The sequence below is a fragment of the Schistocerca piceifrons genome, chromosome 2 (genome assembly GCF_021461385.2).
Source record: "Schistocerca piceifrons isolate TAMUIC-IGC-003096 chromosome 2, iqSchPice1.1, whole genome shotgun sequence".
Lineage (NCBI taxonomy): Eukaryota > Metazoa > Arthropoda > Insecta > Orthoptera > Acrididae > Schistocerca > Schistocerca piceifrons.
Genome location: NC_060139.1, coordinates 735,633,800 through 735,756,804, shown reverse-complemented (window position 1 = coordinate 735,756,804; position 123,005 = coordinate 735,633,800). Strand labels below are relative to the sequence as shown.

At 43.4% G+C, this 123,005-nt stretch overlaps 1 protein-coding gene across 1 annotated transcript; it reads left to right on the top strand.

The window, feature by feature from the left end:
* The first annotated feature begins 58,377 nt into the window (after window positions 1-58,377).
* LOC124777067 lies at window positions 58,378-109,953 on the top strand. Its single transcript, XM_047252341.1, has 6 exons — window positions 58,378-58,485; window positions 71,260-71,352; window positions 94,292-94,439; window positions 99,734-99,867; window positions 101,914-102,063; window positions 109,163-109,953. The coding sequence occupies exons 1-6, from the start codon at window positions 58,386-58,388 to the stop codon at window positions 109,324-109,326; spliced, it is 789 nt and encodes a 262-aa protein (XP_047108297.1). The 5' UTR covers window positions 58,378-58,385; the 3' UTR covers window positions 109,327-109,953.
* The last annotated feature ends 13,052 nt before the right edge of the window (window positions 109,954-123,005 follow it).

Here is a 123,005-nt window from a genome sequence, read left to right as displayed (position 1 = left end):
AAATTAAAAAAAAAAAAACACAGCTTTAGTTTTGGAACTTAATTAGCGGCTGAATGCGCCGTACAATCTCATGCCTTAAGGGCAAGACCAACGGCTGAAAGCCAATAACTTAAAGCTCAACCAAAATCAGAAATTTAAAAGGCAAAGCCTTATCTTAAAAGAGTTCCTTAATTAGGCTGAAGACCAAAGAATCTGACAACTTAAATTCAAAATCGGCTGAAGGCCCAACACTTAAGACTCAATAACATTAATTTTGAAAATGCCAAAGGCTTTACATAAAACAATTCTAAAATCAGGCTGAAGGCCCAAGCCATCTGACGCCTTAAGGGCAAAACAACCTTAATCTAAAAATCGGCTAGAAGCCATACAAGCACAAACAACAAGAACAAACAAGAAAAGGCAGTACACCCAAGGGCGCTCAGAAGTTCCGAGGGTCGATCTGGAACTCTAACGCTCGCTTAGGTGAGACAGGCAGTCGGCCCAACCATTGTCGATCCGACGGCAACCCAACCGACAGTCAATGGACCCACCAACAAGATAACCTCCGCTTCACCTGACCAGCACACAATAGGGAATTCAATGGAACAATATAGAAGGTATTGGCGCCCACAATTAATTATACATTGAGCTGTCTAACTACACACTGTGCTGGACAGCGAGAACACGATGAGGAAAATGCACGGCCTGAATTTACGTCAATGGCCAGGGTAGGTAACCGGAATTTTAACGGCCACAAGCCGGAAGATTCCGCTGGTGCACTTCAAATTAAATAATCAAGTACACTTAAACTCCACTGGAGGGTGGCTACAATTTGCCAACATGAAAACACGTGTTGTTGCTTGCGGGAATATCCCAACAGCCGACAACGAACTCCAAACTACACAACGTGAACAGTCGTGACCTGCTGGTAGTTTAAGTCAAAACTCAACTTTCATGCCCCGGATTGGTGAGCCACGAACCTCGTAGCAATGGGAACAGCACCACACACTCCGACACCACATAGAGGCCGCCAGCGAGCCCGGCCAAACTACGCACCGTGGAGATTTTCTCGCTGTTCCACGCCAACCGACCAACTGCCCACACACAGCCCAGCCAGAAACTATAAGCACCAGGCCAAAGATAGCCTAAAGTGCGAATACCGATACACACCGCTGCTGCCACTCGCGGAGGGAGAGGATAACAGCATAATCGCGATAACCGCGGGAGAGTAAACACAGAATAGCAACCAAGGTTTAATCCAACTCATAGCATGAGCCAGCCACGGCTCACTGGTCATAGTGTGTTGCCAGCTTGTGATTGTTGCCGACTAATAAATAATGTGTCAAAACAACAGTACCCTTAAACAGTGCACAATCGCGTCAACATATGCTCAGATTCGAAGTATTGTTGTTATAGCTCCACACAACTTACGAAAGGAAAAATCGACGCGCAAGTCGCCGAAGTGGCCCTAGTCACACGACATTTCCATTTCCACGAAAGGAAAAGTGAAAATGTGAAACGTTATAAGCGCCATTTTCTCAATAATGCGTTTTCAATGCTATTGTGTTCTCGGTACATCTTCATATACATCTCTACTCTGCAAGCTATCTTTTGTAGAGTTGCAGGGGGTACTTGGAGTACCACAGTAACTTCCTTCCCCTCCTGTTCCAGTCGCAAGTTGTTTCCCTGGAAGAAGGATAGCCGACACTTCTATGTGACGGCTCGAATCTCTAATTTCATCTTCATGGTCTTTTCGCGGGATGTACATGGGACGAAGCAATATATTTGTTGACACTTCTAGGAACGTACGCTTCCCGAACTTTAACGGTAAACTACACTGCAATGCAGAAGGCCTCTCTTTTGCAGCATCTGTCACTGGAACTGGTTGATCACCTCGGTGGTGGTTTCGTGCTTACAAAATGGACCTGTGACGAAACGCACTGTTGTTCTTTGAATCTTCTCTGTTTCCTCTGTCATTCGTATCTGGTATGGATCCCAGACTGACGAGCAGTATTCAAGTATTGGTCGAACGAGTGTTTTATAAGCTACTCCCTTTGTTGACGAGATGCATTTTCTGAGGATTCTTCCAGTGCATCTCAGTCTGACATCTGCCTTACTCGCTATTACTTTTACGTAATCGTTCCATTTGAAATCACTCCCTCTGCACTCCTAGGTATTGTATGGAAGTAACTGTTCCCAATGATTGTTCTGCAGTCGTGTAATCATACAATAATGGGTCTTTCTGTCTATGTGTACGCAATACATTACATTTGTTTACATTGAGGGTCAATTGATATTCCCTGCACCAAGCGCCCTACCTCTGTAGGTCTTCTTGCATTTGTCTATAATGTTACAGCGTTGCGACTTCCCTGTACAATATAAAACAGCCTCATGGAACTTCCGATGTTGTCTCTGCGAAATGCCGGTGGTTGTGATAGTGTGGGACCTACTAAAAATTTACTTCTGGACCGGAGTTTCCCCCCTGATACAGACCCACCCTTAAGAAACACTACTTTAATCTGTATGCAATTCTAATTCATTAAATTTTGACTCTCTAGTGGATCTTAAGTTGGCACTTCGACATAAATCATTATACGACACGTGAAATATCCCAAAAATGAAATTAGAATTGCAAAATTAAGTGAATAAAGAAATTATTAATGCTAAAATGAGAGAAGTGATGTTCTAACAAATAGCTTTATTTATCTAAAATATGTGGAAAATTATGTTTTATCATAAGCAAAACAAATTAATATTAGTTCAGAGCAATGAAACACAATCATGGGAACTGAAGTATTCAGCCGGCAATGTTGGTATGAAAAGGTCTTCTGTTCGAATATTCTACACTATTCTACCTAGTGTGAGTAATATTGGTAAAGCTATCTGACTGATTTTATCTGCGAGACAGTGACTGTGCAGAAGTTGCCGGGTGCTACCGCTACGGTGAGTGTTAATAGCAAAACTGCCGAATTTCCCAAACGCCGTAGCTGCGAGTGCATTTACCACAGAACACAGCATGTTGTTATCAATGGAGAGACGTCTACAGACGTTAAAGTAACCTCTGGCGTGCCACAGGGGAGTGTTATGGGACCATTGCTTTTCACAATATATATAAATGACTTAGTAGATAGTGTCGGAAGTTCCATGCGGCTTTTCGCGGATGATGCTGTAGTATACAGAGAAGTTGCAGCATTAGAAAATTGTAGCGAAATGCAGGAAGATCTGCAGCGGATAGGCACTTGGTGCAGGGAGTGGCAACTGACCCTTAACATAGACAAATGTAATGTATTGCGAATACATAGAAAGAAGGATCCTTTATTGTATGATTATATGATAGCGGAACAAACACTGGTAGCAGTTACTTCTGTAAAATATCTGGGAGTATTCGTGCGGAACGATTTGAAGTAGAATGATCATATAAAATTAATTGTTGGTAAGGCGGGTACCAGGTTGAGATTCATTGGGAGAGTGCTTAGAAAATGTAGTCCATCAACAAAGGAGGTGGCTTACAAAACACTCGTTCGACCTATACTTGAGTATTGCTCATCAGTGTGGGATCCGTACCAGATCGGTCTGACGGAGGAGATAGAGAAGATCCAAAGAAGAGCGGCGCGTTTCGTCACAGGGTTATATGGTAACCGTGATAGCGTTACGGAGATGTTTAATAAACTCAAGTGGCAGACTCTGCAAGAGAGGCGCTCTGCATCGCGGTGTAGCTTGCTCGCCAGGTTTCGAGAGGGTGCGTTTCTGGATGAGGTATCGAATATATTGCTTCCCCCTACTTATACCTCCCGAGGAGATCAAGAAAGTAAAATTAGAGAGATTAGATCGCGCACGGAGGCTTTCAGACAGTCGTTCTTCCCGCGGACCATACGCGACTGGAACAGGAAAGAGAGGTAATGACAGTGGCACGTAAAGTGCCCTCCGCCACACACCGTTGGGTGGCTTGCGGAGTATCAATGTAGATGTAGATGTAGACGGTTGCTGGCGCTGTGATGAGCTGCAACCTGCGACAAGGGCCGCCTGTGAGAGGTCACGAACATCGGACTCTGCTGTCGCCAAAGATAACCCTCACAAAGCGCATTGCGCACCCAAACTACTCCACGTAGATTCCACCAAAAACTAGCAGGCGACGATGTATTTCCGAGTCAGTCGCATAAACAAACAACCCCGGTTTCTCTCCCTCCGTCTAAGGCGCTGCAGTCATGGACTGTGCGGCAGGTCCCGGCGGAGGTTCGAGTCCTCCCTCGGGCATGGGTGTGTGTGTTTGTCCTTAGGATAATTTATGTTAATTAGTGTGGAAGCTTAGGATTTCACACACATTTGAACATTTTTTCTCTCCCTCCAGCAGACAGGCAGAATTTGCTATCCCGATGGGTTTGTATTGTATGTATTGTATTGTATTGAACTGGGGACCTAGAAACGACGGAGAGGCTTCGTCCCCGACGTAGCTCTCAGTGGTTCACAACCCCGCAACAGGCTACAGCAGTCCATTCACCATACCGCCACCCCACACCGAACCCAGGGTTATTGTGCGGTTCGGCCCCCAGTGGACCCCCGCGGGAAGGTCTCATACCAGACGAGTGTAGCTCCAAATGCTTCCGTGGTAGAGTAATTATTGTGTACGCGTACGTGGAAACAGAGTTTGCTCAGCAACCGCCGACGTAGTGTAACTGAGGCGGAATAAGTGGAACCAGCCCGCATTCCCCGAAGCAGATGGAAAACCGCATTAAAAACCATCCACAGACTGACCGGCATACCGGACCTCGACACTAATCCGTCGGGCGGATTTCTGCCGGGGACCGACACGTCTTGAAGCCCGGAAGGCAGTGCGTTAGACCGAACGGCTAACCGGCCGGGCATCCCGAGAGGGTTACTAGCCGCCTAAAAGTTCCAGTTACCGCGTTACGTGTTCTGACGCCACCCTCTGATTTTCAACCAAAATGCTCGCTCTTTCGCGAGTGGGAAATCATTAGGCGTGAGAACCAAAGAGAAAACAGAAAAGTATGCTTTCTACGTGTCGGCCACGCCGCTTTGCGGGTCCAGGTTTTGCTTGGAAACGGAACTTTCACAATGGCTGCAGATACGGGCCTCTGAAGCCAGGTATTCGTCCGTTCAGCCCGCAAATGGCAAAAGAGTCTGAAAACAGTCGTCTTCCGGCATAAAACTTCCTGCAAGGCACCTCCCTGTCGTCGGGAACGACCCATGTGGCTTGCTGTGGAGCCGGTCAGCTACTGGCACTCACAGCAACCACCAGGTCCCGTTCCGCCAAGTTATTGACTCTCTCTCATTGCGTGAGGCGCGCTTCGAGTGAAAGAGCAGCCTAGCCCTCACCTGCTACATAGACGACCGGTCCTTCTGCGAATACTTGGCCAGTCGTCGCCATCCGAAAACGCCTCGTGGTGACGCGCATCTCCCTGTATATGGGAGCAGTAAAACAGACAAAGGGAACGGTAGTTAAATGAAGGAAGGATTCGCGACATCCTGATTAACCAGAGCAACTAAATGTCAACCCTCTTAAGTGTGCAGCTACTGTTAGATCAAACTAACCTGACCTCAGTATTGATAAGCAAACCCGTAACGTTCATAATTATGAAAGGGCAGCAGGCGAAATGAACCTGCTGTCTTTCATCTACTGCATATTTAATGTGTAGGGGACGGTCAAATGAAAATGAGCCGGATGGAAAAAAGTAACTAAAGTAATCGCCGTAACTATTAATAAATTTATCCAATTGTGAGGCAAGACGGTTAATAGCTTCATGGAAAAATGTTTGCAGTGCCTATGGAACCACGATTATACCTAAGAACGCACCTCTTCATCCCAAGCAAATCGACGGTCACGAAACTTTCTTCAGGGGTCCAAAAATATGGAAATCTCATGGGGAGAGATAGGAACTGTATGGAGGATGTGTAAGTGTTTCCCAATGAAATTGCTGCAGCTTGGCAATGGGTGGCTCATGTAATCTGAAATCTGTTGCTCGTCTCTTTTGCTAAACAGAAAGATCTTCCCACTTTCTATGTATTCCTACTGACGGCCATATTCAGTGATGCCGTAATGGCCTATGGTCACCGACTCCCATTCATACGCTAACCGAATCGACGAGTTAAGGTCCGTTTGTCAAGAGCAGATCTAAGTGGTTACCTGCACGAGTAGCTTCTCTGATTAACTGCTCACGGTAGTTTTAGGATAAGGCATTTAGAGTACTTTCACTTGATTCGTTGTCCCTACTACACCCCATAAACACTTGACTCTCACAGTCTGGTGCCTCATACTCATCCATCTTAAATAGCTATTAAAAAAGGAAGTTTTATCGGAGAGTACGTTTGTTAGCGATGATCTACATCTACATCTACATTGATACTCCGCAAGCCACCCAACGGTGTGTGGCGGAGGGCACTTTACGTGCCACTGTCATTACCTCCCTTTCCTGTTCCAGTCGCGTATGGTCCGCGGGAAGAACGACTGTCTGAAAGCCTCCGTGCGCGCTCTAATCTCTCTAATTTTACATTCGTGATCTCCTCGGGAGGTATAAGTAGGGGGAAGCAATATATTCGATACCTCATCCAGAAACGCACCCTCTCGAAACCTGGCGAGCAAGCTACACCGCGATGCAGAGCGCCTCTCTTGCAGAGTCTGCCACTTGAGTTTATTAAACATCTCCGTAACGCTATCACGGTTACCAAATAACCCTGTGACGAAACGCGCCGCTCTTCTTTGGATCTTCTCTATCTCCTCCGTCAGACCGATCTGGTACGGATCCCACACTGATGAGCAATACTCAAGTATAGGTCGAACGAGTGTTTTGTAAGCCATCTCCTTTGTTGATGGACTACATTTTCTAAGCACTCTCCCAATGAATCTCAACCTGGTACCCGCCTTACCAACAATTAATTTTATATGATCATTCTACTTCAAATCGTTCCGCACGAATACTCCCAGATATTTTACAGAAGTAACTGCTACCAGTGTTTGTTCCGCTATCATATAATCATACAATAAAGGATCCTTCTTTCTATGTATTCGCAATACATTACATTTGTCTATGTTAAGGGTCAGTTGCCACTCCCTGCACCAAGTGCCTATCCGCTGCAGATCTTCCTGCATTTCGCTACAATTTTCTAATGCTGCAACTTCTCTGTATACTACAGCATCATCCGCGAAAAGCCGCATGGAACTTCCGACACTATCTACTAGGTCATTTATATATATTGTGAAAAGCAATGGTCCCATAACACTCCCCTGTGGCACGCCAGAGGTTACTTTAACGTCTGTAGACGTCTCTCCATTGATAACAACATGCTGTGTTCTGTTTGCTAAAAACTCTTCAATCCAGCCACACAGCTGGTCTGATATTCCGTAGGCTCTTACTTTATCAGGCGACAGTGCGGAACTGTATCGAACGCCTTCCGGAAGTCAAGAAAAATAGCATCTACCTGGGAGCCTGTATCTAATATTTTCTGGGTCTCATGAACAAATAAAGCGATTTGGGTCTCACACGATCGCTGTTTCCGGAATCCATGTTGATTCCTACATAGTAGATTCTGGGTTTCCAGAAATGACATGATACGCGAGCAAAAAACATGTTCTAAAATTCTACAAGAGATCGACGTCAGAGATATAGGTCTATAGTTTTGCGCATCTGCTCGACGACCCTTATTGAAGACTGGGACTACCTGTGCTCTTTTCCAATCATTTGGAACCCTCCGTTCCTCTAGAGACTTGCGGTACACGGCTGTTAGAAGGGGGGCAAGTTCTTTCGCGTACTCTGTGTAGAATAGAATTGGTATCCCGTCAGGTCCAGTGGACTTTCCTCTATTGAGTGATTCCAGTTGCTTTTCTATTCCTTGGACATTTATTTCGATGTCAGCCATTTTTTCGTTTGTGCGAGGATTTAGAGAAGGAACTGCAGTGCGGTCTTCCTCTGTGAAACAGCTTTGGAAAAAGGTGTTTAGTATTTCAGCTTTACGCGTGTCATCCTCTGTTTCAATGCCATCATCATCCCGTAGTGTCTGGATATGCTGTTTCGATCCACTTACTGATTTAACGTAAGACCAGAACTTCCGAGGATTTTCTGTCAAGTCGGTACATAGAATTTTACTTTCGAATTCAATGAACTCTTCACGCATAGCCCTCTTTACGCTAACTTTGACATCGTTTAGCTTCTGTTTGCCTGAGAGGTTTTGGCTGCGTTTAAACTTGGAGTGGAGCTCTCTTTGCTTTCGCAGTAGTTTCCTAACTTTGTTGTTGTACCACGGTGGGTTTTTCCCGTCCCTCACAGTTTTACTCGGCACGTACCTGTCTAAAACGCATTTTACGATTGCCTTGAACTTTTTCCATAAACACTCAACATTGTCAGTGTCGGAACAGAAATTTTCGTTTTGATCTGTTAGGTAGTCTGAAATCTGCCTTCTATTACTCTTGCTAAACAGATAAACCTTCCTCCCTTTTTTTATATTCCTATTAACTTCCATATTCAGGGATGCTGCAACGGCCTTATGATCACCGATTCCCTGTTCTGTACATACAGAGTCGAAAAGTTCGGGTCTGTTTGTTATCAGTAGGTCCAAGATGTTATCTCCACGAGTCGGTTCTCTGTTTAATTGCTCGAGGTAATTTTCGGATAGTGCACTCAGTATAATGTCACTCGATGCTCTGTCCCTACCACCCGTCCTAAACATCTGAGTGTCCCAGTCTATATCTGGTAAATTGAAATCTCCACCTAAGACTATAACATGCTGAGAAAATTTATGTGAAATGTATTCCAAATTTTCTCTCAGTTGTTCTGCCACTAATGCTGCTGAGTCGGGAGGTCGGTAAAAGGAGCCAATTATTAACCTAGCTCGGTTGTTGAGTGTAACCTCCACCCATAATAATTCATAGGAACTATCCACTTCTACTTCACTACAGGATGAACTACTACGAACAGCGACGAACACTCCACCACCGGTTGCATGCAATCTATCTTTTCTAAACACCGTCTGTACCTTTGTAAAAATTTCGGCAGAATTTATCTCTGGCTTCAGCCAGCTTTCTGTACCTATAACGATTTCAGCTTCGGTGCTTTCTATCAGCGCTTGAAGTTCCGGTACTTTACCAACGCAGCTTCGACAGTTGACAATTACAATACCGATTGCTGCTTGGTCCCCGCATGTCCTGACTTTGCCCCGCACCCGTTGAGGCTGTTGCCCTTTCTGTACTTGCCCAAGGCCATCTAACCTAAAAAACCGCCCAGCCCACGCCACACAACCCCTGCTACCCGTGTCGCCGCTTGTTGCGTGTAGTGGACTCCTGACCTATCCAGCGGAACCCGAAACCCCACCACCCTATGGCGCAAGTCGAGGAATCTGCAGCCCACACGGTCGCAGAACCGTCTCAGTCTCTGATTCAGACCCTCCACTCGGCTCTGTACCAAAGGTCCGCAGCCAGTCCTGTCGACGATGCTGCAGATGGTGAGCTCTGCTTTCATCCCGCTAGCGAGACTGGCAGTCTTCACCAAATCAGATAGCCGCCGGAAGCCAGAGAGGATTTCCTCCGATCCATAGCGACACACATCATTGGTGCCAACATGAGTGACCACCTGCAGATGGGTGCACCCTGTACCCTTCATAGGATCCGGAAGGACCCTTTCCACATCTGGAATGACTCCCCCCGGTATGCACACGGAGTGCACATTGGTTTTCTTCCCCTCTCTTGCTGCCATTTCCCTAAGGGGAAGTCGATGATCGAGGGAAATACGAACCAGTAGAGTGTGACTCGTCGTTTAACGTAAAAATTCAAAATAACACACTGCTTTCGAGTGAGAACTAGACACCACGACCCTCCGGATTACCGTTTTGTACTCTTCCTTCTGTGTCAACTGCTGCCTGGAACCTTCGCTAGCATACATGGCCCAGTCACATTAATATGACCACCACCGAAGTTCGACGTCGACGTACTCTAACCACTCACAGACAGCAGATGACAGTACTAGCAATGATGGGTATATAAAGTGTGTCTGGGGGATCTGGAAAACAGCGCTGTCCTTGTAGTATGGAAATGGAGTGATTTATCTGATATCCAAAAGGGCATGAACTTTGGCTTTCGGGCCAAGGGTGGAAACATTTCCGAAATTGTTAAGTTTATAAGCTGTCCCCTTGCTGGTGTGGCTAACGTATACCATTCATGGCAAAATGATGCTCTCCAAAACTGTTGCTGAGGCAACTGTGGCGCATCACAGGCCATGGGTGACAGTCGTGAACGATGGCTGCTGAGATGTGTATGGGCGAGCAGATGCGCAACTGTTGAGTAATTGACCGCCTAGATGAACCAAGGGGCTGCTAACAGAGTCTCCTCAACGACCACTCAGCGAACATTGCCACATTTGGGCCTCCACAGCAGATGACTGATTCATGCACCCAAGCTGACTGCTGTTCGCTGGCGACGAAGGATGGAATTTGCATGCCAAAACCGCAACTGGACGTCCTCTGAATCCGACAGGTGGCCTTTTCAGATAAATCGTGTTTTATGCTCCAATGGGCAGACGACCGTTGGCTTGCACGGCCCTGCAACAATCGTCACAAGGATCCAGGCCGGAGGAGGGATCGTTATGGTCTGGCGAATGTTTTCGTAGCATTCACTGGGTTATCTCGTCATTCTGGAAGACACATTGGATCAACACAAATATTAATTTATCTTAGGGACCAAATCCATCCTTACATGCAGTTTGTTTTTTCGTCGCCACGAAGGCATTTACTGGCAGAACAACACAATGTGTCACACAGCTCAGAGTGTACGTGCATGGTTTGAAGAGTACCAAGATGCGTTTATCGCACTCCACTGGCCTTTACACTCCCCAGAATTAAACCGAATCGAGAAGTTTTGGGATCTCAACCGATAAAACTAGCTTGCCACGGGTTTGGAGTAGGCATGGCTGCACATCTCTTTCAGTATCTTCCAGAACCTCATTGATTCTCCTCTTGGAAGTCCGCACTACAAAAAATAGTAGTTATTCAAGCTTTTGATAGATGGTCATATTAATGTGACTGGCTCATGTAAATGACTCATGCCTCGGCCAGCCAAAAACTATTTTTTTTCTAAACGCTTGGTGCTGTCTCCTTGTGAATGGAATTGACGTCTCATTGTTACCCCCCCCTTCGCCCCCACCCCCCACCACTCCCTTACACAAATCACATTCAGGCGCAATACTGTGATGTCACAATCGGCCTTAGTCTTAATCAGGGTACATTCAAAATTCATCTCAAGCAATTGTGAAAATACTTGGAAAACATAAAGTAGGGAATGGTACCGACCGGCCGCCGTGACATCCTCAGCCCACAGGCGTCACTGAATGCGGATATGGAGGGGAATGTGGTCAGCACACAGTTCTCCCGGCTGTATGTCAGTTTCCGAGACCGGAGCTGCAACTTCTCAATCAAGTAGCTCCTCAGTTTGCGTCACAAAGGCTGAGTGCACCCCGTTGCCAATCATTATCAGATGACAGCTGAATCCAAATCAGTAAGTAAATGGCTGTTGGTTTCTGACGTAATGCTTTTACTGTATTCCAGTATATACATAAAAATCCAGCGATCAAGGGCAGACAACTATCAAATGACTTAAAAGTGTTGCATCAGTAACCAGCAGCCGTATACTTGTTAATATAAATTCTGTCGCTCTTAGACTATATTGTTTCTATAAATCACATAAAGATGAAATTCCATTACGTCCATTAATGTCGCCTTGATCAGTTTCTTGAAAATGTAGTCCATCAACAAAGGAGGTGGCTTACAAAACACTCATTCGACCTATACTTGAGTATTGCTCATCAGTGTGGGATCCGTACCAGATCGGGTTGACAGAGGAATGAATCTCAACCTGGTACCCGCCTCACCAACAATTAATTTTATATGATCATTCCACTTCAAATCGTTCCGTACGTATACTCCCAGATATTTTACAGAAATAAGTGCTATTAGTGTTTGTTCCGCTATCATATAATCATACAATAAAGGATCCTTCTTTCTATGTATTCGCAATACATTACATTTGTCTATGTTAAGGGTCAGTGCTACTCCCTGCACCAAGTGCCTATCCGCTGCAGATCTTCCTGCATTTCGCTGCAGTTTTCTAATGCTGCAACTTCTCTGTAAACTACAGCATCATCCGCGAAAAGCCGCATGGAACTTCAGACACTATCTACTAGGTCATTTATATATATTGTGAAAAGCAATGGTTCCATAACACTCCACTGTGGCACACCAGAGGTTACGTAAATGTCTGTAGACGTCTCTCCATTGAGAACAACATGCTGTGTTCTGTTTGCTAAAAACTCTTCAATCCAGCCACACAGCTGGTCTGATATTCCGTAGGCCATTAGTTTATCAGGCGTCAGTGCGGAACTGTATCGAACGCCTTCCGGAAGCCAAGGAAAGTGGTATCTACCTGGGAGCCTGTATCTAATATTTTCTGGGTTTCATGAACAAATAAAGCGAGTTGGGTCTCACACGATCGCTGTTTCCGGAATCCATGTTGATTACTACAGAATAGATTCTGGATTTCCAGAAATGACATGATACGAGAGAAAAAAACATGTTCTAAAATTCTGCAACAGATCTATGTCAGAGATATAGGCCCATCTGCTCGATGACCCTTCTTGAAAACTGGGACTACCTGTGCTCTTTTCCAATCATTTGGAACCTTCCGTTCCTCTAGAGACTTGCAGTACACGGCTGTTAGAAAGGGGGCAAGTTCTTTCCTGTACTCTGTGTAGAATCGAATTGGTATCCCGTCAGGTCCAGTGGACTTTCCTCTGTTGAGTGATTTCAGTTGCTTTTCTATTCCTTGCTTATTTAGATGTCAGCCATTTTTTCGTTCGTACGAGGATTTAGAGAAGGAACTGCAGTGCGGTCTTCCTCTGTGAAACAGGTTTGGAAAAAGGTGTTTAGTATTTCAGCTTTACGCGTGTCATCCTCTGTTTCAATGCCATTATCATCCCAGAGTGTCTGGATATGCTGTTTCGATCCACTTACTGATTTAACGTAAGACAAAAACTTCCTAGGATTTTCTGTCAAGTCAATACATAGAATTTTACTTTCGAATTCACTGAACGCTTCACGCATAGCCCTCCTTACGCTAACTTTGACATCGTTTAGCTTCTGTTTGTCTGAGAGGTTTTGGCTGCGTTTAAATTTGCAGTGAAGCAAGAGATGCTCACGATAGATTCCACGAATGCTCACAGTGGGCCACAAGATTCGAAGAAAGGCCATTTCATCTGAAGTGTTGGAGCTTGAAGATTCTCTACAAGGAACAGACTTTGAAGACGACGAGAACGTCAGTCAAGCAGTGAAAACATGCCTACGCCTACAGGACAGCAGGAAATACGTGCTCTTCCACAATGTTGGTGTACGGCCATAGAACGTGATGGAGACTACGTAAAAAAATAGGACGTGGACAAGACATGTTGATGTATATTGTCACCATATTCAGACTCTTAACAATAAATATGTTCTGAGAAAAAAATGTGGGGCATTACTTATTGAACGACCCTCGTATAATCAAGTGAAACAGTCGCAAATTGGCATTGACTTGTGGTGGAAAGAGCATAGCTGAGTTAAGAAAGAAACCAGGGCAGTTTCGTGGCTTTGAACATCACGACATGCTATCTCGCAAGTGTAATTCAAAAAATGACGGCTCACTTAGCTCTGACTAAGAAAAGAAAGAAGGAGATTAGCACCATTTGGCTATGATCGTTTCTCATTATACTCATATTACAGTTAATTTCGTACGACCTTATCTAGCCTGAAACCAATTTCAATTCCTTCCGATGTGCGCTCAGTGCTTTGCATTGATTAGTTCTTACCGTGGTTGACTCCCTGGGTACGGCAGCAGACGTTGGGGTGTGGCTGCGGCTGTCGCCCTTACCTCATATGCCGGCAGTAGATGCAAATATCGTGCTCCCAAGCGTGCCTCTGTCGTCCAACAAAAGTCTTCACACTGAGTCGATAGAGGTCTGAACACTGAGTCCATCCTCTATCGAATCTGCCCACCGAATAACTCTTACTCATAATGGCCAAGTAGAATGAAAACGTCGAGTTCGGAGTCTGGTATCATTTTCACCAAGCGAGAACGAATAACTGCTGAGCTGTCGAGTCCCATTCACGCCTCTGCCTATTTGGTATGCCCCGCAAACTCAAACAGCATTGCAGAGGCTCTCCAGCTGTATTGGAACAGCACCTCACCATCGAACGAAACGGGGGGTCCTGACTGAACCCCCTCGGTACAAATTTTCGTTCACCTCTTCAGTCTGCATGTATACATCATAGACGTTTGAGACTTGAAAAGGTCTCTGGAACCATCTAGTTTCATCTCCTTGAGTACCTATGCCTGGGTTTTAAGTACAGTAAGATTAAGTAGGATCCACATTTCGTTCGATGCTGAAATTCTATTCCAATACAACTGGAGAGCCTCTGCAATGTTGTTGGAGCATATGGGGAATACCAGATGGACTGAGGCGTGAATAGGAATTTGGACTGAGGAGGGGGTCGAGCTAGGCTAGTCTGTGCAGCTGTGCAAAGCCAGTGCGCTAGGGCGAGTAGTGGTTAGTCCCATCTGTCTAGTGAGCAAGGAGACCTGGGTTTGAATCCTGGCCTTGGTATAAATTTTCATTCGTCACTTCTGTCTGTATATATACACCATAGACGTTTGAGATCTCAGGATCATTTGATGCTATTCTGTGTTCAGAATGAAATTTTCACTCTGCAGCGGAGTGTGCGCTGATATGAAACTTCCTGGTAGATTGAAACTGTGTGACGGACCGAGACTCCAAATCGGGACCTTTGCCTTACGCGAGCAAGTGCTCTACCAACTGAGCTACCCCAGCACGACTCTGTAGCGGAGTGTGCGTTGGTATGAAACTTCCTAGTAGATTAAAACAGCCGTACAGCACTTGCCTGAGAAAGGGAAAGGTCCTGAGTTTTAGTCTCGGTCCGGCACACAGTTTAAATCTGCCAGGAAGTTTCATATCAGCGCACACACCGCTACAGAGTGAAAATTTCATTCTGAAAACTTCCCCCAGATTGTGGCAACCCCAAGTCTCCGCAATATCCTTTCTTCCAAGACTGCTAGTTCTGCAAGTTTCGGAGGAAAGCTTCTGTGAAGTTTGGAAGGTAGGAGACGAGGTACGGGCGGAAGTAAAGCTGTGAGGATGGGTCGTGAGTCGTGCTTGGGTAGTTCGGTCGTAGAGCACTTGCCCGCGAAACGCAAAGGTCCCGAGTTGGAGTCTCAGTCCGGCACACAGTTTTAACCTGCCACGAAATTTCTTATTCTGTGTTGTTTATCTGGTCTCCCGAGTCTGCAAAAGATTCTCTTAGGCCCTGAAACCACTGCTACTTGGGTTCTCCTGACTCAGGCTATACTAAAAAAAAGGTTAATTGACGTACACCCCTCTGACCTCCACGACTGAAAGAAGAGTTATTGTCCTGGCACTCCTGCTGCCTAGAGGACTCCTGTCGACTGCCCATGCAGTTTCGCAGCACCCAGTCATACATCTGCTTGGCGTCGTTTTACCGGCTACTTGCTGAACAAAGAATCACTTACCAATTCATCTCGCACGACACAGCCAAGCGAACCAAACCATGGCCAGAAAGCTACTCTCCAGGATAACACGTGCACTGTTGGAATCTTACGTGCAAGATAAAATTATGGAAAGAAATCACAGAAGAACCATTCCACCGGAAGGCCATAGTCACTCTTTTATTGATAAAAAACCAAAACTGAAACTAAAAAGAAAACGAAGTCGCTTAGACTCGAGTTCGTTTTATATATTTATAGAATTAAAATGAGAGGGGGAGGCTCAGAACTGTCCGATGACTCATAACTGGTCCCATCTAGTTCTGACGTAGTGTCGTTTAACGTCACTTGCTCATTTTCAAACGTTCCAACTGAAGACTGATTGTCCGCAGCTCGTGGTCGTGCGGTAGCGTTCTCGCTTCCCGTGCCCAGGTTCCCGGGTTCGATTCCCGGCGGGGTCAGGGATTTTCTCTGCCTCGTTATGACGGGTGTTGTGTGATGTCCTTAGGTTAGTTAGGTTCTAAGTTCTAGGGGACTGATGACCATGGATGTTAAGTCCCATAGTGCTCAAAGCCATTTGAACCATTTGAAGACTGATTAAATACGTCAACAGATGTTACGCATAAATCTAAAGTAAATCCTGTAGAACCGTTGTATTCAAACATATGTAAAACAGAAACATGTAAAACAGAAACGTTATCCAGTCTGACGAGACTTGTTATAGACAGATCGATGGTATAACTATGAATTCCGCCCAGAGTTCTATGTTATGGACAATTTAGAAGATGTTTTCTTACAGAAAGGGGCACTAAATTTCAAAATTAATTACCTGGGTTAGGCATGTGAATGACATGTTGTGTTTATGGACTGCTACCACGATCCAGTTATACACTGATCAGTCAGAACGTTATGACGCCGATCTACTGTCGATATAAACCCGTGCAGAAGATAGCAGCGGCACGTGGCGGGGAATGACACACGCGCATTGCACATACTAACAGTTAGGGTGGTGTCCGTGTGTGGAATGGGGAAGGCACGCGATCTACCTGAATGTGACCGATGATAAATTGAAACGTCCCGGAGGCTCGGCATGAGCATTTAGGAAACTGCACGATTAGTCGGACATCCGAGGAGTCCTATGGTATGTTTCTTCAACACGTGGCGGAACCAAGGTAAAAGCATGTTTAGACGTCACGGTGTCGGGCAGCCAGTCCTCATTAGAGGTTTCGGATTTCGTAGGCTGGCCAGACTAGTACAACAGGACAGCCAGCGAACTGTGGCGGAACTAACATCAGAATTTAATGCTGGGCAGAGTACAAGTTTGTTTGGACACACAGTTCACCGAACACTCCTAACGATGGGCCTCCGCAGTCGACGATGGATGCATACCATCGGCAACTATGGCTAAAATGGGCAAGTGACGATCAGCACTAGACGTTGACACAATGGCAGAGCGTTGCATGATCTGATGAATTCCTATACCTTCTTCATCATGCCGATGGGATGATGCGAATCTGTCGTCTTCCAGGGGAACAGCTCCTTGACATCTGTACTGTGGGTCGGACTCAAGCTGGCGGTGGCTCTGTTATGCTCTGGGGAACATTCTTGTGCCCATCCACGGGGCCAGAGGAACTCGTGCGAGGTACTACGACGGCCAAGGAATATCGTCCACCGGTTGGAGACCTCGTACAGCCCTTAATGGTGGTCATATTAGCAGTAGCATTTTTCAACAAGAAAATGCGCCACGTCACAAGGCCATGAGTGTGATGGAGTGGTTCGAGGAACACAGTGGAGAGTTATAATTGATGTGCTGGCCCCCCAACTTACATCTGAACCGAATCGAACACTTCTGGGATGTGACTGAACTTGGCGTCAGAGCTCATACCACCCCTCCCTGGAATTTAAGAGAATTAGATGATTTGTGTGGGCAGATCCGAAACCAACTCCCTCCAGCGATCTGCCAAGGTCTCATTACTTCCACGCTACGACGCTTCATGCGGAAAAGTAATTCCTAGAACTGTTTATAAAAAGGGTGTAAGGGTGCTTCATCAGGTCAATTACTAGAAACTCTTTTGAACCACAATTTACTGACGTTGCTAGTAACCTCCTCCTCCCCCCCTCTCATCTTTCCAGCTTGGCTATATGCTTGATTAAATAAGAAACTGGCAACTGGCAATTGTGGAGCCACATTGAGTGCTTGATCTATATTTTCAAAATAATTTTGCAGTATTCAAAATAAATGTTGCATATTGCCGAAAGTTTATTATTGAACGCTATGGTCCAGATATAAGTTAAAATATCAGTACAGTGGTTGGTTTGTAATGTAAGACTAACTGAAACAGACAAAGTGATATCTCTGGAATCTGGAAGATGTTTCTAGCGACAGGACCAGCTGAGGATCGTGACAGAAATGGCCGCAGAAGAAAAACAAGTGTGCAGGACAGATATCGGCGTATAACAGCAACCAGAAAAGCTGAAGATAATGCTACAAGCCTACGGCTGCACTTCAAAAGAGCTACAGGAGTGCAGGAGTCAACATAGATTCTACGAAATAGGCTCTATGAGCAGGGATTACGTATCGGAATACATCTCAAGGCACTTCCTCTACATCGGGTTCGGAGAGGGGCCCGTGTCACGTGGGCGCGAAATTAATGGCAGCAATGGGACCCAACGCTATTTTCTGATGAGAGCCGTATCAGTCTCCACCCTGAAAATACTCATATTCGTGCGTGGATGCAGTATACCCTAACTGTATCGTAGCCCGCCACCCTTATCAAGGCATGTTTTGGGGTGGAATCATGTCTGGTTTTGTGCCAATACATGAGGGGATGACTGATGTGAAGCGTTGGGACGACATCCTTGCACTCATTATGGCTCCATACGATAAACGATCTTGTGAACACTTTCCTAGTGGAGCATAAAATCAGTCGGTTGGAATGGCCTCCATATTCTCCAGATCTCAGCTGCATTGAGAGTGCATGGGTCACGCTAAAACGAGAAGTCTGCAATCTCGTGTCCCACTAGAGATCTTACAGGGCATCACAGAGGTTGCTGTGGATGAATGGGAAAGTATCCCACACGGTTATCTGGACAGTTTGGTACGTAGCGTGGTTATCACGGATTCCGAATGTGAATTAATATGGATGAAACTGAGTATCAAAGAACGGTCAAAAATGGTGATCGGATGCTTTTATAGACCATCTGGGTCAGGATCTGTAGTTGTAGAGCGCTTCAGACAGAGCTTGCAGAATATCATTAGTAACTTTCCTGATCATGCCGTTGTAATAGGGGGTGACTTCAACTTTCCAGGTATAGATTAGGAGTGTTATGCCATCAAAACTGTGGCCAGAGACAGGGAATCGTGTGGCATTCTTCTGAATGTTTCGTCCGCAAATTACTTTGAGCAGATAGAGAACCAACTCGTGAGGTAACGTCTTAGACCTCCTGGTAACAAACAGATCTGAACTTATCGAATCAGTTAACGTAGTGGAAGGTATCAGTGAACGTAAGGCTTTGACAGCATCTATGACGTCGGGTCCTACAAGGAATGTTAAGAAAGGTAGGAAGATATATTTGCTCATCAAGGGTGACAGGATACAAATTTCAGACTATTTCAGCAGTCAGCATCAAATATTCTGTGTTGAGGACGAAGATGTGGAGAACAAATGGAAAAAATTCAGAGGCATCGTTCAATATGCCCTAGACAAGTATGTTCCCAGTAAGGTTTTAAGGGATGGAAAGATCCACCATGGTTTAATAGCCGCATTAGAAAAGTGCTACGTAAACAAAGAGCACTTCAACTCAGATTCAAGAGAAGTAAAAACCTAGCTGACAAACAAAAGCTGAACGAAGCGAAAATGAACTTAAGGAGAGCAATGAGAGAAGCGTTCACTGATTTCGAAAGTAAGACGTTGTCGACCGACCTGAATAAAAACCATAAGAGACTTTGGTCGTATGTAAAATCAGTAAGTGGATCAAAATCATCTATTCATTCTCTCAGCGACCACACCGGCACAGGAACGGAAGATTGGTTGGTTGGTTGCTTGGGGGGAGAGACCAAACTGCGAGGTCATCGGTCTCATCGGATTACGGAAGGACGGGGAAGGAAGTCGGCCGTGCCCTTTCAAAGGAACCATCCCGGCATTTGCCTGGAGCGATTTAGGGAAATCACGGAAAACCTAAATCAGGATGGCTGGACACGGGATTGAACCGTCGTCCTCCCGAATCCCAGGAACGGAAGGCAACAGAGAGAAGGCTGAATTAATGAATTCGGTCTTCCGAAGTTGTTGCACCACGGAAGATCGTAACACCGTCCCTCCTTTCAGTCGTCGTGCGAACGTCGAAATGGCAGATGTTGAGATAACCGATCGCGGAATTGAAAAGTAGCTACAATCGCTTAGTAGTGGAAAGGCTTCAGGACCAGATGAGATATCTATGAGATTCCATAAAGACTATGCGAAAGAACTTGCTCCCTTTCTAGCAGTAGATCGCTTGAGCAACGAAAAGTACCTAAGGACTGGAAAAAAGCGCAGGTCATTCCCGTTTTTAAGAAAGGCCGTAAGACAGATCCCCAAAATTATGGACCTATTTCATTGACGTCAATTTGTTGCAGAATTACGGAACATGTCTTGTGCTCAAGAATTATGACGTTCTTGGAAAATGAACAGCTCCTCTATAAAAATCAACATGGATTCCGAAAACAGAGATCCCGCGGAACTCAGCTCGCTCTGTTCCTCCATGAGATCCACAGCGCAGTGGACAACGGCGCTCACGCTAATGCCGTGTTCCTTGATTTCAGTAAGGCATTTGACACCGTCCCGCATTGCCGTTTAATGAAAAAAATGCGAGCTTACTGGGTATCGGAGCAGACCTGCGATTGTCAAGACTTGCTTGCAGATAGAACTCAACACGTCGCTCTTAACGGAAATAAATCGACAGACGTAAGGGTAATCTCCGGAGTACCATAGGGAAGTGTGATAGGACCGTTGCTGTTCAAAATATTTATAAATGGTCTAGTAGAAAACGTAGGATGCTCTTTAAGACTATTCGCAGATGATGCAGTTGTTTATATCAAAGTAGCAACGCCGGAAGATAGTAAGAATTTGCAGAGCGACCTGCAAAGAATTGATGAATGGTGCAGATTCTGGCAGTTGACTCTGAACGTAAATAAATGTAACATATTGCGTCAACATAGGAAAAGAAATCCACTACTGCACAGCTACACTGTTGATGACAAACAGCTGGAGACAGCGTCTGCCGTAAAATATTTAGGCGGAACTATCCAGAGCGACCTTAAATGGAATGACCGTATAAAACAGATAGTGGCAAAAGCAGACACCAGAATCTTAAGGAAATGTGACTCATCCACGAAAGAAGTGGCTTATAAGGCGCTTGTTCGCCTGATTCTTAAGTACTGTTCATGTATATGGGATCCCTATCAGGTAGGACTGATAGAGGAGATGGAGGAGACCCAACGAAGAGCGGCGCGTTTCGTCACGGGATCGTTTAGCTGTCGAGAGAGCGTTACGGACATGCTAAACGGATTCCACTGGCAGACGTTACAAGAGGGACGTTGTGCATCACGGAGAGATTTACTATTGAAATTTCGGAACAGCACTTTTCAGGAGGAGTCAAACAACACATTACTTCACCCTACATAAATCTCGCGTATTGACCACGAGTAGAAAATGCGAGAAATTAGAGCCAATACAGAGGCTAACCGACAATCATTCTTCCCACGCACTATTCGCGAGTGGATCAGGGTTGGAGGGATAAATAGTGGTACCGAAAGTACCCTCCGCCACACATCATTAGGTGGCTTGCGGAGTATGATGTAGATGTAGTATGCCTAACTGCATACAAAAGTGTCTCCAGTTACGGGGAGGATCAGTTGGTACATAACCAATGTGTTACGCAGGATGACAGTGCGAAGAAACTGTTGTGTTTGCAATGAAATCTTTTATAAGGTTTTGTTTAGTTCTCTTGTTCGTGTTTATCAAGTGGAAATGTGTTTATCGCCTTTATTTTTGTTTTCTTGAGACGGTACATGTCAAAAGAAAATCAGTTTCGTTTCCTATTGCGTCCACTATTGACAGTAAAGCAATACACAATGTTTATTTTGATCTCTGTAGTTTTCAGTATATCCGTAATGCTGTTATTATGAACAATACATACTTGATTAGAAGATTCGTGGTCAGATCTATGTTCTAAAGTGGTTCATACCATATACAAACGGTAGACGAAAATACATCTACTTGGATATTTTATACTGACTTACTTGTTTAATTATATAATTTATGCGGTTTTTGTTTTTAGATAAATTTTACATTGTGACGACTTGTTAAGGAATGAAACACAAAAACTCTGCTTTCTATCTGGCCGCAGTATGAGTCTTTTTAAATCGTAACATAGAGTCTTACATTTAGTGTTTGACGGATCTGCTTCGGTAAGGGAGCTTGACGACTATGAGCCAAGGCTAAGGAGCTGCCTTTACTTTTCTACATGCGTTATCTCTGGTAGACATAAATTTTTGTACAAGTTTCTTAAAGAATATTATAACTATGTACTGTGATTTTGTAATCGTATGCTGGCCTGATAGTGGTGCTTGGTAGCGAAACCACTAATCAGTAGACAAAATAAAAGTGCAATTATAGACTATAAAATTTTTGTCTGATTGTGTTGCACGCTGTTCGAATCGACAGTAGATCGAGTATATGTTAATTTTTCATATTTTTGTTAAATGTAACAATTTATATACAGCGTAAAAAGTATTACTTTCCTTCATAAATACTCTGTTTCTGATCACCTGACGTATCTTCTGCACTTGTCGTAGTAATCTCCGTTAAGTTGCATCTCATTTTAACTGTGGTTGCGATATTTTCTCATCATCCAACGATGAGCTAAGGAGAAGAAAACTCTTTCGTCTTCAGATAAATACTGTTTCACAAAACACCGGGAAAGTAGTTTGTATTTAATGTTACGGAATACTGTGCCTGTCAGCCCGAAGCTTATTTAGTGAGGGGAAGTAGTAACTAATGGCTGTCTCAGATGCGCGATCACGTCTCCCTGCATTTTTACAACCGGTAAGTAGACGGGAATATATGGTGCTCTGAGGGTGCCCTCAGCGTACAGCACAGGTGTACAGTCGTTGAGCGTTGTGGTTCTCCGTGTCCCAATTAGAAGCGCTGGTAATCTGTATGTCTCTGCCTGATAACACTTTGGTGGGTGGCGCTTTCATAGCCGACGCTGCTCTCGCAAACGGTCACCACCAACGCCTGGCCAGAAGTCTCATCGCCTAACACAGCTGTGCTCTCTCTATTGCTCTTCTAGTCATTGCCCCACGTACGCCTTGCGCTACGCCATCAGAGGTGGGCTTTATGGAAATGAGGAGTGGCATGTGGCCCAATAGGTACTCTTTTTTTTGTAGAAAATCTTCCAGCAATCGGCTCCTCATGGCCGCGGTGGCCGAGCAGTTCTAGGCGCGTCGGTGCGAAACCGCGCGACTGCTACGGTCGCAGGTTCGGATCATGCCTCGGGCATGGATGTGTGTGATGTCCTTAGGTTAGTTAGGTTTAAATAGTTCTAAGTTCTAGGGAACTGATGACCTCAGATGTTAAATCCCATAGTGCTCATGGCCATTTGAACCATTTCCTCATGGCCCTAGTTGACGCTCTGGTGCTAATTTGTGTCGAGCGATCAGCCTGTAGCCTAAAACTGCGCTACAGGCATGCCTGTGTGTACCGCTGCGTGGAATTACCTTTGTCCAAGCGGGCAGCGATGCCTACATAGCTGACATCTCAAGTTCAATGTGTCGGCAGTTCCCTGGAAGGATGATCTAGCCATCATGACGAGAGTCTTGATTTTGGCGCCGATGATTCTGCCCCTTACTAGTTTTATAAGGTTAGCCCATCTGGGTTCCGTTTATGCAACCCTGTGTCTCACTGTTCTCAGTACAATAAATATTGTAGGAGAGGGAAACTTTTTGGGTCATTGTGTTACGTTTGTTGTCATTCAGTCTATAAGTCGCCCCTCACAGTATTTTTTTGATTTATTGTTTATCATTACAAGCTGTAACTATCTTGTGATGGTGCAGTACTTCTTATTTCAGTGCTTGCTAAGAAAATCGGATGAGGAATTCCGTCTTATGTAAGATACCTTTGGAATTATGTTTTGCCTAGACATGTTTTAGCACTTTCTGTGCTATCTTCAGTGGGTTACATTATTTCCCTTCTGTAAATTTGTTATTACATATTACATACAGTTGAGATATGTATTACTGGGCTCTTGCAATGTATGCTGCTTAATACGATAGTCTAAAGTTCTGGTTTTATAGCTTATTTGGAAAAAGGGGTGTATGGTTAGTTCAGATGGCTCTGAGCACTATGGAACTTAACATCTGAGGTCATCAGTCCTCTAGAACTTAGAGTTACTTAAACCTAACTAACCTAAGGACATCACACACATCCATGCCCGAGGCAGGATTCGAACCTGCGACCGTAGCGGTCGCGTGGTTCCAGACTGAAACACCTAGAACCGCTCGGCCACACCGGCCGGCAGGGGTGGATGTATGCATTATTTTACATACCTTACATGAAGCTACTGAAAGCTTATGTTGGTAGCTGTCAGTCTGCTTCACAATATACGACTTTCATCTGCAAACAGGAAAATGTATTTTTAGTTTCTGATAATCATGCATTTCCTAACGAAAATGCGTATGTATCGCGTTTTGATGTTGTGGTGTTTGTCTCCTTTGTTTGTGATGTGGAAACACTCTGATTTCTACCACTTTTGTCGTTTCAAAGACGTTTTCTGCGATTTTTCGAACTTGCACAATATTTTCGCCGCCATTACATGTTGTTGTGTCTGTCTAGTAATAATTTGTTTCGTGTCAGGTTTGTCTGACTAACACGCGAAAATTTGAAGTGTTGTTGGCGTCTATGGTATTTGGTTTGTGTGTGTGTCTGTGTGTTCAGGGCTGAAAGGGACAGAGAGAGAGAGAGAGAGAGAGAGAGAGAGAGAGAGAGAAGTTGTTGTGGCAAAGCATCTAGAATGAATGTTGTGCAGTACGGGTGAAAGGGAAATTTAGTTCTGGAGTTGACCATGTGAAGTTTTTGTTTGGGTGTTATTTATATAGTTCTTCAATTGTGGCAAAGAGGGTTTTATCGCACAGTGATGTGTATTCATTTAGTATTTTATTTCCTTGAGCTATTGATTTTTGGATGTAGTAGTTTTCTTCTACTGTTAATGTTTAGTGTAGGCTGTTACTTGTTTTAACAATCTTTAAGTCAGTTTCAATGTTTGTTGGATGGTGTTACTGTGCCATCAGGTAATCTGCGAATGTCGAGTGTTAGCTATTGCTTTTCAGTGCTCTGGGATGTTCTGTGTGCTGTTTCTGAAATTCCTGAATGTTTGACCCACATATTCAGATTGACAGCAATTGCAAGTTAGTTGCGGTATGCCAGACTAGCTATATTTGTCACTGTTGGTGATATTTCTTGGAAGTCTGTTTTGTATTGTGTTGTTGATTCTGTATGCTGTGTTGAGTCCTTGTTTCTTTAGTATATTGCACAGCCTGTGTGTGACTTTATCGTTGTAAGTCATTATGTGCCATTTGTTGCTGCCTGTCTGCTGATTTGTAGTATTTTGTGTTGTGTTTGTTTGTGTGTGTGTTTCATGGTTATGTGTGTCTGTGTTTGTATTTTGTGGTTTATCCGCTCTCTTTGTATCATACCTATTCTCCTGCGCATTTTGCTTTATTGTATTCAGATCTCGTGTGTAATCATGTTTCTTCATGCTGTAGTCTATCTGGTTAGAAAATTAGGCATCGAACATTCATAAGTAGTCAATTTTGGATGACGAATTTATCTCAATGAACATGCGCCGGTATCTAAAGTTCTAGCCGTGAACCTACAGCGTATACTCTTTCTATTCTCCCACACTGTTCCATAATTCATTCTCTTCCAAAATATTTTAATAATAAAGAAGAGGATAATATGTGAACACTTTTGTATGACTGTGTTAATTTATTCCACTTTAATTTCAGGTATCACATCCCTACTTGTTCTGACCGTACTCACACTACAATTACAGTCACTCATCTATCACGAGTTTATATGAGTTTACCACTTCGGTTCCTTACTGTACGATCGCCATTTAATTATCCAACAACTCCTGGCTCGCGATGACTCTGGTGCGATTCTCTCTAAAATGCTTCCTTTCATAAGTGTTCGAGGGAAGCTCGGTCAGTCGGGATCTGCTGTGCAGGATTGTTTCGGCACGACTGACTCACTCCTTCGTGCCAAACGATCTCCAGCTGCAAATCTCGCCCTTCTAGAACGATGGGGCATCCCCGTCAGCAATGCTGCTGAGCTGTAGCAAATAAGCGTAAAGACAGATTCGATCCTTGCCGTACACGATCGATATCCGTTCCCTTGCAATTCAGGAAGTTATTTCATTGTTGCCAGAACGTGTTGTTGTTGAACGTTATTTCAGTGTAACATGTTACCCTCAAAAGTTGATTAAACAGCATCTACTTTTTGACTAATTTTCAATATATTACCAATAAATTATGAGTAAATATTTGTATTTGCACTGTTTTAAGCTCAGTATCTTTGAATTTGTGCGCTTGACGCTGTCCTTCAGCATGTATGTCATGAACCCTCTCGCATGTAGGAGAACGATATTCCCTTAGGATTCAGTCGTGCCCACTCCGTAACGGTATAACAAGCTCCAGCGCTGAATGAATAACGAAAGTAGATGCATGTCATACGATATTTGCCTACTGCAAACATGAGTCATCACAACACTTGAATACTTGCTGTCCTTCAAGGAGCCGCAGAAACGTCAAGCGACGTTGGTTGTCAGAAATAACTTTTCATGTCATGATGTTATTTTCGCATGGTAAAAGCAGGATATGTTTTGAGTTGTATAATACAAGGTGTCAATACTGACATAAATTTTTGTATTCATTGTAGAACTCTTCTGTATTTTAATTTTGTTCCCTTGTCGCTAATGGGTGAGGCTGGACTGGCAGCTGTCCAGCTTCCACTCCTTAGCCATACAGTTTTAAAACAAATAACACTGTATACAAGTGTTTTAAATTATGAAAAAATATGATTTACGTTGATGAATTTAAAATTACACATAGTCGCTCCTGTTGCTGTAAAAACATGACGCTGAAAGACGTTGAAAAGAACAATGTAATTTGCTGTACAGAAGTTACTTGCAGTGGGTAAGATTAAATTAAGAGCGAGGAGACTGGAAGACTGGATACGGTCTGCAAGGTGAGGTGTACAAGGGAACCGGGAGAGTTGGATTGTGCTGGCAGATGTAATTTACTTCAATTTGCTGTAGGACACAGGAGTTGGGGAGAGAAATTAGGTCTTGGGAATGGAAGGGATATGAAAGGAGAGGAAAGGAGAAGAGAGACCTTATGTGTCTAAGGACGGGGAGGGGTTTGGATTACCTGAGGATGGATGTTGGGGCTGATGTCGTAGAAGGGGATTGGGAATCTGTTGAAGCTTTGTTGAGAGGAGATACGGATTGTGGGAGGCTGCAGGGTCAAGAGATGTAACTGCAGCAGTGTCCCCGGATTGTAAATTAGCCACGTCTAGTGGGGTATTGGAGTCTTGTTGCCAGGATGCACAAGAAATATTTATTTGTTCGGTGCGGGGGAAGAAGAATAGGAATTAAATAAATTTAAGCGCCTGTGGTCTTGAGGGACGACACGGCTGCTTAGCGTGTTCGGTCAGAAGGTCGGCTGTCCTCTGTCAGTAAAAAACTGAGTGAAGTATTCAACGATGAACTTGAAGAGATGTCATGTGGCATCCGCTAGACCAAACGTCGAGAAAAAAAGAAAAGAAAAAAAAGGGAGGGGAAGCGTCTTTGACTACTAATCAACACGTCCCGGGTTCCAGGTTTGAACCCCGTCACTGCTTAAATTTTGAATAAAAAACTTTAGCAATGACGGCTGAAGACTTCTGGCATAAGAAGTCACCCTCGTCCAGCCAACAGCCTTGCCAGATAGGGCGGAGAAGCGAACAGAAGTTCAGTGCAAACTGTTGCCCTTGTGGCAACTGCCTCCAATAGGCAGAAGAATCAGGAATGATGAACAGCACGAGGACGCAGAAGGCAACGAAAATCACTGCATTAAAAGACACATATTGCGTATCCACAGCACAGGCAGTATGTAACTGAAAAAGTGTCACAATAATCTCTTCAATGGCAAAAGATTCCGGACTAGTCACCCATTCGGGTCTCCGGGAGGGGACCGCGAAGGGCGAGGTGACTGTGAGAAAAACATTGAATAACCAACGAAAGGTTAACGTTCTGCGAGTTGGGGCACATAATAACAGAAGATTGAACGTGATAAGGAAGCTAGAAAGTCTAAAAATGGAAATGCTGAGGCTCAATTTAGATACAGTGGGGTCAGTGAACTGAAATGGAAAGAAGACAAGGATTTCTGGCTAGACGAGTATAGGGTGACATCAACAGCAGCAGAAATTGTTGTAACGAGCGTAGGAGTCATTATGAATAGGAAGGTAGTGCAGAGGGTGAGTTACTGTGAACAGTTCAGTAACAGTGTTATCCTCATCAGAATCGACAGGAAACCAACACCGACAACAATAAGAATACTGAACGGGGAATTCAGTATGTAAAGGGGATGAAAATCTAATGGTCATGGGAAACTGGAATGCGATGGTAAGGGGAGAAGTAGAAGAAAGGGTGACGGGAAAATATGGGCTTGGTAGTAGGAATGAGAGAGGGGAAAGGTTAATTAATTACTGCAATAAATTTCAGCGGTTCAAGAACCACAAGGGGAAGAGGTATACTTAGAAAAGACCAGAAGATAAGGAAAGATTCCAGTTAAATTACATCATGCAGAGATTCCGAAATCAGATACTGGATTGTAAGGCATATACGGGAGCATATATAGACTTAGATTACAATTTATTAAAGATGAGGAGCAGTTTGAAGCTTAAGTCACTAGTCAGAAAGAATCAATTCAAAAAGAAGTGGGATACAGAGATACTAAGGGATGAAGAGATACGCTTGATGGCCGGCCGGGGTGGCAGAGCGGTTCTAGGTGCTACAGTCTGGAACTGCGCGACCGCTACGGTCGTAGGTTCGAATCCTACCTCGGGCATGGATGTGTGTGATGTCCTTAGGTTAGTTAGGTTTAAGTAGTTCTAAGTCCTAGGGGACTGATGACCTCAGAAGTTAAGTCCCATAGTGCTCAGAGCCATTTGAACCATTTGATTTGATACGCTTCATGTTCTCTAAGCTATAGATACTGCGATAATGAATAGCTCTGTAGGCAGTTCATTCGAAAGGGAGTCGAAATCAGTAAAAAGCGCAGTCACAGAAAAAGTCGGAAAGAAAAACGTAGGTACAAGAACGATAACTGCGAAGAAACCAAGTGTAACAGCAGAAATACTTCAGTTAATCGCCGAAAAAGCAAGTACAAAAAAGGTTCAAGGTTTTCAGGAATACATAAATACAAGTCACTTAGTAATGAAATGAATGCGAAGTGCAGGAAGTTAACACGAAATGACTGCATGAAAAATATGAAGAAATCGAAAACGGAATGATTGTCAGAAGGAATGTTGAAAATTGGGTAGATTGTTAAGGTAACGAATGAGAAGTTTCTTTTTCAGACTCGGGGAGGAAAGGGATATGTGAAAAACACTGACAAGAGGGAGGGTCAGGATTATTGGATATATGTTAAGACCGGGGAATAACTTCCATGGCACTAGAGGGAGCTGTAGAGGATAAAAACGGTAGAGGAAGACGGAGATTGGAATATAACCAGCAAATAACTTAGAGTGTAGGTTGCAAGTGCTACTCTGAGATGAAAAGATTGGCACAGGAGAGAAATTCGTGGTGGGCTCATCAAATCAATCAGAAGCCTGTGAGATGATGGAAGGATGCAGTCCCCATGTCCCCCAGATTGCTAGTTGGTTGTGAGTTTTCTGTTGGACGGTCAGTAGTTGGGATTCATTAGAACTTTCGGAGGGCCATTATTTGCATTGTGAAAATTAGTGGGCTAAGCGATGTTTGTTTTTAGTAAATATGTGAAATGAATAAGCAAGTCTTCAAAACACAAGCTTCCAAAACTTATGGGATGTTAGATACCAGTGAAACAACGTGACGCATGGCGATGTTGTGTACACCAAATGTGCCCTGGCAAAACTGTGACCCGTGAGACACTGATACAGATATCAGGTGTACCATAAAACCGGCCATGGACCGTGGATGGCACAGTTACCTTGTTGCGATGCCCCTCTGGCGATAGATATTTATTTAATGGTTCTAATGGTTCTGAGCGCTATGGGTCTTAACTGCTGAGGTCATCAGTCCCCTAGAACTTAGAACTACTTAAACCTAACTAACCTAAGGACATCCCACACATCCATGCCCGAGGCAGGATTCGAACCTGCGACGTAGCGGTCGCACGGTTCCAGACTGTAGCGCCTAGAACCGCTCGGCCACTCCGACCGGCACACATTTATTTATTTAGCGTATAATACTACACATAAATACAAAGAAAAATAGAAAAAAGGACATAAATACACATGATACCTTAAACTAACAAATATTTGTTATGTGATAATGTTCTTTCTCTGCCTCGTGATGACTGGGTGTTGTGTGATGTCCTTAGGTTAGTTAGGTTTAAGTAGTTTTAAGTTCTAGGGGACTGATGACCATAGATGTTAAATCCCATAGTCCTCAGAGCCATTCTTGATAATGTTCAGTCTCGTCATCCAGTCAAGAGTTGATGGTTTAGCCATGAAAAACTCGTTTGGCCACTCATGTGGCCTTCCACTTTACATTCATCGACAATGTGCGCTATGACTTGATTTGGTGATTGAGCTGCTTTCCTATTTGTGCGGGATGTACGCACATACTCCGTGTCCCTTTGGATGCAATTTATGTTCTTCCTCTCATGCCAGGGAATTCAAAGCCCTTGGCTCTCTGCAGAGGATAACTAACATGCCGCACTTCAGACGAAGCATTTGTTATCCAGGTTTCAAGTCATTTGTTGTCAATGGTAGAGCTGACATCTGGAAGCGGTTGCGCGGGGTTGGATTTCTGGAAAAAGTCGGTTTTTTGTCAAGCCGGGAATATATTTATGGTTGGAAAGCTGAAAATTGCTTATTATTTTGGAATATTATTTCAACAGTGTTTCTTGTCTCCTTAAACAGAGGAGGAGCTGTCTGGCTGAGCGTTGGAGGCCAGGTTAAAGCAGCAGTTCTTTTGCACACTGCACCCAGAGACGATTCTCATGACTGTATTGAGGTGAGTGTCCAGCTTATTTACATGAGGAGCGTTCAACCATACCCAAAATATTCACCCTAGAAAACACCAAACTGCGCTCAGAAGTTTGAAGCGTATTTGATGTTGCTCCTTTGTAAGTACTGCAAAGTTCCTGCGTATGGTTTCTTCGTGTGATTATTGTACAAGACGCTTCCTGAAAGATAATGTCTTATCAGAAGTCATTTCAAGATAACTTGGGTGAGTCTAGTAGGGAAGCCCTATGCTGTTCAAACGGACCTCCAGTTTATAGTCTGCTAGTGTGTTGTTTAACTGGACTTCAGTTTTAGAAAGATTGCACAGGGTCAAATATTTATGTAGCTTGTTAATAACATCAGACAGAGTGTTTTCATCACTTTTGAACTCTGTGTGCTGAATCTCAACTGTTAGGTCGTCAGCATGTCCAAATGTCTTCGGGCTGGTTTCAGGTATGTCAGAAATATAAAGGTTGAAATGTATTGGGGGATAGCACTGACCTCTAAGATAGTCCATTATTCAGTTTCGCTTCTTTGCTTATGACATTACCATAGACTACTCGTAAGTGCCTGTCTGACAGCATAGTACTAATCGGACTCAATGTGATTTGGCAGGAGATGACACTGATCATCTTACGTAAGACCCTCTTTTTCAACCGTGTATCGTAAACGGAAGGCAAGTCGACAAAAATTACAAATGTCTTTAGTTGTTTCTGAAATCCAGCTTCGATACGTGTAGTCGGATTTAAGGCCTGGTCCGTGCAGCTTCATAATGACAGTATAGGGTGTAAAGCCCTCTTACAGTAAGGCGGGATGTAAGACGGCTCTTCAGACATTGTATCGAGCTGTCCAGCGTCGATTGATAGACAAGTGTTCTTAGGAGGTCAGTAATGGTCCATTGTGGTGGTGGTGCTGTATCTCCATTTCATCTGCCTTTAGCATCCCACGTACATTCACTATGAGTCTGGGGATGTAGTTGCTCACTCTATACCCTTGAAATCTACATGTTGAAGGTACTCGTTCACCATCATATTTTAGATTATAAATACGTATACACATACAAATATGTAAATATGTGTGAGATATAGATACGTATTAAAATCTGTCAATTGGACCCCAGTTCCACGTAAGTGTCGAAAATAGTGCATGTATCACTTCAGGGCGTCAACCATATACTCGTACACTAGACGTCAGCCGCCACTGCAATCCAAGGACATAATTATTCTATGTTTTAACATGATGTCGATCCAGAAGAGATCATTCACCCCTCCATATCTGTACCTATCCACAACACTAGAGGGGTGTAACATATGTTCACCAGATGAAAGTACTGCAACAATCACCCTTCAGGCTCTGTGCAGTTTTCACTGAACTTAAGAAGGTAAGCTAACAATCACGGTGCTGGGTTGTAGAATGCAGTAGACCTTGCTCTTACTGTCGTTGAATGTTTCCTCCTTCCATTACCCAGAACAACCACCTCTGGTCGAAATAACGACCTTGATACGCCTGGGCATCGAGTCAAACAGAGCTTGGATGGCGTGTACAGGTACAGTTGCCCGTGCAGCCTCAACACGATACCACAGTTCATCGAGAGTAGTGACTGGCGTATTGTGACGAGCCAGTTGCTCGACCACCATTGACTAGACGTTTTCAGTTAGTGAGAGATCTGGAGAATGTGCTGGCCACGGCAGCAGTCGAGCGTTTTCTGTATCCAGAAAGGCCCGTACAGGACCTGCAACATGCGGTCGTGCATTATCCTGCTGAAATGTAGGGTTTCGCAGGGATCGAATGAAGGATGGAGCCGCGGGTCGTAACACATCTGAAATGTAACGTCCACTGTTCAAAGTGCCGTCAATGCGAGCAAGAGGTGACCGAGACGTGTAACCAATGGTACCCCATACCATCACGCCGGGTGATACGCCAGTATGGCGATGACGAATACACGCGTCCAATGTGCGTTCACCGCGATGTCACCAAACACTGATGTGACCATCATGATGCAGTAAACAGAACCTGGATTCATCCGAAATAATGACGTTTTGCCATTCGTGTACCCAGGTTCGTCGTTGAATACACCATCGCAGGCGCTCCTGTCTGTGATGCAGCGTCAAGGGTAACCGCAGCCGCGGTCTCCGAGCTGATAATCAATGCTGCAGCAAACGTCGTCGAACTGTTCGTGCAGATGGTTGTTGTCTTGCAAACGTCTCCATCTGTTGACTCAGGATTCGAGACGTGGCTGCACGATTCGTTACAGCCATGCGGATAAGATGCCTGTCATCTCGACTGCTAGGGATACGAGGCCGTTGGTATTCAGCACGACGTTCCGTATTACCCTCCCGAACCCACCGATTCCATATTCTGCTAACAGTCATTGGATCTCGACCAACGCGAGCATCATTGTCGCGATACGATAAACCGCAATCGCGATAGGCTACAGTCCGACCTTTATCAAAGTCGGAAACGTGATGCTACGCGTTTCTCCTCCTTACACGAGGCATCACAACAACGTTTCACCAGGCAACGCCGGTCAACTGCTGCTGTGTATGAGAAATCGGTTGGAAACTTTCCTCATGTCAGCACGTTGTAGGTGTCGCCACCGGCGCCAACCTTGAGTGAATGCTCTGAAAAGCTAATCATTTGCGTATCATAGCATCTTCTTCCTGTCGGTTAAATTTCGCCTCTGTAGCACGTCATCTTCGTGGTGTAGCAGTTTTAATGGCCAGTAGTGTAGATGTCGTGTGACAAGGGCCTCCCGTCGGGTAGACCGTTCGCCGGGCGCAAGTCTTTCGATTTGACGCCACTTCGGCGACTTGCGCGTCGATGGGGATGAAATGATGATGATTAGGACAACACAACACCCAGTCCCTGTGCGGAGAAAATCTCCGACCCAGCCGGGAACCGAACCCGGGCCCTTTGGATTGACATTCTGTCGCGCTGACCACATAGCTACCGGGGGCGGACACCGGACAGATAACATCGATTGACTGTGACTCTGCCACTGAACGAGGTGACTGTTAATGTAGACGGCAAAGCTTTTTGGAACCACCAATTGTGAAGCAGTGTTCGAGGTGGATCGTGGTAGCTCAGCTTCCTCTTATCGACAGTGTGTAACATCGTCAATGGCAGTCCGTGCAAGATTCTTCCGCAGAATTGCTTATAATCAGGATTAAAATCTTTCTGAAAGATCACACAATGGCACTATTTTAGCTCCACAGAGAAGGAAATGAAAATAGGAACAGGTTACGTCTCCATGAAACATGTGCATAAACTACTCAAAAATATTCCCGGTGAACTGAACGTTCAGAAAATTTCGGGTTTGCTGCCGGTCTCATTCAATATATTCCACGATATTTCAACAGGCACCTACCACTCATCCTCAGGTGAGCCATCGAAGATTGACGAAGACGCCTTCTGTTACGCAATACACAGGTTGTCTCAGAAACGTTGCGACAAACTCCGAGGGATGTAGATGGTGTCTTGAGGATCAAATCGAGGATATGAAGCCGTGTCCGGGAACGTCATCCAACGACGGTGCAAGGTATTTTGTAAATTACGGCCTTCCCCTCATCGAGAGATTGTAGAGAGTGTCTTGAACAAATCGAGGATAGAAGCGTGTCCGGAAACGTCGTCCAGTGACGCTGCAGGGGGGCGAAGGTACAGGCATCTGCGCCTGCCACAAGCCCACCCCCTCAGCAACAAACGTGACTTTGTATGCCGACGGACACTGGGCGGAACGTCTCGCAATGTCGCTTGTTATTGAGTGATCGCGGTTGATTGCCACGATCGCCAGTGGAGCAGAAAGGCCTTGTCCCCTATGTATGTGATGCATAGTTGCCTGAGTCGATGACGGTTACGGACTAGGATTTCCATCCGCATCCATCTGAAACATCCAATATGTTTCGGTATACAACACAAAAATAAACTGATGATGGAAACCTGTGTCGGAAGCCATCATCCACGGAGACAACAGCATCACATTCACAGGACTCAAGGGTTTTCTACGCAGCAGCTAGCTCTGTCTTCTCCACTGGCGATCGTGGCAATCAATCGCGGTCACTGAATAACAAACAACATTGAGAGACGGTTCACCTACGGGCCGTCAGCGTACAAAGTCACGTATGTCGCCGAGGGTGTGGCCCAATGGCAGGCGCCGACACCTCTGAGTTTGGCCCTCTGTAGCGCCATTGGATGACGCTTCCGGATACGCTCCTATCCTCGATTTGTTCAAGACACCCTCTACAACCCCTCGAAGAGGGGAAGGCCGGAATTCACTGAATACCTTGCCAGTGTGGTATACCTTACATAGTTCAGACTACCCGCAACATGAAAGAACATCAGTGCTGAATTCGCCTTTTGTAACCAAGCAAGTCCGTCATTGCCGAACTTGTATTTCTACTTGGCACAGAATGGAGTATGATGAAACGACGATCCCGACCGCAGCAGCATCTTTCATTTCCATTGGACTTTGGGTGGAGTGTGATAAAACAATGATCCTGTCCACGGCAACATCTCTTTGGCATTCCATTACTAAAGAGTCCGTAGAAATACGCCTGACAAAAACTCTGATGAACCTTACAGCGGCTACGAGCTGGACACTGCGTGGAATGCTACCGTATCCACGATTTGCTCAAATCGAAGACTACAGAGTGCGCCGACGGCCACAGAGGAGAGCTGAGCTCCGCAGTTCCACCGGGGAAGACGCTGCCGCCGTGTAGTGTGGTGTGGCCCACCTGGTAACATGATTTTGAGGCACACGCAGAATACTTACAGAGCGCTATATATTGTGGAGTGCAGGATGACTTCGTTAGCCTTCAACGGCTCACCTGAGGGTGACTGGCAGGCGCCCCTTTGAAATATCGTGGTATGTATTGAACGATGACCAGCTTCAAGCCTGAAAATTTTTTGAACAATGCTCAGAAATACTTTTACACCATCCATATGACTTCCATAGCTCTTTTACAGTTTTCAGTACTGTTACCGAGCTACATGGCGCAGTGGTCAGCACGCTCGACTCGCATTCAGGAGGACGATGGTCTGGCCATCCTGACTTAGGTTTTCCGCGGTTTCCCTAAATCGCTCCAGGCAAATACCCTGATGGTTCCTTTGAAAGGGCACGACAGACACCCCCTCCCCCGTCCTTCCCTAATCTGATGGGACCGATGACCTCGCTGTTTGGTTCTCTTCTCCTAACCAGTCAGTACCGGTTTTGACCACACGACTTTTCCACGTACAGGGAAAGTTGTATCATCATCATCATCATCATAATTATCATCATCACCATCATCACGATCATTTCCTTTCGAGGATTCGGTGTCACAATCACTTGTTACCATCCATCCACATCTTAGAGGTCTAGTTAGTTGTCTTTTCCCAGTCATCTGAGTATTCACTATTTTTTTTGCAATCTATTTTCTACCATTCTGTCAACATGATCTTTCTATTTCATTCTATTCTCTTCTATTTTGTCATTAGCTGAAAATATTTTAAAATCTGATCTCATTGTTTCATTCGTTATTTTATACATTTCATTACAGCCCCTTACACATATCACGGACTTCGTATCTGCTGCCTGTATACGCGTCTTTCTTCTTAGAGTTTCGTACCACAGTCGATAGAAACGGAACCCTTGTCCGTCTGTCACATTGTCTGTCTGTCCGATTGTTAAAAACAGTTTTTCAGATAGAAATTTATGCGAAATACTAAGGTCCACAGCTCCTTGGCGGTGTAGAAAATTGAAGCTTCTACGTCGGTGCAATCGAAAGATAAGTCTATTTATGTCACATAGTTTGATACACGCAAAGTCACTCATCAAAACCTATAGGGTACTTCCCGTCGATCTATAATTTTGCAGGAAGCAAGGGTTTGCAGCACAAGTAAAGGAAGAAATGCAGAAATACTTAATTTGTAATTATATCACTAATCTTTGACCGCCATTGCTGAGGATTCTTATTCAGAATCAACGGTTGGGTTGGAACCAAGGTCCCGGGACTTTCAATTAGTAGTCAAAGATTGTAACCCTAGACCACGGATCACATCCTATACAAATGAATTGGGATATATTTTCTAAAATTTTCCCATTTATTGTTATTTCGATGTGACTGGGTTCTGACCTATGAAAGACAATATCTTTGTCTTATTTGCAGATGCAGTAAAACTGCAGTATATGGGATTTTGCCACAATCTATACACCTATCCTTGTAAGCTATCTTCTGTTTTCTGTATAATTATCTGCTAATCAGCACGTATTAATTTAATACTGTGGTAGATACTACAGGGTGGTTATAATTGAGCTTCCTCTGCTTGAGAGGGCCCCCATGAAAAGCGAGTGATCGTAGGACAACGAAACTATGTGGAAACATTGGGAAGAGCATGCAGGATAGAAATAAGGCAAAAAACCATTGAAAGAAACACTGTTTAATTTCCAAATAACATTTATTACTTGCGTAGCACGTTTGCGTTCCAGGTTACAAACGTTGCTCAGTGTGTCGACTATTTGGATGTGAATTTTGTGCAGATACAGTTCACAGTTGTCCGAAGTGCTCTTCAAACGGCGCGCCATGGAATCTTCAGCTCTCGTGACAGCTCATACACTGCTTGAAGATCGCACGTTGCGTCCAGCATTCTGCAGCAATTTGTGGTGCAACTGGCCGTCGGCTTCTTCCAGGAGCAATTCCCAAATCGCCAGTTAGTTCGAACTTCAGAATCATCTTATTCAGTCCCGACATGAAAAGAGGACTTGTCCGTATTCCTTTAATACGCCAATAGTCGCTAGGAGCAACAGAACCATTGCTGTTGTTTTGATAAAACAACGTTGCGAGTAAAGCTGTCTGCAACTGTAATGCACACTGATGCTTATTTTTCTGTCCTACGTCGTTGTACCAGTACCGGCGCCTAACGGCAACTCATGACACTAACGCCTCTAACAACGTAAATCGTGCACGTACAGTCTGAACATCTTGCTATAAAAATGGGTACTCGTAAGATGAATAGTTTTACGTCTACGCCAACTGAAGTAGCGAAAAATTAGTTATAAACACACTGAATTTTAATTCCTAACAGTATTTCATGTTTCTACTTCATAACTAGATCGTCAGTATATAAATTACTAAAGTAGGCGACAGAATACAACCTTGTCGAACACCTTGGTTTATTAAAATTTCACCCGACATTTTCGAACTTGAACTTACAACTATTTCCGTATTTACATGTAGACTCTTTATGGTATTAATAAGGTGTTCAGGAAAACTTTTTATTTCTAATAATTTCCACAAAGAGTGTCTTTTTACCTTATAAAAGGCTTTCTCGCAATCAATAAATGGTAAATTTGTTTCTAATACAAATTCCCGGCTTTTAAAAAAATAACCTTTTTGTATTATCATTGCATGAAGTCCTGAAGTTTAGTTGGTATGCTGAAATTATTGCATCATCGATGGTATGCAATCTTTCATTAAGAATTTTCCATTAAAATTTACATCTGGAACTTACGGAATGTAAACCCGCATTTCTTTTTAATTTTCGGTTTTTCCGTTACATTGCAAATACATCGAAATAATGCTCAATATATTGTATTTTCATTAAAGTATAGGCAAAGGAAAATGTGGGATTGCAAATAAATTTCCAAGGAAGGACTCTTCTTAGAGCGTCCAGGTAGCATTATATCAAACAAGAAGTCGAAATTTCTCATTAGTCGACAGCATCTGAAATATTGTTTTTAACGTCAAGAATAATAATATATTTTAACTAGTATTTTCTCCTTCCAAGTTTCCAGAATCAATCGTCTTATAACAGAACCTTGGACCATCAAGGGGCAAAAGTAGTCCTCGTCAAACCACAGATATGAACAAAGTAACCCACTCGTATACAGCGCAATATGCTATACCCCTTTCTGAAAAATTATTGCCAGTGTTAGGACCTACTCAGTGCTTAAATTCTGAATAAAACCCATCAGAAACGACGACAGCCGACGACTTCCAGAATAAATAGTCACTCTAGTTTTGTCAACTGCCTTGTCAAAGAGGGAGGAGAAGCGGACAGAGGTCCAGAGCACTCTCTTGCCCTTGTGGTGGAAAACTATCCCTAAAAGGCGGAAGAATCAGCAACGATCACCTGTATGAAAGATACAGAAGACAATGAAAACCACTGCATTTAAAGACACATAATGTGTATCCATAGGACATGTGGCCTGCAATTGAAAAAAAAGTGTTATGATGATATCTCCACTGGTAAAATATTCCTTATTAGTCCCCCATTCGGATCTGCAGGAGGGGACTGTCAAGTGGAAGATGACCATGGGAAAAAGATTGAATAACCAACGAAAGAATAACAGGCTACTTGGTCGGGTCACGGAATGTCAGGAGTTTGAAACTGGTAGGAAAGCCAGGAAACTTGAAAAGGGAAATGTTAAGTCTAAAAACAAATATACTTAGAGTCAGTAAAGGAACATAAAAGGAAAAGGATTTCTGATCAGATAAGTATAGGGTAATATGAATAGCAGCAGGAAATGGTATAACAGGAATAAGATTCGTAATTATAGGAAGATAAGGCAGAGAGTAAGCTACTGTGAACATTTCAGTGACAGGGTTATTCTCATCAGGATCGATATCAAACCAACACCGACAATACTAGTTTAGGTATACGTGTCGACGTCGCAGGCAGAAGATGAAGAGATAGCAAAAGTATGTGAGGTTATGGTTCAAACGGCTCTGAACACTATGGGACTTAACATCTGAGGTCATCAGTCCCCTAGAACTTAGAAATACTTAAACCTAACTAACCTAAGGACACCACAGACATCCATGCCAGAGGCAGGATTCGAACCTGCGTTCGTAGCAGTTGCGCGGTTTCGGACTGAAGCGCTTAGAACCGCTCGGTCACCGCGGCCGGCTATGTGGGGTTACTGAACGGGCAATTCAGTAAGTAAAGGGAGAGGAAAACCTAATAACCTTGGAGGACTGGAGTGTGGTTGCAGGGGAAAGAGTAGAAGAAACGGATAAAGGAGAATATGGGTTTGGTAGTAGGAATGTGAGAGGAGAATGTCAGTTGACTTCTGTAAAAATTTTCAGCTAGAAACAGCGAATGCTGTTTTCAGTAATCACAAGAGGAGGAGGTGTTCTTGGAAAAGGCCGGGTGATACGGCAAGATTTCAGTTAGATTACATCATGGTCAGGCAGAGGTTCCGAAATCGGGTGTTGCATTTTAAGGGGTGCCAAGATCATAATTTAGTTATGATAAAGAATAGGACGAAGTTTAAGAGAATCGTACGAAAGAATCAGGATGGAAGGAAGTGGGGTACTACACTATTGAGTAATAACAAGACGCGTTTGAAGTTTTCTAAAGATGTGCTTACTGTGACAAGGAATACCACAGTGAGCAGTGCAATTGAAGAGAAGTGAACATCTCTAAAATGTGTAATCACAGATGTTGGAAAGACAAGCATAGGTATTTCGAAGGTAACAACGGAGAAACCTTTGGTAACAGAAGAAATACTTAAACTGAAATGCAATTGCACAATCTGCAGGCTTGGCTAGCATCTCAATTTATATTCAAGCATGCATTTCTCGGGATTTTCCATACGTTTGTTCAGTCCCTAAATCTTTAAGTTCACGTATTGCAGTCTCAATGCATAAGTTGAAGAGTAATCGGCAAAGGCTACAGTCTTGCCTAACACCTTTCTTTACTGTCTGGATTTCTTGGATTTGCTGTCGGATCCTAAAATCAACATGACTCGATATTTCAGCGTCCCACCAGTCCACCGTCTCCAGGAGAGACGCTGCTGCTGAGCCCCGCTGAAAACTGATGCCAAGCCTTTGTTTCTTAATTCTGTTTCAAGTCGGCATGAAAAGATGGGCTGACAGACAATGGTTACACGGATTTAAAAGATGCCTTAAAATGCATAAAAAACAAATGACACTAAACGTAGGTTTTTTAAAAAATCCATTGGTGGACTATATTTATGATGTTTAAAACATTTTATGTTACGGTTAAATGTAATAACTGATGATAATGTTAATGATTCTATGATGTAACGGTGATGCTGTCTGCTCATGAAAATATTAACTATCATGACGGAGGTGGAATGATAAGTATGAATATGGGGCCCTGTAGAGCCACAGGCAGGGTGGAGTATTCATTATTGAGGAAAATGAGGTGAAGCATCATGCCTAAGTTTGGAAGAAGCGATGTATCTCGGGAAGGTTTTCATCGTTTGGGAATGGTAATTGGCGGAAATTTTCGCAGAAGATGATGAACAAGGCTTGGAGACGCATCGAAAGTTGAATATGGAACATGACTAGGCAGTAGGTGTCTGCGTGACAGAAGGGGATTTGAAACTGGTTGGGAATGTAATGAACTGAAATTATAATCTGCTGCTTGTAGTTTAAAATGAATTAAAATTTTAACATATGATGTAGATATAGAGAGATGTAAGCTGAAGTTATAACCTACAGACTGCCTGTAATTTATTTTGCCAATGTAACAAAAAACTTACGTAATACATTGAGCTACATATCTCGGTATTTTTCTAGTGGTATACAGGGTGTTACAAAAAGGTAAGGCCAAACTTTCGGGAAACATTCCTCACACACAAATAAAGAAAAGATGTTATGTGGACATGTGTCCGGAAACGCTTAATTTCCATGTTAGAGCTCATTTTAGTTTCGTCAGTATGTACTGTACTTCCTCGATTCACCGCCAGTTGGCCCAATTGAAGGAAGGTAATGTTGACTTCGGTGCTTGTGTTGACATGCGACTCATTGCTCTACAGTACTAGCATCAAGCACATCAGTACGTAGCATGAACAGGTTAGTGTTCATCAAGAACGTGGTTTTGCAGTCAGTGCAATGTTTACAAATGCGGAGTTGGCAGATGGCCATTTGATGTATGGATTAGCACGGGGCAATAGCCGTGGCGCGGTACGTTTGTATCGAGGCAGATTTCCAGAACGAAGGTGTCCCGACAGGAAGACGTTCGAAGCAATTGATCGGCGTCTTAGGGAGCACGGAACATTCCAGCCTATGACTCGCGACTGAGGAAGACCTAGAACGACGAGGACACCTGCAATGGACGAGGCAATTCGTCGTGCAGTTGACAATAACACTGTCAGCGTCAGAGAAGTTGCTGCTGTACAAGGTAACGTTGACCACGTCACTGTATGGAGAGTGCTACGGGAGAACCAGTTGTTTCCGTACCATGTACAGCGTGTGCAGGCACTATCAGCAGCTGATTGGCCTCCACGGGTACACTTCTACGAATGGTTCATCCAACAATGTGTCAATACTCATTTCAGTGCAAATGTTCTCTTTGCGGATGAGGCTTCATTCCAACGTGATCAAATTGTAAATTTTCACAATCAACATGTGTGGGCTGACGAGAATCCGCACGCAATTGTGCAATCACGTCATCAACACAGATTTTCTGTGAACGTTTGGGCAGGCATTGTTGGTGATGTCTTGATTGGGCCCCATGTTCTTCCACATACGCTCGGTGGAGCGCGTTATCATGATTTCATACGGGATACTCTACCTGTGCTGCTAGAACATGTGCCTTTACAAGTACGACACAACGTGTGGTTCATGCACGATGGAGCTCCTGCACATTTCAGTCGAAGTGTTCGTACGTTTCTCAACAACACATTCGGTGACCGATGGATTTGTAGAGGCGGACCAATTCCATGGCCTCCACGCTCTCCTGACCTCAACCCTTTTGACTTTCATTTATGGGGGCATTTGAAAGCTCTTTTCTACGCAATCCCGGTACCAAATGTAGAGACTCTTCGTGCTCGTATTGTGGACGGCTGTGATACAATACGCCAATCTCCAGGGCTGCATCAGCGCATCAGGGATTCTATGCGACGGAGGGTGGATGGGTGTATCCTCGCTAACGGAGGACATTTTTAACATTTCCTGTAACAAAGTGTTTGAAGTCACGCTGGTACGTTCTGTTGCTGTGTGTTTCCATTCCTTGATTAATGTGATTTGAAGAGAAGTAATAAAATGAGCTCTAACATGGAAAGTAAGCGTTTCCGGACACATGTCTACATAACATATTTTCTTTCTTTGTGTGTAGGAATGTTTCCTGAAAGTTTGGCCGTACCTTTTTGTAACACCCTGTATGTCTATCACGCCTGTTTGATCCTGCGTGACAGACAGAATATTCCATCTGTAAGTAGGCTGTTTATGTTTTCTTATTGGCAACGTTACGTAGCGCTCTGTATGAAAATCACTGGCTGTGCTGTGTGCAGTCTGTGGCTAGTTTGCATTGTTGTCTGCCATTGTAGTGTTGGGCAGCTGGATGTGAACAGCGCGTAGCGTTGCGCAGTTGGAGGTGAGCCGCCAGCAGTGGTGGATGTGGGGAGAGAAATGGCGGAGTTTCGAAATTTGTAAGACTGGATGTGATGAACTGCTATGTATATTATGACTTTCAACACTATTAAGGTAAATACATTGTTTGTTCTCTATCAAAATCTTTCGTTTGCTAACTATGCCTATCAGTAGTTAGTGCCTTCAATAGTTTGAATCTTTTATTTAGCTGGCAGTAGTGGCGCTCGCTGAATTGCAGTAGTTCGAGTAACGAAGATTTTTGTGAGGTAAGTGATTTGTGAAAGGTATAGGTTAATGTTAGTCAGGGCCATTCTTTGTAGCGATTACTGAAAGTCAGATTGCGTTGCGCTAAGAATATTGTGCGTCACTTTAGTGAATGTTTGGGTACATTCAGTTTTGCTCAGCTGTTTGAAAAGCAAATAGTGTAAGAGGTTTATCAGCACAGTAATTCATAAATTTTTCTAAGGAGACGTTTCATATGTCGACCCTTAGCCGAGAATACCTCACTGGAATCTTCTGATTTTTTCTTGTAGTTTGTGCAGTTAGTGCAGCCTTTGTTTATTGCTAGAGCGTAATTGTAGAGAGAAATTCCTTTGTAGTTGTACTTTTTCATTCTTGTATAGTAAAACAGTTGTGGCATGCATGTAAATTTGCACCAAATATTTCGCAGCTGCGCTTGCAGTTAACGAGATATTATTTTCAGTGCTATGTTAATGTGTTTTCTTATTTTGCTCTTCAAATTGTGCTTTTCCTGTGTTATCGTGAGAAATATTGTGTCAATAATGGCGTCTGAAAAACGTAACACTAGGCTCCAAAGTAAACTAAGAAATAATAGTGACGACGAGCGTAGCTTATCAGCACCACTGTGTAATGAATTAACAGACATTCAAAGTAGTAATTTGGTAATTGTGCATAGGAAAATGGAGCGGGCGGCAAATAATGGTGTAGGCAGTGAAACAATTAGTGAACAGGGAAGCATTATCGATCGATCGGTCGGCAACAGCTTTCCTCAGGAATCCGAAATGACAGGACACAATCTTGCAAATACTGTAGATTCAGGTTTTGCGTCCTCGTAGATTTCTCAAATAAGTCAAGACACATTTTCAGTTTTTCAAAATGCGAATATTACCCGTTCAAATGCATTGCCGAATAGCACTTAGGAACATGTTTCAGACACCAGTGCATTGTTATTACAATTAATACAATAAGTGGGACAAACACAGCAAAAGCTTCAAAAGTTATACACAATGGAACAAAATCTTCGAAAGTTAGATACAATGGAACAAAATCTTCAAAAGTTAGACACCACGCTTGAACAAACACGTCAAGATTTAACTACTGAGTTACATAACATTAAATCGAAATGTAAAAAAGTCTGTAATCACGTAAAAACAAATTTGTGAGCATTTGCAACCTATTTTTTCGCGGCATGAAAATGCATTACAGAATCACGGAGCAGCCATAAAAGAACTGCAAACTATTGTTCATGAAAATCATGAGACCTTGCAAGCTAAAATTGACTCAGTTGCATCTACCGATTCGGTTATGCAACTTGAAAAAACTCAGTAAAACTTAAAGGACACAGTAGATACTCTGAAAATTGGTTCAGAAAGACACATGGAGGAAATTAGTTCGTTATTAGAGAAAGTAGTTGAACTTAAGGGTCAGCTAAATAATTTATCTACGAAGGTAGATGATAATCTGAATAACACAAAACCGGTAGTCTTTAATGACACAGAAGAGTGCAAACAAATTAGGAAATTCAAACAAAATCAGAATCAAATTAATAAACAACACATAAGAGAAATCTGGGAAGTACAAGATCAGTTGGCACAAGTAATACAAAAATTACATATTTCAGAGGACACTCGCGCTCCAACATGGGAAGAGGGACTTAGAAATATGGAACAGCCACAAAATAATAACACAGGGTGCTTCGGAAATTATGAAAGAAATTGGCAAGGTATACCGAATTTTGAGATGGAACCGCCGAAACGAAGTAACAATGACCGATATGCGACTTGCCGACATGATGATTTTGACTATAAGCTGTTTATTACTACACGTGAATTCAAAACATTTAGGAATTCCAGCAACGACATTCATCCACAAGCGTGGCTTCATCAATTCTCTCATTGTTTTCCTCCAAATTGGTCATTAGGGCATAGATTAGAATTTATGTGTGGCTACTTAGAGAGTGAACCAGCTGAAAGAATGCGATCGGTCATTCACGATTGTCACAGTGAAGGAGAATTTTATCATGCCTTCCTCTCAGCATATTGGTCTCAAACTACACAAGACCGAGAAAAACATAGCATCATAATGATGGAACATTTCGGACAATCTTAATTTTCCAGCCTTGTGAAATATTTTGAAGACATGTTGCACAAGAATCAGTACCTGTCAAACCTATACAGCCCCTTAGAACTCATCCGCATTTGCTTAATCAAACTACCTGAACATTTACGACATATTATTTTGGCAGGACGTTGCAAAGATGACATTGAAGCTTTTCAGGGACTGTTACAAGAATTGGAAATTGACACTGACAATCTCGGAACGCGAAAACAGGAGCACAACAGCTACAGGTCACATCTGTCACAATTCCGCGATGACAGAAATAATAAATGGACACGACAAGGCTATTCTTACAACGTAAATCGTGACCAAAACAGACACCACCCATATGACAACCACTGGCAGAGTAATAGCTACAGAGAAAGATCGCATTTCCGTAGTAATGAATATGACAGAGACAATCATAGAAACAGACAATATGGCAACCAGAACTATTATTATCACGGGAGACAGAATAACTTCAGACGCAACGGTCCACCGTGCAGTGAGAAATTCTCCACCACTTAACCGACAAGAAAGAAACTATGGAATCTATCGACATGACGACAGACGATATGATCGTAATGACAGACCTGAATTGCATCACAACTGGCGGGATTCACACAGGGCAGGGCCCTCTCGACAAGGTGAATTTGTAGAAGTTAGACCTCCAAATCCCAATAACGACGCGCACCAACAAAGAAACAGACAATGACTCGCACCACAATCAGCCACGTGTGCCGGCTGGCTCAGAGAAAAATAACATAGACGCTAGCCTTGAGAAAAATTTTAGCATTCCTTACCGACGTATACAACATGATAATTACTTTGAAGCTGAAACTCTGCGCACTAGAAAGGGTAAAGGATTACACCACATTTCATATGTAAAACCGTTTATTGAAAGATAATCTGCTTTTTAACTTTGTATTTGCCATATAACTTTCACTTTACGTTACTAGTATGCTTTGTCAGACTTAGAATCTGCTAACATGCAACAATGTTTGAAGTTAAATATCCAGTCAAGAACCAAGAGAACTTATTTAAACAGAAATTACGAATGCATTGTTATTGTGAACAGACGACACAGAGTTATTGTGTGTGTACATTCTTGCTTGTTAGTTGCACCATTACGTAACGACTATAAGGTTCACATACTTATAACATGTACTGGTACTGCTAATGAGATTTTAATGCAACATTTTGGTTTACTTGAAAATACATTCTGGATTTAAAGTACTTTCAGTGAGATACCAGATGACACAGTGGTTAGTTTATGTGACAGCTACACGATTTTATCACGACGCTACTAATGAATGACAATTTACAATGTTGCTTTTGCAGTGTTTCTGTTTTATATCTGCACAGTTTTTCTGCATTATTCTGGAAAGTAAAACATGTTTTAGTAGTAACTTTTGTGGTATAGCTACAATGAGACTGTCTTTTCCGTAGCACAACAATACGTTACAGCACAGTACTTTCTTCATCATGGCAATAAGCGTAATAACTAAGATATCTATACGCAAAGCATTTCACTTTTGTTTATCATGAGGTAAGTACATTGGCTTCTGCAGAACTTAGCTTTCGGAGGACGATAACTACAACACTTCCACAGAGATTATCATACAACAAGACGCACAGTTTAGCGCTACAGTACACGTATTTGAGTGATTAATTTTGTTCTTAAATCATTTATTTTTAAAGATATTTGAAGTACAATGATACAAAGGTTTTCTGTGATACATTTCATTCCATTGCTGTAATCTGTAACACCTGAGGGTGTAATTACATTAATCCTCAGGGGGGTACACGCTTACTTTGTGTGTCATGTGTTTGGGAAGCGCAAGGAGCCCTAGCTAATATGGTATTTGCTTATACAACTTTACACATTGGTACCATATTTCTCTAACACATAAATTACACAGCTATCTGATCATTTAACTGAGAGAGACAAACATTCTTTTTTTACTACATCAGTGACAGATGTTTACGTAATTACACAGTTGGATAACATCACACTTATGAAATTGTATTTTGTCTGTACTTTGTGAACTGTTCATATTTTTTCGGAACCATTGTGTTACTATGAGAGCTTTGAATGATATATTTGGTATGGGATCACAATTTTCAAAGTATGATTGAGGTAGATGACACTATTTGTAATGAGCAGAGAATTTTTTTTAGGTTTTGAAATTATTGGAGGATACGACGATTTTGAGAATTAACTGAGATGTTATGATATTATTACGACGATGATGTGTATTATGCTGTTGAGGTATGTTTATGATCAATAAGATGATGCTACCATATGTGAGGAATTTGATTATGCTACATATTTACTATGATGAAATATTGAAGAAGTGTCGACGAATATGTATATGTGTAATAAGGTAAGGAATAATGAGTTGTGGTTAGGGACTCTGACTTGTGAAAAAAGGATGTTGGAAATCAAGAATCGTACTTTAAGAGTTATGAAATGTGCGTCCATGCATGAATGTATCACAACACTGCTATTCATAAGATTTCGTTTCTACGCATTTGTACTGTAATTTTTCGATCTGTGAAATTTTTTTATATGAGACTGTCACTGTAGTGCAAACTGGTGTCGTAAATATTTCGGTAAGAAATCTAAGTGACCTTGACATAATGCATTACGGGCGACCAGCTGTGCGAGTCGCCTGGAGAAAAAGCCATTAGGTAGAAAAAAAGAGACCGTTAACCTCGCTGTTGACATTTCTTTGTAGAAAGCATCGCAAATACGACACGCTCAAACTTGAAAATATGTGATTACACTGTGGAGCTCTTAATTTATGATATTTACTAAAATGCCTAATGAAATGATGAGAAACGTTTTACAGCTATTGTCTTTCTAGTTGAGAGTTTGCTCATTTTGTTTAATATCTAGTTTCTAGCTGCACTGCAGCATTGGTTAAAATAAAATTTTACAGATGTATTAATATAGATATTTTATGCCTACAGATCCAGTAAATAATAACTTTATGATCTACTTTAAAAAAAAAAACGGAGGAGCACAAAAAGACATTTCCCTTTACAGGATTTGCATACACAATTTTCTTTTCAACTACTTGGTAATATTTCTCGTAGAATAAGTTGTGGTGCACCACTTTAATTACATAGACATTAAGATGTGAATAGACATTTCCCTTATCTGTATTGTTGTCTTTAATGTAATATTTTTTCTACTTGAGCTATGTCATGTTTAGGTATAAGTTATAGCATTTGCTGCTGCTGTTTGCCAGGCATAGTGTTACTGAATTTGACTTTGATTACTCTGTTAAGCCAGTTTTACTACAGATTTATTTTTCTTGTTTGCTGCACATTGCCTTATATTAGTTGTAATATTGCAATTGCTTTGCTAATTTATATTTTTTTGCTGCTTGCTTTGACAATTTCCATTTTTTTCATTGCTGTTTGTATTAATTGTTTTGTGCTGCCGCATTGCCTTGTCCCTTAGTTTAGCATCTGAGCTCAGTAGATTTAAGTTAGCTTAAGAGGGGGTAGACTATATAAGAGAATGAGTTATGATGAATTGGAAGAAATGCATTGAGAAGCTATAAGAAAATGGTTTGGCAAAAAAGTAGTGTACAGTGGAGAAAAACTATTTTTGAAAGAGGATGTGAACAGAATACAGAAAGCATGCTTGGATAGGATTTTTTTTGGTGGAAACAAATGTTGAAATAAGAGGAAAGATCTACAGAATGAAGTTTTGGGTTGGACTGCAGTACCAAATGTTACACTGAAATCAAACCCTGCCCTTTCCTCTTGTGTTATTCTGCTATGTGTTTGTGTACTCTTGTATATTTGTGATTTTCCTGTCTTTATGTGTTTAGCTGATATGAGTTATGTTGTGGAATTTTTCTAATAATATGTTATTTTCTTTGTAAAGATGCTTAGACATTATTTATTCTGTTTTGTTTTAATGCTCATGTGTGAATTTGATGTTTCAAAAGTTATTCTGATCTTTTATGTATTTACTTATGTCATAATTCCTGTAACACTGATGTATATGTTTATTTCTATTGTTTTGTAAAGCCTGTATTACTACAAATGTTATTTGTATTATTATGTTTTTAATGATGTATTTTGTACCTTTTTTATTGTATTCTTATGTTATAAAATTGTAATTGACACCAGTTCATCAAATTAAGTAACTTGTAAGTTACATTTCACTGCACACGTTTCTGTTGGTCATAGTATATGGACAATATGTGAGAAGTAGGGACTGTCAGTGTTTGCACGTGTGGTAATAATTCACCAAGGGACTGGTTAACAGCATTGCTGGTTCTAAGGAAAATTAAAAAAAAAACTTTGTGAGTGCACAAGTGGTGGTTTATGGACTTGCTATATTCTCCGCAAGACTCTTCGGTGGTGATTGTTCACCAGCACAGTCGCAACAGATGGCTGCTGGCCGCCTCTACATGGACTACAGAGGGGCTGCATCTTTGTTGGCCCACCAATACCATTATTTCTGCAAGGACTGCAGTGGGTCTGCACCTCTGGTGGCCCACCAATACCATAATCTCTACGAGGACTACAGTAGGTCTGCTCTGCGATGACGTACCTACCAATATTCTTCAAAACTTCGACTGACTCTGCTGTGGGTTTGCTCTGTTGTGGCCCATTACCTGTCTGCATGTCAAGAGTCAGCACTGTCTTTCCTTTGGAAGGACAACACTACTTCTTCAAGACTGCATGGAAATCCACTACTTCCGTGTGCATTCTCTTTTACTGCTCAGACTTTGAGAAAAAAAAAAACAACACTACAATTTTACTGTGATAAATGATCAGGACTGTCTTTATGGACTGTGAGAAAATTTTAGCTTTTGACCAACATTGTATCAATAAGTGTGTGCATTTGATATCTTTGTTATTGTAATTATGAAAAATTTTATCAAATCATTATTGGCCACTGCCCAAAACAATTTGTAAAATTTTTTGTGGGGAGCATGGGGACTATGTAAGTTGGCTGTTTATGTTTTCTTATTGGCAACGTTACGTAGCGCTCTGTATGAAAATCACTGGCTGTGCTGTGTGCAGTCTGTGGCTAGTTTGCATTGTTGTCTGCCATTGTAGTGTTGGGCAGCTGGATGTGAACAGCGCGTAGCGTTGCGCAGTTGGAGGTGAGCCGCCAGCAGTGGTGGATGTGGGGAGAGAAATGGCGGAGTTTCGAAATTTGTAAGACTGGATGTGATGAACTGCTATGTATTTTATGACTTTCAACACTATTAAGGTAAATAGATTGTTTGTTCTCTATCAAAATCTTTCATTTGCTAACTATGCCTATCAGTAGTTAGTGCCTTCAATAGTTTGAATCTTTTATTTAGCTGGCAGTAGTGGCGCTCGCTGAATTGCAGTAGTTCGAGTAACGAAGATTTTTGTGAGGTAAGTGATTTGTGAAAGGTATAGGTTAATGTTAGTCAGGGCCATTCTTTGTAGCGATTACTGAAAGTCAGATTGCGTTGCGCTAAAAATATTGTGTGTCACTTTAGTGAATGTTTGGGTACGTTCAGATTTGCTCAGCTGTTTGAAAAGCAAATAGTGTAAGAGGTTTATCAGCACAGTAATTCATAAATTTTTCTAAGGGGACGTTTCATACATCTCATTCATGCATGTTTATAGTTGCCCAGTGCCTACAGAGAATGCGTGCCCAAGACTTGTCAGTGTGGAGACAAGCAAAGTATATGCATTACAGAGATTCACTGAAACATCTCGTTTGCTCTCCGCCTTCCATCGTGGGTAGCAGTTATGTTGTAAATTTTTTAATAAAATATGAAAATAGTAATTCAATGAGTAACTTCGATCTGAGATCATGTTTCGTCGTAAATAGGATAGACTGTACATATCTACCTAGTTTCTCATGTTTTCCCGTCCGTAATAGAAGTCTATGACTATGAATTTGCATTCTATAGAGAGAGCATGTAATAACAGTGCTGTTCCGCCATTGGAGAGACGTACACGCAAATGGTCGAAGCCTTCATTATAGTAATCTATGCTCCTTCAGGGTCGGGAAGGCATAGGGCCTCTGCCTTCTTTGCGGAGGGGGTCTTGCCTCTTTTCGTGGGGCGCAAGATGTGTTGGTGCTGGGTGGTGGTTTTAGTTCCACCCTCCACTCCAATGATCAGCTGCCGCGTCATTTGCCTTGCACAGAGCTTGCCACCATCGTCGACCGTCAGGAACTTGTGGACACAAGGGAACACGTTCATGGCAACTGTCATGGTTTCGCGCGCTACATCGCTCATTCTTCCAGCCGCCTTGACGACTTTTACATTTCGTGCTCGCTGGTGGGAGAAACCTGACAGGCTGACATTTGGCCTGTCGCTTTGATCGACCATGCTGCCTATTTTTGCACCGTCACCCTCGACCGCCAGAGGGTGTGGGGTGGAAGCGGTGTTTGGAAGCTGAATGTAGCCATACTGGCGTATCCCGACTGTCGGAGACTTGTCGATGTGGTTGCTCGCCTACGTTGTCGTGGTCATATGGCAGAAACTCGGCAGCTTGGAGGAGGCAGTTCCTGGACTTTTATTAATAGGTGTTCACGGACTGCTCTACTTTATCATTTTTGCCTGAACGATGTAAAATAGTGAACCGCTCCAAAGCATAGATCACAGTCCTCATGCGCCTCCACCTTGCAGGGACCGTTTTGCGGACCCGCAGATGGTTTTGGAAGCTCCGTCGATGTACCACCTTCTAGCGGACAGGCGACGACGGCGCCAGACCACGATTCGAACCATCACTGATGACGAAGGCGTACAACATGATATCTAATGCGGCATTGGACGCGCCCTTCACGCCTTTTGTGCTAGGTTGTGCGCTAGCCACCCTCATTCACTGGCTGTCATTGAGGAAGTCTCTCGTCTCACATCCGGCAAAATAACAGAGGACACTACCTTGAATTTGGAGGCAGCAGTAACAGAAGACAAAATCCTCGATACTACCCGAGCGGGAGCTGCTAACAAGTCACCTGCCCTGACGGAATTCCCCTCTAGCTTTGCTGTGCTTTCCGACATCTATTAGCGCCCACGTGGACTGTTATCTGTGGAGAAATGATGTCCTCTGTCGCGAGCATCCCCGATAACTTTCTTGAGGGCCTTCTTGTCTGTATCCACAAACGTCACCCGAGCGAGGTGGCGCAGTGGTTAGACACTGGACTCGCATTCGGGAGGACGACGATTCAATCCCGCGTCCGGCCATCCTAAGTTAGGTTTTCCGTGATTTCCCTAAATCGCTCCAGGCAAATGCCGGGATGGTTCCTTTGAAAGGGCACGGCCGACTTCCTTCCCCATCCTTCGCTAATCCGACGAGACCGATGACCTCGCTGTGTGGTCTCCTTCCCCCAAACAACCCAACCCCCACAAACGTCATAGGTGTCCGCACATTAGTGACTATCGCTCATTGATCCTGATAAACAGCGACAAAAAGGTCTTTACATGTCTTTTGAGAGTGCGGCGGGCCGTCATGTCGTATCGTAAGATGAGGAGTAGCTAGGTTGAGTGTGCAGCATTTGGACAGCGCTCTGGCACTACAGGAATCTGATTGCTCTTGCTCATGCTAAACAATTTCCCGTCGCTTTGGCGTCATTAGACTTCAACCAGGCGTTTGATCGCGTCGATCATTCTTTTCTTACGGCTGGAACACTTATTGAGGTTGTCGTACCTCTCCTGCGCGGCGCTACATCCCGACTGCTATGTAATGTAGGCTGACACAACCGATCCTGATCAGGTGCTCGGTGCAACAGGGATGTCCTCTGTCGGCGTTGCTCTACACCTTCACACTAGAACAACTGTTATGTGGTCTATGCCAGCGGCTGACGGGGATTTCGCTCGGTCGACATGGATTTTGCTGCGCCAGCTATACGGGCGACTTGGTCCTCTGCCTTCGAAGTGATGACGTCAACAGAGCGGCCCTTGCTTGGGTGGCAATCTACGGCGAGATTTCGGGCAGCTTCCTTATTGTACGTAAACCGCGAGCTATGAGTATCGGTACAGGACTGCCAGAGGGGGAGCGTGGACCCGTTGAACTTGACTGATACATTAAACTGCATTGGCATCGAATTTATGGCTGACCTGTGGCGCTCTACAGCCCTCGGCTGCAGATGGGTGCTGTAGGTGTGGACCGTTGAACATCGCCCACACTGTCTTGCGCTCCTGCAACATACGCGCTATGTCAGCATCCACACAGCATCGCGCATCCCTCACATGACGCAATCTCTTCCGGCTCTGCACACCCTAGCCAGGGGACGAGCTTGAAAGTCCGCTTTGGATCTCTCACCCTTCCAGAGGCTTGAGTGGGTGTGGGTCTTCACTGTGTTGTGGAAAGAGCTCGGGCCCTTTTGCTTGCAGTTGACGATGGGGCGACGTTGTCCGACGAGCCTTACCTGCTTAATGCTGAATGTGTATGCCCCGGCGTCTTCGGCCCCTCTGGTGACGTTGTCGGTCACCCCAGGGCACTCCTATCACACCGAACGTTTTATTATGGAGCACAGCTATCTTCCTGCCTCTTTGCCGGCTGTGTGTTTGTTTTCGAGCAGGGCAGTATGCACTGAGAAGCAATTGGCCCTCGTCCCAACGTGATAGAACAGAAGTACCCACACAAGACATGGCGCAATATATGGCGAAGGCGAACGCCACTTTTCTTGACATTGCTGAGCGCTCCGCATGGTATGTCACTGTCAACGGGAAACAACCAAATCGTTCACGTCTCCATGAGGTTTACCTCGCTGACTCCCCGTTTTGCGTCACGGTGCTGGGTGTCGGACGCCGACAATCATCGTTTTGTACACTGAAGAGCCTAATATCGTGAAGAGCCCTCGCGAGAACGCAGAAGTGCCGCAACACGACGTAGCACGCACTCAACAAATGTCTGAAGTAGTGCTGGAGGGAACTGACACTATGAATCCTGCAGGGCTGTCCATAAATCCGTAAGAGTGCGTGGAGGAGAGGGGGAGGGGTAGAGATCTTTTCTAAACAGCACGTTACAAGGCGTCCAAGATATGCTCAATAATTTTCGTGTCTTGGGAGTCTGGTGGCCATCGGAAGTGTTTAAACTCAGAAGGATGTTCTTTGAGCCACTCTCTAGCAATTATGAACGTGTGGGTTGTCGCAAAAGCCCGTCGGAATGTACAATGGACATGAGTGGATGAAGGTGACCAGACAGGATCCTTACTTACGTGTCACCTGTCAGAGACTTATCTAGACATATCAGGGGTGCCAACTGCACACGCCCCACACCATTACAGAGCCTCCACCAGCATGAACAGTCCCCTGCTGACATGCCTGGTTCATGGATTCATGATTTTGTCTCCATACCCCCGTACACGTCCATCCATTCGATACAATTTGAAACCAGACTCGGCTGAGCTGGCAACATGTTTCCAGTCATCAACAGTCGAATGTCGGTGTTGACGGGCCCCGGGAGGCGCGAAGCTTTATGTCGTGCAGTCATCAAGGGCACACGAGTGGGCCTTTGGCTCTGAAAGCGCATATCGATGATGTTTCGTTGAATGGTTCGCACGCTGAAACTTGTTGATGGCCCAACATTGAAATCTGCAGCAATTTGCGGAAGGGTTGCACTCCTGTCACGTTGAACCATTGTCTTCAGTCGTCGTTGGTCCCGTTCTTGTAAGATCTTTTTCCGGCTGCAGCGATGTCGGGGTTTTGATGTATTACTGGATTCTTGATATTCACGGTACACTCGTGAAATGGTCGTACGGGAAAATCCCCACTTCATCGCTACCTCGGAGATGCAGTGTCCCACCGCTCGTGCGCCGATTATAACACCACGTTCAAACTCACTTAAATCTTGATAACCTGAATTGTAGCAGCAGTAACAGATCTAACAACTGCAGCAGTCACTTGTTGTCTTATATAGGCGTCGGCGACTACAGCGCCGTATTTTGCCTGTTAACATATCTCTGTACTTGAATACGCACGTCTATACCGGTTTCTTTGGCGCTTCAGTGTATGTGGCCCGGCATTAGAAGTCTGGAGCCTGGTCCAGCGAATTCTGCCCTGTTTCATGACTGCCACTCCGAATAACAACGCACATGATGTTGCTCCCGGACGATGTGTACTACCCACAGATGAAGACTCACGCTGTGAACTGGTTCTGTTGCTTTGGCGTTCGATATTTTTTTGCCCTCAGCGAGAAGAGTTTCTCGATTTTTGGACTTATGCGAACGAACGACATTGCGTCATTGTCCGTAATCAGATATGCAGACAATGCTTTTACAACTTTCTTTGGAGGGCTTTCTACGACCCGCCGCGTAGTTGGAATGTCCCTGCAATGATACTATGATCCCCAACAGTATTCCCATTTATTTCGAGAAGATGTGCATGGATTACTCCACGGCTACGATCCGCTTTCATGGATTACTCCACAGATCCGAGAAAAAGAAAAAAAAACTTCTTCTCTGTTACGAATATTTGATACCTTCGCTGCCCTTTTATTCCCTCCTTTTTTAGTTGCGGTAGCCTTACTGGGATATGCGTAGTTAGGAGCCAATGCCTGAAGTGGAGCAAATATTTTTTTAGGATCTAAGTGGAAGTGCCAAACACGCCTCTTTTCTGTAAATTCCTGTATAACTAGGAAAGGGAGGGAGGAAGAAATCTAAACAAAGAAAAAAGAAAATAAAAACGGTAGAGTGCGCGCTTGGGAACCGAGAGGTCGCAAGTTCGAATCTCTGTCGGACCACGGATTTTTCAGTCTTGATTTCAACCTAGTGTTCACCTCTCAACGGTGTAATGAATCGCCACAAACCACATGTGTTATGGGTTCCCTGTTAAACTGTACGTCTGCTTTCCCCAGTTATGTAACTGGAATCGGTTAGGGAAACGCAAGTCGCCGAAGTGACGTCAAATAGAGAGACTTGCATCAGGCCACTGAGCCACACGATTTTATTATTATACACACATCAAAAAAAGTTTTGCATCACTGCGGTTCCCAGAACTCCTGAACGTTGGCTGTGGATATTATATCACAGACACAGTCCCTTTGACTGTTCAGAGATGTCACTGAACCTGCCCAAAGATGTGAACAACCAAGCATGAGCAGCGCCTATTACACGGAGGAGGTCCGACAGCCGATCAGTTCCAGTCATTCCATCAGGTAAGAGGTACATGGCTCGTGTTGTCTTTAGTTCAACCACGCATAGACTGTCAATACCGCAGTTCGATCGCGTCTGCATTGTTACTTTGTGCCAGGAAGGGCTCTCAACAAGGGAAGTGTCCAGGTGTCTCAGAGTGAACCAAAGTGATGTTGTTCGGATACAAAGAGACAGGAACTGTCGATGACACGCGTCGCTCAGGCCGCCCAAGGGCTACTACTGCAGTGGATGACCTCTACTTATGTATTATATCTCGGAAGAATCCTGACAGAGACGCCACCGTATTGAATAATGCTTTTCGTGCAGCCACAGGTGGTCATATTACGACTCCAACTCTGCGCTATAGGCTGCATGATGCGCAACTTCACTCCCGACGTCCATGGCGAGGTCCATCATTGCAACCACGACACTATGCAGCGCGGTACAGATGGGCCCAACAACAAGCCCAATGGACCGCTCAGGATTGGCATCACGTTCTCTTCACCAATGAGTGTCGCATATGCCTTCAACCAGACAATCGTCGGAGACGTTTTTGGAGGCAACCCGGCCAGGCTGAACGCCTTAGACACACTGTCCAGCGAGTGCAGCATTGGGGTGGCAATGCGTGGGCCCGACGTACGCCGCAGATGTTTCAAAATGGTTCAAATGGCTCTGAGAACTATGGGACTTAACTTCTAAGGTCATCAGTCCCCTAGAACTTAGAACTACTTAAGCTAACTAACCTAAGGACATCACACACATCCATGCCCGAGGCAGGATTCGAACCTGCGACCGTAGCTGTCGCGCGGTTCCGGACTGTAGCGCCTAGAACCGCTCGGCTACTCAGGCCGGCCGCCGCTGGTGGTCATGGAAGGCGCCGTAACGGCTGTACGATAGGTGAGTGCCATCCTCCGACCGATAGTGCAAACATTTCGGCAGCATATTGACGAGACATTCGTTCTCATGGACGACCGTTCACGCTCCTCGTCGTGCACATCTTACGAATGAGTTTCTTCAAGATAACGACATCGCTCGACTAGAGTGGCCAGCATGTTCTCGAGACATGAACCCTATCGAACATGCCTGGGGTAGACTGAAAAGGGCTGTTTATGGACGACGTAAGCCCCCAACACTCTGAGGGATCTACGCCGAACCGCCGTTGAGACGCTGGACCAACAGTGCCTTGATGAACTCGTGGATTGTTTGCCAGGACGAATACAGGCATGCATCAGTGAAAGAGGGCGTGCTACTGTGTATTAGAGGTATCGGTGTGTACAGAAATCTGGACCACCACCTCTGAAGGTCTCGCTGTATGGTGGTAGAACATGCAATCTGTGGTTTTCATGAGGGCAGAAATGATGTTTATGTTGCCCTCTAATCCAATTTTCTGTACAGGTTCCGGAACTCTCGGAACCGAGGTGAAGCAAAACTTTTTTTGATGTGTGTATTACCGACACACACAATGGAATTTGTACTGAAGCCTCAGAGCGCGATGCACTGGTTTGGACACTTTCCCTATGGCTGGCGAACATTCCCTCCTTGTGCTGTTGCAACTGTAGAGAAGCAGCTGCGGACTGTGGAAATTCCAGAAGAGCCGGCGGGCAGCATCCGGCTGGTGGCTGCGGCCGCCTGGAAGCCGGTCCTCGCGCCGGCGGACCCGGCGACGCGGGAGGCGCGTCCTCGAGGAAGAAAGCGCGCGGCGCACCCAGCGGCGGCCGCGGAGTGGCCTTGCCGTGGCCCGCTGCCAGCCGAGGCTGGCCCACGGCCGCGTATAAAGCCACGGCGGGCGCCGGCGCGCGTGTGTCTCCACGCGTCCAGAAGACATGGCCCACCACGACTCCTACCTACCCGGCGCTCTGCTGCTTCCGCTGCTGCTGCTGACGGCTGGCGTTCCGTCAGCTGCGCCAGCCCTCAAACGTCTGCGTAAGTACAGTCTCCTAGTAATAATAATAATGAAATAATAATAGTAAACCGCTGTTCCCATTCCGATTACATGAATACCGGGCTGGTACCCATGTCCCATCTTAGTTCCACGATCCGCAAACATTTCTAAAACGTCTCGAACTTGCACACGAGACAAAACTAGATGCAGACGGGTAGGGAACACAATTTCTGTCCCGTTTGGAAGAGGTGGCGACGGGAAGGGTATCCTGCCACGCACCTGCCACTAGCGGTGACAGATCCGGAATATCGTGCCGACCCCGTGGAGACAAGGGATATGGTCGCGAAGAAAAAGAATGAGATCCTGACGTAAAGGGTTGAACAAAAACGCAGATAAACAGCGAGAAATGGATGCTTAAACTTAAATAGATGGTAGCCAAGCCTGCAGAATACGCTGTTGCATTTGAAAGTGAACAGAACATGTACAACATCAAATGGTTCAAATGGCTCTGAGCACTGTGGGACTTAACTGCTGAGGTCATCAGTCGCACAGAACTTCGAAGTACTTAAACGTAACTAAAGGACATCACACACATCCATCCGCGAGGCAGGGTTGGGTTGTTCTGGGGGAAGAGACCAAACTGCGAGGTCATCGGTCTCATCGGTTTAGGAACCGGCAATTCCCTGGAGCGATTTAGGGAAATCACGGAAAATCTAAATAAGAATGGCCGGACGCGGGATTGAACCAATGTCCTCCCGAATGCGAGTCCAGTGTGCTAACCAGCCCGAGGCAGGATTCGAACCTGCGACTGTAGCAGTCATGCGGTTCCGGAGTGAAGCATCTAGAACCGCTCGGCTACCGCAGCCGGCTTGTACAACATCCTTGATACATTGTAGTTTAGGAGGAATAACAAGTGGACTGAAGCGTGAATGGGAATCTGAAGCGTGAATGTGAATCTGGATCGAAGAGAGAGGCGTGCCAAGTAGGCCGTGTGGTTATGCAAAGCCACTGTGTAGGGTGGCGCAGTGGTTAGCGCCTCTGCCTACTGAGTAGGAGAGCCGCGTTCGAATCCCAGTCTTAGTCCAACCTTTCATTCGCCGTTTCAGTCCCCATATATACGTCGTAGATGTTTGAGACTCTGAAACGTTCTGGAACCATAGAGTTTCTTTTGTATACGTTGTGTCCGCCGTCGTCATAACCGTGTTCTGCATAATTGTGAACGCGTTATGACGGAGCTAAGTGAATTCGAACGTGGGCAAGTTGTTGGTGCTAGTGTAGTGGGCGCTTTTGTAACCAAGGTGATCGAAGTGATTGTTGTTTCAAGAGGCGCCGTATCGAAGATCTATACCTCTTACAAGGATAGCGTAAAAACATCATCCACCATGGCGCAACGGGAACGAAAGTGTGTTTTGAGCGATCGTGATGGACGGCTATTCAAGAGAATTATGGAGAAAAACAGGAGAACAACAGCTGCAGAAGTCACTGTAGAAATGAATGACGCATTCGCGAACCGTATCAGCACCAAAAACAACACGAAGGGAGCTCCATAAGCTGGGAATTTCAGGGCTCACTGGAATTACAAAGTCACTCATCTGTGATGAAAATACCAGTAACAGGAAAACTTGCTGTCGAATCCATGAAACCATGACTATGGAGCAATGAAAGAATGCCATTTGGCCGTATGACACCTTTTTTACACTGTTTCTAACCTCTGGCAGGGTTTACATTCCAAGAGTGAAACATGGCAGGGATTCGGTGATGATTTGGGCAACCATACCATGATATTCCAAGGGCGCCATGGTTATTCAGCAAGGTCGCATTACTGCCAACGAATATGCGACCATTTTGGCTGATCAGGTCCATCCCATGGTACAATGTTCCTTCCCTAATGATGATGCTGTATTCCAAGACGCATGTCGCACATCCGGGACTTGTTTGTGACCACGAGGATGAAGTGTCGCATCCTCAGTGGCCACCCCAGTCACCAGGTCTCAATGTTATTGAGCCTTTGTGGTCTACTTTGGAGAGAAGACGTGTGATTGCTATCCACCTCCATCAGCGTTGTCTGAACTTATGTTTATTTTGGAGGAACAATCGCCTAATGTTTCCATTAAAACCATGCAGTGCCTGTGTTTATCCATTCCGAGACGAGTGGAAACTGTTGTGAATGCCAACTGTTTCCCTACTCCTTATGTAAGGTATGGCAATGTGTTCTGTTTTTAGTGCTTCTATGCTTTTGTCCAAGGTTCGTATGATCCTAGCTATGAGCGGCACCCGCCATTTGCTACGTAATGATCTTGCGGCAGTCACCACAGAAGAGGTTTTACCCTAATAATCTTCTTCTGAGCTGTACTAGTGAGGGGGAAGACAGGGTTAATCATTCGTAACTTCTACACACTCATTCTGGTGCGGTTTGCACCTCGCTGCATACAGGAAGACTCCAAGATCCAACCATTTTACTGCCAACTGCAGGGTGTAACAGTTTACACTCATCCTCCCAAACTGGTAATATTACTAAAGGGGGCCGCATTTTGCGAATCCAGATTTACGTCAGCTGTTGGCAACACATGAAAATTTGTGCCGAACTGGAACTCGAACCCGGGTTTCCCGCTTATCGCATGCATGCATGTCTGAAGCACACTGTAATGTGAGAAATACAGACCGTGTACAGAGACACTGTAGCCACCCACCGCGTATCCATGCCTCTACGGGCTAAAATGAAGATAAAATATTTGCTTCTCCCTGTGCAGGAATCATGAAATTTGCGAGCGTATGGGTTGTGGTCCCCGTGGCATATTGAAGTTTGGATCAGTCTTAGAGGCTGTTAAGGCGACCTCTCGCAATTCTCCCTGTGCAGGAATCATGAAATTTGCGAGCGTATGGGTTGTGGTCCCCGTGGCATATTGAAGTTTGGATCAGTCTTAGAGGCTGTTAAGGCGACCTCTCGCAGTACTTGAGAAATCCAGGTTTCAATCCCGGTCGAGTATAATTTCCATGTGTCGCAAGTAGCTGACGTCAATCCAGATTCACAAAATGCCAATCCATTTCCTAATATTTACACAGCTACAATCGTCAGATCGGTGTATGTTCCTACATGTCTAAGGGCATTATAATGTTAAGATACAGACTCTGCACAAATACAGACCATGTGACTACCCATGACGTTCTTAGGTAAGTCCTTCGGCTTAAAAAAACCGTAACAATTACAAATTGCGAGAGTCATTTGAAAAACGAAGTAGGCTGATTTATTTTAATAAAGCCGATTTACCCTGTTTAGCCACTGTTTAATTTATTCCCGATGCAACGTCAATATCGCCGTACGAAAAATAAGGGTACACTGCCTCACCCAGAATGTGAGACGCAAATAAAATTGAATTTCAGGAGTCGTGAGAGTCTGTAATGTTATCTGAGTGACTACAGTATTGAGTTCAATTTACAAAGAACATGGCAATATGAGCCTATTTTCCAGAATGACGTTGCACCCCTGTGATCTGGATAAACGCACTGATTCGCTGGGGAAGGATGTCATACAGCCTTTGTATCTTCTCCTGAGCCAAGGTAGCCCACAACAGTTGTAACTGGTCCTTGACGTCACAGATACTAGAACTTGGACAGATCCGAGACATGTACCATGTGTGGACGAGCATTGTCCTGTTGAAAAATGGCACCTCGATACAGTCGCATGAGGAGTGTATTTGAGGATACAAGATGATCGTGTTGTTCCGCTGTGTCTGCAAACGTCCCTCAATCTCTACTATCTGTGGCCTGAAATCACACCCGATGGATCCCCACACGATGACCCAATACCCACGATTCAACGCTGAGTGCAAGTCGGATGAAACAAAAAAAAAAAAAAAAAAAAGAAAAAAAGAGGCGTTAAGCACTAAGGGACTTAACATCTGAGGTCATCAGTTCCCTAGACTTAGAACTACTTAAACCTAACTAACCTAAGGACATAACAGACATCCAAGCCCGAGGCAGGATTCGAAACTGCGACCGTAGCAGCAGCGCGGTTCCAGACTGAAGCACCTAGAACCGCTAGGTCACAACGGCCGGCTAGCAGTCAACCCTTCACAGTCACGGCCCCAATTGAGACGCAGTTCGTGAAATGGTGTCAACAGCAGCATACGCATGGGTAGGTAATTCCCTAGTCCGACTGATGCTAATCTGTGACAAGTAGGGCGCGGTGACAAAGAATGTTGGAGAGAGTCTAGTTCTCGGATGGCAGACGCAGATTTGAGAGGCTACATAGCGTATGATGCATAATACGCCGATCCTCTCTCATAATGGACAGAAATGACCGACTAGAACCTTGACGATGTATATGCCTGCCCTCATGTTCTCCAGCAGTCGAACATCGTCCAGACGTAGCTCCGAAGCGGAAGTAAGGAATGCGTTTCAGAGTTTTTTTTTTATAAACCACAAAATATTAAGGAGAACAATTCTTAAAAGCCTAAATAATTGTGGAAACTAGAAATACACATCAAGAGTGTCTTAGCTGCGCCATACACAAGCTTGACAGTTTGAAAACCCGATCGTTTTTCTCCGGAAAGCAGACTTTACGACAGTCAATTATACGAGGAGCAGAATCCGTAGCAAAGTCGGTTAACGCTCCTGAAGAGATTGGAGGAATTGGTCGCACCAAGGAATAAATGTCCGACAAGGTGTCACAGAACACATGTTGACCTGGGTGTAACGGCCGCTTTCACACAGTGGTAGCAATCGCGCACTGCTGACTGCTGTGCCGGCGAACGTCAGGCGGCTTACTCTGTGCGGCCGCTCCCACTCTGATCCGTCAAAGTCGAATGGTACTGATCTACACGGTAAGTAAGCCCCGCGTGCACGAAACAAAGAATCCGGCGACGAACTCCGGACCCAGAACACAAAGCCACTCGAGCTAACACCGAGTGGAATTGCAACCCCCTTCCGCCTCTGCTCCTCCAACCTTCTCCCTTCTCCGACCCCCGAACTCTCAGAGAGAGACCGTGCCTTCGCTGCACGTCAGGCCGCGTGCCACGCTGTCTCGCCGAAGATGAGTACACTTGAGAACGTAGCGCGACCTATAGATTGGCGGCGCGGCTCACATATTATAACTAACACATTATTATGTTTCAACAAGAGTGAACCACGTCTGCAGTTATCATATATTAACGCTATTTTCGAGTTTTTTTTAGCACCTTTTCTTGTGGTCTTCAGTCCAGACTGGTCTGATGCAGCTCTCCATGCTACTCTATCCTGTGCAAATTTCTTCATCTCTGAGTAACTACTAAAACCTACAGCCTTCTGAATCTGCTTAGTGTACTCATCTTATCGTATCCCTCTACGATTTTTACCCTCCAAGTATCCCAAGTCGGTAATCTCTTGATGCCTCAGAATGTGTTCTACCGACCGATCCCTTCTTCTACTCAAGCTGTACCACAAGTTCCTCTTCTCCCCAATTCTATTCAATGCCTCATCATTACTCTACCCACCTAATCTTCAGCATTCTTCTGTATCACCACATTTCGAAAGCTTTATTCTCTTCTTGTCTAAACTATTTATCGTCCATGTTTCAGTTCTATACATGGCTGCACCCCATAAAAATATTTCCAGAAATGATTCCCTGAAACTTAAATCTGTACTCGATGTTAACAAATTTCTCTTCTTCAGACACTCCTTGCCACAGCCAGTCTACATTTTATATTCTCTCTACTTCGACAATCAATTATTTTTCTCCCCCAATAGCAAAACTCATCTACTACTTTAAGTGTCTCATTCGCTAATCTAATTCCCTCAGCATCACCTGATATAATTCGACTACATTTCATTATCCTTGTTTTGCTTAGGTTGATGTTTATCTTATGTGCTCCTTTCAAGACACTGTCCTTTCCATTGACTGCTCTTCCAAGTCCTTTGTTGTCTCTGACAGAATTACAATGTTACCGGCAAACCTCAAAGATTTTATTTGTTCTCCATGGATTTTAATTCCTACTCCAAATTTTTCTTTTATTTCCTTTACTGCTTGCTCGATATACACATTGAAAAACATCGGGGCTAGGCCACAACCCTGTCTCACTCCCTTCTCAATCATGGTTCCCTTTCATGCCCCGGCACTGTTATACCTGCCATCTGGTTTCTGTACAAATTGTAAGAAGCCTTTCGCTCACTGAATTTTACTCCTGCCACCTTCAGAATTTGAAAGAAATGTTCTAGTCAACACTGTCAAAAGCTTTCTCTAAGTCTACAAATGCTAGAAACGTAGGTTTGCCTTTCCTTAATCTATCTTTTAAGATAAGTCGTAGGATCAGTATTGACTCACGTGTTACAACATTTCTACGGAATCCAAACTGATATTCCCCGAGGTCGGATTCTACCAGTTTTTCTATTCGTCTGTAAAGCATTCGTCTTAGTATTTTGCAGCTGTGACTTATTGAACTGATACCTGTTAACACATGCTTTCTTTGTGACTGGAACTACTACATTCTTATTGAAATCTGAAGGTATAACGCCTGTCTCATACATCTTGCTCATCAAATGGTTAAGTTTTGTCATGGCTGATTCTCCCAAGGCTATCAGTAGATCTAATGGAAGGTTATCTACCCCGCGGCTTTATTTCGACTTAGGTCTTTCAGTGCTCTGTCAAACTCTTCACTCAGTATCATATCTCACATTTCGTCTTCCTCCACACCCCTTTCCGTTTCCACAATATTTACCTCAAGTACATCGCCCTTGTATGGACCCTCTATACACTCCTTCGCTTCTTAGGACTGGTTTTCATTCTGAGCTCTTGATATTCGTACAGCTGGTTCTCTTTTCTCCAAAGGTCTCTTTAATTTTCCTGTAGGCAGTATCTATCTTACCCCTAGCGATATATGCCTCTACATCCTTACGTTTGTCCTCTAGCCATGCTTGCTTAGCCCTTTTGCACTTACCATCGATCGCATTGTTGAGACGTTTGTACTCTTTTTCACCTGCTTCATTAACTGCATTTTTATATTTTCTTCTTCCATCAATTAAATTTAATATCTCTTCTGTTACCTAAGGAGTTCTTCTAGCCCTCACCTTTTTACCTACTTGATCCTCTTCTGCTTTCACTATTCAGCTCTCAAAGCTACCCATTCTTCTTCTACTGTATTTCTTTCTCCTGTTCTTGTCAATCGTTCCTTAATGCTCTCTACAACCTCTGGATATTTCAGTTTATGCAGGACCCATCTCCATAAATCCCTATCCTTTTGCAATTTCCACAGTTTTAATCTACAGTTCATAACCAATTAATTGTGGTCAGAGTCCACATCTGCCCCTGGAAATATGTTACAATTTAAAACGTGGTTCTTAAATCCCTGTCTTACCATTATATAATCAGTCTGAAACCTTCCGGTGTCTCCAGGTATCTTCCACGTATACAACATTCTTTCGTGATTCTTAAACCAAGTGTTAGCTATGATTAAATTATGCTCTGTGCAAAATTCTACCAGGCGGCTTCCTCTTTCATTCCTTACCCCCATTCCATATTCACCTACTACGTTTCCTTCTCTTCCTTTTCCTACTATCGAATTCCAGTCACCCATGACTATTAAATTTTCGTGTCCCTTCACAATCTGAATAATTTCTTTTATCTCATCGTACATTTCTTCAATCTCTTAGTCATTTGCGGAGCTAGTTGGAGAAACTTGTACTATTGTGGTAGGCGTGGTCTTAGTGTCTATCTTGGCTACAATGATGCGTTCACTATGCTGTTCGTTGTAGCTTACTCGAGCTCCTATTTTTTATTCATTATTAAACTTACTCCTGAATTACCCCGATTTGATTTTGTTATTTAGAAACCTTTATTTACCTAACCGGAAGTCTTGTTCCTCCTGCCACCGAACTTCACTAATTCCCACTATATCTAACTTTAACCTATCCATTTCCCTTTTTAAATTTTCTAGCCTGCCTAATCGATTAAGCGATCTGACTTTCCACGCTCAGATCCGTGGAACGCCAGTTTTCTTTCTCCTGATAACGACGTCCTCCTAAGTAGTCCCCGCCCGGACATTCGAGTGGAAGACTATTTTATCTCCTGAATATTTTACTCAAGAGGACGCCATCATCATTTAAGCTGCATGTCCTTGGGAAAAATTACGGCTGTAGTTTCCCCTTGCTTTCAGACCTTCGCAGTACCAGCACAGCAAGGCCGTTTTGGTTATCCAGACTGTTGCCCCTGCAACTACTGAAAAGGCTGCTGCCCCTTTTCAGTAACCATACGTTTGTCTGGCCTATCAACAGATACCCCTCCGCTGTGTATCGTTGAGGCACGCAGGTCTTCCCACCAACGACAAGGTGCATGGTTCATGCGGGGTTTAGCAATAAGTAATTTTTATTTCAAATTGGTTCAAATGGCTCTGAGCACAAAGGCACTCAACATCTGAGGTCATCAGTCCCTTAGAACTTAGAACTACATAAACCTAACTAACCTAAGGACATCACACACATCCATGCCCGAGGCAGGATTCGAACCTTCGACCGTAGCAATCGCACGGTTTCGGACTGAAGCGCCTAGAACCACTCGGCCACCGCGGCCGACACTTTTATCTCAGTTTTCCTGTTTATGTAATAGAAATGTTGTTATCTTTATACATAAAAGCCAATGTACCTACTGACTGATTCACTCACTCACTGAGTCATCATCCCCAGCCCAAATCGCTATGGATAGAAACTTGAAATTTCGATAGGCTGTTGATCTTATATTGTAGGCGTCGTTTAAATAGGGATTTTTTGAAACTCCATTCCTAAGGTTTGAAATATGAGATGAAATATTTTTTATAAATATATCGCTGTTAAGACAATTTTAACGATAAACCTACGAAAACTGGTATTTGATTTCTCTGCGACTTAACTTCTGAGGTCATCAGTCGCCTAGAACTTAGAACTAATTAAACCTAACTAACCTAAGGACATCACACACATCCATGCCCGAGGCAGGATTCGAACCTGCGACCGTAGCAGTCCCGCGGTTCCGGACTGCGCGCCTAGAACCACTAGACCACCGCGACCGGCAACTTTTTTGAAGCCTGCTGTAAATTTATTTCAATAATTGATCAACATTCTGAGAATGCACTTCCTCCTCTGCTTCTGTTTTCTTGTACTGTCGTCATAGACTCGGTAATGCGTTGAAAGTGTCTGCATGTCAGCATAACTGCTAGACATTCGATGAACAGAGATTAAATATCAAAATAAATTTAGGTTTGTATGTACACACACACACACACACATTATATAGGGTACACCGGCCTAATATCGTGTAGGGCCCCCGCGAGCACGCAGAAATGCCACAACACGACGTGATGTTGACTCGCTTAATGTCTGAAGTAGCGCTGGAGGGAACTGACACCAGGAATCCTGCAGGGCTGTCCATAAATCCGTAAGAGTACAAGTGGACCGAACAGCACATTACAAGGCATCCGAGATATGCCCAATAATGCTCATTTCTGGGGAGTTGGTGGCCATTGGAACCGTTGAAACTCAGAAGTGTGTTCCTGGAGCCACTCTGTAGCAATGCTGGACGTATGGGGTGTCGCATTGTCCTGCTAGAATTGCCGAAGTCCGTCGGAATGCATAACGGACATGAAAGGATGCAGGTGATCAAACAGAATGCTTATGTATGTGTCACCTGTCTGAGTATTATCTAGATGTATCAGGGGTCCCATATCACTCCAACTGCACACGCCCCACACCATTACAGAGCCTGCACCAGCTTGAACAGTCCCCTGCCGACATGCAGGATCCATGGATTCATAAGATTGTCTCCGAACCCGTACATGTCCACCCGCTCTATACAATTTGAAACAAGACTCGTCTTGTCAGTAAACATGTTTGTAATCATCAACAGTCCAATGTCCATATTGATGGGTCCAGGCGAGGCGTCAAGCTTTGTGTCGTATAGTCATCAAGGACACACGAGTGGGCCTTCAGCTCTGAAAGCCCATATCGATGATGTTTCGTTGAATGGTTCGCACACTGACACTTGCTGATGGCCCACCTTTGAAATCTGCAGCAATTCTGTCACGTTGAACGATTCTCTTCAGTCGTCGTTGGTCCCGTTCTTGCAGAATTTTTTTCTGGCCACAGCGATGTTGGAGATTTGATGTTTAACCAGGTTCCTGACATTCACGGTACACTCGTGAAATGGTCTTACGGGAAAATCACCACTTCATTGCTACCTTGGAGATGCTGTGTCCCATCGCTCGTGCGCCGACTATAACACCACGTTCAAACTTGCTTAAATCTTGATAGCCTGCCATTGTAGCAGCAGTAACTGATCTAACAACCATGCCAGACGCTTGTTGGGAACCCCCTTTCTTTATCGCAGATTGGGATTCAATGCCAAAAAATACCTGTGGTTTACACAAAACACTTCTTCCCATCGTGGTAGATGGCGCTGTAATGGACAAAAATCGATTTTTCCGATTTTTTGAATTAATAACCGAGTCATTTGATTTTACGTTACAGTTTCGATAAAAATGTAAATTTTATAGTTTTAAACATTTAATATTATTGTCAAAAAGTTTTAAAAATTTGATTACACAGTAAAACTTTTACGGCTATGCATTCGAAACTCTGACGAATAAGCTACTTTTAACGTAACGTAGTTTTCTGTTCCTTTCTGGGTTGATTTCGGTGAGTCCTCACACCATCAGGATGCTTGAATTCGCTGAATCCCCTCGAATCTTGCCTTCTGGGTGACTGATTTCGGTGTGTTTTCCCCTATAATCGCCGTAGCACTCGTGCCGATTACAGCACCGGCTAGAACGAAAAAAAAAAAAAAACCAACCAAATTGTTTCAGATAAATCCTAGGTATTTTTTGGAGTAGAATTCGAATCTGCAATAAAAAAGGGATTTCAGTTTGAAAATGAGGCAGTCGGGCAGTGAGAGAGGGTGGTGAATTTTAGCATAGTCGAAGGTCCCCTCTGAAAATGTTACCTTTTTATCTGGAAGATTTTTTTTATACGATGCGTACTTTTCGAGATATTTAGTTGTTCGAAGTTAAACGCCTTATACACACAAACTCTCTCTCTCGCTCTCTCGCTCTCTCTCTCTCTCTCTCTCTCTCTCTCTCTCTCTCTCTCACACACACACACACACACACACACACACACACACACACACATAAAACGGAACAATATTCGCTGCTAACCGAGCTTTTGTTGTATTGGCATTTAATAATCGTCACGCACAATGTTGGCATATGTAGCGGGAGTGCTACGAGTCCTCGTTTATACTTGCGAACTCGTGTACTCGCTCTCATTTCAACGCCGGTATACTCCACTGGTACATCACAACAGACTCAAGTGACGAATTTTCAGTTAAACGAGCAGCGGCGGAGGCTCGCGGCAGCGTACGCCAACTTTCTGCGTCTAGTGTTACCCCCTGTGAAATGTTTGCGGATTGTGTAACTTAGGCATAAGCGTGTATTAGCCTGGTATTCGCCTGGTCAGATGTTGGGCACCTCTTAAAAATCACATCCAGCTACCCTATACACAGGCCCTTGTCCTTAATTCGCCGGGCGGAATCTGTCCGTGACTGGCGATTTACACTTCCAACCCTACAAGGGAAAGTGGTCCCCATTACCCTTTAAATGAACTACCTCTCGCACAGAAAAGGGCGAAAAGCACACTTAAAGACTGACAATTTACCCACGGAAATAAAATATTTGACAGACAGCAAAAGTTTCTTCTTTTTTAAAAAAATGTAGTTTAAAGGTGCTTTTCCTAAACAACTCCTTCTATACGATAGAGAAATCTTAAATTGAAATAGTTAATCGTTTGTACTAAAAACACTATAAATGGGCACCATATAACCGCATAAATATTTTGTAATCTTTTTCAATATTTTTGGTTTTAAAAATGTGTGTTCTATTTTCGTTCAGTCGACATGTTCTACATTATATCGGTTATCGTGAATGTAAGCTTTGGGACACTAACTAATTAGCCGGCCGAGGTGGCCGAGCGGTTCTAGGCGCTACAGTCTGGAACCGCGCGACCGCTACGGTCGCAGGTTCGAATCCTGCCTCGGGCACGGATGTGTATGATGTCCTTAGGTTAGTTAGGTTTAAGTAGTTCTAAATTCTAGGGGACTGATGACATTAGAAGTTAAGTCCCATAGCGCTCAGAGCCATTTGAACCATTTTGAACTAACTAACTAAATACGGAGGCTATTCGTTTATTAAGGTCCGATCGGTGGCGAAATGGAAACCACAGTGAAAATCCGATGAAGCATTGCACAGATGTGTTTGGCTGTCTCTCTAGTATGCGCGTAGGTCGCTTCAAGCACTCTTTTCAGTTTTGAGCGCACAGTCAGCACGTAAGGATACCCAGAAATAGTGTCTTCCGTCAAGAAAGGTTTCACATGATTTCGTGCAGCCCACATAACTCAACTGTCATGCATATCCTTCCTCATGACAATTCTAGGCCGCATGCTGCAGGGGCATTGAAGACAGCACAGTCACCGAGCTGCAGACCAGCGTAGAGAAGTGGCGGAAAGCACAGTCGGCTGCCTTCTATGAGTAGGCTGTTGGAAAATTGGTACAACGCTACGACGAATGTCTCATCACCAGCGATATAGAGAAGTAGCTGGAAGGTATAATTATGTGTTGCAAATAAAACACATTTGATTTTCACTGCGGTTTCCGTTTCGCGATCGATCGGAACAGCCCTCATAATTAGGCTTACTCTTAACGTTCGTGAGATTGAAGTCAGTGTGATACGTTGCAGTTTTCTACCAAGCCCACGAGACTCTTACATTGTGCTCGTGTGAGTATCAGCGTGTTGTAAGGTGTGTGTGCCTGTGTGTGTTGCAGCGAGCTACGTGCCGCTGTGCCGGCGCGGCGACCCCGCCTTCGACGAGTGCCTGCGACGCGCGACGGCCGAGCTGCGACCACACCTCGCCAAAGGTTAGTCCCGAGGCCGCTTCCTGCTCCACGCGCCTCGCTCACAGCCTGACTGTCCTGCAAGCAGGAAGAGAGTGCGTAGCACGCGCCGGAAGTCAGTCTGGGGGGCGCGCATGTGGCCCTGATAGTAGCAACATCGTTGTGTAGTACCGGATCAGTCAGAAGAAAACATCTGCAGCGCTCGGTACGAGTATGTAGCGCGGCACGGCAAGTTGGTCATTTTCCGGAAATGTACACATTCGGCGCTGTGGGACGTCGAAGGGAAGCTTCATCGGATTGTGTTTAGCATCCTAACTATTTACGCAGTTCATTAGCGATACGTGTTCACTGAGGTGACGAAGAAAGATGGCGATGTGCACACTTACAGATGGCGGTAGTATCGCGTACACAAAGTATAAAAGTGGAGTCCTTTGGGGGGCCGGCCGCTGTGGCTGAACGATTCTAGGCGCTACAGTCCGGAACCGCGCTGTTGCTATGGTCGCAGGTTCGAATCCTGCCTCGGGCATGGATGTGTGTGATATCCTTAGGTTAGTTAGGTTTAAGTAGTTCTATGTCTAGGGGACTGATGACCTCAGATGTTAAATCTCATAGTGCTCAGAGCCATTTGAACCATCCTTTGGGGGAGCTGTGATTTGTACTCAGGTGATTTATGTGAAAAGGTTTCCCACGTGAGTATGACCGCATGACCGGAATTAACATTTGAAGGCGGAATAGTAGTTAGAGATGCCGCGTTTGCGTAGACTTGTCATTGGCAACAGACAAGCAACGCCGCTCGAAGTAAAGTCAGAAATCAATGTGGGACGTACGACGAACGTATCCGCAAGGACGGTGCGGTGAAATGTGGCGTTAATGGCATCTGACAGCAGATGACCGACCCGAGTGCCTTTGCTAATAGCACGACGTCACCTGCAGCTCCTCTCTTGCGCTCGTAACCATATCGGTTGGAGCCTAGACGACTGGATGACCGTGGCCTGATCGGATGAGTCCTGATTTCAGTTGGCAAGAGCTCAAGGCAGGGTTCGACCGTCGTTCAGACCCCATGAAGCCATGGACCCAAGTTATCAATTGTGCAAGCTGGTGGTGGTCCATAATGTTGTGGGCTGCGTTTACATTGAATAGACTTGATGCTCTGGTCAAAACGAACCGATCATTGCCTCGAAATTGTTATGTTTGGCTGCTACTTTAAGACAATTTGCAGCCATTCATGGACTTTATGTTCCCAAACGACGATGGAATGTTTATGGATAACAATGCGCCATGTCACCGAGCCACCAGTGTTCGCGATTGGTTTAAAGTACGTTCTAGATAATTCGAGCGAATGGTCTGGTTAGCCACATCACCGGACACGAATCCAGTTGAACATTTATGGGAAATAATCGAGACGTCAGTTCGTGTACAAAATCCTCCACCTGCAACACTTCACAATTATGGACGGCTGTAGAGGCAGCATGGCTCATTTCTTCTGCAGAGGACTTCAAACGACTTGTGGAATTCGTCCCACGTCCAGTTGCTGCACTAAGCCGGACAAGAGATCCGCGCTTTTGCAACCACATAACCTGACAAACAGTAAAGGAACAAAATGTCCGAGAAAAATGAGGTGGATTTGCCTTGTCAGTATATTTGGCATTAGATATGATGCAATTATCTGATCATAAATTATACCAAAGAGTACTTTCATAATGAACCTGTACTGCTCACTTCTAATTACTTCCGCATGCGGCGTATCATCTGTCCACGTATGAGTGTTGTGCCAGTTCAGAATTTCGTCTCGGGGCAACGTGCATTCAGCTCCAGACACCAGAAAAGTAGTGAATTGTGGCTAGAGTAGTCTTCCTCCCTTACCACCGCCCTTCTGACCGCAGATGGGCCAATCGACACCGACCGACCGCCATGTCATCCTCTGCCCGTGACGTCATTCGGATGCGGTTTGGAGGGGTCTGCACACATCTCTGGGGCCATTGTTGGGTTAGCAGACCTGGTGCCAATACTACTCGGTCAAGGAGATCTTGAACTAGGATCGCGATGCTGGATGCTCCCTGTTCCAGTCCTGGAACCAAAGACAAATCCCTGGCAGCATCGGGAATCCCAACCCAGGCCCTCGGCATGGGAGTCGTGTCCAGCGGCTGCACCTCTTGGCGAGTTCTGGTGGATGGTGATTGGTCTTCAAAGTGATCCAAAACATTGCCTGTAAAGGTAATGGTTTTATACAACCGTGAACTTGCTGGATCTTTTTTTGTCACCTAATATCAGACAGAAATTCAGAATAGTTGATAGGCTATTCAGAAGTCGTACCGTTTGGTAATTTTCAGTAATGTTTCATAACTAATTAGGCTTCTAAACACAACCCGGAAACATAATGACGATACCGTTCTCAAAAGTCGACGCTCCACAGTGGCGAAAGTTTCCGGAGAACGACTCGCTCTCTAATTATGTGCAGTTTGCCTTCGTACACAATACGCTACGCGCTGTTTGTGTTTCTTTGACACGCTCTATACAAAACCTCTTGGTAAGTTCTTTGCCACCCGGAGTGGCCGAGCGGTTCTAGGCGTCACAGTCTGGAACCGCTCGATTGCTACGATCGCAGGTTCGAATCCTGCTTCGGGCATGGATGTGTGTGATGTCGTTAGGTTAGTTAGGTTTAAGTAGTTCTAAGTCTAGGGGACTGATGACCTCAGATGTTAAGTCCCATAGTGCTTAGAGCCATTTGAACTATTTGGTAAGTTCTTTCATCTCCGAGAAGCAACCAATACGAAGCTTCTCAGTGGAGCACACAGGATCAGTTTTACAATGTTATGTCCGCTTCCACATTAACAGTAAACATATCCACAATGTTACAAACACCTGATGATGTGGGAAGCTTATTAGTCGACATGTTTTGAATAGTCGACGGTCACATTCGGCATCAAAACTAAATCCAGTTATATTTTTGTTGCAGAGTTCTTTCCTCCAGCATTACGCACTGGCTCTGTTCCGACGACAGTGGCGTTAGCTCGGCACTTTCCGTTTATGGCTGGCTCGGGAAAATCACGCTGACTCCCTCTCAGCCCTGTTAGCCTGGTTTACTTTTCTGGATTGAAAGTCAAATACTGCGATGGTCTCTAGATTTAGGTTTCCTGGGATTTCCAAAGGATACGTTACACTGACCGTGTCCAATTTCCTGCATCATTCTTTGTCCATACCACGTATGCGCTTCATCGATAATGATCTCGTTGTCACCAAAAGTAAAGCAATGATCTTCTCTCCTTATGGAATATTAAAAAAAAAAAAACTGCACGGACAATTTGCTTCCCCACCTTCTTTCATTTGATATTTATCACTAGTGACATGGACGTTGACAGAATTCGAAATTTCCTTTTATTTATTTTCAATGCACAAATCGCAGCATCTTTATAAACCAGAGACAACGTAATGCAGAACATCAGAATAGAAACCCTACACAAAATTTAGATGTCAACAGTAGTCGTAATGGAAATGAAAAGTAGAATATGGAACACTGAACTTGGGAGAGCTGGAAGCATTTGAAACTTGGTGTTACTATAGAATGTTGAAAACCAAGTCAAAATTTGAAGGAGTATCTACGAATAAATATGAGCTAAGATGTATATACAAAACCCTTACAAAATAGGCGCACGGAAGGGAGACATCTGCCGGAGATACAGGAAAAGTTAACTTGGCGCTGAAAGAGCTGCGGAGGGGAGGAATTTAAGCAGAGAAAAAGATTATAATGTGTAAAACATATCGAGAACCGTTGTTATGGCATAAATCGTCCCTTTCTGTGGTTACCCCTTCCCCCCCTACATCCCACTCCCCCCGAACTGACTCCCATACTTTTACCATACTTTTATCGACTGAGTTTCTCCTCTGTCCCTAGTTGTACCCACGAACGACTATAAAAATAGAGACATTGTTAACAAGCATAATTTTGCTTCGAGGGCGTGCTGAAAAGAAGTACCTCCGAACTTTTATTTCAAAACCCTTAAATATTTTTAAATAAAACAAACGTTATTAACATCATACATCTTTGTTCTTCATGTCTGTACATTTACAGCCCTTTGCGAATAGAGGATTCCGAATTCTAGCGTGTACCATGGCGGTGGGTAACGTAACTATGTCGGTGCGTGAGAAACAGTGTGCTGTAATCAAGTTTCGAATTTGAAGAGTTCGTCCACACATGGAGCACACTCACCTTCAGCATGTCAAGCCAGACCAGATATAAGGGTCGCGACATCTGCCACAATCTGACGCCTTGGGTTCATGGACATGGATCATCCTCATACAGTCCCAATTTGACCTCATCCGATTATCATGTGTTTCCAAAACTTAAAGAATGTCTTTGGGGACTTCACTTTGATAGCGAAACAGCAGCTTAAGCAGAGGTGAGGTTGTGGCTGCGTCAACGAAGTCTGCAGTGATGGTATCTGCAAAGAGGTCTCTCGTTGGGGTAAATGTGTTCGTCGTTAGGGCAAATATCTTGAAAAATAAATATGTAGACATGAAGGATAAAGATGTAAAATGTTAATAATGTTTGTTTTATTTAAAAACCTTTAAGAGCTTTCAAATAAAAAATTCGGAGGCATTGGTTTTCAACGCGCCTCCTCAATATATATAAAATCCAGAAGACTTTGTCTAACTGAAACTCTTTGCAAGATTTCGCTTATTAATCGCAAATCCGGAAATTTGCCATTGTCCCTGAAAATTAAAGCCAGTTTTTGCATGTGTCCTTCGGTGGCTGACTTCTGGCTGGCAATGTGTGTGCACGTTACACTTTGAAGCAGGTGAAGCGTAATTTTGGACCTCCTTACCGCCCAAGAAAATGTGGGAATAAAAATTGAAAGCAGTTATTTGGCAGAAAGATATGCACCTACAGTATTAAGAAAGAAACCCTCATTTCTGAAACGATAAAATGAGTAAGTGTGACTTCTCGTAAGTGTGACTTATCGTCAGATTTCCCAGCTGAAAATTTGACGTTTAAATCTGTAATCTAAAGACGGCAGTTATCCGATATATGTTTAAATACTACGTTACACAGTGAGCAAATTGTCAATTCTGCAAAAGGATTTAGCGATATCAGTCGGCGCATGAAACAATATCACATAATCGACAGAAAAATGGACTTCCTGCCATATTTCTGCTTCATGCGTCTTGTGACAATCTATTTAATGCATGCCGGTCAGATGAAGATCCAGAAATACTGCTCAACGCTTTCCGGAAGGTGGATACTGATGTCCGCCACTCGGTGTGAAGGCTGCGGTCGCGACCTTCAGAGGACTTCGTGGAGCGGAAGGTGAACAGCTGACTGCCTCTGTGCGAATGAAACTCCCGATGCCCACGCAGCGAACGCGCATAAATAAGGCTGCCATCCTACGTCGCAGGTAGGAAGTGTAGCAATCTTCCGCCTTGTAAGGACTCTGAGATGAAGGCAAGACTGTGCTTTAGCGCGAAAGGGTAAAACACCAAGTAAAAATAAAAGCAAATCGTAAAAACAGAAACAAATCGCTTTTAACCTCTTCACTCCTGAGATAAAAAAAAAATTCGCAGAAAATTTTTCTTTTCATATTCTATAACAAAGTAATAAACAAGCACGACACAATGGCAAACGAAATATTTTTACTAAGGCATAAATATAAAAAAAAATTTCGTTTGCGATTGCGTCGTGCTTGTTTATTACTTTGTTGTAGAATATTTTTACTAAGGCATAAATATACATGGAAGAATTCTGGAGATACTAGAAGGTATCAGATAGATTATATAATGGTAAGACAGAGATTTAGGAAACAGGTTTTAAATTGTAAGACATTTCCAGGGGCAGATGTGGACTCTGACCACAATCTATTGGTTATGAACTGTAGATTAAAACTGAAGAAACTGCAAAAAGGTGGGAATTTAAGGAGATGGGACCTGGATAAACTGACTAAACCAGAGATTGTAGAGAGTTTCAGGGAGAGCATTAGGGAACAATTGACAGGAATGGGGGAAAGAATTACAGTAGAAGAAGAATGCGTAGCTCTGAGGGATGAAGTAGTGAAGGCGGCAGAGGATCAAGTAGGTAAAAAGACAAGGGCTAGTAGAAATCCTTGGCTAACAGAAGAAATATTGAATTTAATTGATGAAAGGAGAAAATATAAAAACGCAGAAAATGAAGCAGGCAAAAATGAATACAAACGTCTCAAAAATGAGATTGACAGGAAGTGCAAAATGGCTAAGCAGGGATGGCTAGAGGACATATGTAAGGATGTAGAGGCTTATCTCACTAGGGGTAAGATAGATACTGCCTACAGGAAAATTAAAGAGACCTTTGGAGAAAAGAGAGTCACTTGCATGAATATCAAGAGCTCAGATGGCAACCCAGTTCTAAGCAAAGAAGGGAAAGCAGAAAGGTGGAAGGAGTATATAGAGGGTCTATACAAGGGCGATGTACTTGAGGACAATATTACAGAAATGGAAGAGGATGTAGATGAAGATGAAATGGGAGCCACGATACTGCGTGAAGAGTTTGACAGAGCACTGAAAGACCTGAGTCGAAACAAGGCCCCAGGAGTAGATAACATTCCATTAGAACTACTGATGGCCTTGTGAGAGCCAGTCCTGACAAAACTCTACCACCTGCTGAGCAAGATATATGAGACAGGTGAAATACCTTCAGACTTCAAGAAGAATATAAGAATTCCAATCCCAAAGAAAGCAGGTGTTGACAGATGTGAAAATTACCGAACTATCAGTTTAATAAGTCACTGCTGCGAAATACTAACGCGAATTCTTTACAGACGAATGGAAAAACTGGTAGAAGCCGACCTCGGGGAAGATCAGTTTGTATTCCGCAGAAATGTTGGAACACGTGAGGCAATACTGACCCTACGACTTATCTTAGAAAATAGATCAAGGAAAGGCAAACCTACGTTTCTAGCATTTGTAGACTTAGAGAAAGATTTTGACAATGTTGACTGGAATACTCTCTTTCAAATTCTAAAGATGGCAGGGGTAAAATACAGGGAGCGAAAGGCTATTTACAATTTGTACAGAAACCAGATGACAATTATAAGAGTCGAGGGGCATGAAAGGGAAGCAGCGGTTGGGAAGGGAGTGAGACAGGGTTGTAGCCTCTCCCCGATGTTATTCAATCTGTATATTGAGCAAGCAATAAAGGAAACAAAAGAAAAGTTCGGAGTAGGTATTAAAATCCATGGAGAAGAAATAAAAGCTTTGAGGTTCGCCGATGACTTTGTAATTCTGTCAGAGACAGCAAGGACTTGGAAGAGCAGTTGAAAGGAATGGACAGTGTCTTGAAAGGAGGATATAAGATGAACATCAACAAAAGCAAAACGAGGATAATGGAATGTAGTCGAATTAAGTCGGGTGATGCTGAGGGAATTAGATTAGGAAATGAGACACTTAAAGTAGTCAAGGAGTTTTGCTATTTGGGGAGCAAAATAACTGATGATGGTCGAAGTAGAGAGGATATAAAATGTAGACTGGCAATGGCAAGGAAAGCGTTTCTGAAGAAGAGAAATTTGTTAACATCGAGTATAGATTTAAGTGTCAGGAAGTCGTTTCTGAAAGTATTTGTATGGAGTGTAGCCATGTAGAAAGTGAAACATGGACGATAAATAGTTTGGACAAGAAGAGAATAGAAGCTTTTGAAATGTGGTGCTACAGAAGAATGCTGAAGATTAGATGGGTAGATCACGTAACTAATGAGGAGGTACTGAATAGAATTGGGGAGAAGAGGAGTTTGTGGCACAACTTGACAAGAAGGGGCCGGTTGGTAGGACATGTTCTGAGACATCAAGGGATCACAAATTTGGCATTGGAGGGCAGCGTGGTGGGTAAAAATCGTAGAGGGAGAATACACTAAGCAAATTCAGAAGGATGTAGGTTGCAGTAGGTACTGGGAGATGAAGAAGCTTGCACAGGATAGAGTAGCATGGAGAGCTGCATCAAACCAGTCTCAGGACTGAACACAACAACAACAACAACAACAACAAGGCATAAATAAAAGTTCACATACGTTAGTTTCAAGTTTCACTTATAGTGAAAACATACTAGTCTTCGCTTTGTATTTCCTTTCCCCTTTCTTCCATAAGAACACTTCATTCAGCAATGTTTATATTTTATTTGAAACAGTAAACTATAATTGCTAATGTACACAGAGAATAGGATTCTTAATGTTAATAATTTTGCATTCCATAATTTACACTACAGGTATTTGTTGATGCTTTAAGACAAATTCGTAAAATGAGGTAAAAAATAATCATACAGTAATTTCTGACAAGTAATAATTTGCTACTGGCCGTAAATAAATCTTTGCGCTACATTTTATGTGAAGCTTCAAAACAATTAGTTTTCACAATACATAAATACATTCCATATTGATGCACGTCTCTCATCTTGGAATTGCAGCAGCGTTTCCTGCATTTTGAGGCCTTCCTTGCTTCAACAAATTTTGGTATTTGGCTATCATTGTAAAACTTAACTTTTGAAACTGGTTGCAACATAGCTCTTCTTGACATTTTAGCCACATTTATATGTCATCCACATATTCACTGTTAGAGGAATTCACTGAACAAGGACGTCCTCTTCTCCTACTTACTGGTACAACATCTTAAAGTGCTTATTGTTTACCAGTCAGTTCCATTAAACTCTGTAGGGCAATCTACAATCAAAGATAAGATTTCTATCTTCACAGTTAGATACCTCTATATTTTAGTCATTAAGAAGTCCTTGCAACTGTTCACCATTAATATTTCATTCATTTCTGTAGACTGTAGAAATAACGGTTATTTCAGTATTCCATTATCGACGACCAAATTAAAATTACCAAATATGCATTATAACCTGAGGTCCACGTACGAAGACCTTCAGCAAATAGTTTATTTCATACTAATGTAAAAAATTTATACATAACTAATTCTCAACATTTAGAGTAGTTATCGAACGTTAGGTAAAAAGCACAGATTCCCAGTCTATTATTTAGGCATAATTATTATTTACATACCTTTTCGATTTGAGGAAGTAACCATTTGCCCGCAGCTCGTGGTCGTGCGGTAGCGTTCTCGCTTCCCATGCCCGGGTTCCCGGGTTCGATTCCCGGCGGGGTCAGGGATTTTCTCTGCCTCGTGATGGCTGGGTGTTATGTGCTGTCCTTAGGTTAGTTAGGTTTAAGTAGTTCTAAGTTCTAGGGGACTGATGACCATAGATGTTAAGTCCCATAGTGCTCAGAGCCATTTTTTTGAAGTAACCATTTCCTGTGTGCCGCCAACTGTAAACTAGCATATGAATCGTTTCTTGCAAGGTGTTGCGCCTTTCTTTTAAGCCTAAGAACTAGCAGATCCACGCTCACGAACCATCGGTCTACAAGCGGAAAATAACACGTCTGTTTATGGAGTAAAAAAAATAAACGAAGGTCCACATGTGTAGTCCGAGGGAATGAAAAGGTTAATGATTGAAAACCAAGGAGAAAAAAGGTAATTCGTGTTCTGAAAAATATTACTTTGAACACAATGTTTAAAAAAATTAAATTAGTACTTTCAAAGCGTACCATAAACAGGTATATATTTTCATCGTTTCATACAAAAGACAGGCAGTTGCGCTACCTACAGTTTCCTAAATCTGTCCCAGCGTATAAAGTGACACTGAACTGTAATGCAGCACCTTTACTGGTAATTGTCGATATATAAGGATCTTTCAGCTAGACCTGAGCCAGTAAGACTTAGATTCACAGTAAAACCACAAGAAGATAACACGAGGCGTAGTACTGGCTGAAAATTCTGGGGTCATCTTTAAGAGCACAAACTTCAGCATCTCGTATTTCAAGCATGAGCATTTCGAGTTTCTGCAGATAGTTACACGTGAATGGATCGACGCCTCTTTAAAAAAAAAGCCAATTCCCACAGCTGTATCCGAGGTCTGTTAGTATGTCTTACTACTTGTCTTCGGGGGTACGCTTTCGTTTTCTGGACAAGCACCTTTGATTTTTTCATGCGGAATGATCTAGAATGGGGTCTGCTCGTCTTTGAGTAGCCGAGTTATGAGCTGTTACAATAACTACGCAGCGACACTGACACGGAATACGTCGTAGCAGCGTCAACTCCAAAGGCTGTTACAAAATGTGTGAGCCAGTGATCATCAATTGATTCCCTATTCTATTGAGTACGACCTGATAGCATCCGCTGTAGCCTCATTGTTGACATGATGCCGGCAAACGAAGAGTCTACATATAAGCTCATCTGCAAAGACGTTGGTAACCCAATAAAAAGAGCACACTGGCCGCTGTGGAGCGCTGTAGAGGGGTAGAACTGGTACCAGGCTGCCACGATCCTTCACCGCAAAGTGAGTCATGACAATGGAGTGTTGCGTATGTGCCAGTCCGTTGTATCGAATCAGAGAAGTAAGATGGGGTCGACGTAACGGAATGGCAGAAAACAGCCATCGTGTTTAGACGTGCCCATGACCGTACCGTAAATCGAGCTGCCCGATTTGTTTGTTTTTCAGTGCGGACTGTCAAATGTGTCTCCAAGGTATGTTGTACGTTTTGCAGCTATGTAACACGATGTAAGAACAGTGGTCGTAGAAAGGCCCTGAACGACAGAGACCAGGAACGAATGTCAACGCCTTGTCAATGACAATCGGTTTCAAATCGGACAGCAATTTGCACTATTAGTGAATGCAGGTTCATCTCAACCAGTTTCCAAGCGAAGCTTGGTGGGGATGGGGGAGGGGGGAACGGCTGTATGTAGTCGGTAGGTGGAGTCAGAGATCTAACAAAAGGCAATTACTCACAGTGAGTCTACATAAACGTGTACGGTTATTACATATCAGGGAACACTCTGATATTTCATGTAATGAGTTGACGGACTACCTGGCGAAACAAAATGTGATTGACGGCCAATCTTCCTACATGTGCCTTTCCCACACAGATTTTGTTGCTGTCTGTCAGGAATGATCACAGACGTGGGAGATCTCACAACAGTACAGAGGAAGACGTTATGCCGCAACACAGCCGATCATTCCGCTAACAAACCTAGTTTTCCCAAATCTTGCTATTTCGCTGCCATACCACTACTACAACGCGCATCCGGCTGGGTCACCGCTGTTATGCTTCACATATTTGTAGGATGAGAATTCACCCATCTGCGTACTGTGAAGTCCACCAAACTGAGAATGCAAACCTCAACAATATGATAGTGGGGTGTTCAAGTTTTGACAGAAAAGAGCTCAAGACTCTCAGGGAATTGATCAGAGCAGGACCTTTCCAATCCACACCTGTGACGGTCCTGTTTCGGCAGCTGTCTACAACTGACAGCGTCAGTATTGTCCTTTTCTACAAGAAGCGGACATCTAGTTATCAGTCAGACACGAAGGATCCAACGTGAGTAGTTGTGTTATATGGACTATACTGAGTGCGTGAATGTGCAAAATGGTCCATGAAGTTTAACTGGTATTCATGTCATTTTAATGCCTGTATACACACACACACACACACACACACACACACACATATATATATATATATATATATATATATATATATATATATATATATATATATATATATATATATATATATAACATTGTGTACCAAATCTGTAATTACTCACTTCTCTGGCTAAATGTTTACCTCCAAAGGCCAATAAATAAATAAAAAATACATCGGAACATAAAACTCATGTCTTCACTGGACCACACAACACAGAAACTCGATAGTACGTGAATGGAGGCACGTAGGGTGGCTCGATGAATCGCCATTTTACTTCTTTTGAAACAATGCAAGGCATCGGGAGCACCGACTGCTCAATGACAGGTTTAATCCCTGGTATGTAGAGAATGTAGTTCAGGCTGGAGGTGGTTCTGTGATTTTTTTTCTTTGGATTGGGGATGTTTTCGTAACATCACGTGGGCCGAATTATTCAGGTTACCATGAACATGAAAGTGTATGTTTATTTCAACATTTTCACAGATCAGGTGTTGCCCTTTGTACTACATAATCACGACTGTGCAGTGGACACTTTAATTCTCCAAGATGACAACAGCCGTGTTCACCGGTGGCCAAGAACACGTTCGTGGTTTAACGGACACCAATCGCACCTCTACTGATCCGCCAAATCGTCCGATTTTTAACGAATAGAAAATGATTGGGACTATTTGGTATACCCAGAGGAATGTAGCAGTCAACACCCCCGGCAATTTATTACTCCGCGGGATGTACTAATCAATGAGTGGCTTCAGCTGGATATGTTACATGTGAAGAAATCTATGGACGCTCTTCCTCGCTGAAGTGAGACCGGGCCTCGAGGTATGTTTATAGTGAACTAGCTAATTCGGAAATGTTTCGCAATTGCCAAATAATATAGTAATTGAATATACATCCTAATCTCCTTCTGCCCTCCCACTTCTCTTTGTCCCTCTCTTCGTTTCCCTTCTCTATGTCCATTTTTTCCTCCCCCCGCCCTGTCTATCTCCTGTTCCTTCCCCTCTGACCCTGAGCCTCATTCATTTCTATTGCGAATTCATATTCCGCCGATAAGACATATAATACACAACTATACTGTTTGCTGTGAAACCTGACTGCGATGAAGACAGCAAAATTATAGATTGTCGTGTAAACAATTATTAAAAAATATTTGTATGATGAGAAAAAATACGTATGGGAGAAACAGTTTGTCTGTCTGTGAGAACGAAAACAAAACCATACACTTTCACAGAAGAGCACAGCATAGGATTGTCTTTCGCGAAATCGATTTCAAAAGGAAACCTGCACAATGTTGTTTAAAAAATATGTTTCCCATACTTGTACGGATGTCTATTAGAGTATCGTGTAAATGTTTAAAGTAATTCGGTCGAGCACTTCTCGATATTTTGGCAACTAGGTTTCTCTTTATGTGTTACATATATATCCATATACACTCCTGGAAATTGAAATAAGAACACCGTGAATTCATTGTCCCAGGAAGGGGAAACTTTATTGACACATTCCTGGGGTCAGATACATCACATGATCACACTGACAGAACCACAGGCACATAGACACAGGCAACAGAGCATGCACAATGTCGGCACTAGTACAGTGTATATCCACCTTTCGCATCAATGCAGGCTGCTATTCTCCCATGGAGACGATCGTAGAGATGCTGGATGTAGTCCTGTGGAACGGCTTGCCATGCCATTTCCACCTGGCGCCTCAGTTGGACCAGCGTTTGTGCTGGACGTGCAGACCGCGTGAGACGACGCTTCATCCAGTCCCAAACATGCTCAATGGGGGACAGATCCGGAGATCTTGCTGGCCAGGGTAGTTGACTTACACCTTCTAGAGCACGTTGGGTGGCACGGGATACATGCAGACGTGCATTGTCCTGTTGGAACAGCAAGTTCCCTTGCCGGTCTAGGAATGGTAGAACGATGGGTTCGATGACAGTTTGGATGTACCGTGCACTATTCAGTGTCCCCTCGACGATCACCAGTGGTGTACGGCCAGTGTAGGAGATCGCTCCCCACACCATGATGCCGGGTGTTGGCCCTGTGTGCCTCGGTCGTATGCAGTCCTGATTGTGGCGCTCACCTGCACGGCGCCAAACACGCATACGACCATCATTGGCACCAAGGCAGAAGCGACTCTCATCGCTGAAGACGACACGTCTCCATTCGTCCCTCCATTCACGCCTGTCGCGACACCACTGGAGGCGGGCTGCACGATGTTGGGGCGTGAGCGGAAGACGGCCTAACGGTGTGCGGGACCGTAGCCCAGCTTCATGGAGACGGTTGCGAATGGTCCTCGCCGATACCCCAGGAGCAACAGTGTCCCTAATTTGCTGGGAAGTGGCGGTGCGGTCCCCTACGGCACTGCGTAGGATCCTACGGTCTTGGCGTGCATCCGTGCGTCGCTGCAGTCCGGTCCCAGGTCGACGGGCACGTGCACCTTCCGCCGACCACTGGCGACAACATCGATGTACTGTGGAGACCTCACGCCCCACGTGTTGAGCAATTCGGCGGTACGTCCACCCGGCCTCCCGCATGCCCACTATACGCCCTCGCTCAAAGTCCGTCAACTGCACATACGGTTCACATCCACGCTGTCGCAGCATGCTACCAGTGTTAAAGACTGCGATGGAGCTCCGTATGCCACGGCAAACCGGCTGACACTGTCGGCGGCGGTGCACAAATGCTGCGCAGCTAGCGCCATTCGACGGCCAACACCGCGGTTCCTGGTGTGTCCGCTGTGCCGTGCGTGTGATCATTGCTTGTACAGCCCTCTCGCAGTGTCTGGAGCAAGTATGGTGGGTCTGACACACCGGTGTCAATGTGTTCTTTTTTCCATTTCCAGGAGTGTATTAAAAACATATGTAGCCCCTGTCCTTCCGAATGTTCGTTAGAGTATCCTGTAAAATTTGAAGTAAATTGCTCAAGAAGTTTTGGAGATTTTTGGTAAAAACTTTTCCTCTTTGTATATTACATATATATTTATATGTTATGTATATTAAAAAGTATGTGTCCTATGTTTGCCCAATTGTTTATTAGAGTGTCTGCAGAAATCGGAAGTAAATCGGCCGAGAACTTTTCGAGGCTGTTGCCAACAGGGTTGCTCCCTTATATATTACATATTATACAGTTATATATTAAAAAAGTATGACCTATGTCTCTCCGAAAGTTCAATAGAGTATCGTGTAAAAATCTGAAGTAAATAGGTCAAGAACTTCTCGAGATTTTTGCCAACAACGTTGCCCTTTTTACAGTACATATTTATTTGAATACAACATTTATTAAAAGATGTAGCATATGTACGTCTGAATGTTTATTACAGTATCGTACGAAAATATGAAGTAAATTAGTGAAGAATTTTTATAACACATATATTAAAAGAATGTGTAGTCAGCGTCTGTCTATACATTTGTCAGAGTATCGTGTAAAATTTGAAGTAAACCGGTCTAGAAATTTTCGAGATTTTCGGTAATAACCTTATGTTACAATTTGTCTTCATTTATAAGTATATACGAGGGTTGGAACTTAAATAGTGGCAGCTATTTATTCACAACCGATACAAAAAGTTACATATTTGCACCTGTTACTGTCCTTCAAAGTAGTCACCAGCGTTGTGTAGAACCCGTTGCCAGCGATGTGGAAGGCGTAATATACCGTTAGCAGAGCCTGTTCCGTTGATGGTGCGAATGGAGCGGTTTACTGCCTGTCGAATCTCTGGATCAGTTCTGAAGCGAATGCCACGAAGTGGTTTCTTCATCTTCGGAATCAATTCAAAGTCACAAGGACTTAGGTCCAGGGAGTATGGTGGATGATACAGTACTTCTCAGTCCCATCGACCAAACAGAGCAGCCACAGCATGCGCTGTATGCGCCCGCGGATTGTCGTGCAAAATGATGGATGGGTTGCGCAGAAAGTGTTACCGCTTCTTTCTCAGGTGATGCTCCAAAAACGAACAGTAATACTGAGCACTGACGCTGTGTCACGGAGGAACGTATTGCGTTAGCATAACACTATCACAGTCGTACACGAGAATCACCATAACTTTCACCGTACTGGGGCTCTGACGCAATTCGACTTTCGCGGCGACCCATAATGACGCCATTCGTTTTGGCTCCTACGACGTGGCCTATGTTTCATCCAGTGTTACGATACGGCATAAGAAATCCTCTCCTTCGCGCTCATAGAACTCCAAGTGCGTCTGAGCGCCGTCGTAACGCATCCATTTCTGCATTTCCGTCAATTGATGCGGAACCCATCGCGATGAATTTTTCGCATGCCCAGGCGATCCTTCAGGATGCGAAGCACAGTCGTATGCGCTAATCCTATTTCGTGGGCGAGCTCAGGAATCGTATGGCGTCGTTCACTGTCCAATAAAAAGGCAACAGCAAGCACTTCTTCGTCAGAGACGCTAGGACGACCTGACCGATGCATGGCTGCCACAGTTTGCCGACCTTCGTTGAAGGCTTTACCCAACGTGCCACTGTTCTGTGCGGCAATGCCGATTCCCCGCACGCCTCTTGAAGACCTTTATGACACTGTTGTGCTGTAAGACCTCTGGCACATTCAATCTTGATCCAATTCCGTTGTTCCTGTTCGAAAACATAGTGACACCGTAACGTTAGACCTCTCGCTCACAAGTGACGGTGTTTCCCTCTATTGCGCGCACGCCGGTGAGGTGGGACGGGCGAGTAAGGTAGGTATGTCAACAAAGTGTGCTATCAGCGACAATAGTAGATTCCATTGCATAATATCTCCACAACAGTGTTGCAACTATTTATGTTCCAACCTACGTACATGTAACGTCGAGTGTTTGGGATGCCATCCCTCGTTACAGACGTCGGACGACGTAGGCTGGGAAAACTGGTAAAACAGGACAGTCGGCGAAATGTGGCGGAACTACCATCAGATTTTGATGGTGAGCATGGTGAGCAGAGTACAAGTCTGTCTGAACACACAGTGCACAGGACATTCCTAACGAACGGTCTCCGCAGCAGACGACTCATGCATGTGCCAGTGTTAACACCTCGACATCGGCAAATGGGCACGTGACCACAGGCACTGTACGTTGGAGCAATGGCAGACTGTTGCATGGTTTGATGAATGCCGATACCTTCTTCATATTGCATATGGGAGGCCGCGAATTCGTCGTCTTCCAGGGGAACGGCTCCTTGACACTTGTACTGCGGTACAGAGACGAGCTGGCAGCGGCTTCATTATGCTCTGGGGAACAGTCACGCTGGCATCTATGGATCCAGTGCAGCTCGCCAAGGCACCATGACGGCCAAGGAGTATCGTACACTTGCAGACCACGTACAACCCTTCATGACGGTCATATTTCCCGACAGCAGTGGCCTTTTCTTACCACGAAAATGGGCCATGTCGCAAGGCCAGGTGCGTGATAGAGGGGTAAGAGAAACACAGTGGCAAGTTCCAGTTGATGTGCTAGCTCCACATCTCAAAAATGGTTCAAATGGCTCTGAGCACTATGGGACTTAACATGAGGTTATCAGTCCCCTAGAACTTAGAACTACTTAAACCTGACTAACCTAAGGACATCACACACATCCATGCCCGAGGCAGGATTCGAACCTGCGACCGCAGCGGTCGCGCGGGTCCAGACAGAAGCGCCTAGAGCCGCTCGGCCACTCCGGCCGGTGCTCCTCATCTCGCCAGATCTCAACCCGACCGAACACATCTGGGATGTGACTGAACGTAACGTCGAAGTTCACCTCCTCCCTCCTTGAAATTTCGGGGAATTCGGTGACTTGTGTGCGCAGATGAGGTGCCAGCTCCCTCCAACGACCTACCAAGGCTTCATTGCTTCCATGTCACGACGCGTCGCCTCTGTTATCCGTGCCATAGGGGGACATACCAGTTGTTAGGTAGGTGGTCATAATGTTCTGTCTGATCAGTGTGTACATGTGTCCGTATGTAATCTATGTACACCCGAGAATTTATCGGAGTATCGTGTAAGAATCTGAAGTAAACAGCTCAATAACTTCTCGACATTTTTGTTAACAACTTTAAACTACGACCTGTCTTTGTACAATAGTATGGATAATAGGAATGACAGTTCGTCAGGAGAGTATTGTATTAATATCTGCAAACGGGACGCACTTTAGGTCCTACGTCGTTGTACTCCTCATCCACAGGCGATTACAGAGGTCTGGCTGAGTCCTGCCTCGTAAATGAGCCGGTAGCTTGTGACAGCGGTTACGCAACTCCCTCGCACGTAACTGCGTGTGATTGGCCGGCGCTCTCCCCGAGTGAAAGCGCCCGCGAAGCCTTGGTGACTAGGCTCCTTCCCGCCTCCGTTACGCCCCGGCAGACCGGTTCCGGTCGCAGCGCGGAGGAAAGCGATGATTTACCTACCGTAGGCGTGGCTGCGCGGGCCACGGACGGTGGAGGTGTGAAGACGACACGCGGCCAGGCGAGCGTAGCAGCTGTAGGAAGGTGTGCAAGCTGCAATCCGTCGGCCACTCTCTCACCAGTTGTACATTCCACTCATGTCCAGTCGGGCTCCTACTTCGTCTTCCTAGCGATTGTCCAATTCTTCAAGGGTTCCGCACCGAGCGAGGTGGCACGTGGCGCGGCGGTGAGAAACTGGTCTCGCATTCCGGAGGTTGGTGGGACAATCCCCTTCGAGCCATCCTGATTCAGGTTTTCCATGATTTTCCTGAATTACGTCAAAACACTAATCATCATTATAAAGTCAAGGCTTTCACGACCGGATCACACTGCTTCTGGTAAACCTTCAGGGTATAAGGTCGTGGTCCACGAAACTCTTCTGTTCCTAACGTTTCGCCCTGAAATGCACTGGACATATCCAGAGGCGTTGCTCCTCAGTTGATCCAGCGCAGTTCTGGATGAAACATTAGGGACAGAAGAGTTTCGCGGACAACGACCTTATACGCCAAAAGGTTTACCAGCAACTAATCATCATTCCTTACGAGGTCCACTTAAGGGTAGTCCGCTATTTCGTGATTTGCAAATTATTATTACTGATTTTAACTTTGTGGCCGGAAGCTCTACCGGCCACCACTGTCCGTTCAGTCAAGGGGGAAACGTCGTATGCAGCATGGGTCAGTGAATCACGCGAACTTTATCCTGTGTGTTATCGTAATTTAAATAAAGGTTTGTGTGCCGTATTAATTGGGAGGCGGAGATCAGGAACTAGCCCGTTATTTGCCTGAAGGAACGTCGTAAACTGTTTGATAACCACACTCGGGCTACCAGGTGTATCACACTACTGTTTAATTATTAGTTCAACGCGCGGACTGCATCCAAGACTGTCTTGTAAGGAAAGACTGGGCATGCGAAAAATTCATAACCTTGGGTTCCGCATGAATAGACATAAATGCTGAAATGGATGTGTTACGACGACGCTCACACTGTCTTCAAGATGCGGTACACGACTGTATCATTATTCTAAACAGTGACAGTTTGTCTTTATTACAGCAATGAAGGAAGTGCTACTTTTGGCTAGATCGGTTATGTACTCATTATCTCGTTTTCTCTTTCCTTTATTTTGCAGTAGATTTATTAACAGAACATTATAGTCTATTCAATTAGAAATCTATGGCCACAACTTATCAACTGCTGTACCGTGTAATTAACCAGTTAACAATCGACAGAAAACGTTTTTACACGAATGAGATTTTGCTTGTGATAGAGACGTGAGTGATTTGAGAAACTTTTTAAAGAAGTTTGTAGTCCAACACATAAACATTGAGTGCAAGGCGAACCAAAGACTGCATTTTATCGGCAGAACACTTCGAAGATGCAACAAAACTACTAAGGAGACTGTCTACACTACATTTGTTCTCCTCTTCTGTAACAGTGCTGCGCAGCATGTGATCCTTACCAGATTCAATTAATATAGGACTTCAAAAAAACTGAAAGAAGGGCGGCTTCTTTCATATTATGGCAGCATATCTCAGAGAATGTCACTGACACGATAAGGAATCTGGCGTAGCAATCATTAAAACGAAAGAGTTTTACGTTGTAGCGATCTTTTACACGACATTTCAATTACTAATTTTCTCCTCCAAATGCCAAAATATGTTGTTGACCCCCAACCATGCAGGTAGAAATGACCATCGTAATAAATGCAGAGAAATCAGAGCTCGCTCGAGAAGATGTAGCTGTTAATTCTTCTCATCGTCAGATGCTATTCAAGAGTCAAACTGTCGAAAAATATTCTGTAACTGTTTGTATGAAACCTCTGCCAGATACATGTTAACTCCATAGTAATCATGCAGGTGTAAATACAGATGTAGATGTAGAATGCCTTCCTTTCATTTCCTTCGAGTCTTGTAACTGCAATTTCTGTACAGATTGTAGATTACATTTCACTCATCCCTTCATTTTTCGGACTTGCATCCTGGACAACAAGTTTTCTTCCGATATTTCAGTTGTGAACCTTATAGCCGCAACATAAGCAGAAGAAGTGTTGTTATTTAAAATATATCGTTTATTTTGTCTTCTCAGTTGCACTGGTTTCGATCAAAATTGATCATTTTCAGATCGATGTGGCTGTGTAAGCAACCTGGTGTATCTATCCATATGCAAGTACAAATCAAAATACAATACTCTGACGGATAAGACGAGTTGCTCGCGCATCGGTCTAAAGATGATTAACTCTGATTGAAAATAGTCAGAAGAAAAGTGTACATCTACGACGACAAAATAAACGATAATTTTTACATACCAACAGAGTTGCGCAATCTCTGGAGAGGACTATGTCGGTAGTAGTGAAAGAAGCATTGGTGTTCCGGATGTGCGGCTGAGAAACCATGAAATACAGGTTTTTGAACGCCTCTTTCGTAACAGACTCTCGGATGGCATCATAGAACACCTTCCACCAGAACAAGCAGGAATCACACAAGGCCACAGTTGCTGCGACCAAGAACTGACACTAACGTTGTATACAGATGCCGAACAGAAGCTAAAAATATGCGCAGTATTCCTGTACCTCACATTACCGTATGACCCGGTCTTGATGGAGGGGGCATCTATAAATCGCCAGGAGTTATATTTTTTCAAACAACGGCACGTACAATACAGAATTTTCTCAGTAACAGATCTTTTCAGGGCGTACTTGATGGGAATATGATGCAACAGCAGAATGATCAACAACGAACCATGCCTCCCGTTCATGCTCTACGCAAGGTGTCCAAGGGGGAATCGTCAGTTTTCAGGGATATGGCAGGAACGGCCTCTAAAATTCATAAGAGCTATTGAGCACTTGTTCTGCAGAAGAGGTGTTTCACAGTAGCGAAAATGAACAAGTGATCTTAGTTCTTAAGATACGTATTTCAGAGCCCATGTTTACTGGACATTTTTCCTTGATTTGGTCCATGCTACCACCTCTCAGAATAGGAAGGCAAAGAGATTGCAGTAGAAGAGACTTTTTTTCACAATGTCGAAGATGAAGAAGCGCTTATAGCACTTAAGCTATGCATTTTGGAGCCCGAGTTTACTAGACGTTTTTGCTTCGAATGATCGTCTCTGAATATTGACCAGTCCACCTAGGACATCCCGTATTGCCGATCTCTCTGCCACGGAGGGAAAAAAGTTTTCTTATGCGGATGATATAGCTTTGCCCGCTGGAGACCAATTTCATGCTGCCACAGAATTAAGCCGAAAATAGTGGACGTGACTAAACTGAGTGCGCACTGGGCATGGCAAGCTGTAAGTTTACTAGCTTATTTTTGGTATTAAAGAAAAGTGATGTAAGCTCTATTTTCAGTTGATGTGTGATACTTCATACTTGTAAGAGGTTCTGTGTACAAGCGGTGTAATCTTTCGTAGCTAATACCATTGTCTTGGTGTAGCATTCTAAGAGAAGCTAGTGAGTGAGTGAGTCGGATGTTGGTTATGCTATGAGTGGTCTGGAAATAGCTTCAGGGCACAGAGATAAAGATACAGAGAATGATCAATTTTGGAAGTATGACTTGGTAAAAATTGATCTGAGAAGGAAAAATTTCCAGGTACTGTTGTTGGTGCACTGTTTGCTTGTGCGTAATTTATGATGTGTTTGGATAACAGAAAGCTTTAGTAGAATTTTCCTTTATTGGTTTGCGTTAGTTAGATCCACTGTTTAGAATATTAAGGAATGTTATCTCTTCACATCACTTGCACTCAAGTTATAGATTTATCATTCCTTTACAATTTCAGAATTTAATTTTATTCTTTGAAAATGTTTAGTTTCTTTTCAATCATTTAGCAAGTTTAAATTGTACCAACGTCTCCTCACGAAGGTTCATTTCCTGATTATATATGTTGCCGCACTGCACTGAGCGGAACACAGGGGCTAAAACTGAAGCATGATTTGCTTAGAACATTGCACTACCTTGTATTGCGCTACGCAAGGCTTTCTTTCTTGCTAGGCTGCGTTTATTATGCTCATAACTTTGAGTGGCACCAAGTTTCCGTTGGCCCGGGTAAACCATGCCAGTTAAGACCAGTTTTGCATTTCTGTCAAGATAGATAATTGAAAGTTATCTTTCCATTTCAAAATTATCATCAGGTTCAGTTTACATAAAGTACAGTTACAGTTCTTACAGAGCGGTGTTGCATTTGCGTATTATTCTATGTTTGGAACTTATTTCAGTCAAATTGTACACGTAAATTCACAGGGAATTTTTAGAGAAACATTTTGATTATTTATTCTTTGAAAATTCGATCTGTAATTGTATGTAGCATTTTTATTCTATTAGTTTTGTGTACTGAATTTGCAAGTCGCTTATTGTGACGTCACATCTTGTATCACTATTCACTGCACTGTACAATGCAGAGTTTCACAGGACAGCTCATTTCTGTTTATAGTTTTGGTCTTCTAATTATTTTGGTCGAAGTTAATTGCAATAGAAGTATAATGTTATACAGTTTCAGACATATGGCGACTCATTCTATTGACTCATTATTATTTTGTAAATACTCCACTTCTATTGTTCGGGACAACAACGGAACACACGAAGTTTTAGACAGGAAACCAGTCCAGGTTTAGTTCGCAACAAATAAACTTTTCTTATGTAGAAATGTTACAAAGTGCGCAGATCCACTACATAAATGAGAAGAAACGCACTGTCAAGACTCTGACTGTGGCGCTTCGAGACAGTCCATGCAGCATCTTCGTAGCAAATGACCTTTGCACTCTTATAAAGGAAACTTGACGGACTTCCTGAAGACAGTTGCATTGATGCTAGAATCGACTGAGCTTGTTGACGTTGACATATAATTTCTGTTATGTCTATACTATTTGTGAAGATTGTATTTTAGATTTTTATGTAGTTCCTGGGTATTATACCTGTATCCCTGATTACGTATAAAGCCACATACGCTGAAGAAATAAATAGAAGGTGGCACTCACTTGAAGCTGCCACCGTGACGGCATTTACCTGTTTTGTCCTTGCGGAGAGCGCTGGCCGCGCATCGCAGCACGCCGTGCTGAGTTGTGTCGCCGTTGCAGGGGTGCGCGAGCTGCACATCCCGCCCCTGGAGCCGCTGTCGCTGCCGGAGGTGGACCTGCAGCAGGACGCTCCCGCCCTCACGTACCGCGCCAGGCTCACCGGCATTCAGCTCTACGGCCTCTCCGACTACGTCTTCAGCAACGTCAGGTACGTGATCCAAGTCGCGCTCTCGCTGCCGCTGGCATGTTAGCAAATGATTTCTCCACCGATGACCTCAAGCGTTAAGCTGCACGTTTAGTTAACTCAGGCGTAACTAGGATAAGCGACACCTAGGACAACTTTGACTTTTCGCCGTCCTTCCCTTCCTGTGTACCACTTCTTCTTGTCCTGTCACCTTTTTTAGTTCTCATCTCATTTCTCTTTCCGTCCGACCTTGTTAGTTTTATACAGGTTGTAAATTTTAAGTTGAGAGACTAGCTCGAATAAAATAAGCTTCAAGCGAAAAAATGTGTAGAATCCAAAGCTGATTATTTTCGAGGGGGACATCCCGCCACCCCAGACCCCTGGGGATTGGGGCGGGAGGCAACTTTCAAATTTAATGGGAACCCCCATTTTTTATTGTAGAATCAGATTCTACATAAAAAACTACGTATATTTTGTGTTACACAACTGTTTTGATTCTTGGTAGCTGGCGCTGTAATTCAAGAAAATCCATGTTCTCTTTTTTGCGATAAATAAAATAAATAATGAAATTAAAATAAATAATTAAAAGTTGTGTAGCCTCATGACCACGAAATAAACAAAACTTATCCGAATCTACGGAAAAAATAATATTTGGGTCAACATTTGTAAAACTCTAATTCCTCTCTCTCAAGCCCCACGCTATGGGGAGAAAGGGAGAGTTTTAGTTTTAGCGAATCAAAATTTACGGAGTAAATAAGTACTTTTGAATTATCCGTAACTATTTTCCACACAAAAATGAGAACATGGATTTTTTTGAATTACAGCGCCAAATACCAAGAATTAGAACAAATGTTTAAGACAAAATGTACGTCGTTTTTTATGTAGAATCTCATTCTGCAATAAAAAAAGGGGGGTTTCCATTTGAAATTTTAAAGTTGTCTCCCGTCCCACCCCTAGGGGGATGGGGTGGCGGGCTAATTTTAGCACTAGCAGATGTCTCCCTCGAAAATAATCAACTTTGTATTCTACACATTTTTTCGTGTGAAGCTTATTTTTCGAGTTATTCTGGTTTGTCAACTTAAAATTTACACTCTGTATATCTGAATGCGTTAATAAAGCAACATAGAATTGTATGTGCTTTCTATTAATTGTTGGGTATTTTAGTCAAGGCATATTTTAAGTTTGAAACTATATGGTTACCAGTTTCCACAACATCCTCATCCACCGCAAAAAAGGGTCAAGCCTGTAAGCTGTTACGAAAGTGCAATCAGTCGATCCTTAAATACACTCTAAGACAAAGGTAACGACGCACCACGAAGGAATTATGCGAATGGAACGGAAGTTGGTATATGTAATGTACATACAGAGATAAACAAGCGATTACAACTGCAGAATAATTGGGGGATTTGTTGAAGAGAAAGAGCTTAATTCAGCAAGTCAATTTGTTAGTCTGCCTCTGGCCATTATGCAAGCAGTTATTCGGCTTGGCATTGATTGACAGTTGTTGGATGTCCTCCTGAGGGATATTGTACCAAATTATGTCCAACTGGCGCGTTACATCGTCAAAATCCCGATCTGGTTGGAGAGCCCTGCTCATAGTGCTCCTAACGTCCTCGGTTGGGGAGAATTCGGCGACCTCGCTGGGCAAAGTCAGGGTTTGGCAAGCACGAAGGCAGGCTGTAAAATCTCTCGGCGTCTGCGGAAGGTCATTATCTTGCTGAAATTTAAGCCCAAGATGGCTTGCCATAACGCGCAAGAAAACTGGGAGTCGATGTACTGCTGTGCTACAAAGGCGCCGCGGATGACATCCAAAGCGGTCCTGCTATGAAAAGAAATGGCACCCCAGATCTTCTGGTTTTTGGGCTGCATAGCGGGAGACGGACTGATATCCTACCGCTGTCCAGGACGTTCCCAAATACGTTTTTGGTGTTCATCGGGGCCTGGTATCTCATTCACTGGACTGAAATTGTCTTCAGTGATGAGACCCGCCCCGATGACCCGCCAAGGCGTGTCTGGGGAAGCCCTGGACAGCAGTGGGATACCAACTTGACTGTCTCCCACGCTGTAGCTCGATAACGAGGAGTGATGGTTTGGGGTGCCATTTATTTTCACAGCAGGTCCCCTTTGGTTGTCGACCACGGCACCCTTATGATATAGCCCTTCATCGCAAGCCATCCTGAGCTTAAACTTCAGCAAGATTATGCCCATCCATACACGGCGAGGATTTCTACTGCTTGTTTTGGTGCTTTCCAAACTCTATCTTGGTCAGCAATGTCATCGGATGTCTCCCCAATTGAGAAAGTTCGGAGCATTATGGGCAGAGCTCTCCAACCAGCCCGGGACTTTGACGATCAAACGCGCCAACTGGACAGAATTTGGAACGATGTCCCTCAGGAGGATATCTGACAACTCTGAAAATCAATGGAAAGCGAGATAACAGCTTCCATAAGAGCCAGAGGTGGACCAAGACGTTATTGCTTGCTCAATTTATCAAGCTGTTTCTCTTGAATAAATCATCCACTTTTTCTGAAACTGTAATCTTTTGTTTATCTCTAAATGAACGTTACATGTGGATTACATACACCAATTTCCATCCCTTTTTTTGTCCTAGAGTGTAATTCACTACTGGAATAAAACCATAGAAAAAGCCCTTGAAATGGCAACAAAATATCCTTTCATGATATTGTGGAGTACAGAATGTATGTCAACAATTTAAGGTGAGCTGAAAACGGATATCGTCTTCAGAAGAGCGCAAAAGTTCTTTATTATAGGAGAAATCCAATATGTGTTACTGCTGTACAAGGATATCAAAATCCTGTTGAACCTCCAGTTTTGTGGTAAAGAGTTGTCCTTAAAAAGTAAGAACGCAGTAGTAAGAAATGTTACTTCGTATTGTAAAATGTACTACAAGAAGCCAATGGTGAAGGACGAACGCAGTACGTAGTTGTCAAATGTGACTAATCTTGTAGAACGGAAGCATCAGAGCCCAAAAGCCAGTAGGTCTTCTAAGATTAAATGTACGTTTACTCGGTATAATATGAGGAAGCGCCGGAGAGCTGAAAGCACGCGTTGTAACTATTATGCAACTATTTCAACAGCCGAAGTATCTTCCAGACTAAAGTTACCCCGAATCTTAACAATGATATTTCTTGATCACAGTACTGTTAGCTGTTTCTCCTCTCAGGTCTTCAAAACGTAGAATGTTATGCTCGTATGTTGTGATTACTAGAAAATACATGTTCGCATGGCCAATGAAAATAGCGTTTAGAAATTTCAGATGGCAACTATCCAAGCGAAGAACCATCGTTATCATTCACGACTTAATCGGCAGAAGACAGTCCACGGTAACAGATGATTGAGATCGTGATGTACTGATACAACCAGTAAAGCATCGTGTCTTAAAAAGGAGGTAAAATAAGTTCTATTGCATTCCCATTGTAACCTCGCAGTCACTGCAGACATCAGCTTCTCGAGTATTGGTTAACATACCTTCACTTTTTGCAACATCGGCGTGCATCACAGTCTCTCTCTCCCTCTCTACTTCTGAGTCATAAGGATGATGGTGTCACTGCCGCTAGAACACAGTTTTTCTTGTGGTACAATTCATTTTCTTATTACGAGATGTTTGTGCCTCTATCTTCTAATAAAACATGCGGACTACGACTGCCTCGGTAATAAGCTTACTGGCGCTAACCAGAACTTAGCATTAAACTGGGGTTTCAATGGAAGGTGAAGTGGAGTTTTAAGAGAGATACAGCACTCTTCATGCATTTATCGTCTTAAAAATAATCGCACTTGGAAATAAAACACCGCTTACTGATGACGTGAACGCTTCCTAGAGAGATAAATATTACCAAGAAGAAGAAGACGGAACGATTACAGTTTGATATCTCTGGGAGCAATATTTATTGCACTACAGAGAGAAATTTGGTTTACTTCTGTTCTGTGTCGGGTCACAGTGATTAGAATCGCAGTGTCCAAGATTTAGCTGGATGAACTATTCGGTATCAATCTCATGAACACTGATTTTCGCTTGCAGTTCCTGGTGGGCGGTTGATTGTTATGGATTCTTAATGGCAAACCCTACAACACTCCAGACGTTCTTTATTAAGGATATATTTGGCAACTCTGTTCGGTACAGCGCCTGAAAGAGAACACGTGGAGATGGCACTGTTATGAGGACGAGACTTGTCCAATAGAAACAGACCACTAATGTGGACAGTTAGAAATGTTCGGATCGTCAGACAAGGAAAATATTGTTATTTTGGCACTTTTCACGTTGTATCCGTTCCTTGATCATTGTTAACAGCACGGAAGAGGGTGCAGTTGTTGCGAAGTGGCATCCGTGGCTACTTATAACACGTCTTTCGAATGAAACATCCCATTAATTTTATCTTATGAAATGCATTCGAAAATTGTGAATACTTTAGTAAACACAGTCGTGGTCGCATATAAGTCGTTACTTTTTGTTTGTGGATGATCATTTTCGATTTAATACAGAGATCATCATCTGATCTACATTCCATGGTGACATTTCGTGGAACAATATTCCAGAAAAATTTAATTGCGAATACGATTGTACAATGGCTATAGGATTCACTATCAACATACGAAAATTTGTGCAGGACCGGAAAATACATGCATGTCCGATGGAACATTCCACCGAACTGTACAGACACAGTAAAATACAAACACTGCCAAAGTAAGGCTATCTGACAATCGTAAACTGTATGCGAACACTAGGAAACGTAGGCACTAGAACATCTGGAATTTTGGGTCAGTCCTGGAGGCGTGCGAGGATGGCTGAGCTGGTAGCAATGTCTTACCTAAAGCGGAAAATACGGGTTCGAGTCCTAGTGCGGTCCCAATTTCTATATGTTACTAGTAAATCGTATAACTGTTGTGCAGTCATATTCGTAATTTTCGAATGCATTCATAATACAATACGGCTGTCATCAGCAGTTTCTGTTCCTTCGGACTTGCATGAGTGTCCTAAGGAACATTGCATCGAATTATACAGACACAGCTCTACTGAGATTTATCTTCAACTCACTGTGAAGTAAGGTAACAGAAAAAGTCATCATTAAGACCCATTTAGATAAGTGGCTGAATAGTATCACACATAACTGATAGGAGGTACTAATCGGTAGATTAATATCTCTAAAGTTTGTTTTCTTATAACTTAAATCAAGAAATGAAATAAAAGAAATTCGTAGCGATTGTACTATTATTAAAGTTAACTAGCAGGTCAGATGATGATTTACAAGCCTAAGTGTAAGGAACTGAGTAAAGACGGATTTTCGCTGCACTTGTTGCAGAGCGGACGTGAACCACGGCGTGCTGACTGGCTCCCTGCGGCTGCCGCGGCTGCGCCTGGAGGCCGGCTACCACATCGACGGCATCGTGCTGCAGCGGCGTATCAGGGGCAGCGGCTCGCTCACGGCCAACATCAGTGAGTGTCCTGCTGCCACTATACATTCTACAGAATCTAAGTGTACTGTGTATTCTTCACGCTTTGGTTAATGTGTGCTTACTTATTCGTTTAGCTGTTTTCATTTTTAAAATTTCATTTTATTTTCGTATGTTATAGGCCTGTATAAACAGAATTTCCGCTTCGGCTTCTATGTTACTTTTCATTGTCAAACATAATTATTAGACAAAATGCTAAAACGTACAAAAACTTAAAATCGCTCTGAAGGTTCTGATACCTCTGATATCTCAATATTGATTTTGAGCTTCATTTCATAATTTGTTGCCAATGGCACATGTTGTGAAAGGGAAAGGAGGAAGCAGATACGCGAAAACACATTACGTAAATAACCTGTCCCGCTTGATCTAAATGTGTGTTGTATTTTGTTATTTTGAGCTTCCAAAGATTGCTTAAATGAAATGTTTCATGATAGTATATCTCCACTGGTCCTGTAATCAAGTCAGTAATGAATATCCGTACTGTGCGTATTTCTGTATTAACTGTATGTGAAATTAGCTTTTATGCATGTCATACTGAAGTTTCTCATTATTCGAATTGTTTAATAGTTCTCGTTAAACACATTAACGTTCAGACTCGCCTTAACGTCATATTTAGCACACCAGCATTACAGGAGGTTTTGAACAGCCCTACTACAAACGAAGACTACATGGGTAGATCGATTAACTGATGAGGAGGTACTCAGTCGAATTGGGGAAGAAAGGAAATTTATGTCAAAAACTATGTAAAAGAAGAGCTCGGTTGATACGGTGTTTCCTAAGACATCCAGTAATCGTAAATTTGGTAGTGGGGGGGGGGGGGGGGGGGGAGGTGGGGTGTAGAAACTGTAGAGTAAGATCAAGGGATGAATACAATACACATTACAATGAAATACAGTTAATGGAGGCTATATTTGCACTATCTAAACTCGTTGTTGTTGTTGTTATGGTCTTCAGTCCTGAGACTGGTTTGATGAAGCTCTCAGTAAAGCTGCATGCCCTCGGGAAAAATTACGGCCGTAGTTTCCCCTTGCTTTCAGCCGTTCGGAGTACCAGCACAGCAAGGCCGTTTTGGTTATTGTTACAAGGCCAGATCAGTCAATCATCCAGACTGTTGCCCTTGCAACTACTGAAAAGGCTGCTGCCCCTCTTCAGCAACCATACGTTTGTCTGGCCTCTCAACAGATACCCCTCCGTTGTGGTTGTACTTACGGTACGGCTATCTGTATCGCTGAGGCATGCAAGCCTCCCCACCAACGGCAAGGTCCATGCATGGTTCATCTAAACTCACTGAAAATTAATCCCGCTATTCTGTACGCCAAGACACATGGAATCCCATTAACTTTTACAAAAATAATGGGGAACTGGCATTCTGTTAGTACTCATAACTTTTTTTTTACAAATTGGCGCAGCACTCTGCAGTCATGAAGATTATAGAAAATACTGGAAAGTTTTAAGTTAGGCATCACTGTTGTTCCGATTATTATTTGCTCGAAATACATCATTTCACTGTGACTGTTCGACAATAGTGGATCATGTACATTTCAAACTCCATTAAGCTCTGATGGATAAATATCCTTCACTGCACTGCAGCAGGTAGTCCACCACAAATTTGATAATACATCGTAGTTAAACGTGATGACACTCGATTAACATAAAACGAAATATTCTAGACTGAATGTTCATGCGTAAGAATCGTATCTACTATTTTTCGCCACAGTAACGGACAATTTCCCGAATTTCTTTCTTTTCGAAGGCATTGTCCACTATGAGGCGCTAGAATAACTACACGAAGACTACTCAGCACAAACAATGAAGAATACTGTCGTGGGACTTTTTTCTTGGCCGCAACGGCTTTTCCCACACTATGTGTGTATCACTGAAACTGTGACTGTCAGATGCTTTGTCCGCAGAAGGAATATCTGGAAAGTAAATTGAGTATCCACAGATAACAGGTAGCGCAGGAGAGTGTGTGGTGTTTGTTACCGCTGAGTGTGTAGCTGCTCGATCTCGATGTGGCCGTGTGTTGCAGCGGACACGGCAGCGGAGGTGGAGGTACGCCTGCGCACTGTGTCGCGTCGCGGGGAGAAGTTCCTCACTGTTTCGGACACGGCGCTGCGGCTGGACGTGGGAGCCGCCATGGTGCTCTTCCGCAACCTCGAGCAGGGAAGCTCTGACATCGGTACGTACCTCTGGTGTCCATGTGACCTTTTGATGATTCTTGCGCTACTTCAAACAGTTGTACTCCAGGGTGGCCACACTAGCGGCTTCTGTGGAGTTTCCTTCAAACACATACAGCATGTATAAAAACAGATTTCAGGAACTTTGGACATTTATTCTTCACATCAAAACATTACAAAATGTCCGTATGAACATGGGTCCGAAAATCTTTCGTTAGGAAGGTTATTTGTGAATTTTAAAACTTCCCTGGAGAACTGAATGTTCCAACAAATGTCAATCTTGCAGCCTGTCGTCGATTAATTCATTGCACGATATTTCGACTGGACACCTGCTAGTCATCTTTAGGTGAGCCATCGAAAACTTACCAAGACTTGCTCCGTTCTGCCCATATAGCTCCCTGCTAGTATTCCGCGCATGCGTCAAAATTCAAGTTTACAGATGGACCACACTTCACGGCGGCAGCGCCCTCGCTGGTGGAACCACGGAACCAAGTTGTCCTCTGTGCAATCGCTCGTCGCGGCCGCTGGAGCACACTGTCGTCCCAAAAAGACGTAGCTGTAGTCATAATCACAGTTATATCATACTCCATTGGATGTCCAGTTAAAATACAGTGTCCGGCAATAGTCGACTTGCTTGGTTGCAGAAGACGCGTGCAACGTTGATGTTCAGTGCAGCGTTCTTTCACAGTGGTTGTGGTCTGTGCTATATAACCCGTACTACACTGATAAGGTATTTTGTAAATTGTTGCCTTCCGCAATGACAAGTCGTCCTTCACCGATCCCAAGTTGTCTGCAATCTTAGATGGTGGACGGAAAATGACTTTCACTTGAAATTTGCTTAGGATTCTTGCTACTTTAAACGAAATGTTGTCCACAACAGGAAGAAAAACTAAAGATTTTGCCGGCTTTTTCTCCCCTTTATCCACTTCCTGATTCTTCATTTTAACTGACAGTACCCTGTCAATCTGCTGGGCAGAGTATCCATTCTTTCTAAACACCGTCTTTAGGTGGGCCAACTCTTCAGGTAAACTACCTAGGTCTGAGACAGTGTGAGCTGTGTGTATGAATGTGCTTAAAGCACGATCATACTTTGCGACCAGTGATGACAACTTGACGCACGCAAATATTAGTACAAATCAGTATGAGTGGGCTTACGATAAACTGAATGCCTCAGAGAACTATCATTCTTTCGACTAACCAACACATCCAATAAAGGCAGAATGCACCGAATGTTCTTATGAATGGACTTGAGATGGCGAAGAAACTCCGTAAGTTTATCTCCTCTACGAGGCTACGCTATGAAAGTATAGTCTACATAACTCCAAAATAAATGTTCATGTGTGTGAATTCCTAAGGGACCAAACTGCTTCGGTCATCGGTCCCTAGACTGCACACTACTTAAACTAACTTAAACTAACTTATGCTAAGAACAACACACACACCCATTCCCGAAGGAGAACTCGAACCAACGACGGGAGGGGCCGCGCAGTCCGTGGCAGGACGCCTGAAACCGCGTGGCCACCCAATCCGCGCGGCCTTCCAAAATATAGTCGGTTTAAGTTCCGCTGATTGAAGTGCTCTCTCCTCGAAATCCTCCATAAAAACGTTGGCCACCAAGGGAGACGGAGGGTTGCCCATGATTACGCCGTCAGTCTGTTCAAAACATTCTACTACGAGGTAACAAAACGGTTTCATTCCTTTGTAGTCTCCAGTACCACTATACCAGTGCCTTCACATAAATTTCGTAGCGCAGTCCTGTCTGGATAAGTTAAAGTACTACGCTGAGGAGGAGTTTTCAAAAGAGCACGGCAAGTTTCCCTTATTATTTCTTCTGCAGCATCCGAAGGAAGGCGCCGTAGTGGCCGGACGGATTCTTCAACATTCACAAAACAAATTAAAGGTGGCGCTCGAGGTGTAGGTGCAAGACTGAGTCCTTTGTTTAATCCAAACGGCGTCGCACCGTCCAAATTTTTCTCCGTGCAATTGACAATGGTACATTACCTCTTGTGGCGAAGACTGCTGTGACAGGAGACGATCAAATTTTGACATTTATTTACAGAGACATTCATCACATATTGTATTAACTAAAATATTTGATAGCTCTATACTGAGTTATAGTAGTCTTTACATGTGTTCTTATTATACAATATTACACATTCTCGAGCCACTCTGTGGCTGAGTCCGAGAGTCTGTGTATGTCCTTCAGATCATCCTCGTAGACATGCACTTCACATACATGTAAATGATCCATTGACTCGACTTCCTCGCACTCACATTTAGTATTATTGAATAGACCTCATTTGTTCATTGGTTGCTTACACCAACCAGCATTCGTCCTGACGCGGTTCTAAGTTGTCCACAATTTCGTCGGAAGGTTGAACCAATCGGTCTTTATGTAGGGACCGTCCACCAAGTATCGGTTTTTAAGTTTCCTTAAAGCCCATAGCTCTTTCCAAGCTGTCTTCGAGTCGAAGCCTATTTTCCAGGAAGCTGACCTGGATTTCAACCGTTTGTAAGTGCTAGGTCTTGGTGTACAGGGAGTTCTGGGTTGTTTAGGATTTTTCTGTATGATCTTGTGGCTAAGTGTGGTCATGTAATTTCAGGGGGCACCCTGAGTGTTTCAGAAATTATCCACATTGTCACCTTTGGTTGGACGTTCACTTTAGCTATGTGTACACTTCTCATCCAGATTGGCGAACAGTATTCAGTCAGTTGTAGACAAGGCCTAGTGCTGAAATCCTCAATGTGCTGTTCCCAACAGTTTCGACAGGATAGTGTGAAACAATTCACTTCACGGCCACATGCAGTTCGAGATAGTTTCGATAGCACAGCATTAAAAGGGATTTTACTTTCTGTTTTGTATCTTCTAGATGTAAGTTATACGTTATAGTGCGATCTAATTTCGCTCCCAAGTATTTAGACTTATCCTCAGGCATGATACGTTTGCCATTCATAGAGAGTTGCAGTTTCCTATTTGTATCTCTGTTGTTAAGGTGCATCACGCTGCTGGTCGTTTATTGGGGTTTGGATGTAGTAGGGAGATGTGAAGGGATTTATTATTCACGACACAAAAATGACACATTTACCAAACACATTTACATACAAGAAGATTTATGATTCATGGCAAACACATTCACATTTACAGCAATTGCTCGAAGTGAGCACCTCCTCCTTCCATGCATCCCGTAAGCCTACATTCCATACTTTAGCGTAAGCTGTGGAAAACTCCTAGTGGGTTCTGTATTAATTTTTTGTCATATCCATCTGCGATACGCTCCCTCTGAACATTGGCATTGGGTAGGCGAGTTGCATACATCAAGGATTTTAAATGTCCTTAAAGAAAAAATCCATTGGATTCAAATCTACTGATCAGGCAGGACATCCAATGAATTTCCTCGACCAATCAATTGTTCGCAAACTGGTTATCGAGATGCTAGCGAGCTATACATGTAAAGTGAGGTGGAGCAGCAACAGGCGTGAACCACATTCGTTGGATGACATCTAGAGGCACGTGGTCAAGTAAATGTAGCGACTCATGTCTGAAAAACGTCAGATACATTGATCCAATAAGACGTTGCGGAAAGAAGCTAGGGCCAGTGAGATGATCAAGAATGATTCTTCGCCACATGTTTAGGCTAAACCTCTGTTGTCTGTCTTGTCGCGTTTCATGAGGAATTTCGTAAGCCCAGACGTGATTATTATTATTTTAACTGAGGTTCCAGTCACGTGAATAAGGTATATACTAAGAACTGCAGAAAGACAGCATATTGCCCCAACAGTTGACAGAAAGTTCTTCTTGACTGATAATTTGCATCATTTAATCTTTGAATTAGTTGAAGGTGATATGGATACTGAAGATTTTCATGCAGAATGCTCCAGATCGTCGAGTGATTAGCGCCTTAGATTCTCGCATCTCTCCTTGTACCAGTTGGAGTTCCACTCCGAGTACGTAGAATCTACTCAAGCTCATACGTTCGCACATAGCGTGGTCTCGTACAAACTGAAACTCTCTTCTCAAATGAGCCTGTCTCCCGGAACAGTTGGTGAAACCACATGAACGTTCCTGCACAAGGTAACTATCTCGCAGGATAACGTTAAGCATGAGGCTGCCGTGCTGCCTCCACTTTCCCATCTACTAGGCGGTACTTGCTGTGCATATACGTAATTTTAGACACTGAATACGTCGTTATGATGGAAGTTATTCTAAAACAGAACGAACGACAATCAGATAAAACAAAACAGTTGTACAAGCAATCCTCAACAAGGAAATGATTAAACATGCACGTTTGAGGTAAGTTGCACAACCAAGAGTCACTGGAGGACATACCTTTCATCCCTCTCCAACGAAGGATTCCCAGACCCATGTTCATATGAACTTTTTGTAATGTTTTGATGTGAAGAATACATCCCTAAAGTTTGACACATGTTTCATTCACCCTGTAGACTACATTATTTCCAGTACCCTCACAACAAATCCGTCTACCATCTACTGTCACAACCAGCGATTTTACCGATACGTACCGTTTAATATCGCTTCTTAAATAGTGTGACCTGATTTACAAATTAATATAAGTCTTCCAGGCTGCGAGATACTGTTTCCTCGCAACTCAGTCTCTGTGTGCAACGGATCAGTGGTGAAGTGGAAAAACCGATTACTGCAAATTATCAAAAGCTAATCAGCCGTTACTAAGCGTGGGTGTTTAGATTTGCGAGTTGATAGGCCTTTTCGTTACGAGAATTGTAATCAGGTCTGGTGGCCAATGAAATACTTCACTATAAAAGGTCTGTAAAATTATTAAAACAAGCAGTGAATTTGAGTACCATTCCGCTAGTCTGATGATACGAAACGCAATGAGTGAGCTTGAGACAGACATTAAATTAAAAAAAAAATCTGTATTTTTAGAAATTAATGTTTCATAAGCACATCACTTCACCAAAGGTTAGAAAAATGTGAACTTTTATGTCAGATACTCTTAATTATTTACAATAAAATACATTCCTACATTGCTACGTACCTCATTTCCACATACTACGCGAATACAACGTACTGGCTCACAGAGATGGACAACAACATTCTGTCGAGACTCAGGTTCACGTGATGAACAACTACAAACAACGCTGTTGAACTGACCAATGAGCATTCGTCTACTCCGCTATCCCTTTTCGACGTCTTTGTTTTTACTTGCATATATTCACGTACATTCATTTTGGTATTCTACCGGTCAGCATAACTTTCCTTTTGAGATGAAATATGTTTGATGCACTTCAGTTTAAGGTCACTCGCACCGTAATTTAAGAGAACTCGTGAAACATAGTACGAATTTTGTTGTCTAACTTTTCCGCCCCAAGGATCAGGATGCACTTCCAGATTTCACTGTTCGTGCCGCTAGTCAGTGCTCTTCAAGCGGGAGCAGACTCCAGACAAGCGTATTATTGCTATTATCATTGTCACTGTTAGTTTTCATCTGAGTATTGACTTGTGCGGCCATCGAGACACTTAAACCTGTATATATAAAGTAAAATACAGTTGCGTCACATTAAACGATGACCTCCATTTCAGTTAAAAATGGATGTAATAGATACTGTACTCTAAAGTCTTTCGTGCGTAACAGCAAGGCTATCAAAGTCTCCAAGGGCACCAAGTGTTAACCAGCTGTTGTAACAGTTATTTTCTCGTATCATATCTGTTCAGGCGCCCGACACGGTGTGGATGGCATCTGCTTCCGTGCTGCAGTCGCACAATGAGGATATCACCAACCTGATGTAGGTGTTTCCCGTAGCAACTGTGGTTGAACATTAGGCGTGTTACAGTGTTCGTAAATCACCTGGGGCAGTGATTATTCTCTCGCTAGAACTTAGTCACTAGTATTGGGGTAATTTTGGCATAATCTCTACCTCCTTATTTGAATAATTCTTACCATTTTGGCTTCCACACTCTGATTATTATCGATAGTTTGAAACAAGCATCTTCCATTCTCTACAGGATGTTCGGAAATTCAGTTTACAAACTTCTAGGACTTGTAGAGGGAAGTGAGTACATAATATACTGAATTGGAACCCATGTCTGAAAAACGTAACGTACCGCTTCCGTGCTGCATCCATTTCAAACACGTTGGTAACGCGACCACTTTAGTACATCATTTGTTTTACAGTTCCACTCATTAATAGCCAAATAAATAGCTCGTGTACTCGTTGGCGGATTCTCAACATGATGCAGTACAGTCTCTTCCAAATCGGGAGTGCGGTGTCTCCTTGCAGCACCAATCACGCCTGCTGGCGGTGAAGGTACCTTTTTCCAAGCCGTTGCGTAATTGTGGCGAAAAGTGTATGCGATGGAGTCGGACGTTGTGGAGAACGATCTTGATAAAGGCGACAAGCAGCTCTTTCATTACTGTGAGCTTCGTCATTCAAAAGGATTATGTAGACATATTCCACAAAGCTGTACTTAACCATGTTGATCTAACACTCACAAACAAGCGAATGTGGCTCGAACCACGTTAGAGGGGTAGAACAGACGCCAAATGACATTTCTTGATGCAATAATTTACCAACAGCCGTGTGTATTTTAGGCATTTATTTTATGAACTTCTTATATGCTACATGTTTCGGAATTACATTGTGTGGTGTCTGGCGGTGACACCACACTTCATGGTCGTATAATCGCTATACACTGAAGAAGCCATATAACTGGATTCGTGAATCAAATCGCTTTGCAACAGCTCTTGGTGGCCACCAAGAGCTGTTGCATAGCGATTTGATTCACGGATCCAGTTATATGGCTCCTTCCGTGTATGACGTGTGGGGCCTGAAGATAGCGTCAATGTAATGTCGAAACGGGTAGCATATAAGAAGTTCATAACCATGTTTTTAAACGGCTGTAGCACGGAAACGGTACGTTTTCGGACATGGTTCCTGTTCAGAATATTATGTACTCACTCCCTCCACAAATCCTTGAAGTTTGTAACGGGAATTTCCGAACATCCTGTATATCGTGTGTGGTAAGTAATATATTCCATTTCTTCACAGGATATTTCAAAACTATGGAAATGTGGTTAATAACTGCTTACACAGGTGTAAAATAAAAGCTGACGTATTTTCCAGTGATGGCGACGAACAGCTTCCTGAACGAGAACTCGGTGTCACTGGTGCGCGAGCTGCGGCCTGCTGTGGAGAGTGTGGCGGCCATGGTGCTGCGAGACGTGCTCAGCAAGGCGTTCCGCGCCGCACCGCTGCGCGTACTCTTCCCTGAAGACGCCAAGCACTGAACGGCAGAAACATTCACTGCCGCCCAGCATCACTTCCTCTTCTCACCAGACTCCCTCTCTCGCAACACATGTCGTCCTATTTGGCAGCTACGTGCCCGAGGGGCTCCTTCCATCCCCTCAGGGTTTATCAAAATTGTGTTTTTATCTCACTGTGGCCTTTTATTGCTTTCAGATTCCATAGCTTGAATCCTGCGCTTCCCGTGGAAGTGTTAGACACATTGAATCATAACACAGTGAAAATAGTTACGTAATATTAATGATATCAGCTTCCTGTCAAGGCAGAAACAACGTGCTCTAAGGAACACTGTTTCATTGCTCGTAATACACTAAAAAGTAAATATGAAGACGATCGAGTGATTATATAATAAACTATTATTGTAACTGTCATTGCCCGAGAGTGAATAATGTTTGGTTTCATTGTTTACTTAATTATAATTTTTTACTTAAGACTGAACGAACTGAGTTCCATATAGTTACGAGGGACATCACAATTTTCATTCGTCATACCTACAAAGTACAAAACATATAGGCTCTTATTTAATATTTATTTTTATTTATGGCTTATAACTGTGTGTACTGCAATTTTGTAACTTGTTAATTATATTAAGAATAAAACTTCATTTAACTTTTATTCCTTCAGTCTTAAATATTTGATACTTGATTGTTACATCTCCAGTCTCTTTTACTACTACATGTCTCTTCGCCTGTTTCTTGCACGAACTAATGAGTGTCTGTAAAATGGTATTAATTTTGGCTTTCTATTTGCTTTCTTTCTTACGATATCTTCTTTTCAACTGTTAATCTTTGTATTTCGTTCCCTGTCCCTGTCGAACATATTGTTCCCAGAAAGATTACCCAATACTCTAACCCTTTATTCTAGCAGTTTAGATTTCTGTTTTCACTAGTGTTAGAGATTCACTGACACATCATAGGTGGGATGACTATTCTCCAGAAATTTTTTAATAACATTTCTAGCATTAACTTTCTATTAAGTAATAACTTAGTTTGTTACAACGGTTTCGCTGATGTATTTGATTGTAACTACATTGTTTTAGGGTCATTACTCATTCGTAAAGAAAATTTATTCTTTTACTTTACTGTTGTTCGATGTCATTGGCCTCGATCTGACTCCTATCCCTTAAAAGCTGAGTAATTCATACAGGTAAACTTCGCCAGAAAATATTATAAGCCTTCTATGTAAAAAAAAGTTGTTTGTATGAGAGAAAACTGAATATAATGATTTCTAAAACTTTCTCTTCATGTAACATGTAGGGAAAAGTCGCCTAATTTGGGAAGGAATTTTCAGTAGATTATAGAAGAAAATAAAAACCATTTCTGTTAGCACAAACACTAAAAATACTTTATTTAACACGTTAGAATGATGATGCATGTTCAGTTTCTGCTTTCGTTACAGCTATGAATTATATATGCTGTAAAACAAATAATGTTGCAAAACGGTCTCTCTTGAAAATAGGTTCCTATTTGGGGAGGTCTTATGAACGTTGTATATAAACCCAGAAGCAGATATTTGGCACCTGCAGTACCTTCAAGACACCTATTATAAACACATGTCTTGCTTGTAGAGCCAGCACATGCTGTATGTGCCCATTTCATGCATTTTGAGCATGGAATCCAGTTATTCCAATTTTGATCGTCCGAGAAGAGTCATGCACAATAGATGCACTCAACATCTTCATTGTAGTCGCTATCTTCGCTTCCATCAGACAGTTCAGTGTCATTTGCTTCAGACTCTGATGAAGATTCAATGATCCTCCGTTTCTTGCTAGTCGATTTATCACTGCCAGGTGCATGGTTTGATGCTCCGTGGTTACCATGTCCTGCATTCGTAATTTGCTTCGGTGTTACCATCATTTGTTTTGAGTCCACAAATTGACGCTTATGAGAAGACCCAGTGATAAGCTGAGCAGAACCAGTGCGGGATCTTCTGGAACCTATTTGGCTTCTAATTTTTGGAAGAGGGTGCAGATTCCAGTGTTTCAGGAATGGCTTTCTTTTAGATCCCCATGGAGTCCCTTGTTGTGGATCCTCATTTGCAGATGGATTATTCTCAGGAAGATCAGCCAGTTCTTCTACAACAGCGGATCGGAAACTCTGATTATTGGTTGGGAACAGAGGTGCGTTCCGGAAATCGTTTGGAAACATGCTTGCACTGGCCAAATTAATCACCTCGATATTTCTGACATGGGTGAAGTGTTCATCCACCTTTCGCTGGTTTCGCATGGAGTAAGAAGTGGCGAAAGCACTGCGAAAAAATGCCTGTTTGTATCCACCATGAAAGATAGCATGCAAAAATGGAAGAGCACCGTACATTAATTCCATCTTCATTTTCTTCCGTGGGAAGATCATCAGAGGCGGTATGAAATGCTCCGAAGGGCTCATGCATGTCACTACAGTAATGAATGCACCCCTTTCAGCAGCCTGTAGAGAATCAGTCTGTTTTTGCCCCTTCAGTGCAACAATTTTAGTGTGCTTATGCTGCACAAATATGATGCCAGTGTCGTCAGAGTTAAACAATCTGGCTGGGTTGCTCTTGACTGAATGTAAGGTCGGCTCATAAATGTCAAAAAACTTGCTGACAACTTCAGCTGTGAAACCCTTAGCTTTGGCGAATAAAAGTCCTTGGGGAGACCTAACAGAGAGTTCGGGATTCCTTTTTAGGAAGATGCGTAACCATTTTCTACCAGCTTGCTGTTTTCCTTTCAAAAATGGGATTTCAGTGATATTTTTTATAGCAAGCTGATAGGCAACTCTACGGACATGTTTCTAGAGAGACCACAGGATCGCCGCTCCATCAGGATGCGGTAATTCTTCAAGTCTTCTTCCAGTTGCAGAGGAGAAATGGTTCCCTTCCTATTTTGGTATCTACAGATTCATCTGGGCATTTGTTGCCTTTAACGCAGCGTTCCAGCGTTGTTTGAGGAACACCGAAGATGTGAGATGCTTTATAGCTCCACATGTCTTTACTGAACATAGCTAAGCCAGAATTGCATCCTTCATTTGTCTGTGATCAGAACGTTTTCTAGGCGCCATCTGCAAAAGAAATGTAATTGCTAGGGACTCTTCCTCTGTTTATATTAGAATATTTTCTTTGGTATGCCATTCCGAATATAAAATGAAAACATATTTACAGATATATAAGTAGGATTTATCTAAAACTAATTTTATAGAAAGGAAATGTGATTATACATACACGTAGACAAACTGAAAGCTACAATGAATAATTTGGGATCCCAATTTCAGAAGCTCCATATTAGCAATTTTAGGCTTCTCCAAATTAAGGTACCTGCACATGCTACCAAGACATGTTCCATTAATGTACTTCGCAGTTCGTGAACAACGAAACTGTTTATGTCATTGGAATCCTAAGGCGGTATAGATTTAATGTACGTATAATTATTTAATCATGTGCTCACCTCTCATAACATATTTCCAGCTTTCTGACGACAAACAAAACATTCAGGATGTAAACAATGCTTTTCTACTTGTAGCAGCGCAATACAAGGGCAATCTATTGAAAACGTCAGCTTCCAAAGTCACTCACATGCCTGGCCTCTTGTTCCAATGTTCGTTTCAAGATGGCACCGTTTACTTCACAGAATTACCTGACCTCCCCAAACTGAGGAACCTCCCCAGAACAGGGGGCTTTTCCCTACTTAGGTATTGTATTCTATTGCTGAGCAAAACTGACTGTTGTTTGGCCTTGTGTTACGCAAACGAAATGTGTCGTGAAATAAAATATTAAACTTTTTGAAATACAAAATTTGGAAGAAAAAATTAATCTAATTAAATGCCAAGAGAAATGTACTCAATGAAAACTATGGAACTAAAACTCAGTACCGAAGCACATTTTGAACGATACGTAATATGAATTACAATGTTAGACTAAGGATATCCACAAAAGTAAATTACTGCTCTACTCGGAAAAAATAACCGTTTTCACTGAGAATTAATGCATTTGCCAACGCGACAGCCAACAATCCTGTCTAGACACTGTTTGCTCGAGAATGCAAGGTCAGATCTGGGCTGAAATAAAACTGACTTACCTCTTGCTCAGCAAGTTGTTTTTGTGGCTGGAGTACTAGCGATCTCGAAAACAAATACAAATCAGCAGATGCAGAAGCTAAAGGTAAATAATCTGCTCCAAATTATTTTTTGTCAGAAAGAATCTTTTACCTCGTGTGGCGTAAGGTGCAATACACAAATAATAAAAATTCAAAACTCTTCTGTGAACCATGGAGGTGGGTTTTGTTTTAAAAAATCGTTTTTGCGAAATAAAACTTTGATTGTTGAGAAAAAGACAGCACAACATAAGAAGATTAACAATTTCAAAATTATTGCATTACAAAAATTGCAAACATACTTTTAAAATTCCTCCAAAATCTTCTCCATCAATATAAAGAACAAGAAAGTGTTATAAATGTGTTTTCATCTCGATGATAAAGTATTTCAAATAATTTCTCCGAGATTCACAAATAATAAATCTCTTTCACTGAAACTCAACTTCTCGCTACTGTGGCCCAAATAAGAATTTTTCAGCGCCGCATAACTGACTGATTAACAGATCGAAGTAAACACAAAGTCAAGGATCTTATTCACTGTTGCTACAGTGATCTCATTCCTCTTTGTCCCAATACATTAAAGGTGAATTATTTACAACAGCAGAAAATTTATGAGAACCTTACAGTATTTCTTAATAAATATATTTAAATTACAGATACATCTATTCAATGATCTCACTGTTAACTACAATATATTGGATGTCAACGAAGACTGGTATCATCAGAAAATTGATAGAGCTAAGATGGTGAGTGCAGAAATGAGGTTCATTCGTAGGTTGGTTACAGGGAGGATTAAAGAAGCAAACTACGAGGTCTTCAATCAGTCATTCATGAAGCAGATCAATGAAGAACGACGTTGCTGAACAGAAGAGAAACCCGTCTAGGGGCGGAATCACGTAGTAAGTCACTCGCTTATCCGTTTATACAATGTCAGCAATGCAAAGCAGCAACAACATACCGAATGCCAGATGTAATCCATATCCGAACAGAATAACTCTCAATGATATAGAAAGTAAAATTTTTATTTTTTGTTTGAATTATGTAGCGATATTTTAAACTTTTTTGGTTTTCTACGTCGAAAATTTTCGAGTAATCTAGGACATAAAAGAGCTTCCTATGTTTCGTTCTATGTTTCTCCTCATTCTGTCTCATTGCAGATGGTTTTTTCTGCAGAAAAACTAGCTTTCTTAAATTATAGTTTTTCTTTCGACAAAGTTCAAGTTTTGAGGGTGTTACTTCAGATCACATTTTGCATTATATTTGACAGAAATATATGCCTATATGCCTGAGATTGCATCGAGTATTTCATGTACCTAATGTAAACAGACAACCGCTGTATGCAATGATACGAATGTTTCATTACCACTCAGACAGGATGTGCTAATGAGACGATACTACTTATTTACAGAAATGTTTTTGAAACACTTAGTGATGTAAGCGAGAGAGATGAGCAACATCATGGTGCATATTTGACGACACATAGCCTCTGGTTGCGTTCCGAGACGATTTTGTACAACGTTAGCCTTTTGCGTTAGGAAGTCTGAGGGAGGTCGCTAAGTCCAAACTGTGTCGAGAAAAGAAAAATGATGCCAGTCTCAGCCGTTCTGTAGAGATCTACTTTACCAGGCAGGATACCTAAGACAGATGTTTTACTGTCTTCCCTGTGCTAAGGGCAGGGGAACAGCGTACCTACAGTGACCAATTGGGTTAGCAACATGAGAGAAGCCGAACAGGAGACAGTACCCACCTGACGAAAAGAAGACCAAACAAGCGGGTCTTCTACACCAGTAGTGTTGCATGTATGTATGTAACGACACACTTTGTGAAAGATGAGCACTTACAGTAAACCTTATTCACGGTAATTGTAACACAAAATGCGTAATCAACATCGATCAGAAGTATTTCCACGACGAGTCGTTAAAATGCCATACGCACTTGACAACATCCGCATAACACCTGGCTCTGAAGCCTGCGCAATCGAGTTACACAGTCGCTACTGCAGACCACGTCACAGTGTTCAGGTAAATACTCTGTGCGTAGCAAAATCCTGGAGCAGTTGTTTTTCTGATTTCTTCCACATTCAATAGAATGTAGTGCATTTCTTTTGCCACACTTTGTTCATACGAAATTCGAAAAGAATATATACAATTTTTACCAGGCTTCCCTTGTCGTTGTCCATAAGACCAAATACTATGCAGGGTCTCCCAGGAAGAATGGTCAATATTCAGGGACATAACAAAAACGATAGTTCGAAGCAGAAGGAGTTTAGTAAACAAGGAGTGTAAAACGCATACCTTAAGAGCTATGAGCACCTTTTGATACCCGATACTGTGAAACAAATCTCTTCCATCGCAAGCTTTTGCTTTACATATTTCGTGAAGTTGTTTCGTGAGGAGATGATGGTGGAATTTGAACTTGCTAAATGACAGAAGGAAAACTGACTTTTAAAAAATTGTATTGCAGAACCTGAAACTTATTGTCTAACTATCACATTCATCTTTACAAAACTTATCTTGGCAATTTTACTCTGCCAAGTGATTAATTACTGAAATGATAAAAGAGAGGTAAAATCTGTAACCTCTCAGTGCAAGACATGTGAACTGATAACTCTACTCACTGTCGTGTGAACAACCAGCTAACTAACCAAAACCAATTAAGAAAAAATTAAACTAAAGCTTCTCGTTCCAAACACAATTACGCTCAAGCGAGGAATGCAGCGGCAACTTTACCTCACAATCTTCACTTGTCCAGTTAATCTTTGTCAAATAACATTTCACTATTCTTCCTTGTATGGATCTTTATCTCTGTGCTCTGCAAGCTATTTGCAACCGCTCAGTAGCACAGCCTACAACTGACTCTCTCACTAGCTTAGCTTAGAATGCCAAATGTACTGCAGCGGCAATACTACAGACAGCCAAAGATCACAGTTCTTGTGCTCAGAACCTCTGTGGCGTCAAGTATCGACTATCGAAAACTATTGCTTGAAAAATGTTTAGCGTACAAATATGAAATATGTCAGATCCAACGAAAATATAAAGCTCACATTGCTTTCCTTGGATATCAAAAGTAAACTAGAAACATTACGCCGCCTAGCATCCATTTATGTTAATGGGGTAAACACGCACTGTCATATGAAGTATTTTATGAGGAATGGACCATTAATTAATCTCAGACGGAGATTGACGGAATGATAGAACAACTTGTCACCATGTTAGATTGCAGCTAACACCATGAGCCATCACAAGACTTACCAACGCAAGACTTATCTGTTAAAGATTGCGTGATATGTCGCCAATAGCTTCACTGTTTTATAAGGAATGAAGCATTTCTACCCAGCCCCTGGCCCCAGTCTTTAGATGAGATCCAGATGAGACATTACTCAAAGGGGCGGCAAGAATTTAGCGGTTTACAATAGGAATAATTTAGGTCAATCGAACTGTCGCGACATGGGGGATGGATGATTTTACTAAAAACTGCATAGTGTAGTGCACAGCAGGAAAATTCCCCTCATGAACACGACAATTTACCTTATTGAATTCCACCCTCTTTATATTTACCTGCAGATCTGACTGGTGTTAGGCCATTGAGTAGGCTGGCAGACGTCATTGTTAGGAAACAGGATCCGATCAGATCGCGCAGTTTAATTGCAAAATATTGCATACAGCCGAGAAATGATATGAATGAATATGTCCTGCGGGTTCGGGAACTTAACTGAAAAGTAGTTAAAAAGGATATTAATTATTTCCGACCGTTCTTGTCCATTCGCCGCCGCCATCTCCTACGTTTGCCGCTAACATGTAGAGAAAACAGCACAAATGACTAAAAGACAAGGCAATGGCTTGAATTAATAACGTAGCCGACACAACACAGATTTAAACAACCTTTATCACACAATTATAGATACACTGGTCAGAACATTACGATCACCGAGCTACTACCCGTCTAGGCAACAGCAGCGTTACTTGGCGAGGAAAGACTCCTAGTCAGGTACAAGCACGGAGCTTGTTGTACCAGTGAGCGTGCTGTCCGTGTGTAAAATGGGGAAGACGCGCGATCTATCTGCGTTTGACCGAGGGAAGATTGTGATGGCCCGGAGGCTCGGCACAAGCGTTTCGGAAACTACACGACTTGTCGGGTTTTCGAGGAGTGCTGAGGTGCCGTCAAGTGGCGAAACCAAGTAGAGACGCGTGCATACATCGTCGGTTTGGGCGGCCACACCTCATTACAGATTCGGACGTCGTAGTCTGGACAGATTGGCGTATCAAGACAGGCAGCGAACTGTGGCGGAACTAACATCATACTTGAATGCTGGGCAGAGCAAAGTGTGTCAGAAAACTCAGTGCACCCAACACTCCTAATCATTGGCCTCCGCAGCCGACGACCCATACATGTGTCAATGTTAACACTACGACTTCGGCAGCTATGACTGATATAAGCACTTGACCATCGGCACTGGATGCTGGTATAATGGCAGAACGTTGCATGACGGCCAAGGAGTATCGTACACTGGTTGCAGACCACGTACACCCCTTCATGACGATCGTGTTTCCCGACAGAAGTGCTATTTTTCAGCAAGATAATACGACATGTCACAAGGCCAAGAGTGTGATGGAGTGGTTTGAGGAACACAGTGACGAGATCCAATTGATGTACTGGTCCAACTCGCCAGATCTGACCTCGATCGAACAAATATGCGATGTGATTGAACGTGGCGTCGGATCTCATCGCCTCCTTTCCTGGAATTTACCTGAATTAGGTGACTTTTGTGTGCCAATTCCCTCCAGCGATCTACCAAGACGTCATTGCATCCCTGTCACAACGCGTCGCCTCCGTTATTCGTGCCACGTGCCAGAGGTGGACACACAGATCATTAGGTATGGTATGTGGACCCCTATTCGTACCACACTTACCCACCATATCTTAGATACCATAAATGAGGAAGCGGGATGGAATCATGGTTGGTAGTCACAATTTGTAATTAAGACAGTTTATTGACATTACGTCTTTTAATGAATTTGACAATTACAAATTGTGGTCGAGCCACTAGATAAAGCTTTGCAAATACAGTTAGAAACCCAGCGTACTCAGTACTCAAATAAACAGTCCCTTAAGAGAAAGTTATAAAATACTTAATGTGCCAGGCATTTATAGAAACCTTAAGCATAGCAATTATCAATTACTTCACATAGCCACTTCATCAAACTCATTGAAACCAGTTATTACATTAAGATGGCCACACTTAACATTCTTCACTAAAATACCCCTATAAACTTACTATTTCAATCCGTTAAAGAAGCACTTGTTAAAAGGTCAATTACAAACTTAACGTTGCCGGGCACTAATACCCCTCGCTTTATTTTCCCTTACTAAGAAAACAGAATTACTCACAAACCTCAGAAAATCAAACTCCCGTATAGGATTTCCCATAAAATACATATAATGAAAACAGTTACCAATAAAGGATGACTTAATGACACTTCAACACTAGTGCCAAGCTAAGATCCAATTACATAACACCATAGAACCATTTACATAAAAAACTACAGGAGAAACACTGATCTTTAAAAATGGATGTTCACGTGCTCAGACATGTTAATAAAAGGCTACTAGAAAGAGCTGCGCAAGGAACCCAGCAGATGCTATGCAATTTAAAGTTTATTCAGTTGCCAGTCGCTAATACTTAAGGAAACAGGTTCGTATAAGAACAGGTTACATACAATATATATTTATGTATCCATCAGGTTAACCTGCCTTGGAGGAAGGAAGATAAATACTAAACTTTGGAAGGCGGCATGTGAACAACTCCCGGTAGTGGCCAGGTTCTTAAACACTGCCAAGCCTAGACCCTGGATGACATTTCACTCCCCGCCAAGCCGCTAGCACAATTAAAGGTTTTTGCTCGAATAACAAAGACATTCCAATAACTCTGAAACATAGAAACACTCGGGAGAACTTGTGACTCGATATATGGGTAAGCGTGTAAAGGAACACGTTACACTACTGACAAATTCGCAACTTTGACCTTAAGCATTTTACACATGGACAGCTGTATTGATAGAGTGCAGGCTTTGAAAATACCAACATAAAATCGTTTGATTACAAGAAACACAGAGCACTAGTAAAACTTCTGAGAAAACTTTCAAATAACGGCCACCATTTAACTAGGCCAACTGAAAAAATGGAAAATGGCTCTGAGCACTATGGGACTCAACTGCTGAAGTCATTAGTCCCCTAGAACTTAGAACTAGTTAAACCTAACTAACCTAAGGACATCACAAACATCCATGCCCGAGGCAGGATTCGAACCTGCGACCGTAGCGGTCTTGCTGTTCGAGACTGCAGCGCCTTTAACCGCACGGCCACTTCGGCCGGCTAGGCCAACTGAACTCTTCCACACCATCGTAAAGTTCGACTGTGAAAGTCTCACCATAATGATAAAATTTAAATGCCTCTGAGTGCGTCGGTCAACAAAACAATTACGACCACTTACTTCATATCACGTACACAATACGAAGGAGCGGGTTCTGCAGCTTCACCGCTTCACTTCAAATTTTGTTCCCAGTGAAGTCACAGAACTTTTATCTACAAGCTGACCATGTCGCCAAAACGCCCGACCAATTTCACACCACAACATATAACGGTCATCACGCTCGTTCGGCAGCCGTTGACATTCGTCTCCCAGCGAATGTCACTAGTTCTCCAGGATTACCCGTCGAAGGCTCACAACCCCCTCGCTTCGCCCGCCAACCCGAAAGATAAGACACACGAAAAGTATATTATTTTCATGTTGCCTTTTAGTAAAAAAAGACAGATGTAAGATAAGAAATAGAAAACAAAATATTTGATGAATGAGTTGTTAACTAAACTTTACAAATACACTAATTTCTTAAAAAACATTCAGGATAGTTGCTTGACTGATAATTGTGCAAATGAAAACAAAATAAATTTTGCGTTTCAGTATTTGGTGAGAAGTCAGTTTTTCTAATCTTTTTGGTTCATTTCTGGTTTTGAGTTATTTGCCTCTTCCCAAATGGGATCAGCTGAAGGGAAAAAAGAGCCAAGTAGAAAAAACCAACCGAGCAAGGGATGTCTTCATGCGTTCTATACATTTAGTGCTCCGACTCAAAACTGTATATTTACTAACGTATTCATGAGGCATAATCGTGCTTACTGCACACGCAGAATCTCAGATTTTACACACTTTTCACTATTTACACACATAAAGAAATCGGCGCTTTGAGTGTTCAAAATTGTGTTCTATCTACACGTAACTATTTTTTTCGATAGTTTATTTCTCGAGAAACATTTTGTACATAACAATAAAATGATGTTGTCGGGGATTGAATAGAGGTCGGGTATCGTTGTGCGGCGGCGAGTGGCAAGCGAGCGTCGAGTGTTACAGGCAACAACAGGTGTCAGCTGGGGTGCAGGGGCGTGAACAGGTAAGGCAGCCGCGGAAGACAGCTGCCGGTCGTTGCACAGGTCGGCTGGCCTGTTGTCCTTCAAACCACTTGTCAAGGCGTACATGGAACATTCATAGTGGCAGTATCAGTTTTTCATTAAGACTTGGCACTCAGTGCTGCCTTGTGATGAATCTGATTAGAACATTCATTTTAGAAATAAAGTATAACTAACACACACACACACACACGCACACACACACACACACACACACACACACACAAACATACACAGGGTGAACATAAATAAAACCGACTAACTGCGCGACGGATTCCTGACAGGAAATGGAGGGAAGAAGGTCCGGTGAACATGTCATGAAAGTTCCACTGACCACGTGCCGTGTGTTCCTTGTGTGTTACAAACCGCGTGATTGACGCAGCGTATTGTAAGCGGCAGAGTGACCCGGTATTCATGTCGGGAACAAGCCTAGATGGTGTTCGTGTGCGGCCAAGTAGATGGAAACGGTCGAGAGGCAGCACGGCCATACCAAAACAAGTATCCTCGCAGACGCTAATCACATCGCACAACATTTTTTCAAGTCCTTTCAGACAGACGAACGTGCGTACAGCAGATTTGGAGGACGGGATTCTACTACATATTGCGACGAACCCTAGTACAAGTTCCAGGCAATTGGACCGCCAACATGGTGTATGCCAAAGTACGATTATGTGCATCCTGCATGGCAGCCGCAACTATTCCTGCCACCTGCAACGAGTGCAAGGATTATCAGCAACGGATTTCCCTCCCCGTGAAGGATTTTGTCGATGGTTTATGCACCAGACCATTACAATTATGGGACTTCTGTGATCAGTCCTCTTTGCCGACAAATCAACCTTTACCATAACTAGCATCATCAGTTTGCATAATCTCTGACCACGTGCCTTGTGTGTTACAGGCTGTGTGGTTGACGCAGAGTGCTGTAAGCGGCAAAATGATCCGGTATTTATGTTGGTAAAAAGCCGAGATGGTGTTTGTGTGCTGCCAGTCAGATGGAAACGGTGGAGATGCAGCACGGGTATACCAAAATAAGTACTCTCACAGACACCAACTACATCAAAATCTGCTCAAACTCGTCATGTGTAGGACATTAATCGGTAGCAGCAGTTGCCCATAGGCCTTCTTCGCCCTGACTACGTGTTGTGACTAACTGCATTTTCTGCGCTTCGATCCACGATCCAGGCAAAGCATCTCTAAAAGCCTCTAGAAAGACAGCGGGGTGTGGGGAGGATTTTCTCTCAGGCGAATATACTTGAAACTGGCGATGCTTAAAAAAGCTTTCTTCGAGAAGTACCTCCGTTTAAGTGGATGCTGCTCCCACCAATTCATTCATATGTATGCTCTGAATGGAGACTAACAGGTTTCACTTCATTGCGGTAAGGGGCAGCTGACTTATACATTTCTTGAATGTAATTTGCTGCGAGCGTGCTGTGCAAGTCATTGACTTGAGTGACCCGTGTTCGCGGCTCTCTGGAATATCATGCTTCAATACGCGCTTTATATCTGCTAGGTCAGTTTGAATGGTTTCACCCACAGCATCTGATTCGAATGTTGCCTCTGCATGAAGTCGCTGCACACTATCTTCCCGCTCGGTATTTAACTTATCGTTGACCTCTTTGTTCTTCTCTTCCAACCATTTAGTGAAATCGTTGGAGAATTTTTGACCTTGAGCGTCTAGGTGCTCCCCTACCACTTCTTCAGGTTCAAGCAATATTCGAGCAAACAAAGTTGACACTGGGCGCGGTGGCTGATGGGAGCGACTGTAAATGGGTCATCCCTTAACGGTCGCTCCCATCATCCACCGCGTCCAGTGTCAACTTTGCTTGCGCGTGCAACTAAAATCAACTCTATGAGACAACTGGTGCACAGTGGTTTCTATGGTTGACTGCGCTGCCTGTAGTGACTGTATATCACTTGTTAACTCTTCCACTGCCTTCTGTTTGCTTTCGTAGGTTTCCTCAAGTTCCGAGACTTCGGTAGAAACACTTGACAAAAGGGAATCAATGCGAGCGGCTAATTTTGTATGTGAATTCGTAAGAGTGCTATTAACTTGGGCGGCGAACTGTTAGTCACGCTCGTCCTTACTCATTAACAGTTCCCTGTCATGTTCGACAGCTGTTTGCTCGGGAAACTGTTTATCAC

Excerpts from the sequence above, each read along its gene's own strand:
- LOC124777067 (XM_047252341.1), top strand. The coding sequence starts at position 58,386 with ATGGCCCACCACGACTCCTACCTACCCGGCGCTCTGCTGCTTCCGCTG. Across the intron at positions 58,486-71,259 it reads GCCAGCCCTCAAACGTCTGC|CGAGCTACGTGCCGCTGTGC; the intron begins GTAAGTACAGTC and ends TGTGTGTTGCAG. Across the intron at positions 99,868-101,913 it reads CTCGCTCACGGCCAACATCA|CGGACACGGCAGCGGAGGTG; the intron begins GTGAGTGTCCTG and ends CGTGTGTTGCAG.